General features: G+C 40.8%; 7 protein-coding genes across 12 annotated transcripts; 5 read left to right on the forward strand and 2 right to left on the reverse strand.

The window, feature by feature from the left end:
- The first annotated feature begins 3,435 nt into the window (after positions 1-3,435).
- nrd1a (nardilysin a (N-arginine dibasic convertase)) lies at positions 3,436-23,958 on the forward strand. 2 transcript variants are annotated; one of them, XM_041061171.1, is made up of 32 exons: positions 3,436-3,491; positions 4,123-4,354; positions 4,903-5,161; positions 5,679-5,760; positions 6,976-7,129; positions 7,438-7,511; positions 7,695-7,790; positions 7,988-8,110; positions 9,142-9,199; positions 9,909-9,982; positions 10,302-10,371; positions 10,647-10,724; positions 11,886-12,006; positions 13,934-13,992; positions 14,360-14,414; positions 14,512-14,616; positions 15,080-15,203; positions 15,541-15,627; positions 16,470-16,589; positions 16,709-16,760; positions 17,207-17,357; positions 17,786-17,913; positions 18,130-18,292; positions 18,473-18,504; positions 18,791-18,929; positions 19,069-19,116; positions 19,204-19,256; positions 19,771-19,854; positions 20,097-20,187; positions 20,429-20,545; positions 21,490-21,579; positions 21,689-23,958. In XM_041061171.1, the coding sequence occupies exons 2-32, from the start codon at positions 4,158-4,160 to the stop codon at positions 21,911-21,913; spliced, it is 3,309 nt and encodes a 1,102-aa protein (XP_040917105.1). In that variant the 5' UTR covers positions 3,436-3,491; positions 4,123-4,157; the 3' UTR covers positions 21,914-23,958. The 2 variants fall into 2 exon arrangements, with proteins under 2 accessions (XP_040917105.1, XP_040917104.1); XM_041061170.1 differs by having other exon boundaries at positions 19,069-19,256.
- Positions 23,959-36,693: 12,735 nt separating this feature from the next.
- LOC121197519 (protein FAM163A-like) lies at positions 36,694-37,583 on the forward strand. The gene is made up of 2 exons (XM_041061164.1): positions 36,694-36,786; positions 37,206-37,583. Exons 1-2 carry the CDS (start codon positions 36,694-36,696, stop codon positions 37,581-37,583), a joined length of 471 nt encoding a protein of 156 aa, XP_040917098.1.
- A 4,161-nt stretch (positions 37,584-41,744) lies between these two features.
- LOC121197310 (rab GTPase-activating protein 1-like) lies at positions 41,745-45,751 on the forward strand. Its single transcript, XM_041060872.1, has 8 exons — positions 41,745-42,266; positions 42,664-42,753; positions 42,953-43,063; positions 43,476-43,580; positions 43,693-43,776; positions 43,927-43,998; positions 44,244-44,504; positions 45,259-45,751. The coding sequence occupies exons 1-8, from the start codon at positions 42,156-42,158 to the stop codon at positions 45,457-45,459; spliced, it is 1,035 nt and encodes a 344-aa protein (XP_040916806.1). The 5' UTR covers positions 41,745-42,155; the 3' UTR covers positions 45,460-45,751.
- Positions 45,752-45,872: 121 nt separating this feature from the next.
- Positions 45,873-49,301, forward strand: ebi3 (Epstein-Barr virus induced 3). Its single transcript, XM_041061509.1, has 6 exons — positions 45,873-46,169; positions 46,599-46,713; positions 46,851-46,953; positions 47,580-47,697; positions 47,861-48,024; positions 48,595-49,301. Exons 1-6 carry the CDS (start codon positions 46,067-46,069, stop codon positions 48,748-48,750), a joined length of 759 nt encoding a protein of 252 aa, XP_040917443.1. The 5' UTR covers positions 45,873-46,066; the 3' UTR covers positions 48,751-49,301.
- On the reverse strand, positions 48,957-52,378 carry odf3l2a (outer dense fiber of sperm tails 3-like 2a). The gene is made up of 5 exons (XM_041061510.1): positions 52,279-52,378; positions 51,805-51,909; positions 51,525-51,647; positions 50,842-50,983; positions 48,957-49,393 (listed from the first exon to the last, which is right to left on the reverse strand). Exons 1-5 carry the CDS (start codon positions 52,325-52,327, stop codon positions 49,048-49,050), a joined length of 765 nt encoding a protein of 254 aa, XP_040917444.1. The 5' UTR covers positions 52,328-52,378; the 3' UTR covers positions 48,957-49,047.
- A 1,800-nt stretch (positions 52,379-54,178) lies between these two features.
- Positions 54,179-69,368, reverse strand: crlf1a (cytokine receptor-like factor 1a). Of its 2 annotated transcripts, none has more exons than XM_041061507.1 (9): positions 69,009-69,368; positions 65,225-65,503; positions 63,816-63,945; positions 62,311-62,480; positions 58,658-58,815; positions 57,398-57,472; positions 57,207-57,300; positions 55,213-55,397; positions 54,179-55,039 (listed from the first exon to the last, which is right to left on the reverse strand). In XM_041061507.1, the coding sequence occupies exons 1-9, from the start codon at positions 69,079-69,081 to the stop codon at positions 55,016-55,018; spliced, it is 1,188 nt and encodes a 395-aa protein (XP_040917441.1). In that variant the 5' UTR covers positions 69,082-69,368; the 3' UTR covers positions 54,179-55,015. The 2 variants fall into 2 exon arrangements, with proteins under 2 accessions (XP_040917441.1, XP_040917442.1); XM_041061508.1 differs by having other exon boundaries at positions 55,209-55,397.
- A 9,021-nt stretch (positions 69,369-78,389) lies between these two features.
- keap1a (kelch-like ECH-associated protein 1a) lies at positions 78,390-93,611 on the forward strand. Of its 4 annotated transcripts, none has more exons than XM_041060505.1 (14): positions 78,390-78,756; positions 82,660-82,696; positions 83,388-84,301; positions 85,054-85,253; positions 85,477-85,633; positions 86,907-86,999; positions 87,188-87,334; positions 87,824-87,930; positions 88,577-88,606; positions 88,698-88,827; positions 89,142-89,338; positions 91,056-91,261; positions 91,723-91,899; positions 92,774-93,611. In XM_041060505.1, the coding sequence occupies exons 3-14, from the start codon at positions 84,089-84,091 to the stop codon at positions 92,950-92,952; spliced, it is 1,836 nt and encodes a 611-aa protein (XP_040916439.1). In that variant the 5' UTR covers positions 78,390-78,756; positions 82,660-82,696; positions 83,388-84,088; the 3' UTR covers positions 92,953-93,611. The 4 variants fall into 4 exon arrangements, with proteins under 4 accessions (XP_040916439.1, XP_040916440.1, XP_040916438.1 ...); XM_041060506.1 differs by having other exon boundaries at positions 82,660-82,689; XM_041060504.1 differs by lacking the exon at positions 82,660-82,696.
- The last annotated feature ends 20,022 nt before the right edge of the window (positions 93,612-113,633 follow it).

Consider the following 113,633-nt stretch of genomic DNA (forward strand, 5'->3'; position numbering starts at 1 on the left):
TCTCTAGGGGCAGGAGCCGCTCTGAGCACATAAAGCACTTTTTTGGAGCATTGACGGGGCCTCTAAAGTAGGGGATCTATTTATACCGGCCTAGTGCTGTCTGTGGAGCTGTCCAGTGCTGAAATGGATGGGGATTCATGCTGTTTCATTTCAGCCACTTCTCCTTTCTTCCTCCTCCGCTTTCTCCTTCTCCAAAGTCTTTTCCTTTCTCCCATCTGAATTATTTCTGTCAGATCATACTTAGATTCCTTCTATTTCACTCCCTTTTCTTTCTTCCTTCCTTCCCTTCTCTTTCTCTCTTTCTTCTTTCTTTATTTTAGTACTTTGATTCTCTTGTGGGCTCTTGTCAATTCAGACTGGTTTACATGCCATTCTTTCTTTGATTTCTTCTCTTTTGTTTTCCACTCCCTGCTCACTCTTTCCTCTCCTCCATTGTAGACATATTGCAGGAAGTGGCCATCCCATTTTTGCAGCTCTCTCCAATTATGCTTTTGTTCACAAGATATCTACTGGGACTGGCTCGCATGCATGAATGAACACACACTCAAGACTCGAGGACAGGCAGACACACTGACAAGAGTAAGAACGTGGTTTATTCCTCTCCCCTGCCAGTCCACGGGTCAGAAAATCTCCTTAAAGCTACACGTTGTTCACATACTGTTGCGCTGTCCCTTAACACGTGTTTTGGTTTCCTTTAGGGGCCCACACTGCCCCCAGTCTCTAGTTACTCAGAGGGATGAGGCAATCAGAGAGGCTGGCAAGGGCACCCTGTTCACTGTGGGAAGGAGTAGAAAGAGAGCAGGGAAGAGAGGGAGGGAAGGAGCAAAAGGAAAAAAGAGGCCGATTGTGGGAGACAGAGAGAAAGGGAGACAATGAGCAGTGGGAATTTGGGGGTTTGTGAGGGCTGGTTGAGACGTATGGAGAAGGGAGAAGAGGGGTAGGAGAGGGAAGAGAAGCAAACAGATAGAAGAGATAGATATGGGGAAAAGGAGGGGACGGGGGAGGATGGCCAGGAGGGCAGGTGGCTCTGTCATTAGCTCCAGATTAAAGCAGAGGGCAACTCCAGAGGACTCACCTCTGATTCACACAGTAGTACTGCAGGCAAGGACAAGCATCCCGGGAGACATGAAGCACACACACACACACACACACACGTGAGCACATGTTGAAAACACAGCAGTGATTCACAGGATTACCCACAGGCTCATGAACACACACATAAACACACACATAAAGGCATATAACACCCCCCTTCTCATTCAGCATAACTACACACAAGATACACCGTGACTCACGAGAACATGACTCCCACACACATGCCACATACAGAGAGCCATGCAACACACATACACACATAAATACACATCGTTGAACTAATTAATCAAATCTCCTGTTTTAATTAGGATTCAGATCAGTTGCTATGGGAACCTTGCCCCCTTGGAATCTTAAGGTAAAGACTCTGGTTGCTGCTGCCGCCGCCGCCGCTGCTGCGGCTGCCTCCAATGACTCTACAGGAAGCTGACCGAGGGGGACAAATTCATAATACCTACAATGATTCAGCCGGCTGCATTCTACATTTCGTTTTCACACAGACACATTTTTCTGGGGAGGCCCGAGGTGCCCGATCTGAGCTTCAATTTGGGCTCAGTCATAGAGAGCGGCACAAAAGTGGAAAAAAATGGGGAATTATGATGGCACGCGCTGCAGCCACGCTAATACAATACACCTTACCATGAAAAGGCCATATGTGTTTGCATTAAAAGGGGAGCTTCATGGTTTGCCGAGGCCTATCCAATCCATCAGGAGCCTGCCATTTTTGCTCTGAGAGTATTCACGTGGTGAGTCACGTTAAAAACACTTTCACACAGTTCTAAAAGGCTGCTTATCCTCGCTATTACCATAGCCCAGCAATTTCAGCTGAGCAATGGCTCCGTGCTTGCTACAGTGTGCCTGGTGCCAGAACTTTTGCTCTGAAAACATCATTCATGGTGTTTTCACAGGGACTCCATTAGTGATCAATAGGAAGTGTTTGGGAGTACCAGCTCAGTGCTTTCACTTTCTGTCTGACTGCTTTAAAGCAAGTTAGAAGAATCAATATGCTAACATTTATGTTAATTTTAATCAGACTGAGGAAATGTTTATACAGTGACTAATATCTGAGCTCTATTTTAAGCATTGTGGAGGTTTCAGTGTTAATACAGTTTGATTTCACATGCTGATAGACATACTTATCTCAAAAGATGAGGATGGAAAGGCCCAAACCGTAGTAGAACCACGCCGCCTTCATCCGTCCTGAGTGTATTAATATCAGCTCAGGTGAAGGCTGGACCTGATGAATCAAAGGAGGAGAGGATGCCAAGTTAAGCCATTAGGATACAGGAACTCAGGCGTGTGTCTGGCTCGCCGGTTGTCATGGTTGCGGTGTTTATCACCTCTTTCTGCCGACAGAAGCCCAGGGGCAAATCAGATTGGCTTCAGACAGAGAGACGCAGAGAGGGAGAGAGGGAGAGTTAGTGAGTGAGGGGGAGGACATATTGGCACAGCAGAGGGGTGAAATGCCAACACGCTGCAGAGGGGAGGCTGAGGAAGGGCATTGGACAAATGTCAATGTGGCTTATTCATGATAAGATTTTTGTTTTTAACCATCTGACTGTGATTAGTGGTTTGAGTCAGTCTAATCCAGCACATCCTTATTTCAAATCTCTTTCATTAACTCACCTGAAGATTGTTTTGCTTTTTCTTTTGTAAATAAACCACTAAACTTTTAATCTTAGCCTGTGTTGACCACTTGCAGATTTGTTGAAGGCATTATTAATGAACTTACAAATTTTCGAAATGCCTTTAAATTTTATGGAAAAAAATACAGATTGGCAGCCCTTTAATATGAGTCTAGGCAAGCATCTAAATTGTGGACCATCCTCAAAAATCTGGTGTAAGATTTGCCCAACATCCCTTGTGGCCTATGTCTGCCACCTAGCGGCCCCTAAAGCAATCATCCCAGCTTGCGGCGGTATACAGGTGCATTAAAAGATGCAGGGGGTACAATTGTCATGCAGCACAGAGCCTGTCGTGTGGCTATAGCCGACAAGACAGTTTGCATCCGTTTCAACTCTGACCGGTCTGAGGACATTTTAAAAAAGAAAAGCCGAGCAATTACGAGATTTACCGGTTATGACAAGTGGTCGGTTGAACTCTCTGAAGCCAGCAGTCATAATCAAAAACAGATGGCGAACAGCTGCCGGTTACCTCCAGGTGGCTACTTGTCGCCTCCGCTGCTGTCCCATCCCCTGCAGCTTATTGCAATGTAACCGCTCCTGACTGCACTGAGCACACGTGTTAAGGCACAAGCCACGCCCCTTGGCCTATACAACCAATCAGAGGTCGTCACAAGTAAGGGTCGACTCTTCTGAGCGAATCACAGCGCTCGTTGTTGGAGGAGACGCTCGCTTTCACATATGCAGAGGCCCCTTGTGCTGTGAACAGGGAAGAAGGTATGGAAACATAGTTATCGCACCGGTTTCACGAACTATTCCTAAAAGTTGTTTTCGGTTTGGCTTTAGCCTTGAAACAGATTCCTACCTGAGCCACCTAAAGCGTCTTTTAAAGAACATTTGTAATATGTTCACATTAAAATCTACTTTTAGCCTGTAGCACCCATTTATGGACTTTTATAGTCATTTCTTCTTCGGTGTTTTTTATTTTTTATTTTTTTTAATTTAGTTTGTTTGGAGGTTCTTGGTGGTCTCAGTTACTGTGCCTGTGCAGATGAGAGGTTCAGGTTTTGGTTGGGGTGGTCTTGCTGGGTCGTATTTTAGCTGACATCCAGCTGAATAGGGCGAAACCACCAGACAGCCTGTGTGAATAGCTGTATTGTGGGCGCTGGCTGGTGTGTGTGACAGCTCAGGTTCAAACCTACAGGCCTCTGCCACAGACAGAGTCTTGGTTAATCTGTGCTGTGTCGGTCCCACTGGTTTCTGGGCTTTCATCTGCTCCTCACTCGTCTGTCAGACAGGGTCTTCATCATAGCTCTGTTCAGGCTGACACGGTGTGTTGCCGTGCTTAGGAGTAAATTGCCGGTGACAGCGAGCTGTCCTGTTGTTTATGATCGCGCCTTGCTGTCAGCCCGCAGTGCCAAAGTCTCATCATCTCTGCTGAGGATGCCGCAGACAAACAAGTCCAGAAACGCCCCGACGTCTGACTCTTCGGGCTCAGTCCAAGCAGGAGCCGCAGCAGAAGATCCGGAGCCGGTGTCCCGGGAGGTGAACCTAGCTGCGGGAGATGCAGGGGGAGGAGGAGAGGATAATGTCGGAGACAGCGAGATCACCAAATCCCCCAGTGACCCCAAACAGTACAGGTAAAGGACTCTTCCGCTGCACCATTTAAAAGAAATATATCCACACTAAAGCTTTCATATTAGATGCTGCCATTCTCCCGAGTATTTAAATTATTTACATACTTTAGTCCTGTTACATGATTTATCTCATCTATTTAGTTTATCCTCAGGCATTGTTATTAATATGATTTCATGTGCAATGATATACATCAGAGGATACTATTTTCTCTAGTTGTGAATGTGAAAGTGCTGAGGAAATGACCCAGATCCACTAACCCAGATCCGAAAATGATATCGAGCCTCTCTTCCAGCCGGATCAGTACAGTATTATTATAGTTTGATGGGACGATTTCATGCTGTAAGCCCACACCAGTGCCTCGGGCCTCTGTGGGGCATACACAGAAAACTTGCTGTGGAAAAAAAAGTGCAGGAGAGTCTCAGAGGGGTGCAAGATGCAGTCTGCAAAGAGACATTTGGTTTAACAGCCTGTTCAAAAATAAGAACAGAACTATGAAAGCTGTTTCCCAGAGCTCTCTGTGTTGTTTCACCTGTGACTTTACTTCCTTCAGGTACATTGTGTTGGAGAACGGGCTGCGAGCTCTGCTCATTTCAGACTACAGTGGTCCAGCATCCTCAGAAGACGAGGACACAGATGGAGAAGATGAAGGGGAAGAAGAAGAAGAAGAAGAGGAGGAGGAGGAGGGGGAGGAATCTGGAGATGAAACAGGGGATGAGTCTGGGGAAGACGACGACGACGAGAAGGGCAGTGATGACGATGAAGATGATGACATGGAGGGGAAGAAGAGGAAAGGAAATGCAGAGAAACAGGTGCCACTTGAAAGTTTTAATGTGCAAATATGCTCGACTTTACTACTTTTAGCTGATATTGTGAGAGGAGGAAGAAAAATCTGAAAACTATTTTAGTACTGTTTAATACACACAACTTTAAACACATCAATAGTAAGAATAAATAGTTTATTTATTACGGACTGACAGCCAAGGACTTGGTGCTTTAGTAACAATTTACGGCAGCAGGATTTTGTATGTGGGATTGTCTCAAAACAAACTAGAGTGCACATGTCCATTGTAATTAGGGAACATGTCACCCAGTACAACAGTGTGGCTCATTCATGTGTTTTTGGACAACAATGGATCTCTGTGGCACACTTCAATAAGCTAATCAGGCTTTGGCTATGAAGGCAAAACATGTAATTATAATCAGTTCATTTGTTGGTTTTGGTCTCTTTATGGGGTTTGTTGACAGAAAAAACATAAAATATCACCAGACTTATCCTTTAAGTGGATTGCCAGACTCAGAAATGACTTGATTTCTTGCATGTTTCAGTCTGCAGCTGCACTGTGTGTTGGCGTGGGCAGCTTCAGTGACCCCAGTGACCTCCCCGGCCTCGCCCACTTTCTGGAACACAGTAAGTAATTAACCCGAGAGATTCAGATCATCTCTGTGGAAAAGTATTTCTCATCCTTTGTTTGACTTAATTGTGTATTCAACTTATTCCCTATCACTAATCACAGTATCCAAAGCATGCCAGATGTGGTTTATTGTTTTAGTTATTTAATGTGCCCTCTCAGCCTGTTTTGTCTAGTTTTACTTCACTTAATAATATCTGACACTTCCCAGAATACCCTTCTCCTAGGGCCAGATTAACCCACCATGGAGCCGCAGGGCAAAAATGAGCTTGTGGGCTCCTTTTGACCCACTTTTCCTTCTGTTCTCTGTGTACTGTGTATCAAACCAATCACCTCCAATTACTTATTCAGTTTACACAGAAGACTACACAACCAGCAGTACCTGCAGATAATTTGGTATATATCAGTTTTGGTCATTTAAAAACTTTTTTTTTGAATGAATATGCACCTTATAAGCAAAATATTGCCTCAAATCACTAGATTTAGATTTAGACTCTGGTGTCCGTATAAGAGAGAGCATTAGTATGAGTCCTACTAATGCAGGACTCACCATAAGGCCCTCAACATTTCAGTCAATACTGGTCTTTAGTTGTGCATATTCCAAGATTTAGAGAATAAACACATATTTAATTTACTACCTACTACATTTTTAGGGCATTTCAGAGTTCCCACTTTGCCTGGTTGGTATTTCAGCCTTTCATCCCCTAACAAAGGAGAGGCAGGAACTTGCTGCATTCACTGTGTGCAAGATGGCAAGAGACTTTCATATGTCCCTCTAAATTCTGAATTGCATTCCACTCTATTGATGTTGCTGTCAGCAGAGAAATTGTTATATCTGTCTCCTTTACTGATGTGACTGTTGAACATTGTTCCTAAATGGTCATTCTGTAAGGAAGCCCTTGTTCATTCTTACAGACTGTCATCAAAACTGCCACCAAACGTTCGCAGCAATATTTAGAGCTAGGTGCGCAGCTATTTCTGGACAAAAAAAAAAGAAATCAAACTCTGTTGTGGCTCAGCTAGAAATATAACTCAACACTGTGTTTGGCCAGCTGTCCACATAAATAAGCAAGAAAACTGCAGACGCAAGGAACATCACCAAGTAACTGTGGAGGAGTTTTCTTTTTAAATTCCCTTTTTTTCTTTTCTTCTCTTCTCTTCTCTTCTCTTCTCTTCTCTTCCCTCACCTACTGTTTTTCCCTGCTGTGTCCCAGTGGTGTTCATGGGTAGTGAGAAGTACCCCTCAGAAAACGGCTTTGATGCGTTCCTCAAGAAGCACGGAGGGAGCGACAATGCTTCCACCGATTGCGAGAGGACCATCTTCCAGTTTGACGTCCAGAGGAAAAGCTTCAAAGAGGCTCTTGACAGGTGTGGAAGCATCAGAGGGTTTTAGTTTTTGGGGAAGTTGCTCTTAAGAAGTGGACTCCTAGAGAACCATCAGTTAACTTACAGATAAACCCAAAACAGGAACAAGAAAAGGAGAAATTAAACTTGGTAAAACACATAAGACATGTATGAAACTTATTCCATACCAACTACAAGATGATTGCACTTTGGGCACCCTGTGACACTTAAAGCTGCATCCTGGGATTGTTGTGCATACAAAGAAAACAAACACTGTCACACACTGGTACGTAGTCCCTTATGATGGCCTCTCTGTCCTATCACCCTCTTAGGTGGGCTCAGTTCTTCATCTGCCCCCTGATGATCCGAGATGCCATTGATAGAGAGGTGGAAGCCGTTGACAGTGGTGAGTCTCGGCACCTTTGAGCATTGTTTTTCTGTGCTCAGAGGTTAAATTTCAGCTTTTGTGCTTGGAGCTAAACTTCTCATCATCTGCGTTGCCACATTCTCTGCATGCAGCTCTTTCGCACACCATCGACTGCCGCCTTTCTCTGTCGTCTTGAGTTTTTCTGTCTCTCCTGTCTGTCAGAGTACCAGCTGGCTAAGCCGTCTGACTCCCACAGGAAGGAGATGCTGTTTGGCAGTCTGGCCAAACCTGGACACCCTATGGGCAAGTTCTGCTGGGGTAAGTTGGCAAACACAACCACTGGGACACATAATACACACGAGGGCCTCCTTGGGGTATGTTCAGCAATAACAAACAGGAGGAACCGAGACCAATGCCAAGTTTCCTTTCTTGCTGATATCCCTACATTTGTAAACCATTTTTCTACGGTGTTTTACAGTTCTGTTGAATTGATTGCTCACTTGTGACAACACTAGGGAATGCGCAGACACTGAAGCAGGAGCCAAAGAAGAAGAAGATCAATGTCTATAAGCGGCTGCGTGCCTTCTGGAAGAAACACTACTCTGCCCACTACATGACTCTGGCTGTGCAGTCAAAAGGTTTGGAAAATCTATCCCATTCATTACACATAAAGAACTAATCAAATAGTATACTGGTTGATGTGGGATTGATTTAATAAATTTTATACACCATATGAATTGATCAATTGAGCAACAATTTAAAAAAAAATCGTGTCACAACTCTAATAAGGATTCACTTCATCTATATTCAGCAAATTGCAGATAATCATTTCCAAATCAACTCAAATTGCTATATTTCTCCAAAGTCAGACACAAAATATCTTAACACGTTTTTTTTTTTTTCCGGGTTTCACAGAAAATATCACACAGCTAATTAACTACAGCAAACAAGTAAAATGATGACTAGTGTTGACATTTGTGCTGAGAAAAATCCTCCTCGTGAAACAGCTAAATTATTGGCCTTCTGTATAAGGCAGATTCATTTATGCTCCAACCTCTAGTTCTCGATAAAACTGTCTTCATCTAAAAAGATCGACCAGTGTAAAGTGATGCAAAGTTGTCACAGTGAAGACTAATTGCATTAAAACTACAAAAATTGTATATAGTCAGTGTTCAAGTGGAAAACTGATAATGCATTGAAATACTGATTGCTGATACTGTATGCTGACACTCCAGCCTCCGCTCCTGTATTAACTGACTTTTTTTTTTTTTAAATATATGTGCCGCGCTAACACATTACAAAAGCTACAATAATGAAATAGCGCTTTTTAGTACTGTTTTATGGTTTGTTTACATTTGTGATGTATAAAAATTCTAAAACATGGATATTTTCAACTATTATTTGGTTAGAAACACATAAATTATAATATTTCATCAATGTTTTATTAATAATAATATGTATGAATATACTTGTTGTCTATTGGGTGAAACAGTTTATGGATTGGGCCTTTTTTTTAGGGTCAAAGCTCATAGCCAACACTACAGTTGCCTTAAAACCCTCTGCCTCGCACTGAATTCTCCCCATAACCCAGAATTATGAGTTTTCAGCCAGAATTATTCAGACACACTTAAGCACTAATTTATCCTTCTTCACTCTGTCTGTCCTTTAGAGAAGCTGGACACTCTGGAGGAGTGGGTGAGAGAGATCTTCAGCAAGGTGCCTAACAAGTGAGTGTTGAAGAAGAGGCTCTCAGTCACTGTGATGAGGTGCTGGTGTGATATAGATTGAGTGTGAATATCATTTGAGACTTTGATACTTTCAAATGTAAATGTCAAGCCTTCTTTGGCTTCTTCTTGGCTTTTTTTCTTTTTAATTTCTCTTCGTTTCACATGTTGTTTTTCAGCGACGTACACCTGAAAGGGATAATTTCTGCTTAAAGTTGAGCTGAATTATTTTTTTTATTTTTTTCCTACGGATCTCCACTTCTCTTTGCTTTATGAGTGAATGCTGTGGGTTTTTTGTTTTTTTTTAAAAGAGAATCAACATGCATGTAGCATGTTATGTGAAAACCACATAACCTCCAGTTATTAAGGCTTTCACATCAGTTTAAAGATTACATGCTCCTGAATGAGCTGATTATTTTTTTTCTCATTTATGAGCTTATGAAGTCTTCTCAAGCAACTTTAGCTCTTTAAGATGAACTAAATTCATTTTCATTCAACTAGAAACATGAAAAGTTGACATTTTGAAATATCTGGTGCAATAACAGTAAGAGATATTTTCTCTGTTGTTTTCCTAAAAACATTAGAGATTACAAATTCATTATGGCGGGTTTAATACGTGTTAATGACTTGTGGTGACATAGTGACATTGTTTAATTAATAACAATGCATTCATCATTGTTGCTTCTCATAATTCTGTTTTTTATGTCTACAGTGGTCTGCCCAAGCCAGATTTCTCTGATATGCTGGATCCTTTTGAGACACCAGCCTTCAACAAGCTCTACAGAGGTATCTGTCTTACTTCCCACATTGTTTAAAACATAGTAAAGCAGAAAAAAAATCCTCAGCCTCACAAAATGAGGTTTATTTTTTCAGACTTTCTTCTAATCTTTGTTTTTCCTTATCCATTGCTGGATGACTTTACCTTTGGTTAAGCTGCTCACAACCTGTGAACATATGCAAACAGATAAGATTCTACAAGATCGGATAGCTTTGATTGAATGGATCATGAGCCTAAAAGGTTGTGGACCAGTGCAGCAATTGGTTATCTTTCCATCACAGTGTTTTGTTTGTTTTTTTTTTTTTTTTACTGTTTGTGTGTGTGCAGTCGTTCCTGTTCGGAAGGTTCATGCTTTGAATATCACCTGGGCTCTTCCTCCTCAGGAAAAACACTACAGGTGAGGAGATACATAGAGTATTGCAGGGTACATAAATGAACAATTAGACCTATAACCTACAACAGACCATTCTTTCCCCTGACCTGAGATAAACTGCATCAAATGTGTTTGTTTCTCTTTTTTCCATGTCCCTGTCTTCTTTCTGCAGAGTAGTGCCTCTTCATATAAACACAGAATTAGACCAGCCAAAAGATCCCATGCTTTGCCCCGATTGTAGAGAGATTGCATCAATGTTTTTTGTTTCTCCTTTTCATGTTCTTCCCTCCTCTTTTCAGAGTGAAGCCTCTCCACTACATCTCTTGGCTGATTGGCCATGAAGGCACAGGAAGCATCCTCTCAGTGCTCAGGAGGAAGTGAGTGTTATTGCCTCTGTCTGTTTGTTTTTCTGATTCGAGGGCACTCTAGAACCCAGTTAAAAGGTCTTCAATTTGCTGGGTATACATGAACTTTTTCATGCTCTGAGCGAGCACTGAGTGTTTGAGCCCGATCTTCAAACTACATGCTTTGCCAGCCCACTTCATGATGTGATTCATACATTCTCATCCCTGGATGTGGTTGTACAAGAGCATTTCAGCCTCTTGTTGCTAAGTGGCAAAGTGATTCGCCAAACTCTCTGTAGTCCCACAATACCACGAGCCCATCCAGCAGTCCCTTTGCCATCAGCACCTCTTGGAGCGTTCAATAGAATAGTCCTGTTTACAGTTTGTGCCGTTTTCAATTGTTTATGAATTTGAGTGTACTCAGTCTCAATTCCCGGTCGGAACAAAGTGCTGAGGCAGCAGAGTGGCTGTTTTTATTGAGTTCAGACAATCACAACGTCAAGGGCAGAGAGGCAGGTTTGAAATTGGGGAATGGTCTGTCTGTCTGTGTGTCCATCACGCACACTGTTTGGGATGCTGATTAGATGTGTTAACATTTAAAGGGCCATACTAATGTTTTTACAGGTTTTAGTGCATTTACTGTACAGCCAGATCAATGAAAATGTGTTCTCTATTTCACTGCCGGCCATTTTAAAAAGCACATCGCAGTTTTTTTTCATTTATTTTTCCCATCACTGGTTTCATTTCATTTCAGTGTGCAGTATAAAAAACCTTTGGAGATTTTAAAACTTTCTTGGTGTGATCCATCACAGTGATGGAGCATCACGGTCCTTTGTACTTGTACAGAGTTGGGGGAGAAAAAAAAAAAACCTAGCTTTTATATGTGCATCATCACACAACTAAAAGATGTATTTATACAGATAGAAGCAGACATGATGCTCACTTTGAAGGATTATAAAACCCAGGTAAGTTCTGTAAGCAGTTTTTCATGTTTAAATGAATAAAAAACTGCCAACAAATACAAAACCACTTAAATGTTTGTTAACTTCTCTGCAATCAAGAAACATGAAGTGACACTGTTTCCACTCCTTGTCCTTCATGTCCATTCTCTTTCCAGTTTACGGCAGTGAATGAATCCACACCAGCAGTCCTGCTTTAAAATCAGTGTTAAATAACTGGTGTTTGTGTCTGTAGGTGCTGGGCCCTGGCTTTGTTTGGAGGAAACAGTGAAACTGGCTTTGACCAAAACACCACCTACTCCATCTTCTCCATCTCCATCACCCTCACCGATGAAGGATTCCAAAACGTCTACCAGGTAAAAAAGACTCTTTTTTAATATTTGTCTGTATTTCTGTTTTTGTATTTTTTTTATTATTTATTATTATCCTGCATTCAGTGAAACACTGAGTGAGGCTCAGGAGAAATCAGGAAAAAACAGCGAGCAGTTTACACATTCATCTCCAGTCCGTAGTCTATCATCTAGATCATTTGTTGTCTGATCATACAGAATCAGTGATTTTCGTTTTTGTGTTTTCTTTGTGCACCCATCTGGCCTATTTGTCTTATTTTCATTAATGCAGCAGATCATTTCAAAGAAGCAACCTTTGTTTATCAGTTGCTATGACAACTCCTGTGTTAAACAGAGAGGCAATTATTCAGCACTGTTTTCTGATCTTAAGTACTTCATGGAAAAATGTTTGTCAAGAAACTTGCATTGTTGTATGAATTCTGCGGCAGCCTTGAGGATGTTTACTGTGAAGAGTGCAGGGCTTCATCCTTCACTCTTCCATTCAGAGAGGATTAACCTGACGTTCTTTGAATCATAGGGTGCTAGGGGTTTTTTTTGTTTGTTTTTTTTTAAATGGCAGTGCAAGGTGTTAATGCAGTCAAGCGTTGCTTGCAAGGTGTGCCAAATAAGTGTGGTACTTGTAGTGTTTTGTTAGTTGGAGGTGTGTGGCACACATGAATCTCAGCGTGATGACAGTAAGATGCATCAGTGCACTGTACCGGTGGCTGTGGCCAGTCACATTAGCTTCAGTTTAGTGTTTTCATGATTAACTGAGTCAGCATTTGTTGTTTTTAAAGTGAGTTTTTTTAGATAAACAGACTTGAGTAAATGGACTCGAAGGTGGAAAGTACTGGAGACAGCACTAAACTGTCAGTCTTGCCACCAGAATTGCAGTTTGCTGCTGGATTATCAGTGTCATGCAAGCAAAAAATAGACTGAGCTAAAAATAGTGCACCTCAGAAAAATGCTTCTTCACAGGTGCAAGGCTACAGTTATACAGTGAGTTCAGTTTACTTTGTTAGAAACTTGCCTTTGTGAGCTCATTGTGCAAAAAGGACAAAGCAACATTTAACAAATCCAACAAATAAATACATCATTTAAGTAAAACATATTTAAATACATAAAATACCATAAATATATAAGATGAGACCAGGAGAGAGAACTGGACTAGTTCTTGACTGGGCGCTGTTTGCATGGGGAGCAGACTTGGACATAAGACGGAGACCACTAACCTTTCTGGAATCTCCCATGGTTGCCTGGAAACTGGTCTTGCAGAAGAAAAAAGCGTAGTTGTCTAAAATGTCAAACTGTTCCTTTAAAGTGCTAAGGATTTGCAGCTCAAGAGTTGAATAACCTGAGCATATGAAAATACAGAAAATACTGCAAATAATTACAAAGAAAACCATGAGCTGAAAACAAAAGGTACCTCAAAGGGCCAAAGGTTTATTATTCAAGAGCTGAACAGCCTATACTCTGTTGCATGCACCCCTTGGATCCACAGAAATGATGAAAGTCATACTTCTCCTCCCGTATTCTCTTCTTACAAACAGATTCATCAGGACTGAGAATCCTTTTGTTCACAGTGGATAATTATTACTCTTAAGGCGGAGCTGACATTTTCATTTACACGTTTGAATCTCTAAAAGGGGGCGAATAAATACACACATTACTTTCTGTTCAGTATTTTTAAATGTAGTCACCTTTTCCAAATGATTGTCATAGCTTCTTCTAATGACTGTAATCATAGCCACTGTGATCGGCAGCCTCTTTCTTGCATCAGTGTAATTGTTATGCTTTATCAACATTAACTCTGCATTTCACTTAAGCCTTATCATTAATGGCAACAAAGAGGGATTTAACAGTAATTTTACCAGTAAATGAATGTGGTGATTTTAGTTTGTTAATGCTGAAACACTTCAAGCTGTGAGTAATTCTTGTGTGTGGTCTTTTTCAGGTGACTCACCTGGTGTTCCAGTACCTGAAGATGCTGCAGACACGTGGACCACAGCAAAGGCACTGCCTCTCTCTCTCTCACACACAAACACAAACACACACACACAGTCATACAAAACAACACAACAGTGATGTACAAAAAAAACTGCCTTAATATTTAAACACAGCTTATTTATTCTGTCTGCCTGGCATTTTTGGTACATTGTAGGATAGGATGTAGTAAATACTTCATTATACTGCATACTAACAAGTTGATGTATTTGGTTGGCTGTTTGTTCATTTATGTATTCATGCATTTTATTATTTTTGTTTTTGTTATGTTCCTCAATCTGCCTTAAAGAGTGTTGATGTCGTGACATTTGAGATTTAGTCTGGGATGAATAAGGATGATAATCCCTTCTCTCTATCCGTGTGTTCATGCATTCAGAATATACGAAGAGATTCAGAAGATTGAAGCGAATGAGTTTCACTATCAGGAGCAGGTAAGAACTCAAATATCCGTATGCTGCTGTGTTGGAGGCTTTTTGGACAAACAGCAAATTGTGTCATGACCACTGAGATTGATTTCCTCTTTTTCAGATTGACCCAATAGAATATGTTGAGGACATCTGTGAGAACATGCAGGTGTTCCCTAAAGAAGATTTCCTAACAGGAGATCAGCTGATGTTTGAGTTCAACCCAGAAGTAAGTAGTTCAGTAGTTCGGGGAGTGAACCATTTCAGTGTTTTTTTTTCTGAAATCCTATACTTCCTTTTTTTAGATACAAATGTTAATGAAACAGGTCAATCAAAAGTGGAAAAATCTAGACATTGTTCCTGTCTGATATGTTAATGGTTTTGTAGCTAACACCGTTATTTCCCCGAAATATATTTGCAGGAGTTCTTGGTGCTGCCTTTGATTGGTGGAGATTATTTAGTATCAGATGTTACAGTCAAATTGTGGCTTTGCATATTTTATGTGATGACTGTAACTTCCTGTCAGTGTTTCTGCTGCTTATTGTGATTGACAGCTGAAATAGTTCTCACATAAACAAGCAAAATTTAGAAGCAGTTGGAGTAAAGAAAAAAAAACAAAAACATTTTACTCTCCAGTCTTTGCTGAAAAGTTGACTTTTCGCCTGTGTGTCTGTGTGTGTGTCTCTGTGTAGGTGATCAATGCAGCTCTGTCCCTCCTCACCCCTGAGAAAGCCAACCTGATGCTGTTGTCACCAGAACATGAGGGCCAGTGTCCCCTCAGGGAGAAGTGGTTTGGCACACAATACAGCGTGGAGGGTGTGTTTTCGTGTTTCTGTATGTGTGTGCGCCTGTTTACTGACAGCGCAACAGCTCCTTCCCACAATGTAGGAATTCAGTGAATACATTGCCTTTTTTCCCCTTGTGTGGTGATATTCAGCCTGATATAGTGCAGAGAGCCAGCAGGAGAAATGCCAGCTCTTGTCTCTGTCTTTTAGATGGCGAACAACAGTGTTGGTACAGCATTTAAATAAGAAAATGTACAAAACCACTATTTGACTTTCGTTGCGTTAAAGTCCTAAGATGACTCAACTCAAATGCAAATCTAAAATGCAAATATGTCTTGTGTGCTAATAGATGTTCTCACTCCTCACAGACATCCAGCAGGAGTGGATGGAGCTCTGGACAGGACACCTGGAGCTGAACAATGACCTCCACCTTCCCGCTGAGAACAGGTTCATCGGTGGGTGAATAAGATTCTTCACGGGTAAAAATAGTGTGCTGCTTGAGCCAAAAATGCTTCAAGTGTCCAAGAAAGCAGTCATGAAGAGGATTTATTTCGGTAGAAGAGGTTGCGTGATTTCTGTGTTACCTGTCAGTGATTTGACAACATATGTTTTTCATCCCCCACCTCAGTAATAATTAAAGTCCCAATTACCTGCTGATTTTCAGCCAATTCACTGGTTATTCCATAATTCAAGTCCAGTCCAAAGAGGTACTTTGCATTTTAAAAAATGTACAGCGTTAATGAGTTTCATTAGCTCAGCTAAGAAGGAAGTAGAAAAGGATTTTGCTAAACTGAGAGATCACTTGCTATCATCAGTCAGCTCAGACAATGAAAGAAAAAGTAAAGATAAAACAACACTTCAGAGTAGCGGCTAAAGTAGCCTAAAGCCACTGTCCTCAAGCTGACATTCAGAGAGGGCTATAGAGTTCTGGTAAGCTTGCTTCTTTCTAACTCCACACACAGCATTGTTTGGCTTAATATTAATCTAAAGTTACAATTCTGGTCAAATTTTAAGGGCTGACACGTTTGGGCATTGTGTTCTGTTTCTATGTTTTGGAAGGCCACAGCACCACATGGCCAATTCGGACAAAATATGGAGAGACGATTCATCTTCACTTATCAGCCCAAGGGTTCCTGAATCATTTATTGGGGGGGGGGCAACATCTTTCGCTGTGTCAACGAGTTGCTGCATGTTTATCCCCAAACTGGACACACTGAATTGTTGAAACTCACACATTATTTATGAGATAGTACCAAGTGGAATAATGATGATTTGCTGTTTATGTGCATTTGCTCAGCCACTGACTTCACCCTGAAGCTGTCTGACTGCCCAGACACAGAATTCCCTGTCCGGATAGCCGACAGCGACAGGGGCTGCCTGTGGTACAAGAAGGACAACAAATTCAAAATCCCAAAAGGTGAAGTGTGTGTGAGTGAATGAGTGTGTGTGTGTGCTTGTACAGTGTTAATCATTTAACATGTAAATTAATATGATTAGAGAGGTGTTGACACCCGTTTGTCCTCTCTCCTGCTGCAGCCTACATCAGATTCCACTTAATCTCTCCTGTAATCCAGCAATCTGCTAAGAAGTAAGTTCAGGCTCAGATAAAACCTTGTGAAAATAGTATTTTTTTCTATTGCTGTAACACTTATTAACGTCTGCTATTGTTCTGTCACCCCTCACTCACTCTTTCTTTTTTGATTTTTATTTGTTCCCTCCCTCCCCTACCTTCAATTTCATCTCCTTGTCCTTTTCATCACTTAAATCTACTGCCCTTTTTTCTTTCCCTTTCTCTCCTCCATCCCTATGCTTAATTCTTGCTCTTATTTATGTTCCTCTCTCTGTTGCTGCTTTTTCTGCCTTGTTTCTTTTCCCTCTATCTCCCTCTTTCCCCTCCAACTCATCTTTCTCACCTTTCCTCTACCTCTGCCTCCTTCACTCCTGTTTCACTTTCCTCCTTTATTTTTTCCTTTTTACCTTCCTCCATCTTGTCCCTCTCTCCATCCTCACCTCTGTCCTCCCTTCCCCTTTCAGCATAGTCTTGTTTGACCTGCTGGTCAACATCCTGGGCCACAACCTGGCAGAGCCGGCCTATGAGGCTGAAGTGGCCCAGCTGGAGTATAAACTGGTGGCCGGTGAACACGGCCTGGTCATCAAGGTCAAAGGATTTAACCACAAACTGTCTGTGAGTGAATGTATCAGGAGAAACTGCACATACACAAACAGATATGGATACGATTTAATGCATTAAGGCACAGCTGAACAATAAAGTGCAACACTGTATGGATAACCTAATGTTAAATGCCCTGTAGGTTACTAATATTTACTTGCATATTTTTAATTAAACATTATAGATCATAACAATAGGCATCAACAATCAGAATTTGTCCTTGTGTAAAATGTACAGTATTCCTAATAAACCACTTTTAACCTGTTTAAAAGTGGTTTAAAAATTAAGTAGCAACAAAGTCACTGGAAAAAAAAAAAAAAAAAAAAAGCTCAGTGAGACATAATGCCATACGTGCATAGTCACATTTATTCTAAACACACGTGTGGTTGTATTGTTCACTCTCACGATAATGATGGTCTGTCTTTCTGTCTGTCTCTGTGCAGCTGCTGTTCCACCTGATCATTGACCACCTGGCTGATTTCTCTGCCTCCCCTGACGTCTTCAGCATGTTCTCAGAGCAGCTCAAAAAAACTTACTTCAACATCCTCATTAAACCTGAGAAACTCGGCAAGTGAGTTGTCTGTCTTCTCTCCTTTTTTTTTTCTTTTTTCTCTGTCTTTTCCACCTTACTTTCTGTCGCATCACCAAGTCTATGATGCCTTCTAGTGGTGAAATGTGTGACAGCCTTAAACAGAAGGGCCTTCTCCTCATGTCATCCTCTTTTTCCCTCACTCTCTCTCTCTCACACTCCTCCTCCGTGTCCCTGTCCTCCTGTCCTCTTTCTCAGGGACGTTCGTTTGTTGATCTTAGAGCATTCCCGCTGGTCCATGGTAGAGAAGTATCAGGCTCTGACGGCCGGTCTGACCAGCGATGAGCTGATGGAGTTCAGCCGGAGCTTCAAGGCCGAGCTATACGCGGAGGGACTGGTACAGGGCAACTTCAGCAGCACTGTAAGGCGACAGCAGTCAGAACACAGACAAGTGGATTGATTAACAATAAAACAGGCACTTGTATCATCAGATTCTGAGTGTCCCTGACATTGTTCTCTTGTTTTGCCGATTCCCTCTCCTCGCTCTCTTTCTCTCTTATCTCTACCTGTTCATTATCCTTTTATTGTATTTCCTCTGCAGGAGTCAGTGCAGTTCCTGCAGTATGTCACAGAGTAAGTCAGCTCTTACACTGAATGCACTCCCTAATGAGAACACTAATACTATACAATCAAATAGATTTGTTTGCAGCCATACACAGTAATTTGCATTAGCTTCAGTTGTTCAGTCCACAGTTCCCCTTTCACCGTCTTCACTAGTGTTTTTTTTCCTTTTTTTCCTCCTTTCAAACTTTCTTCATACTCTCTTTCTTCCTCTCCTCCTTACCTCTTTTGTTCTCTCTCCACTTTCCTTGATCCCTCCTTTCCTCCCCTTCTGTCCTCCGTTCTCCTGCTCTGGCAGCAAGTTGCAGTTCTCCAAGTTGCCAGCAGAGGTGCCGGTGATGTTCAGAGTGGTGGAGATTCCTCTGAAGCACCACATCTGCAAAGTCAAATCACTCAATAAGGGAGACGCCAACTCTGAGGTCACTGTTTACTACCAGGTATGCACACGGACACATCTGCAGCACGTCAAAGCTTAATTTTCAACATCATAACTTTAATACCTACCAATTATAGCATCTTTTGTTTTTATGCTCATTATTTACCTCCCATTTTACTTTCCTTCTACTGTTTATCTAGTCTGGCCCCAAGGCCTTAAGGGAGCACACACTGATGGAGCTATTAGTGGTGAGTACTGAAGTGTTTTATTTCCTTTCCAGTCCATCACATCATCCCTTCATCCTTTACTGCATTGTTGTTGCTGTCGTTTTTCAGATGCACATGGAGGAACCCTGCTTTGACTTCCTCAGGACCAAAGAGACTCTGGGGTGAGTTTATCTGATAATATTACCATTCAGATTTTGACCTTTATTTAAAACCATTTCGGATAACTAAAATGGGGCAACACTTTAATTTCCCCTATTTAGCATTTATTAGCATGATACAAACATTTAATAAATGGTTTATAACATACTATAATTCTGTTATACTTAGCTATAAGGATAGTTTTAAGAGTTTATAAATGCAGAGTTTCTGACAATTATAACCTCCTATGAAAATGTGTTTTTTATTATTACAACAGTGTTTTGCCACAATATAAAAAAAGGTTTTTTGTGCAGGTCTAAAATGTCAGACCAAATAACTGCACCAGTAACATGGAAACAGTAATTTTCACATTTATCCACACTTCACTCTGTCTCTGCTGTTAACTACTATATAATCAAATTCCACCCTTTTGCTTTTATTATAGAGTGCCAAGTTATTTTGATGTGTCTCGGTTTATCTTCTTCTCAAAATCTCTGATCCTAGCTGTCTTTGTTTTTTTCATATCTCCTGCTGCAGGTACCATGTCTACCCCACCTGCAGAAACACCTCAGGTGTGCTGGGTTTCTCTGTCACCGTGGAAACACAGGCCACCAAGTTCAAGTGAGTCTGCAACACAATTGTAACCTTTTATTCACCCAAAAGCAAGATACGATTTATCTCAGCCGCTTCCCCAAAAACCGAGGTATAATCTATCTTAGTGTTCAGCCAAAACCCAAGCTACAATTTATCTATGTGGCCCTGGAAAGAGAAGCCAGTGGAACTGATGAATGACTAAAGGAATCAAATACACCCTATGGCCTATAATATATCTCTTTCCCTTCATGAACTTTTTCCTCTCTCAGTACCGAGCTGGTGGAGTTAAAGATTGAAGAGTTCTTGGCTTCATTCGGGGAGAAGCTCAATGCTCTCACTGAGGAGGCCTTTAATACTCAGGTCTGTGTCTGTGTGTGTATTGTTTTGTGTGTTTTGTGAGCTTCCTGTGGTTATGGAAAAGTAAAAAAAAAAAAAAAAAAAGTTGCAGCAAATGATACATATCTAAAAAGTTTTAGACATCAAAGTTGTTTTCCAAGTTACTGTGGTGGATTAATAACAGTGAATTTCTAACCTGCTGTAGAAAATAGAAGAAGAAAAGTGTTTAGAAACCCTGTGTGCTGTTTGTGTGTGTTTTGTACAGGTGACTGCTTTAGTGAAGCTAAAGGAGTGTGAGGACACACACCTCGGGGAGGAGGTGGACAGGAACTGGGCCGAGGTGCTTACACAGCAGTATGTGTTCAACAGGCTCAACAGAGAGGTGAGGACACCATGCACATGCACGTGCACATGCACACACGCCAAATAAATGAATGGATCATGTATTGGCTATTGCTTTCATTCCCCTACTTCCAATTCTAACCTTAATTTTCACCACAGACCTTTACCTCATCAAAATGATTGTAAACTTTTACATGGCAGTAACTTATGCGAGGATATTGTTAGTATTAATTCGCCATATGTGCCCTGTCCTTTGCAGTTTGGCTGAGCCTTTATTTCTATTTATTCAACTTATTTGAAATATGAAACACACAAAAAAAACCTGAGCCCTAGTTCCAAGTGCTGCTCATTTCTGGATACCACCTTCCTGACAGCAGCTTGTGCTAAATCTCACACCTAATACTGCTGAATCACTGAACTATTTTAAAGCTGCATTAATTGGTTTATGACCTCTATGGACTAGAAGGACATGAAAACAAATGGACAGGCATGCAGCCCTGGCATATCACCTTTTTAAAGAGTGTATGGCTAAGGTGTTAGCAAACAATTGCCAACTTACAAATGGACCAGATGCATAGCAGATTTTTTTTTTTAATCTCACTGGAGTCATGCTTCTTACCACCTGTCAAATGTAAGTCCCATATTCACTCTCCTTTTAGCTTTGGCTTCATCTCCATCTACTCCTGAGGGAAATATCTGGCTTTTTAGCCTGCTGTGTGGTGCTGGGCAGGCTGCGTACAGTTAGTTAATGAACTGATTTAATGATGGTGGTGAGACTGAACCAAATACTAAATGAGCCTTAAAAACCCCCCCACAAAAGAGAAAAAAGAGACTGGGTGGATGATAATTCTGTGGTTTTGTCATTGATGTTACATGTGTTAATATGAAAATATTGATTAATAGAAGTTAAAATATCTATGGATGTCACGTGTCCTTCGGCCCCCATCAGTGTTCTCCTCACCATCAGTGTTTCTGTGTGTTCAGATCGAGGCTCTGAAGCAGATGACCAGGGCTGAGCTGGTCTCCTGGTTCCAAGAACACAGAGCACAGAACAGCCGCAAACTCAGCGTGCATGTAAGAAACACCTTTATGTGTGTTAGTGCATGTTTCACAGAGAAAACGAGGGGTATTTCGCATTTTCCTTTCCTTTTGTGCACACTAAATTTATCCCTGTCTCCTCAAGGTGGTGGGATTTGGTGCTGAAGAGAATGATGATGAGGGCGGTGGTAAAAAACATGAAGGAGAGGGCAGCAAAGAGGAGGATTTAAGTGGCTCTACGTACGGCGAGGTGTCTAAACTCACCTTCCTTCCTGCCTCACCCAAGTTGGCAGGTGCCATTGCCATCATGGATATTCCTGCCTTCACTGAAGGCCTGCCCCTCTTCCCCTACCACAAGATACTTGAATAAACTCGTACTCAGACTATGAGACGGGCCAGATGGCTGAGCTTTGCCTCTTACTGAGCCTCGTTTGGGGACACTGGCTCATTAGAGATGCAGGCACTTAATATGTGGAGGTGAAGGGAGGTTGAAACAGCTTCGGCTTCTCTCTGGACCTGGATTCTGTCTCTGGGGCCCAGCTGTAGATTTTACTTACACTGTGTGCATAAGCAAAAAGCCTGGAAGTGATGATAGAGTTTTCTTTTAGCTAAGTGATAATCTATTCTGTTTTCTCACACTCAATTATTTTCTATCCTCAGACAGTGGGAGTGTGGAAGCGCTCTCTTTCTTTCTCTATCCCACACTGACTGAAAATCTTTGAATCGGATTCTCATTTATTTGGTTCCCTGAGCTCTGCTGCTATTGCAACACTGAAATCCTGTCTTTTTACACTGTTTGTGCTGGGGCCCAGACTGAGTTTACTACCATTTTAAAATCAACTGTGAAAACTGTGGACTTGCCGAGTCCTTTGAACTCCAGATGTATGTGTTTGAGTGATAGTGTGCTGGATTTCAAGCTTTGCCGTGCGCTACTGTTATTAGCTGACCTGGATTGTGCCATAGTATAAAACTGCAAAGAAATAAATCAATGACTGATGAGTGAATGAATTAAGCCTACAGAAAACATACTTTTATCTATTAGATTGTCTTTATACTAGAAGTAGGATATAAATCTATTGAAATACGAGACTGAAATTCGATTTGTTTTGATTTTTTTTTGTGTGCATTTTCTCTAAAATTCAGTTTATTTTGATTTTTTTGGTGCTTTTTTCCCTGTCAGCTTGTACTAAAGCTGGAAGGAATTTAAATTTACACCATTGTGACATTTTGTTTATTTTTCTTTTCTGTAAATGTCAGCTTAACTGACACACCAATTTTCTTGACATACAAATTATGTTAAAAAACACTACTAGCAATATAGATGAATTTTGCTAGGATGCACTGTCTGACAAAGGCCGAGGTCTGTTTAAATTCAAAAGCACGCTGATGACTCAGTTTGCCATCGGCTGTTTAATTTAAGCCTCTTTTATGTATGTTAAAATTGTTACTCAGTCTCTCCACCTTTTCCCTGAAGAAAAGGTTGTTGCAGGCGATACTGTGTGGGCTTGTGGCTGGTGACACTCTGCACTATTGAATGTAATTAAAAACTAATCCAGAGCCCAGCACAGCAGAGCGTGTTAACAGACCTGACTAATATGCCCACAGGAAGGTCTCATAGTGTAGCACAGTCTTCGCCTGCAGTGTCCTCACATTCTGTATAATGATAAACGATGGATGGCGAACCAGCTTGTCCACATAAATAGTACAAGCTCTGTGTGCACTGCAGGTCTACTGTATGGGCTTGTTCAACATCTCATTCCAAACCCATGACAATTAATGTACTGTTGTAACCATCTCCACTCTTTTGGACCTGCAGGACAGTCAACTTCTTATTTTTTTCTTCAATTTTTTTCATCTTGTGCACAAAGGTAATTTTACTTAGTTAAATAAGTAAAGAAAGGGTTTTGTAACTGTTGGCGCAAAGCTGGACCCACTGTCCGAAATATCATCAAAAGCAGCTGCAAAACCTTAAACCTGCATTAACTATTTTTGGCCACTTGGGGGCAGTGGATTCAAGCTACAGGTTAAAGACAACTGACATTATCACCAATGGTGAACCTGTTAGCTAGATGGGTATTTACGCATCCATAATTTGGAGTGTGTTTCTGTTGACCTGGTGAGTGTAAATCCGATACTCACTCTTTTAGCTCTGTTTTGGTCCCCACCCGCCGACATTAGTCTGTTGGTTTTTAGAGCTTGAATATCAGTTTAATTTAATCTTTTGGATAATGCCACATTAAGCATTTAAAGTATTCACTTATACGAATAGATGTCAACTTTAACAAGAAACAGGAAGTTAAAAGTTCCCCAGGATTCAGTTAGTTACACTTTGGGCTACAACAACCTTTTTTTTTCTCCTGGATTTACAAAGAGCGTCTTTTTTCTACAATTTCCAAGCAGTATTGTAGACGTTTATTTGCCATCAGAGATAATGATATCCTTGTAGAGCATAAATCACTAAACAATCAAAATATATGTGTATTGTTTCTGTGAGCTGAGATTTGAATGGGTTGTTACTCATATTGCGGCAATCGGGCGCTGGGGGTTTCAAAGCACCGTCATTGCTTCCTTGAGCTGTACATCACCGCGACTGCTGCTCCTGTAACTGTTGATAAGCAGCCAAACTACAATAACTCACTTCCCATTGTTATGAGAACATCTGCATGCACTTGTCCCTTTCACATCACACAGTTTTCTCTCCCCCTGTGCCTCCCTTTGGTGAAAACCCCCAAAAAGACCCAAAAAGTAGCCAGAATTATCACAACCTGCAGAGCTGGGCCTAACTGGTTTGGTTTAGGGTAACCCATCTTCATGGTAACTTTAATAGACCTTGATCACTGCAGATGTTTTGACATGGTAAAGCTGGTAAAGCACAGGTTTAATTGATAAAATTAAGGCTGTATTCCAGTTAGTTAGCCAAGAGGACAAAAAGGAAGCCCTGTTAAAAAAAACAAGTAACTGTACCTGTGGGAAGGATTTTGTTGTTACACTCCTTTTAATGATCCTATGTGAAATTCACTTGACAGGTTCTGGGTAGCAACATGCAGTACTGTACAGTCCCACAGAGCATTCTTGGTGAAGACAGAAAATCTAATTAGCTTTTGTGATCTGAACTGTGCTCCCTGGTTGATCAGCTGCCTTAATGTCTTCTGTGGGAGTACAGGATATTAAACACAGGCCTCTTGTCCTATATAGCACCAAACCAAAAAGTACTGTAGCTTTGATGGACAAAATTGATTCTCTGAATATGAACTACTAGCAATGAATAAAGGCACTTTTTAGCTTCAGAAAAGCCCCGGCACTGCTTGTACTGCTACCATACAACTCCTGAACTGTGTGAACTGGGATCCATCCTTAAACACGAAAAAGCCTGCAGTTCTTTGAAGCCTGAGGAACTTGAAAATCTATTTTCACACTTTACACCCCAGGATCTCACATAAAGGTTTAGTAATGTCCCAATGTGGTGAGCTCATAGAGGCCATAGAAAGCACCTACTAAAGACTATTTGGCCTTAGGAAGATTGGAGGCTGTTAGAGCTCTTTTCAAGTTGGTTCAGTGCCACCAGGCATTCAGCCTCATATTTTCACTTTGTTACCTCAAAGTTTGAGCTTTGAGATTTCAAGTGATATTTTCATAAGTTTCCTTCTCCATCTGTAGAGGTAGGTGCTGCATATAAGAAAGGCTTTATTGAGTTTGTGTTTTTATCAGTGTAATAAGATTTATTGTAGCTATATACTCCTTGTCATCATGCCTCACTACAGGCCAGCAGACCATTTTTGCCTGTCACTGGCAATAAAAGATTTCATAATTCATGTTGAGGTTGCAGTGAGACATTTTGACTGTACCTTCTCTTTTCAGAATAGGTTCAATTTTAGATTTCTAATAAAGAGGTCTCCTTTAGAATAATCTGTTACTTACAGGTGACATTTTAATGACCACACTGCGTTTACAAAGACACATGTCCCGGAGGCTGTACTTTGTTGTGTTTTGAGCTAAAAGCTAATGCCAGCATGCTGACTTGCTCACACCGACAATGCTAAACATCAAGTTTAGCAGGTATGTGGTTTAACATGCTTATTATCTTAGATCAGGGGTCTTCAACGTTTTTCAGGCTAAGGACCCCGAAACTGATGGAGAGATGGAGCAGGGACCCCCTACCCCACTATATTTTATAAAATTGTGTTTTAAACTGAGCCTAGTGCCAAGTATAAACATACCTTGTTATTGTGCATAAGCTATTCAAAGAATACGCAGGTTCATATATTAATATTTTTATTTTAAACGTGCAAGGTACAGGGAGTAGGGTGGCTGTGTCACTGCCACTTATAAACATAGGTATCTCCTTTTCATGTGGGATCTTAGTTAGCTGCGGGACCGAATAGGCTCTAGGCCAATTGAATTGTGCCAAATGATTGGCACAGTAGCGAAAGGGGCGGGTCCTCCTCTTAGTGTGCAGGAGGCTTGGAGGGACAGGTCTAGTCTTTCACAGCAGTCTGTTATATATTTGCTAAGATGTTATTGTCTGGACCAAAGAGATGGACAGATTGACATTGCCACTCATAGAGCCACGCTGCTAGCATTGCTAAAATAAACTTACCATCCCTTTATCTCCAGAGTTTACATAAAAGGAAGATTAACTTTCCAGCAACTTGCTTTAAAAACATACCATGAAACTTGGGAAAACAATGTACTATTTTTAAAAAAGGACACATGAAACTTCTCATCCATACATCCTGTGCTGTTATCAGTGCTTTTGAGGAAAATGAAAATGTGCTTTCTCCTGTTGTCTGCTTGTGCAACAGAGAGCAGCAGTGTCTCAGCACTTCTTTGGATCAGGAAGTCATAATTCAGCCTTTGGGGTATGTAACTGTGTCACAAGTAGTATTGCCGGTAAATGAACTCAGCCTGCGCTGTCAACAGTAACTGGTGGTCCTGCTAAGAAAGGCTTTGTGACTTTGTCCCAGAGAGTTGTGCTCATGCTGTGTTCTACTGTCAGAAGCCATTCTGTCTCATTCGCTCTCGGTCTCCATCTCTTAGACTGAGTACATACGCAAAGAGGAAGCGAATCACAAATGCATGCAGACAGGCTTGCCCATGAATCAGAGAAGATTAGATTTGTTCAGCGCGCACACACACACATGCTCTCGACTTCACCCTTTGTAAACTTTCCACTGCTACACTCTGTGTCATTCCTGTTGTCATTCTAATTTCATCTGAGGGTGAGTGGTTGTGAGTCGTTGTGTGTGTGCGTGCCTGTTTGTGTGTGGCTGGGAGAAAATGAGAAGGAAGGTAAATGGAGGAAAAGATGGTGTTAAAGAGACGGGCAGGCCAGATTTACGCGTGTTGTTTGTGCGCTTTGTGTGTTTCTGTGAGCCGTGTATAACATTGTGCTGGTTTTAAATTAATCAGTGCAGTGGGGTGTATCATCTAAGCCGCTGTAATGTGTCGACTCCTTTATTCGATTTGAGCAGTAATCTTAGAACTCCCCACTGGCCTGCCTTCATCAGACCCCTACCACAAAGCTAGCTTAACTTAGCCACAGAGACACACAGAAGCAGACAAATGCTAAAGAGATGAGCCATTTTTCTGGATCAAAATTACGCTTAAACAGCTGTAGCCAGGCTAAATCTCCTCATTATATGGGTATTATGGTTAAGATGGACCCTGCTTGCTTGAAATGGTTTGCTTCAGCTGCATCAGGGAATTAGAAAGATGAAGATAATGTAGCAAAGATTTCCAAACAGTCCTTTAGTTACATGTATCTGAGGTAAACAGACGACCATCCTTGTTTTTTTTGCCCCTTTTGTCAAAGTGAACTTCAGCACCACGGACAGCATCTTACTGTCACCCAGTCTTTATTGCTTTGAGACTTTTCTTCGCTTTTCCTGTTTGACTGGAGGTTTCCACACCTCTGTGTGAGCTCAGTGACCCCTAATCTTATCTTAAAGAGACACAGACCTGCCTGTGGTCCAAGGTGCTCCTACCTGAGATTCCAGTTTCTCTTAGCAGCAGGAAAGGTGCTTGAAACATCTTCTCAGTTTTGTTATTCCACCTGTGTTAACGCTCTAATTTCTAGTGAAATAAATCTCTTTTCTTTAGAGTGCCAATTTCTCATAAGGCACCCTTAAAAATTTAATATAAAACTAATTGCTTTGAAAATGTGAAACCAACATCTTCTCTATTGTTAATGACTTCTAACTTCTGTATAAAGCCACAATAAATTACCTATCATTAATAAAGCCATTAGTTTCAGCTTATAAGTCATTTCTAAAGACTGTTCTACAGAACTTATTTATCAGTGGACACTCGTGCTGCCTTTAAAGTACATTTAGGACAAAATATTTCAATGCCTTTACCCAAGTATACACACACTTTTACACAATGCTACATGTAACTAAGCACATGCCTTTCTGATGCTGTTGTTGTTTTGTGTAGCCATTTTCCCAGATATTCTCCAAGCTCCGGTGTTGTGTAATGATGGTGTTGGGATTTGATCCAAAATCTAATACGCTGGCCCAAAATCTCCCTTTAGGTGTTAAGTTGGTTTGAGATCTGGTGACTGCAAAGCATATAGCATATGATTCGCATCATTTTCACACTCATCAAACCATTCAGTGACGCCTTGTGCCCTAGGCTTCTTGCCATCTGTGCCCCAACAATGACTCCTCTTTCAAAGTCACTTTTTCAGATTTTTTCCTCTTGCCATCTTGATTAAAAAAAAAAAAAAACTGCCATCAACTGGGCCTGCTTACCATTTTTATACATGCCACAGAGCATGATTGGATGTTAATTGCTTAACTGCACCATGCAGTGCACCTGTGTGGTTATGGTTCTTCACTCATTCATTCAGATTTTTCACTTTAATTTGTCGTTTGTCTGTAAATTACAGAGTACCAGCTGTGGAGGCTTGTCAGTAAACAATGAATCACACCATGAGGCCACAGGTGGTGGCCTAAAGGTTAGAGAGCAGGTTTGATCCGTGGACCAATCCAGGATAAATCTGTGGAAGTGTGTGTTCAAGGCATTTCTGGAAAAAAAGAGCGAAAGTTCACCAATTGAAAAAGAAATTCACTTGTACTTTTTTTGTCAAATATCAAAAAATGCGTGATAATTTACCCTCTCCCATCGTATCTCATTACTGTGCTTTACTCCACCAGTTTTACGCTTTCATCTCAACATGGTGACGACCCCAGCTGCCTACAACCACCACCACCACCACCCCATCATCCCGGCAAAGTGATATCACACGGTGTACAGCTGACACTGCCGCCCCCCCACCATCCCCCCCAACTCGCCACTCTTCCCACCCCGCCCACCGGGACCGGCGGCAGCGGGTGTCAAACCGCCCCTCGAGACCCGCGCTGAGGACGCAGCCATGCCGAGCGAAGACACTCAGCAGCCGGACTATCGCCTCGTCCCCAGCGCTTCACAGAGGAGGACGATGCCGTGAGATTTCCCACAGGCCCTCAACGGCACCTGGTTGTGAGTGAACCGTGGGTGGGTTTGGGGGGGAGAGGGGATAACCGACCGCGGATAATGACGTGATGGTTCCGGTTGTAGAGCGAGCAAAGGGGGGCTCCTGGCGTCTTTAATGACCGGTGCTGGAGAAGAAATCACCGGACTTTATTGTGTGTGGAGCCGCGTACGATGCTGGACCGACCGCAGTTATAAAAAGAAAAAAAGAAAAAGAAACAGGTTGATGAGATTTCCTTCAATCCGAAAGGTAAGACACCCTGGATTTACAACAATCCGCGCGCCAGTTAACGGCTCTGCGCATCAATTTATCCACTTAATTGACTAAAAATGAGGCCAATCAGTGATGTAACAGCTGGGAAATTGACCTCCAGACACCACTTCAGTTAAACATTGGCTATGTTTGTTTCAGGAAAGTATTCGTTTGCGTTTTTATCCTTCAGAGAGCTCGTTGTAGTTTGACATTCCTTGCAATAATGTGGATCCTGAGTTGATATTAATTCTAATATAATCACAAACTACTGAACAGTAAGGTGAGTGAAATCAATTTTAGTCTCCATCAAATTCCTCCCTATAATAATTGAATATACAGTAGGCTGTTTGCATTAGACTTAGAAATAATCCACTTCTACTTTGCATGATTATGACCACTTTAATAAAGATTTAATCTAACGTGATATACGGTTTGTTTGTTTTAGATTTCACACAGCATACAGAACTACAGTCTGCAAAACATTTCTTATGGGCCAGTATGAGCAGTGACAGAGTAAAATGCATGAGCGAAGGCGGTGGACACATGCAGGAGTGATGAATGATATGAGGGTGATGAATGAATGGATTTATGGTGTGAATGAAGACGGATCCATCTGACTGACTTTCTGCCTCCCTTGCAAACAAACAGGCTCATTTACTGTAAGCTGCAGTGCTGACCAAATCATTGCTGGGGCCCAAAGGCGTCTCCTGACATCGTGGTTATTACTGATGTCATGTCTTTTTCTGCTTTCCCAGGGGGCATTGCAGCACTGTCGAGGATGCTATCCCCCAGATGGTGACTTCTACAGGTAAGGTGTGTGTTTGAGCATGCTTATGAACAATATATCATCGACATACACACGCACACACACAGTTTTTCTACAGGTCAAAAGGGAGCCAGCTATAAACCTTTTGCTACAAGGGAGTTTAATGTGGTGTCTGTGATCTCTGCCCTGCACCTCGGGGAGCTTGCTTTGAGCAAACTGTGTTCACTTGTGTTTCAGCTCTAATATTTTGAGTATTTTTCTGCACAGAATTTAACCCCTGCTCAGGCCAGCAGTGCAGTTCTTGCGTATTGAACCATAAGTGATCCAAAATAAATAACACAGAGGTAATTATGACTCCTGTTAGCCGCTCCAAACACAGAAAGAGCCCAGAGCGAGTGTACGCGTTGTCAGTCATATGGAAAAAACGGATGACTGAATTCCGTTTAGACTATTTGAAAATGAAATCATCCACTTTTCCTCCCCCCCTTTCTTTTTCCCCACTCCTTTGCTGCCTTTGTTCCCTGCTGCTCTGGTGGTGGGTGTCTCTGTCCTAGATGTGGATGTGTTCCTCTCCTCACACGCTGAGATGAGTGCTTTCAGAGGCGGACGAGGCAGAGAAGTCCCGATTTTACTACCTGGCTAAATTGCCCTGTGATGGAAAAATATTGTTAAAGGAATGATACTTGAATAATTGAAGCCCCAGGGCTTTAAAATTGCAGGGACTCGCTGTGATTTCCAGCGCAAAGGTGGAGGCCACCTCAACGAAATATTCATATCATTATTTAAGAGTGGATATATCAAAGAGCCACTCAGGTACTGCCACCATCTCCCTCCCTCACTCTCTGTGTAAGGTCTCTGTTTCCTTTCTATCGCCCATTGTAAAATCATCTCTCAGCTTCTCTATTTCCTGCTTTGAGAGGAATTAAAACTCAACACATAATGGATTTATTCTATCAATGTGATTCAAAATGATTATTTCAGTACAAATAACATACTACGTCTGTCTCATGGGGTTTCTTGGCTGGGGGCAGTATCTCCACCGATCGCTGCTTTTGACTAAGAAATAGTCACATAATCCCTGTGAAACCAGAACTGGACATTTTTAAATTTGTAATTTTTGTTTCAGATAAAAGAAGCAAGATGTACTGTGTTTACTAGTGAGCTTTAGAGGTGCAAGAGGAAAGACTTTGTTTCAGAAGAAGCTGTTTCATCCTGTTTATCAGTCTTTGTGCTAAGCTAAGCTAATTGGCTGCTAACTCCAGTTTCACATTGAACAGACGGAAATGAGAGTGGTGTCGATTTTCTTATTTAGTTATCAGGACAAAAGCAAATAAGCGTGTTTCCCAAAATGTCGGATCACTCTTTTAACTTGTAGATAATTGGGTTTTCTAATTAAATTTTCCTTTGAAAGCTTTTCTCATTTTTGTGGTTCAGTCAAGCATCACATGGGAGAGAACGCTCCTAATTTCAAAAACACATAAATCATCAACACATCATCCCACCTGAAACTTGTGAGGGAAGCAGAGACTTTTTCTTTTTTTTTTAAACCTCTCCAGGTTTTGATCAGTGTTATGGGATGGGATGATTGGTGGTGGATCTGTGTGTGTGTGTGTGTGTGAAGTGGTTGTTCACGCCTGTGTGTTTCTGTGTGTTCGCATTTAGCTGACTGCTAGGATTGTTTCATTTCCCACAGAGAAAACAAATTAAAATATGACACCTCTCTCAGCTGCCTCTCTCCTGCTTTTCACTGTGTCAAGAGACGACAGAACTGCTAAATATAGTTCTGCAAGTGGAGTGTGAAACCTCTCCACCTCTCTCAACATTTCTAACAGTATGAAGGTCATAACTCAGTGATGCTGTGGTAGATTGAACAAAGGTTTAATCATCTCACTAGCTGTGTTTGTAAGTACGTTTTGTGTGTTATAGAAAGAGACAGGAGAGAGCAAGAACAAGAAATATTGATTTGTGTATTGTAGCATGGGGATATGTTCATACCTAACTGATATTAGTAATATATTCTGATAGCAACAAATGCAACATGCAAAATCACATAAAACGGCCAAACTAATGTTCAGTGCAATTAACTGTTTTCCACTGTTATGCATTACACTCTTATATCAGACAAAACCTTTTTGCCTCTTCTCATTTCAAAGTTTTTTAACACTGTCCTCAACATAGAAACACTGGAGTCTTCTGGATAAATGCCACGACACCCATGAGTTTCAGCTTCCAGAAGAATAATCTGAACAGCTTCAACAAGGTGTACTTTTTAGCTTTAGCTTGCTGTTACTGGCAAACAGAACAGATTTTCAAGCTCTGTGATTGGATATTTCCTAAAGACATCCTGCTTGGAAGTTAAAGTTGACATGCTCATGTTTTTTAAGTGCACTATTAACTTTTTAATCAAACCACCAGATATTTCTTAATTAAAGTGGCCATCTTTTGTACTAATAATTGAAACGGGGCCTTTTTCATTTCCATCCAAACCTTGGAAATGTTCCAAACTGCAAGTCACCTAACATCATCTGTGCAGAAAATGAATGAAGTGACATCCCCAACAGGAGTCAAACTGGGGACACTGCAGTGAGATGGTATGAACCGTCAACCGCTTGCCACACAGCTCAGTTACATTTTGTGTTAAATCAGTATTTAAGACAACACATTTTTCTAACATAATAATACGCTATAATCATACCATCATTGTGCAGTTGATTTGAAGTCAATAAACAACCATGTTGAATTATCACTCTGCTGTACATTCAGTGTTGTGAGTTGAGTGACAGTGTTGCTGACTCTCTCTCTCTCACACACACAGCCATACACAAACACAAACAAAGCACTTCACATTGCCTTTTGGCTAGCTTCCAAATCCCTGCATATCTCAGGGATTCACATTTTCTTCAGCCCTTGTCTTGTACAGCGAGGACGTGAAGCCCTTACTTACTGACAGAAGGCTTTTCGACAGATAGACACAGTATAACTGAAGTCTGCTGATCACCTGGGACTCGTACACTTAATGACTTTAAAGAGGTTTTTGTGTAGTGGAAATCAGATGCCTGTTGGCCCCTCTGAGTTTTTCACATCCCCCTTCATCCCTGTCACTTCTCCAAGTCAGCAACTGACAGGATTTCTGGCAGATCCTCTAACTCCTTTCAGGCCACGGTTAAATCTAAGGGTGGTTATGTGTGTGCGCTTGCTCAGATCCGTGTTTGCGTGTGTTTCCCAGTTGAATCAGACAGCTCTGAACCCACTGAGAGTCATACATAAACCGCATTGGTTAAGATACTGTGACAGCGTTAGAGTTGAGTCTCCCAACCTCTGTCACTTGGCATCTTTGTCTCTCCAGTCTGTTGGAAACTCTCTAATCTGAGGCTTTACCTCAACACTCCCTTTCTAGCATAATTTGGTTGCATGTTAGTCAAAATCACTTATTTTTGGGTCTAGAAAGATTCCATTGCTTTGTCTGTGTTGATATACATCAGAGAAGGCCATGATTTTTGCATAAATGTGCTACAGTAGCTCCAGCAGTCTAACGCAGGTCCTGAATAGAATCGATACTGTAGACCAGGAAGAGGATGATGTATAGTGTGGTGAACGGGGAGGATGGGCCTTAAGAGCGAATGGGAGACAAAAGAGTGTAAAGAAGAGACAGGAAACATAAAGGGGACTGAGGAGACAGAGATAGTGAGCTAGGGAGGGAAGAGATGGAGAAATGGGGAGCAAGAGAGACTTCACATCGCTTTTAACGACATTATCGTGGCCCATGGTGTATATAATTTAGTACGGTGACGCAATGGAAGATACTGCACCGAGCGAGCTGTCTGGGAGGGAGGCTCACATGCTCATTTCAACACACGCACGCACACCTCTCTCTGTGATTGCGTTCAATTTGTGAGATATTTATTTGCGTTCATTGTTAACTGATAAGATTCATGGTCCTAACCCTATTTTATTATGTTTTTTAAGGGGTCCACCCCAGTTACCTTACATTTTTTTTGCTTCCATTCCGACAGGTCGAGCTCGGAAACGTGGCTGCACAGGCAAGCAGCAGACCAAACCACCCAACCCTAAACTAACATTTGTTTTAATCTTCTGGCTGGGCTTTACCAGTTATGACAACACAACAAGTGCCAGAACATTTAATCCATTTCATTAGGCTACAAGACTAAAATTCACTGCAAATTACAGCCTTAGGGGGCTCGTAGATTTCAGAAAATTACATTAATACACCAGTAATGAGAAAGAAACTGGAGTTTTTCTATCAATTTAATTGAGATAATTAAATGTTGTTCTTCCTCTGAGAAATATCTGGGTATTTTAGTTAATCAGCTTGAACAGCAGATAAACAAAGTCGTCTGGCGTTGTAATTACTTTAAATGGCACTGCTTAAAATGAATAATTCTGCCTGAACTCAACCATATAAATTAGTCTAAATTAATGTCAAAATCATGAATTTTACATACTGATATAAAAGGTCATTCTCTTTGAGTGCATTGCTGTTTGGATCGTGAGTTTATTTGGTGACAGGAAAATAAAGCAAAGCATCTGCACACATACTCTATATCTATTCCACACGACTAATTTATTGCTTTCTGTCAGATTCCCCATATTTATAAGAAGCTCTGCTTGAGCCTAGACAGTACATTTACCGTGTGCAGTGGAGATAATTACAGTATGTGTGCAGACATCTTGATTTCTTTTCAGTTACATTTTCTCTCCCATGTGAATCAGAGCTGTTTGTTAAAGATTATTTACCTGCAGTGCAGAGCAAACTCTGTAGGAATTTAGAAATCCCAATGCTTGTCTATAATTTGACAGCGAGTGTTTGTGTATGATTCTGTATACTTTCTTGACTAAACCATGTCTGTCAGATATCTCATGAGTCTTCCACCTTCTCAGCAGGACTTTCAATTGCATGTGTTTTTTTTTTAACTGTGCAGTAAATGAATCTGTTCTCCTGTGGTTTAATGACTGAATCAGTATGCAGCAAACACCATCCGCATCATGACAATTATCCATGCAACTTCAAGAGGTGCTTTTGAATCACTCGCAGAAAACAAAAATTACAGGAGATGCACGTACGCATCAGATTTAGTATTCTGAAACTACACTGCATATATGCATATAACACACTTGCCATATGGCTAGTGAGCATGGTAGGTGCTGCTGCATTCAGCATGCTAATTCACCTACATCCTAAGTGTAACATTCACTAGTCAGCATTTTCAACATTTTGTAGGCTAAATGATTATTTGACTAATCAAAAGAGCAGATTAATTGCCAATGAAAATAACCATTAGCTGCAGCGGTATATCGTTCTCCAGCTAATCATTTCCTCCTTCTCTTCCTGCAGGAGTTTCACTGAGAGGAGGTTTTGAGAGTGATACTCCACAGGCCTGTCATGGTTTCCTGCCTTCTCACACTCCTCCATCTCTGCATCTCCCGCTGTCTTCTAATGTACGTGTCCATCTCCTCTATTAGACCTCAGACCTTACAGTGCTTATTGGGCTCATTCCTTGTGTTTCCGGGAGTTTGACGAGAAGATTGATACCATTCTCATGTTACATATGGAGCTCGAGTGGGAGGCGATTAGCTTTGCTTAGCACAAAGACTGGAAGCAAAGGAAAACCCCCAGCCTGGCTCTGTCCTACGTTCAAAAAATACGCCTACTAGCATCTTTAATAAACACAATGCATCTCATTTGTTTATTATGTAAACAAACAGGAATGTAAAATAACCACAATGTGTGTTTTCAGGAGGCGTGATATGCTGCAACTGTATCCCTGAACAATACTTTTGCTGAATTAAATACAGTATTTTAAGTACAGTACACAGATAAAAGAGTGGTATCAGTCATCTCATCTCTTTCTGAGAAAGACAGTGAGCATGTGGACAAACACAAACATAAGTGCACAGGACATGATGGCTCAGTGGTTAGATAACAATGAAAAGAATGTGAATCCAGTACCTTTGGAAGAAGACATCATTTCTTATTTAATTTGTGGTCATGTAATTTTGGATTTTGGTTTTTACTGATTCATTTCATCTTGTATGTCTTGTGTTTTGTCTTTTAACATCTAAGAAACATGGTGGAAGTAAATGGGTTTTTTTTTTGAATGTCTGTAATCTATAAATAAATCATATTGTCAAAACACCATCAAAATTAGGGATGAGTGGTGTTCATCCCTCCTGAGTCTCAGAGACGTGTAGAATTTGTGCCAAGGACCCCTGAAGCTGTTGTGCAGGTTTGTGTGGGCCCATCATCTCACTAACACACTTAATGTTGGTTTTTCCTTTCATTTATCACCCATCTGTATCTGTGAGGCCTGAAACAACCCCAGCTGTCTGATAACAGCTGCCTGATATCCAGCCAGTTTCAACATGTTTCATCACTCAGTTACATCATGATGGTACATGAATATACCGATTTAGCCTACATCGGTTAACATTGCCGAAATTATAGAAACCTTTGTTTGGACGTAAGTATGCAGAATATTCCTGCAGCAAAATTTCATCCAGATGTCTAATAGGCTCATTCAGTGTCTCTATTTTCTTCCTCCTCTTCCGTGTCTTCAAATTCTGTCTCTATCTGTCCTTCTCTCTTGTGCTTTCATGTCTCTGTGTCTCACCCTAAAGGGTTTGATGGAGAGCTGGTCGAATGTCAGCGGGAACTATCGTTATAACCGGAGGAATTCTCGCCGGAGTGATACTGCTGTGCATTGTAGCAGTGCTCTGTTACTGTAGACTCCAGGTATCACTGTGTCACTGTGTGTTGCATGAATGTGAAATTTGAAAGGAATTTTTTTTTTTCATTTCAAAACTTTTACACTATGAAGCTTTGATAGATGACTGAACACAGAGATCTGTGAATGTTGTAAGTTTGAAATGAGTGACTGATGAGAGATTTAAAAAATGAACTGATCCTAATCCTGTTATATTTGCACAGTTTTATTTTATCTTTCCTTTTTTTGTAAGTTATCAATGTTTTCAGTCTAGATTTAGTTTTGTTTATTCAAATGTTTTAACTTTTAAATACATTCTGTGCACAAGATACACAGTCAGAGGCCGCTTTATTAGTTCACCTGTAAAATCTAATGTACATACTCTACTGTGTAATGTTCTTGCTCAAACTCTCTCTCCTTCTGTCTCTTCCTTGTCCACACTCTCCAGTATTACTGCTGTAAGAAGAATGATTCTGAGGTGGACATGGGCTCCGTGGTGGGAGCGGACCCTCTCTCTCACTTTCCCTGCGACGCCTGCAACGCTCTCGCCATGGATGGTGCGGCTATCACCCCCGTCTCTCTGGATCAGCTGGACACGGGCTCTCACCACAACCACTGCCCCACCTGTTCGCCGTACCCCCTCCGTACTGGACTCACAGACGACATGCGCAACGGAGGGGAGCGGCTGGGCTTCCATACCTACTACGAGAACCCGTCCGTCTCTCTTCCCCTGTCTGCCAACCCACAGGGCTCCTCCCCTATGAGCTACTACAGTCCCACGGACATGTTTCCTCCCCCGCCGCGCCCCTACAGCACCCAGGTCTGAAGGCACACACAAACATATAGAAGACTGTATTGACACACACACACACACACACACACCTGACATTTACACGTCTAGCACATGCTCTTTTGTTTGGGACTAAATTCAGGTGATGAATTACAAAACAGCACAATTACACTCACATACCCACAATACTGCACATGCTCACAATACCGCCACAGGTTTATATAGACTCATTCATCCAAGTGAGTGACCCATAAACTGACCAGAGCCTCTGTGTGGGCGACAAATCTGTGGACCAGCTCTTGTGGAGCTGCAGACGGCAGCGTAAAGCGGCGTTAGATCAGCAGGGATGTGGTACACAGGGCCACACAGGGCCAAATCACACGCGGTACTAAAATGTGTCTTTGGTAAGTGGATCGTAGGTGTGATCCAATCGAAATTCAGGTGTGAACATACCTGCACTGGTGCAGTCACTCAAGCCACATTTAAAGGAGGTCAGAGACACATGTGACCATGCGTGTACTGTATGTTGTGAACACAAAAGGGCCCCCACGCACACTGAAAGGCAGCCAAGTCCTTTTTTCTTGTTTAGGTGCTAGGGCTGCAGATTTTAAGCAATTCCCATAAACCATGTTAACGATCAATTACAGATTAATTCCAAAACACACACACGGCATATTTTTTCCCATGAATGCTCATTTGAAACAATTGATGTGCACTGTTTTTGCACTCAACCCAAAGGAATTAGGTACTTGAGTTAGTTACAGAAAACTGTTTGAGTCGTGTATTAAATAACACAAAATAACTTAAATTCCACTTTCATGTTTGGTCACGCTTTCTGTGATAGGTTCATATTTACTAATTTTCTAATAGTTTCCGAGGATGTTTTCTGGATGTAACTATGTATTTTAGTACTAATTATAGGCAATGTAGGAATTTCCTTGAAAGAGGAAAAAATATTCCTCTAAGATACAAAAAATATTCAATTTATCATTTGTAACTTTATTCTCTATATAGAGTTAATTGAATTGTATGCTTGCTTGTTCACATTTTCGGCTGATCTGCTAGCACTGACTAAATAACTGTTAGGTTACGCTAACAATTAATTAGGAGTTTACTTGAACACAGTCTCTCTTTGCCTTATAATTAGCACCAAATTGCATAGATCTTTTTGGAAACTCAGTAGGAAAGTATTAGAAAATTATTTGGAAATTACGCAGCCATTAAATAAAGCTAATTTTGTGCCTTTGCTCCACTTTCTGTCATCTACAAATGTCACTAACAAAATTTAGTAAAAAGTAAAAAAAAAAAGTAAGACACAATAATTCTACACAGCTTACAGGACCTCAGTTAGATTGGAGTGGACTCTGCAGGGCACTTAAAAACAAAGGTTGGCACATTCTTTGTCAAAAGACTAAAACCTGCAAATGCCCATATCGTGAAAAAATACAAAAGGCTACCTGACAACAGACTAATGTCTCGATCACTGGCTAATCAGTAGTTGTTTTAGTAATGACAAACGTAAAGTCCGTACGCCCGAAGGCAGGATCTGAATAGCCACGGAAAACTCCTTTCTCTACTGTACAGACATATCTGTATTTTTTTCTGTTAAGCACCAATTGTAATTTTCTACGCATCAACTCAAATTTTAGTTACATGACCCAATATGACAAATCACAAATTTGTCCCAAGGGACAATGTGAGGTGAAATCTGATCACAGTGGAGATGCAGCTGAAACACATTGTGATGGCAGGTGTTAACCGCAGTCAGTCGCAGCTTGGGCTTCACTCTGTGAATATATCTGGTTACAGAATACAGAGTCTAAAACCTGGACCACCACCACCACTTCTTTAGTTTCTGTTACTCCCTCCTGTATTGCCCCCCCCAGCCCCACCCTCCTCTGCCTGCTGGTGTTAACTGAAAGGCTCATAAGCTAACCTGAGAAACCCTCCCTCCCCCCACCCACTCCAGCTTACTGTACATGAGGGCTAACAGTTTTTCTATGACGTGTCCTTGTTTGACAACTATAGAAACTACTAATGGAGCTTGATTGTTTTTGTCCAGAGGAAAAACATGATGAGCCAAGGAGAAATTTTCCAGTTTTTAAGCATTTTTGTGCATCTTGCAGTTATTTGAAGGAGTCTAGTTTCATTATGCTTGCAAAAAAAAAAAAGTCCACGAGAAAAGTGCAAATTTTGTTTGCTTCTGTTTTCACTTCTGATTACTTGCAGTGGAGCTAGACTGCTGAAAAGGGTTGGTTCTGCAGTGTCTTCCATATAAGTCGGTGTATTTAACTTTGCCATGTTTACAGACTGAGATGGATGAAAAGAAAGAAAGCGTCCTCGGATTATAGGGACGTTTTAGGCAGTAGCAAGATTTGAAGATCATGTACCATATTTTGTTGATCCTCAAGCTTAGGTTTTTTGTATCTATAAGCCATTATATCTGCTATACAGTACAGTAACAAGATGCAGTGTTATTCCACAGTATAAGCCTGAATCTATATATTTTTAAGGATTGTTGTAGTTTTTGTGGAGGATGTCAGGGTTTAGGTGTGTTTCAGTGACTTTGTGCCAAATGTGACTTATTCCATGCTCTTCAATTATTACTCCATCTTGATTTTAATTTGTGCTCCTGTGTGTTTCTGCCAGTTTTAACATAACAGGGGAACACAATGAGAAGAGAATGGAAATTTACATTTGGAACTGGAAATTTACTTTATCCAATTATCCAGCATTGTTCTTAAGCTGAGCTAAATATATGAAAAATTATTTAAAAAATACAACGGTATTTAGAATAACAGATTAAAGATTATGAGTTAAAAGACATATTAAAGATATTTATTCAGTATATTGTCACATCACAATGTTTCCACCGAGCTGTGCGCTTCATTATCACTTTCCTCTCCTCACATCCCATTGCTGTTTGTAAGTATGTGCTAAATGATATATGTAAAATGGCTTTTAGTTAATTTAGATGTCCACTCAGCATTGGTGTTCACCGCCACTTAACCGATACACTCACTCAGCTCATATGGTTCCCGTAGTTTGGTGAAAGAGGTTTAGTTTTAGTGCCCACTGGTTCTGTGTTTGTTGCACCACAAAGAGCACCATAGCTGTATCAGAACTGACCTGTGAGCCTTTTATTTTTAGGTTCCCTTTTTATGTTTTGTTTTGATTGTTTAAAATGGTATTTTTCAGATTTTTCTGTTTGAAATTAGAAAAGGTTTTGGTATACCCTGATAGAGTATGAAAAATCCACCATGTTTCACAAAATGTTCCTTTTTTTGAGGAGGAATAAATGTTTATACATCTGCCTGGACTTTTTTAATGTGTCCTCACTTACGATGACAGTTAGCTGAACACGGTGTTGAAATCACAGTTTCTGGTTAAAAAAAAAAAGGAAAAGCACCGATACACAGGGGAAAGGGCTGAGAAACTACAGAATGACACAGTGGAGGAAATCCAAAAGACAGAAGTGACAAATAGCTATAGCTACAGGCTTAAAGAAAGAGAAGTGAAACTTGGGAAAGAAATGAAACTGATTTGTCATCTTTCATGACAAGGAAGACAAGAAATTAAATGAGAGATTTCAGTAAAAAGGGAGAAATTAGGAGAAACTGCGTCATGACGTGGAGCTGAAAATGAGAATATTGGGGGGGAAACTGGGCGGAGGTGCTGAATCCTCTTTGTTATTCTGCCTTCATGCTTTGGTATTCTATCGCTTTACCTGCTGGACCCGTTTGTTCTCCTGCCAGACTGCTCAGCCCGTGACAATAATAGAGTGACGGGCCTGTGTCGCACCAACACCCCAGGGTGAAATATCACAAATACCACATCATTTACTCCCTCCTACATTCATCAGCAGTGTTTAGTTTGAAGTCTGACAGGTTCACACAACATTTTTGCCAGCTTGGGTAAGAGTATGAGCAAAAATAATAAAGATAGATTCAAATTAAACTGTATGACAAATATGGCAGCTCATTATCAGCAAATAAGTCAGAATCAAGGACTCGACTTGATTTATTTTAGAGGTAGTGGATCATAAACAGGTGTTTTCTGAGTGTGTGAGAGAGAGAGAGAGAGGGAGAGAGAGAGGGAGGGAGGGAGGGAGACAGGTGATGTGATAAGAAAGGTGAGCACTGTCGTGGGTGTGTCTAAGGCTGTCGTTATTTCACACACACTCTCTCAGGTCTCATATAAACCTTGTTGAACCTGTTACTGTCCTTACGCCTGTGACACACACTGCTTCAGCAGACACTGTGCATAAGTGGCTCTGACTACTGCTTAGTAGGTGACAGCGTGTGTAAGTGTAGCTACACTTTACCTGTTGGAGTATCTCTTTCTGTTCTTCACCTTTGGACCATAAGCTGAGCTTCCTTGTGTCAGGACGACTTGGACTTTATCCTGATTATACTCCTTTGTTCCTGTTTACACTCTCATGTGGCATTGACCACCTGGCTGCATCACTGCAAGTAAAAACAAGACAACTTCATCTTTCCGAACTAACTTCACCTCTACCAAGGCTCGTGGTGGGTTTTCCTGCAAGGACTGTGGTTGTTTGTGTCTGTATGAGTGGTGGCAGCTCCTGGGGCTTCACATTTGGACAAGATGATGGAGGAGGTGTCCATGATGATGGCGTACGATGCCCACGTTATGGAACAGATGAGCGAGGACGAGATCCTGGCCTGTTTGGTGGCTGAAACCGGACCTAAATTCACAGTAAGACTCACTGTTGCATGGATTAAATCAGCTATATGATATTCCAGATTGAATGATCCAAAAAACAATTAAAATGAAACTTAGTGCCCTTTGTTTATACTTCCCATACTGACTGGCAGCTACAAGCAGGAGCAGACTGCTCCCTGCAACATAAAACACATTCCTGTTTGACAGATTTGACAGTGATTCGAGACAAAAGGAAATTAATTCTGATTGTTCATTTTAGATATTTGAGATATGGAAATTGTCATTTCTTTATAAAAGCCTGAAATCTTATCTTATCTCGGTCTTATCCTTATCTGGATCTGTTTGGAGGAGATAGCTTTCTTCAGTTCAGTCAAATATGACAGTTTTTCCATATTATTGTATTTAATTAGACTTGACTCTTTACCCTCAGGTTCCAACAAAGAAAGCCAAACTGAGGGAAAGCCGGCTTCAAATAATGGATGATGAAGAAGAAGAAGAAGACCCTTTGGACAAATACCTGGTCAGAAATCTTTGACTTTTTCCAGGAATAAATGCATTTGAGTCATTTCACAGATAAAAACACAGTCTTTAAAACTCAGCCTCAACACACAACAGTCTCCCATATCAGCAGAAATTAAAGCCACATTTTGCGTTTTGCCTTTTGAGTTTGTATTCCGCTGTGAGCTATAGACCCTGATAGGGTTCTCTGTGTTTTTCAGAAGGAAAACCGTCGGCTTCAGCAGGCCAGCCTCCGTCTGGAGCAGGAAAATGACAGCCTGGCCCACAGACTGATCACCAGCAAGGTCGCCCTGAGGAACGCTCTGGACAAGGTACGATAAGCTACAGCCCTTCAAAAGAGTTTAATTTAAAAATGCAAAATCACCTGCTGAAGGTTATTATTGAGAAACCTCTTTAACATTTCAACACTGGAACTCAAAATGTCCACGAATCTTTGCTTGAATTTTTTTTTTAAAAACAATAAAATAAATAGGCCAGCAATGTTCAGCATACTGCCATTTTATCTGAAGAAACATGCCCTGAAACATTGTCCTGAAGCCCTGAAATATTCTGATGTAGAGATTTTGTAAAGAATATAAATGGTTGTTTAATTTTTGTGCGTGCAAGTTTTCTAACTTTATCGCAAAAACCTGGAAAAAAAAGCCAAGGTAGGCAATTTAATTAGGTTTTATTTTCCGTGATTTATGAATTTTGTTGCACACATCAATGTCCTCTGTTTGACAGGCGGAGGACAGAGTGGATGAACTCACCAAAGACCTTCTGCAGACCAGACGTCGACTGCAGGCCACAGAGGAGGAGAAGAGAGGGAAAGAGGAGGAAGCTGCAATGGTAAGAACAAAGATTTTCATGTATCTGGTGATTTTATAGCATCTCAGAGTCATTATAATGTCAGATGGTGTAATTGTAGGCATGAAGGAGTAAAGGATTTCTTCTCTTACAGCTTAAAGAAGTGTTTCGAAGAGAGCTGGAGAAAGCAGAGCAGGAGGTCAAAAGGTCGTCAGGCATCATCGCAGACTACAAACAGGTACAGAGAATCGGTGACACTTATTGGAATCTGAAAAATGAAAAGTAGACTGCAAGGAATATAGGAAGTAAACTTTATAAAAGATATATTAATAAAGAATTCAGTCGTGTTTTGCTTAATGATGTTAATATCAGACACTGCTTCTCTCAGATCTGCTCTCAGCTGACAAACCGCCTGGAGAGGCAGCAGGCCGCCCACAGAGAAGAGTTAGATTCACTCAAGGTGAGAATATATACTTTCATCTCTCCTTTTATCTCTTCCAAGCCTCATCGTGAACACCATGTTGTAGGAGCTAATTTTCAACCCTTTGGAAAGTTGTTAACGCCTGAGCAGCTTAACTTTCTCGTTAAAGATTGTTTATTACAAATGGTGTCAGTGGTGTTCAGTTTCTGGATGTCATATGCTGAGTTTAAAAGTCTTCGTTCTGTCTGATGTATCTGCTATATCCTCATTCTCCGTGTTGGCAGAGTGCAGTGAAGGCTTGCTCTCGCTGTCAGCGCGTTGTAGAAACAGATGAACCGTCGGCTGCAGGTCAGACCTCTCCAACAGCAGCTCTGACGGAAGGCCACGCAACGACCAGACCAGGCCAGGATGATGAGGGTCCTAAAGAGGCAGAGCAGAGGAGGGAGGACCAGGAGAAGGAGTCCCTCAAGGCTCAGATAAGGGAGCTGGAACAGGAATTGGCCCAGACAAAACTCCAGATGGTGGAGGCTAAGTGCAAAATCCAGGTAAATGTTGGGTTATAACAGTTCGCTCACACATCTTAGTACATTCAGGATTCAGGTCAAAACACAGCAGCTAATTGTGGTTTGCTACTTTAACAACACAGAATGTATATGAAACTGGACTTGTACTTGCCGGTACTTTCCAGGGAAGATATTTGTTGCCTGACCTCAAACTCAAGAATCTAACTGACTCAACTACCTACCCAACTTTAATTTAGAACACAGCAATTTGGGACATATAACAGTATTCATTAAGGTCAGCAACCTTAATGAATACTGTGAGAGAGAGTACAACTATTAGACCCCACTGATGTGAGGCATTTTCATTAAGCACAAACCCTTGAAAGCAGAAGACAGGACAGGATCCCCCAGAGTCTAGATTCTGGTAGTAGATCAAAGTACATTTGACAGCGCTGGAAAGCAGAAGTGACACAAAAGATTAGAGTGGGGGGAAAAAAAGTCAGATGTTCATTCATAAGGAAACACGAGCAAAATTATTTTTGTAATCCTTTGCCTCTACGAGAATACGGTAACAGTGTACTATAAAATACTTCAAGTAAACTTCAAGTAAATATCAGTATGTACATTTCAAGTATGTTATTTCTCTGCTACAATATGTTACTACAATATTACAAGGTTTTTCCAGTGAAATACAATAACATAAACAATACTGTTGTACAAATACGAATTTAAAATAAACTTGTTATAGAGTAAAATTCACATTTTTCTGCTACATTTCTCACATATCCTCTTACAGGAGCTGGAGCACCAGAAGGGACTCCTGGCCAACGATCTACATGAAGCAAAAAACAACTGGATCAGCAAGGCCTTCACGTCCCTGCGGACATCCAGCGGGGGGCCCTCATCGCTGGGCTGGAATCTCCACAGTGGCTCCCTGTCTGAATGGAGTGGCAAGAGGCTGTCGTGGTCTCACAGAGACAATCGAGAAAATGTGTGATGGCCTGGACTGTGGATGCAGATCCCCTAAGACAGGACATTATAGACTGATCAAGCCCCTTAAAGTGGCAGCTGTAGTAATACACACTGGTATGTTCACTATGTATTTAATACTACAGCTGCTATTTTTCATTTTGTGCTCTAGGGGGCAGAGTACTGCCATGTCTCTTCCAAGAACTGCATTTACTGATGTTCTTTCTTTTAATGTAAAATTAATCCATGTGCCATGTGAGCTTTTTTTTTTTGTATAATTTTTTAATGAATACAAAAAAAACCATACAATATTAAAGAACATATGCCTCTAACTTTTTGTTTATGACGTAAGGAAACTCACACACTCGTTGTTCCTCTTTCATTTTGACAACCATTTAAAGCACCGATCAGCTGCTGCTCAAACACACAGAGGAGTGTCAGCAGCCGGCTGTTTGTTATCTCTGAACTTTGGCACGTTGAATGGAGTAGATCGGAGCAGAAAAGGACAGAGCTAAGAACAAAGGAACTATAGGATAGAATTGTTTTTAATTTGCTCAAGTGAGGGTTGATCACAGTGTTTTTTGGGCTATTTAGACCAACTACATTCAGGGAATAATTATTATTTTCAAAGACTGATGGCTGCGATGTTTGGCAGCGTGTGTGTCTCTGTGACCCTCCTCATGTGTGCTCTTGGAAGCCAAGCACTGGATCTACTGAGAGCAACTGCAACATCAGGGAGTGAGTACTGATCTGAAAATACACTTGTGGTTTCTAGCTTGTGTTGTGGGGGTTATGCGTGTTTGCTTTCAATATGCATGAGTATTAATCATGAGTCTAAAAGCAGAGGACATAATTATTACTTTGCAATACTTATACAGTAGCATTTTGCCACTGTTTTATTTTTTATTAAAAAAATACTCAAATAATTTTATTTATTATTTCACTAATTTAATCTTATGTGAGAAGCAAACAAGAGAAAATAATTAAACAAATAAAAGCAATAAATAAAAATCAGTAAAAACAAATTAGCCAGGAAATAATATTTAAAAGAATCTTTTCATAGAAGCAAACATGTAAAAAAAAAAAAAAAAAAAAAAAAGAATATTTTCTGTTTTATGTTCTGCTCATGTAGCACATTGTTTGACTAAATGTGATTTCTTCCACCAGATCCTCTGTCCACTCCTTCAGTGCACTGCAGATGTACAAGCTATCCAAACGTGACCCTTTGCTCCTGGCCTGAACCTTCCCACTCCCCACCGACACACTACATTGCCACCTACAGGTAAGAAAACAACGCTCCACCACCTCCTCCTGTGTCCTGACCCAAAACACTGACCCCTTTTAGTGAAACAGTCTCCAGTGGTCGAGTGTCATTAAGAGTCATTTGTATGTTTGTAAATGTGTTTGTGTGTTTGTCAGTGAGAGACTCGGTCAGCCAGTGACCAAGCACTGCCATCTCATCCCACCCAGCTCTTCATCCTCTGCTCTAAACTCAACATCATCATCCCCCAAATCTGAACAGGTACCAGTTTTGTTTTCGTTTTTTTTTTTCTTTGCAGCAGTGGTCTCCAGATAGACCATCTACTGAAAAGGGGTTTTACTGTTGCTTTTCTTTTTATTATTACTCATTTACAGTGAATGTTATGATGAAAATAACAGAATTTCTGAGGGTTTTATTTAGTCTCTGAACACCATTTCCAAAGTTGTCACAGTAGACTGAGTGAGTTCTGGAAAACCCCTTTTCACATTTCTTGTTATAGCTGTAACAGACCACAAACAAGTTTCAAATCTGACAAACAAGTATGCCAGAAATATAAGACAATTAAGCAGCACTGTGCTTAGTTTCTAGCAGTTATGCATTCATTATAGAGCAAGTTACCCTGATACTGCCTATAACCTCCCACAGCATCCATCCTCTCCTGTATATACCTATATTTTATTTTATTATGTTTTTAGTTTTATGTTTTAATTGGTCAAATAAATTAAAAATATGTGCTGTCTGTGCAGAATTGAGCAAGTTACTTTCATTTACTGAATATTTTTTAAATGAAATATATTGTAAAGATGTATGAGATACAGTATATACTGTATAAAAAAACAAATAATGTGTTCTACCTGGCATCACATGTTGTCTGTTATCTGTTTTAGCTCTGGCACTGCCAACTGCCCAACCTGAAGCTTCTTACCGACTACATCGTCAATGTCACAGCAGTTTATTCTGGTGGAACCAGCTCCCATCTATCAAGTTTTATGTTGGAGGATATTGGTGAGAATTGTGTGTGTGTGTGTGTGTGTGTGTGTGTGTGTGTGTGTGTGTGTGTGTGTGTGTGTGTGTGTGTGTGTGTGTGTGTGTGTGTGTGTGTGTGTGCATACAGTATAAGTATAAGGAGAAGAAATATACATATCTCCATCTCTCTTTTGTTGTGCAGTGAAACCAGATCCTCCTGTAAACGTACGGGTTTCCCCTCATAACATCAGAAACTGGATGGTGGAATGGTCTCCTCCCGACACCTGGACCAACCTGGAAATCTTCCCCCTAAAATACCAGATCATGTACCAGTGGGAAATTAGGGGCACAACAAAATCTGTTCGTGTAAGAATCACAACCTACAGGGTGAAAGTGCAGTGACAACAGCAGCTGATGACGTGATTTAAAAACTCTGCGTCTGACACATACTCTGTTACCACATCTAGGCTCAAAACTACCTAGACTTTAAATGCAAATTCAAAAATATTTCCAAGTTTGAAGGTTCAGAAAGTCCCATCGTCTTTATATTTCTATTCTATGTCTCCTTTTAATTATTTTATTGAAGCAATCTAATATTTTAATTTAAAGTATTGGAGTGTTGCAATGACATGATAACTGTCATTTATAGCTGCATTATTACCAAATAAAAAAAAGATAAACATTAACCAAAAGGATTTTTCACAACCTGTCAACCCTAGAAGTTCCTCTCAGTAATGGCTTATATTTGATGTATAAAACTTATAAATCCTTAATCAACTGTATTTCTAGCTGATAAATATTATTTATAAAGCAGTTTGTCCTCATAGAGCTGATTTGTGTTAAATCAACATATACAAAGCTCAGACACTGTTTATTTTTAAACTCAAGATCTTAAATTCATTTTGTAAAAATGATATCCCACATTTTCTCCTCCAGCTGGGTCCGTTTGAGAACACCAAGGCTGAACTGAAGGGGCTGACCCCTGGGAGGGTATACCTGTTCCAGGTCTGTGCCGAGGAGCTGCTGGGTCTGGGCAAGTGCAGCCACTGGAGCTCGCCTGTGAATATCACCATACCAAGGACAAAGCCGTAGACACTTGCTCCCACGTCCTATTTTATTTACCTCTCTCCTTTTAAGCTACCAGCAATGTCAAACTAAAGAACTGCAGACAGGCTGCATTGTTATTATTTCAACTGCACATACATTGCAAACAAGACTTGCTGATATTTTGTTTTATTTATAAGGAAATGCACTTTCAGTGAAAACTGAATAGTCTTAGTGTTTGTTGTAATACTGTTGGTACGTTGTCTTTGAGGAAAGTGATATTTAATTAACATGGTGTGAAAAACTGAATAAAAATAAGGCATTTGAAATAAATCCACGGAGTGGTCAGTCAACAACATCCACCACAAGTGGGGTGACGAACTCAGAGTGTCTGACACCCAGAGTGAAGGACGGGGGTCTGGGAAGATGAACATGAAATTTCTCTGGGCTGTATGTGCCCGGGCCAGGAATAGCAGAAGAATAATTGGGCCTCTTAGTCCGGCTCTGAATGGAGAAGGAGGGCTGGCGCTGGCGGTAAATGTCTGGGTTGGTACTGTTGTATTTTCCCGGTCCTGGGCTCATGGACAGGTCTTCAGAGGGAGCGCCGACCTTCCTCCGGCCTGAGAAGCTGTAGCTGGCAGTGGAGGGTTTGTTGGGAACCTGGCAGCCCAGCAGATTGGGGAGGTTGTAGCTGGTGGAGTAAAGAAAGCAATACTTAGGTTTGGCTTCAGTAAGTTTTAATTGCTGATTTTGAAACTCCTGAAACACTGTCTCAGATTTAGGGGATAAGGCTGGTGATAGTCTGTGCCTCAGCTGGTAACTCAGTACTAAATCACACACAGTGGGGTCCAAAAGACCACTAGTCAAGATACCTCATTTATTTACATTTGTTTTGATTGTAATACCAACTTTTTTCAATACAAATGACTTGTTTTCCTGACATGATTTGATAATTTATCAGAGAGCTTCTTGTGTCACAGAATGCGTGGCTTTCTCAGGCTTCAAGTGTTCAGTGGACTTGGGGTCAGGTGACTGTGGAGGAAAGTTCATGACTCTCGGGACTCCTTGGTCTTCTTTGGTAGTTCTTGCAAAGCTTTGAGATGTATTTGGGCTCCTTATCTTGCTGCAGTATGAATCCTTCTCTACAAAAGTGACAGCCTTCTTTTGACAGTACTTTTGCTGATTGTAGTCTTGTGTTCTTTATTTAGTAAATTCTGTATCTGTGATAAAGTTGCTTTGGATACAACTGATCCAGTTTCATGCACTGTCTCCTTCCTCAGAAACCATTAGTGTAGCAATGATTTGACAAATCAGAAATCCCCTCTTTGTTTAGAATAACAATTTGTCTTCTGACTCTTTCACTTAGTTCTGAGTCTGTTTTCCCGCTATCAACATGCTGCTTAGTGAGCAATGATCTGCTTGAAACTTGAGGCACAGCCTTATTTAGTGAACTCTGGCTGCAAGTTGATTTACTTGAACGAGCCTTTGATGAGCAGATCAGATCCACCTGTGAGTGTCGTCTGAACACACGCTTCAATGGAAGGAAATCTGACCTTTTGTGCAAAGGACCTAAATTGGTCAGTGCCCAAAACTTGGTTAAATTTAATTACTGAGCTAGAAACAGCACAGAATCTTAAATATTTTTCCTTCAGTTTATATGATATAACTTTTTGTGTTTCTGAATCGTAAAACTTTATGATTATTTCCAGATTTACAGTGTGGTCTCACACTTTTGCATCACACTATGTGTGTGTATTTATTTTATTTTATTCTTTCTAATTGAATTTAAAAAGGTAAGTGATATCCTAAAACAGCTGGACCCTGTGTTTGTGTATTACTCAGATGGTAGTGGGTAGTGCAATTGTCAGGGATCATTTTCAGCTGCAGATGAATGTACATGTCTGCTAGTATTTGTGGCAGCAGGATGTGAATGGGATCCATTAAAATTAACATGTCATCTCATTTATGTACTTTTAATAGTTTTTGAACAGTGGAGCTCTATGGCACAGAGGTATAAGCTGTATCAGGCTCTGGCAACAAAGACAGTACTTGTTAGCTGGAAGACTTAATTGTTAGTTTTGGTTTGTCTCATGGAAGCTGTTCAAAAATAAGAAAAACAATCTGTCTGTCTGCCATCACCTGTTTGGTGCTGGTACAGCATCCACAGAGCGGTATCTGGTGCGGCTGCCGATGGTGTAGGATGGAGGTCTGCAGTGAGAGTTGACAGGTGGAGCTTTTTCTGGGCTGTAGGCCCCTGGTCCAGGAGTGTGGAACAGCTCACCTATGAATTTACACGCAGACACTGGTTTTGGACGTCTTCTTTTCTTTTCTTTATCACCTCTATTAATCTGAAAAAATATGCTGTCTTGCTCACTGCAGGTGTTTTTTTTTTATTTTTTTTATTTACAGCACTTTTGTCAGCTCGACCTTCATCATGTAGGCAGCCATTGCAAAAGCTTCATTTATACAGATCCTGAGTAAATCAACACAATGAGGGCAAAAATGTTGGTTTGCCCCAGCTTTATTTTGTCGTTTTGTTGTTGTTCTATATTTTATGTAGGATGGTTCAGAGCTATATGGGTGTTGTTGCAAATGTTCTACTTCTAATAAGTGATAGTATAGTGTGATTTATGATGCATAGTGGCACTTTTGTCCTTAGTGACTTTTCAAATCCTTTTCTTATCTTTGGTAGTGTGATGTTTTTAGGAAAAATGGCTGTTTTTACCTTATTGCTCAGATGGCGCTGTGCGTGTTTTCTCAGTCAGGTCAGATTTATATATTTATATAAATAAATATACCAGCAATGAGTGAGTTTTTATCACCTTTACTCCCTGTGCGCCTTCCTCTGCCCAAAATAGAGTAGGATGGCGTCTCCATCCGGCCAAACCGGGTTACCTTGGCATCTATGTGATACCTTGGTCCTGGGCTTGAGTCCACAGAGCCCACTGCAGAGAACACAATATACAAACGATGATCCAAAGACGTCCTTTGACCTTATAAAGACGTGTAAAACAATTCCAGACAGGCATTTAGCATAAAAAAGGGGTAATATGAGTCATTAGGGATCCCTAATTCAGACCAGTATAATGAATGAAAGCTCACTGCTCATGCGGCTGTGGAAGGAGTACGCAGGACTGCTGGGTTTGGTGAAGTCATGGTTGATGTATCCAACTGTAGGGGGCAGAGCGTAGCGTCCAGGTCCTGGGCCTGACAATGAGAGAAAGGAGGAGGAAGAGGAGGAAGACAGTGATGAAAATGATGCAACACATTCAGCTCGGAGCGGCAGTATAGCACACCCACTACTCTTTGGCTCAGGCTGTGTTGTTGCTGATGATTTCCATATGGAGCTCTTTGACTTATTTTCTATGGTTATGCATTTTAACGTCCTTCCTCCGCTTGTTTGGGAATAGATTCTAAACAAAGCAGAAATCTCAAACAAGTATGGAGCTGTGACTCTATAATGCTGTGAGAGATTTTATACAAAAAAACGGTTTTGCTATAATACAATCCATATGGATGTGTACCCCCCCCCCCCCCCCACACACACACACAGGCATACAGATTTCTTACACTGACCTCTTTCTCTAGCAGAGATTATCGGCCTTTTCTTCACCACCTCCTCCATACTCTGCCAGCGTCTCTTTCTTCTTTTTTGTCCTCTTCTCTTCCTCTTTGGGTCCTCTGTCACTTCAGACACGTCCTTTCCTTGTGTGGCTCTCTCCAGGTGATCAGCAGCCTCTCGAGTTGAATTATACATGACCACGAGGTGAAGAAACCCTATATTGGCCGAGGCCCTGGGTACGCCCCAGCACTGCTCTCCACCTCCTGTTCCCCAAGGTCCCCTCGGGACAAAAAGGTTTCACAACTGTGGCCAAAAAGTCAACTCTGTCAAGACTGAAAAGAGGAGAAAAGCTGATTGTTTGAAACTGGAGACATCTTCTGTACAGCTCGTTGTTCACTGAACATGCAGATTCACAGGGAAAGTGCTCTGCTGAAGTAAAGTCATAAAGCATTGACACACTAATCATGTCGGTCAGATGTAATGTGGTTCATTTGTCATCCTATTCCAAGGTATTAGGTTGCTAAAGTACAACTGATTAGCAGTATGTGTGGTGAACCTCTCAACGTCACTATGTATACTGTAACTAAAAGCATCTCAGCATACATGCTATTAAAAATGAAAGGACTTACACTGATCTTCTGTTGCAGGTGGATATTTGACAAGCTGGACATCACTGTAATGAAAACCATGGACCGGTGAGTGTTAAAATTCAACCAGCTTTTTTCTTAAAATATATTTTAGTTCAAAATAAGATCTTTAAATGATTTGGTAACTGCCACAGTAGCTGGTACATTTAGTAAGATTATTATTTTTTTCTTTTAATACTTCAAGTACATTTTCTGGAAAATACTTCTGTACTTTCCCCCATGTAGAGTGTTTGTGTGTTTGTTTGTTTCCAGTGTTGTGTTGGTACATTACTTGAGAAGGACACACAAGACTTTCACCCCATCCCAATTTCAGAACTAAATTTCTGTAATTGTGAGGACTTTGGGACCTAAAAATGGGTGACCTAAAAAATTTACTGTCAAAACTCAGGCATGCTCCATAGTAGGCCACTTTGTCTGCAAGGTTAGCCCCAAGACATCTGAAAAGTGTCAACTGTGGCAGAAAAGCCCTGAAGAGGATTAACTTTTGGCAAAGTCAACATTGCTTACTTTCTGGTGCAAGAAACTCAGGTAGAAATTCACCCTCTTGCTCTTTGATTCTCCTAATTAAATCCCTGAGCACAGAGGTAACTAAAGCCTTTAGTGCAGAGCCATGACCAAGAAACAAACCCCCACTGTGGTTAAATATTAAGCACCAGTAACTCAGAGTGGTAACAGGCTAAGTAACAAGACTCTGTAGTGTCACCAGCAGGGAGGTGAAGTCGCTGCATGGCTGGGCAAGAAACACAACCACTGTCTTAAGTTTCCCTGAAAAACTGCGAGACAATGCCGCAAACAGTGTTAATGAGTAAAACGATGTAAGTCGTTGATGAGGGACTGGGATGAGATGTATCCTGGATTCATTAGTATTTGTTTTTTTTATTCCCCTCTCCATGGTTACATTTTCATTCCTGGTTGTTTTTCAGTTTTTCATCAGGAGTTCTTTTGCAGATGTAAAAGTTATTTGGTGGACAGTCAGGCCATGGGATTTATGGCGCCACCAAATGGCCAGCATGTGGTATTTTATGCACACAAACCGTTACCTACTATTCCCAGAATTTAGACCTGACTAGACCTCCTATCTCTCTCCTCTTTGAGGATCAACTAATCAGTCTACACATCATATCATGCATTCTGCTTTTTGGGGGGAATGAAATAAAGAGAAAATGCTATTTTGCATCCATATGATCACATTTGGTCTTTTTAGCCCCACAAGTCGCTGTTTGGTCTGCATACGAGTAATTTCCAAACTCTCTTTTTTTTCTGACAACATTTTTATAGAGCAACATTAGAGATTGATAACAACTTCAGTCACTGATATTTCTTTACTAACTAAACATAACTTAACATAAACATAAACTTTATACAGTTTTAAATATGCTGGTACAATTCAGTACAAAAATAAAGGCAGTGAAATGTTTCCATACACAAACACCATCATGTCATCAGTCACATACTGTCACTCAGGAACAGAGGAACCCTGGGTGAACCAGTTTGGCACATTATCTACTTATATAACAAAGCATGAATTAAAAATACTGAATGATAATTTGTTACTTTTCTCTTTTTACATCAGGACCACAGTGAAAGCTTTGATTGGAGAATCCATGGATGCCGAACAGCCACTAGATGGTGCTTTGAATCCACAGGACAAACCCGAAGAAGGTCACAGAATACTTTAAGATGCTTTGGCAGCACTTCTGTTTTGTTTGAATCTGTTTTGACCACCTCTGTGCACATTTAGCACAGGTGCATGTTAAAACACCTTTACCAATGTCCAAGTTATTCATGCTACAATGTCCTTTGTGAAAGCGGAGTAGTCCACATGATACCAGGGATGATGGGTCCACCTTCTCAGTCCTTCCAAGCTGCAACTTTTCAGGCAAAAACAGTGCTAAAAGATGCATAGAGGAAGAAAATCCCATCGCTTCTCTGTGGATGTCCTCTCACGTCCATTGCTGGTCTCCACACAAAACGTCCAGAACAAATTCCCATATACGAATACAATCTCTTTCTCATTTTTCAAACACACATACAGACAAAAACACAAATCGCACTCACTCAGTTCTTTTCTTGACTTGTTTTCTGCTTGTAAAGGCAGCATGTGCTAGGATTTATCCCCTTGGAGAACCTACATTAAAAGACAAAATCTGTTACAAATCAGCTTTTACAAAACAAGACTGTTTTTAGTTTGTGTGAGCATCGGTGTGTGCAGCACATGTCTGCATGCGTGTCTGTGATGACATCTGAATATGTGTGCGTGTCTGCGTGTGCTTCATCCCTGCATTAGTGATGCTTACCTACCTGGTTGCGAGCTTTGTGGGATTTCTGCATCAGCACTCTCCACTGGTCGTACAGCTTCATGGACATGCTGCTGCAGCCGTAGGCATGTTTCCGCACCCAGCCGAAGAACTGCTTCAGCTCCCTGCGCAGGGTGGAGTTGGAGTCCGCGCTGGACTTGGAGTCACAGGAGCCCGACATCAACCGCTCTGCAGGAAGAGAAGAGAGGGAGGAAGGGAGGGAGAGGAGGAGAGAGGAAGACTGAGTAAGAAAATACTTTCCAAAATATTATGAGCAAACTGTTATAAATCGTTATAAAAGTATAAAAGGGAATTAAAAATACTTGTATCCGAAAAATGTCCCCATCACTAATATTATATGTGACATTATACAATTCTAAATACTTATGCACTTATGCATCACTGTCTAAGTAGAACCTTAATGGAGCTGGTTGAGGGGGAGCTGGTTTTACTTCTTTATATAGAGCAAGTGTAGATGAATTCAGGCCCCCACAAAGGGTCACAAGATAAATTTGAGGGGATGAGATGATTAATGGGGTAAGGAAGAAGACAAAATATGTGCTCATTTTCTGGACTTTTTGTGAAATATCTGATAACTTCATCCCTTTGAATCACAAACATGATTTTAAAAGAAACCATATGAGAAGTTTAAAGCTTAAATGTCTTTTTGGTGGAAGTGTTGACAATTCATAGAAATCTGAGATGTGACAAGCAGTCGCAAAAAGACATTGCTTTTTTTTTTGTACAGAGAAACAAACCAGAACAGTTGGGAACCACTGGTTACCTCTGCCAAGGAGATTGTGCTTTCACTCATGTCTGTTTGTTTGTTGGTTTGTTTGTTTATTTGTCAGCAGGATTACGCAGAAAGTACTGAACTGATTTGCACCAAACTTGGTGGAGGGATGGGGTATGAGTCAGAGAAGCGACCATTAGATTTTGGGGCAGATCTGGATCATTTAATAAGAATTTCAGTTTTTCTTTTCTCTGTAGTCTGTTGTTCGACACTGGCTTTGGCAGAGGTCTGTACTCTCTGAGTTCTCTTCTAGTTTAACCATGTTTACCATGCAGTGCATTTCATAAGCTTACCACACGTGTTTTACCTAAAATCAAACTTAACAGTTGCTGGCAACGATACCTGTTGGATAAATGTAAACAGCATTTCCCTCTTGTATGTACTTAATGTACTTAAGTACAGTGTTTAGTTACATTCCACCAGAGTTAGAGGAGAGAAAGCAACCAAGAAGAAGCTGCTCAAGATGTGTAGCGTCCTGTATGTGTTTGCCAGTGTTAGATTCAATATTAATGGAAACATGGAGCCATGGAAAAGTTCATGCCCTGAATGATACAAACCCTGATAAGCCTGGTACTTCAGCCAAAATTCTTGGCTTTCATGGAAAGATGTGGGAAACCCTTAAAGGAAAATTTCATGTTTTTTCAAAACTATGTTTTCATAGTTGTGGACATAATCCCTATCAGTTATGATAACATTTACTCAAGTCCACTGCTAAGGTCTGGGGAGGCAATAACCGCTGGCAGCCACAGCTTTAAAACATCCAGTACGGCAAACAGCACCAGTGGTCAGACAACTAACATCATTTCTTTGTGAAGCCTTTTGTAGTACAACCTAGTGCAACTAGAACATTACATAATCAATGTCTGGTTTGACTTTGAAATGACTGGTTTGACAGTAATTTGATTTGTTTTAACAATAATTTTTGATTTGATTTAATTTAACTGGTGCATCTGCTGCAAATAAAACTGCCAATACTAAAAAAAACGGACTTCAAGGCTGAACAAGAAGGATAAAATAGCACCATCTTCTTCTTCTGTGAGGTGGCCAGTGTCCAGCAGTGGGAGAGAACTGCGGGATATGTGGTGCACCATGATACGAAACAAATTTTAGTGACAGAAACTGACTCTTAAAATGGACCAAAATGCTCTCGAAAACTGAGATGAGGTTCATACGTGCACTGTGTGTGTGTATGAGTGTGTTCTCACCACTGTGGGGTGTGGATGCAGCAGTGGGATGGCTCCACTCGCTCCAGATACCGGCTTTGCGAGACCCATAGATGCCCACAGGGTTACAGCGGACCTGGAGAAAATAAAACACTTTAAACTCTGAAACACAGGCCAACTCTGAAGAGCATTTCCATTGGACACGCGTATCTACATACATGACTTCACCATACCTGTACAAAATACACAGTTCCAGGTCTCAGTCCAGCCAATCTACAAGAAGTCTGGTTCCCAACATCATCCATCACCTACATGAAAAAAAAAAAAAACAACCCAAGAAAAAAACAAGAGACACAAACACAGAAGAGTTGAGCACTGGAGGTCTGACCGCAGTATTAAATACCAATGGGCATAAACTAAAACAAAGGGCACAATCAAGATGTACCAAACACAACCACAAACCATGTGCAGACCTAAACATGCATGCACACCACATTGTTTGGTGTTTCTTGATCAGCATGATTATGAAAATATTTTAATGTGATTGTACACGCTGGGTAAAAGCTGCTCTCTATTACTTATTACAGAGCTGGATATGCTGGGACACATTCACGCAGGAGCGTGCATAGGTACTCATACAAACATACAGACAGCAAAAATAAAGACCTGCACATAGATACAGAGAAAGAAACATGCATACACACTGCAGTTAATAATCCTGTCTAATAGGCCCCACTTTCTCTCTGGCATTCAGTCTGTAAACACTTGTTAAGAGTGACTCAAACAGAAAACAGAAAATGGAAATTACAGGCATCAGAGGGCTAATGATGTGACGTGGGGAAGCCAAATCCGCAGAAGTCACCACTGAGCATTTTTACAGCCATATTGAAGACATTAACAGCTGAGATGTATCCCTCCATTCCTCAGCATGACCTCATGATTAGGCCCGATTCTGAGGGAGACTGCGTTTTGTTTTCACCACCAAACCCTTGAAGCCACTTGGATGTTAGGCTCCTCTCTCCTCCTTCGAAACGGTCTCATCCCTCTGCCGCCTCTCCACTCCCCTTCTTTTCTTTTCCCACTTTGCGAGCAAAGACTTGCTTACATTACATCTGTGTAATTCCCCCTTAATTACTGGAGAATCTTCACTCTTACCCAGAGGACTCAAGTGAATTCTGGAAAGCACCATCTGCAAGGCTGAAGGTTTCACACTGTATTTTTCATTCATTAAAAGCTTAAATAGAGGTATACACAGTGGCTCTGGTCTGTGTTTTTCTCCAGATCAGAACTTGAGTCCTAGATTTATGACTTATGAAAGTTTTTAACTGGCCCAACTTTTAACTCATCTGGCAGAGGAGGCTTCAATCAGACTAGATTAGAGGTGATTACAGCACGAGGATGAGAAACAGCTGGGACAGTGCTGCAGTGATATGCAGAGAGAACAGATTTATCCTTGTAATTTGTCCTTATCACTGTGTGTCCTTGTCCTTTACCTTCCAGTCTTGGCTGTCCTCCAGCCTGTAGCGGATCTGGTATTTGGCTTGAAACAGGAAGTCTTTGAGAGCGGGCGGCGCCTCCCAGCGAACACTCAGCTGGTCTTCCAACTGCCCGACACGGCTCACGGTCACACCTGACGGAGGGTCCGTGGTCACTGGAGGAAGAGGAGATGGAGGGGGTTATAAGGTAAGAGGATCTCAGCAAGAGCTGAAACTGTAGGAAAAAAAAAATGAAATCAGCTACTTCAAATGCGAAAACTTGAGTATGAGAGTAAACAAAGTGTTAATCACATAAAACAAGCAATTCAAAGACGTCACCTTCGTCTCTGGAAAAATGCAGTGGCCATCTTTCACTATTTTCAGACACGTTACAAACCAGACAAACAATTATGATAAAATTAATCAGTAGATTAATAGAAAATGAAAATAATAATCAGCTACACTGTAATTCCACACATAACCTGGCTGTGTTCAGCTCCCAGTTAGTGCCTCTAATTTGTCACTAGTACATTGATGTTTACATTTTATACACAGCTACAAATTAGTGCGTGTTGGAGTTGTGTTTCTGTCCAATATTTACTCTCCCTCTGGCCTCGTTTTAGTCTCCACTAACTCCTGAAGGAAACTGCTTCCTCTTTACCTAAGTGTTCCACTGTGTTCACAAGCTAGCCGCCAACTCCGTCTGTCTGCTGTTTGATGCTCGGCAGAGTAGCGTATAATCGCTTCATCAGAGCTTTCTTGTTGAAAACAGCCGCCTTTTTTCGGTTGGGAACAAGGACGATGACAGTGGTGAGAGTGAACCAAAACAGCAAAGTTGTAAAATCAAAAATTTGAAGCAATGAGCAGAAAGATCCTCAAAAGCTCCCAGAGCTGAGTGGAACTGTAAAAATGTCCAATATACAGTGATTTTGCGATAAATTTCATCCATTTACAAGTTTTTATTCTAAGAACATAATGATAAACTTCAGGTGGACAGATGGGACCAGACTGTCATTTTTAGCCATGGCTGCTACATCCTAAGGTTATGTTTTGCAGGATCAAGAAATCATTCAGTTCAGATTCTAAGTGGTAGGAGTGATGTCTTCATGTGTTCGAGCACATTGAAGGATTGTTCAGCGTTGGTGGAGGTTTGTGGTTTCTGAGTGCCTTCTAGTTTCTGAAGACTTGACTTGTGTAAGCCGGAGGAGGCTTTTTCATCTGACAACGATTATCTTTTCGACAAACAAACATGTGGTGACAGACCATTATTTTAACTTTCCTCACGTTTTCTTTTGGGCTTTTGAGATCATTTCAATATCAACTTCAGTTCCTTTTCATAATGCCATCCCTTACCAGTAAACAAGATGACCCTGGGGAAAGAATAAGCTGGGAAAGGTTCAGTGGAGGGAAAAAGTGGAAGTTGACACGAGAGTTTCAGAGCATTTGTTTCTGGTTGTAAGGGGTCGGAGACTTTTTCTAAAATAAAGTGTTAGTTCAGACAGTACTAGTGGGTGATTTCAAAAGTGTAAACCAAATGGTGGCAGTCTTCCCTCCTAGAAAAATATTGATTTTTAACACAAAAATGGAAAGTATCATCATCTAAATCTAAATTTAGCATTAAAGATGCTAAAACTGAACATTATTCAAAGACAGGGCACTAAAGGACAGTAGAAAAGTTGTATATACATGATTTAACATTAAGTATGAGGTCTCACAGCATTTCTAATTTTGACTACCATTAATTTGGAAAGCCAGACCATGGGTTTTTTGAGATGATAAGATATTTCATCATGTCATTCATCATGTCATTTTTTAAATTATAATTATCCTGTTCATAAGAAAACCAAATATATCCTAAAATAACAAGATAATTAATTTAAACTTAGGATTACTGCAGCCATGGCAGCTCTTGGCTTCTGTAGAATAGTTAGTGAGTGAGTAAGTGACATTTTTTAAAATGGTATTTGTAATAAAGAGTGTGATGAGAGAATGATGATGTCTTTAGCAATAAACGTCAATGTGACATGACAAATTAACGATGAATCATTGTTAACATCTGCCATCATTCCTCAACACATCCTCATCTCCAGAGCGAGACACCAATACAAGTTGCCTCTAGTCTCTCGGTTCAGAGGGTTCCCCTCTGAGGAATGCAGAGAAAACTGTAGGTGTTTCAGCCTCGCCTTCAAAACTGATTGGACATGACTATAGACATGAGTGACTCACAGACACTCGAGGTGTGGTTGCTGTGTTTTATGACATGCTGCTGTTGTGGAAACGACTTGACTGAAAAGAACGGCGAGGGCAACCTGAGCGAAACAAACGCACACTCAAGTCCAGAAACCGCCTACACTCTGGCTGCCTCTCTGCCTCTATACTGTTACCAGGCCCTGCCCTGCCCTCAGGGTGTGTATTCAGGTGTGTGTGTGTGTGTGTGTGTGTGTGTGTGTGTGTGTGTGTGTGTGTGTGTGTGTGTGTGTGTGTGTGTGTGTGTGTGTGTGTGTGTGTGTGTGCGCGTGCATATATTAGGGAACGGAAAGGGATTACAGTTTGATGGACACTTGTTTCCTTGCCAGTGATGTGTTCCCCTCTGAAACTCTACATGGTGTTCTCTCAGCACATTTCCCCGACACAGCTAGGAGCATGTACACAGTGAACCAGGTGAAGAGTTCCAAGCTAATCAGGTTGTATTATGTCCAAGTCTTAAAACCTCAAAGCCCGAACTCCTCGGGCCCCAGGGGTCTGCAGTCAGCTCGGAGACGGGATTAGGTTCGGGGATCAGTCTGGTACATTCCAACACTACATAAAAGGAGGTTAGCGAGTGTTTTCTGTGTGTGCGCGTTTCTGTGTGTGTGTGTCCAGTGAGCATGAGTAAAGAGAAAATGAGCTCATCAAAATGGAGGGTGTTTCCATTCGTCACACACCTACGCCTGTCCAGGTGTGGGCATGCATGTGTGTATGAGCGTGTGTGTTTTTTCGGGGATAATGAGAGAAGAATTTGGTCTTGTTGCATGCTCCGTTTGCTTAAGCCACACTAAGCTAAGCTAAGATACAGGCCACATAACAAGGCTTTAAAAGGGAACACTGCTCAGTTCCTATCAGTGCGAAGCTGGATGAGAACTTGCAAACAACTTTCTCCAAAAGCCAGAAGCCACAGAACTCAAGCCAATGTCCTGTCTGTAGGAATAAAAGAGATGAAGTAGTAAAGCGAAGTGACACTCTTCTTCTTCAACATTTTAAAGATGCCCATTGGAGGTTAAGGCTGAAGTCATTCATGTTTCTCAACCTGTGGGTCACAAGATAAATCTGATGGATCATGAGTTGATAAATAGGGGTAGGAATGAACCACTTAACATACAGTTTTCCCTCGTTTCCCCTTTGAGTAGCTTGATGGTTATTAAAACTTCTTGTTCCTCACACACACACACATATCTATATATCTATATCTATATCTATCTATCTATCTATTAACTGCTCAAAAGCTGTAAACGTGTAATCTGTGATGTGACGTTGCAGGGAGATAGTGCTTCATTTTTATGGCTCACAAGCCTAAAGGGCTGGTATCCACTGTCCTAAATTACAGCCTGCGGGCTCATTGACACTGGGATCTAAGCTCTAGAAACCAGCAGTTAAAAGAAAGGAGGTCAAGGTTCGCTTCTTCTCACACTCACCCACGTCTAGAATGTCAAGGGTGATGACATCAGAGGTGGCCCGGCCCAGCTGGTTGGAGGCCTCCACCCAGATCTCATAGGGCGTGAAGAGGTGCAGGTCCCGGGTGATGCTGCAGGAGTAAGGCTGCGTATGAGTGTAATCCTCACACTCCTTCTCCTTACCATACCACCTGGGAGGAAACCAGAAAATACTGAAACAACTCTGGACAGCATCCAGTGTCCTTGAATAATGCATGTGGCATAGAATTTTTGCAATGATGTGTTACTAGTTAAAAGCTTTTCTGGCATTAGTGGTTTTATTAGGTCCTTATTTAAAGTAATCTGACTCCAATAAGAGATTTCCATATAGCTGGCACGCCTATGGGCACCGCATGTCAAGTCATTTCCCTGTTGGAGTTTTAAATTGCTGATTTGAATAGTAATGCAATATCACATAATGTGAAGAGACCCCTTACTTCCCATCTGAAACTCATTTTCGAAAATATATCGTTCCCAGATGAAAACCCGTTTTCCTAATTCTCATGAAATTTGACTTTTTTACTGTTTCGCCCTCTGGCTACCACTGATGTTATTTTTTTTTTTTTTTTAAACAAAGTCTGCCAAGAAGATAAGGTATTTTGTCTTGATTCCAGCTTCACTTAAGCTTGTTTCTGAGACTTTTTTTGAGGAATGTCAGTATCACAAAAAATCTCTTGATATATCAAACATAGTGATTTTGAATGGAAACATTTACAGTGGACTCACAAAGGTGGATGTTTCACCCATTCAGCTACTTGGATGTTTTTCTTGGTTTTTACTCCCTTCACGTACGGGCCTATGGCATAGTCACTGCATGTCTCTACAAGTTGTAATTTTCAGAATAAGTTAGGCTACTCAGAAATGCTATCAATGGACTGTTCACTAAATCCTTTTTCTCCAATTGTTCAATCATAGGATAGAAACCCTAACTAGGCATGGCAGGCTTGTCAGCCTGTGGATTTCTCCACACGTTGTGGAGTAGTGTTCATGGGGCTGTAATAAGAACTATACACTGTTCACAAAGAGTTTGGCGCATGGTGTCTTTTTTAAGCCTATCCAAAACCAAAACCAAAAGTGTCATGCTGGACAAAGTGTTTTCAGCCAACTCACAAAACTAACTTTAGCTTAATTAAACTAAATCCAGCTGCTAAATTTTGCGAGCAATAGACATCAACAAAGTTGTTGGTTACTTGCTAGCTTGCTTTTTGTATTCAATGTATTTACATTCTGTAATTATTTCTCAATATATTAGTTTTCATTGTAAATGGTGGAGTCCACAGTTACAGAAAAAAAATTCAGGCCTCCACCTCCACATGCACCACTGGTAATGAAAAATATTTTTACAAAGCAGCTCAAGGAATCTTAAGCATTAAAACTTTAAAACTTTAAAATTAAAAAAAAAAACAAAGCTGATTTTGAAACTACACTGTGGATAAAATGACTTGCAAAGTTTTTTTTCTTTGTGTAGCTGTAGTGTGTGTATATACCTTAGTTTGTACTTGAGCGTGTACTGGGTGCTAATGTTGGTCTCTCCTTTTCCTCCTGGAGCCCAGCTGCAAGTCAGGTCTTTGGTGTTCCTGGACCAGCAGGTCAGATTGACCGGCTTCTCTGGAGGCACTGGGGAAGAAAGAGGGAGAGATGGCAAGAGAAGGGTAGGGAGGGGGAAGAAGAGAGAGGGGGAAGAAATGGGTGAGGAGGGAAGAGAGGAGGCCAAAGGGAAAGAGAAATGAGAGAATGCCAGGAGGAAGAGAAAGGAAGTAGGGAGAGAGACAAGGTGGAGGAGAGACAAAAAGTCAGTGAGGGTACAAAGTTACTTCCAGCCATTACTTCACCCCCCTGTAATTCACCCACTAGTGGTGTTCCTCAGAAATTGGTGTGTTTTTTTCTTAATTGGTCTGTGTCTATGTGTGTGTGTGTGTGTGTGTGTGAGTGTGTGAGTGTGTGTGTGTGAGTGTGTGTGCCGTCTGATTTGGTCAGACTCGGGATCCCTGCCAACATTCCTCCTCTCTCAGAACACGGTGCTCAACACCAGTGTCGCACAGGGATTAAGATCCCGACTGCAGCTCCGTGTGTGTGTGTTGTCTGTGCACTCATGTATTTCTATCTTTTTTGAAGACCGTTTTTAATTTTAGATTTTGGAAAAACATGATGACATTTTGGGTGGTTCTCATTTCTCCAAAGGGCTGTTTGAAGGTTAAAGGATAATTCCAGTTTATTATTATTAACTTGGGGCTTATTTGGGTAGTAGAGTTTTCCTGTGCAATGAGAGATTGTTAGCAAGATATTCAGTGTACTCACTTTGGGTTTCACTTCCAAATAAGGTGTTTGAGATAATATGGCTTGTTTACTACCTGTCTGATCATCAGATTACTTGTTTTTACTGTTGGACTTTGGTGTAGTAAATTTGTTGTGTTTCCAGACTTTAAGAATGACTTTGGTACACAATGCTTTATGTAAATGCTGGCCCTCATAAGTATGGAAGTACAAATGTGTGTGTCTACGTAAAATGTCAGACCCATGTGCTATGAGTGATAGTGCGAGTAATGGACCACACAGGTGGTCAAAGCATCGCACAGTGACACACTCTCATGGAGGCCTCTCGCTGGGCCTGAGGGCAGGAATACTAAAGATAAAATACAGCCACAACTGTGCAGTGACACTTAAAAATCTGCCCACTACTTCCTTATTTCCCTTTATTACCATTTCCTTTTCACTCCTCTCACCTCTTTGGTGTGTCACTTCTCTCCTGCGCTTTGTTTTTATTCTTAACAAGCTACTTTATTCCCCTCCCCCACCAATAAATACAGTTAAAAGATATCTTGGACACCTACATGAGATACTTAGGAAAGGAAAAAGTTATGTACAGCACTGCACCTAATGACAAACTTCAACTTACTCCCAACGTAGAGGCAGGAGCCCGCCAAGATGTGTCCCTTGTGGTTGTGGCAAACCAGGTTGTCTCCGGACGTTTGCCTGGAGGCGTTGAGTCCGGACAGCGTCACGCTGAGGTTGGTTGGGCTCAGCACTCTGTAGAGGGAGCTGGGCAGCTGTTGACCATTCAGTGTCCAGAACAGAGAGCTGGCGTGGACGCCGAGGTCGGGGTGGACCCAGCAGCTGGCAGTAAGGTTGGACCCCATGTGAAGGACAGGGTCCTGAGGGTAGATGATTGCTACATCTGGGGGAGGGCAAGAGGAGGCAGATAATAGAGGACGACACTTGATTACATAAGAATATCTTCACATGCTGATTGGTGCAGAAAAGATGATGTCTGCTGAAGATGTCATAGTGATGTTAAGTTAGTTTTCAGACTTCAGACTTCTGAGTTTTACCCATACCAGGAAATAAAAGTGAGGCTATCTCAAAATATGCTGCTTCAGTTTTGACAATTAGTTTTCTAATCGATCTTTTGCAATCCCCCCACTTCATGACACACTGCAGTAAATTGTAAATCTTTTTTTCTTTTCGCGATTTCATTTAGTTTTTTTTTTATCAAATCTTGTCTATATTTGTGTCTCTCACTTATCTTAGTGTAATTCTCTTCAGCTGTTTGCTTATATTTCTGTGGTTTTCAGTTTTTCAATCCTCTAAAACATTTGGTAAACACCAATTTAAAGTGTCTAAATCAATTCTATATATATATATATTTTTTTTAAAGTTGAATATTAAACGACAACCACAGAAATGGCAAACAACAAAACATGTTGTTAGAGATGTTCATTTTTTCTGAGGGGCTTCTATTTTTAATGAGATTTGTGAATGTTTTGTTAGTATGTCTGTGTGCGATGGCTGCTTTGTGTGACTGTCTGTGTTGTGACATTGTATATGCAATTCATGCTCAGGTCTCTCCTTGAAAAACACATCTGGATCACAATCTTCTTGAATAAATAGAGATTAACAGAGCTGACAAGCGAACAGTGGAGAAGCTTTAGCTCTCACTGCAGGTGAACAAAGCACCAGGAGGACACAAAAGTAGGATAGGAATGAATAAAGCAGCACAGAAGAGAAGAGAAGAGAAGAGAAGAGAAGAAAAGAGAAGAGAAGAGAAGAGAAGAATTTATTTTCTTAAGATTGCAGGATCTTTAAAAGATGCCGCCCACCTAAGTAGACAGCATGACGAAAAACATGCTTGCAAGATGATTTCTGCGAAGAAATGACAGAGCAATGAGTGAGAACGTCAACACTTTGTCAGGCCACGACAAATCTGCGCCCGGGGCCACATCTATTCAGCTGCCAGCCACCTTACGCTAACAGACATTATGTGGTCCTTTATGGAGGAGCCGCCTTTGAAGAAGTTAATTCGACTGTAACTCCAAACCAATATTAATATCATAACCCCATCGCAAGCTTTGACACAACACTTATACACATTTATGCACACACACGTCCACAAACAAACAAATGCGCGGAGGCTGGTTGTTCTTGTCACTGGATACGGTGGACTGAAGGGGGACCGTGATTAGCCAATAATACGCTGATCCAGTTGAATAACAATCAGTGTTTATGTATTCCAGGTGCTGAGGATGGGACATTGCCCTGGAGCGGGGTGTGAAGCCCTCCAACACCCCTTCCTTCACAGTTCAAACACTACAGAGATAGACACAATTACTGCTGTTTATTGTCTCTGCTCGACACGCTCACTGGAGGAAATGGCTTGTAAAATCTTATTTGTTTGGAGAGGCTGAGGCTGCTTGAAGCACAGCTCTGATGAGGGCAAGGAACAAGTTTAACCCTGCGATCGGGGAAGATGGAGTTATGGGGCAAGTTCAACTGAGAGCAAGGAAAAGGTTCCATTTTTGTTTCAGCAAGAATGGGAGGTCTCCAATGATTGTCTGTGATGGGCTGAAAAACACCCTCTTATTAAAGCTGTCAGTCTTCAAAGGTACATGACATCCCCTGTTTCTAAAGAACTATTTATTCTCCACTCATCCATGCAACAGTTCAAAGAAAGCCTATACTTTCTTCTGTCTGCTGCAGTACAATAGACGTACATGTGGAACGTTTTGAGGGGCCAGCGCGGAGCAGCCAAGTGGAAGAAGTCACGCAACATTTAGTGACAATGAGCCATGCAATGCCATCTGAATAGAGATGGAGGAGACAACGGAGGATGTTTTTTGTTTTTTTCATATATTTACGTTTTAGGTATTTAACTGATGATCTTATCTGGAGAGAGGAGAGATTATCTTGTCCAATGTCAAGTCAAATTAGGGCAAGCACAGGCAGGAGAAACGGGAAAAGTGGACATGAGAAGTTAGTTTCAGGTTAAAAGGCTGGAGTTTGGGGGAGTTTATGTATTCTGGAGTCAAATATTTGTTATTAAATGATCATATCCCACATAATTACCTCTTTATATGCTAACAGGACATATAAACTTAAACTTTATGGGATCATGAGCTGCACTAAAAACTAATTATATGTTAGTAAGAAAGTTCCACATTTAAGCTGTTTCATTTCAGTGGCATCTGAAAGAAACCACAGCACACTGAGTGAATGATGAAGCCCCATCCATTATTGCAGTGAATAAAAAAGTAATGACCAATTAAGCTCTATAATAAACAACAGGGCAGCTTATGACCAAAGCCCATTGTCTCCTTTAAGCCCATACAACTACACTTTCTTTTATTAGCGCCTTTCAAACAGGATGAATAGCAGGAGATCCTCTGTGAGGAGCTGTTCTATGCCAGTGAGCTCACCATAAAAACTAATCCAGCCACTTAACGGGGGAAGCGGACATAACTTTGATTTATTTATGTTACTGTGCATTAAGCTGCCGGTTAACATTCTCCAAAACCCGAGCAAATGATGTCACTGTTTTGTTGCGGTTCGTAAAGCCCCCATGCTCTCCATGTGTTAAACGAATTATGGCCTGACTTGTTGAAATTCAGCCTCCTGGGAGATGAGTTCTCTCTGCGGGGATACAACCGATGTACCTCAGCAGGAGCACATCAATAACAGGAGCTGTCAAGTGGACAAAGTGGCATTTGTCCTTTCTAATGTGTCCAGAAATCAACCTGAGTGGATCCAGTGTGTCCTGAGCAAGTGCTCTCTTATTATGTAAACCAGCTTAGGAAAGAATCTGTGGAGTTAGTTTGCATTGGAAACACATTGTAAATACAGTTTGACCCAATGAAAGATCTCTGCGATTCCTATATGTTCCTGTATAGGATTATCTTATGTCAGTTTTATCCTTGTATGGAAACCCTATACCATTTTAACTTCACTGCAGTTAAAATGACCTTATAGTGTTTTTATCCCCTTTTATATCACTAAAATTTTCATTTAATGTTCAATTTCAGAGGCTTGCAGTTTTCATGTAATGTTTGAATAATGAATAATTTGTTTTGTTCCATATGATATCACAGATTAATCATATCACTTCCTCATCAAGGTTTGTAGTTTGTCTGAAATGTTTGCATTGACTAAAAAGCTAGTAAAATGTGTAACTATAGTCGAGATCCATTTTTGCACCAGTTCATCTGTGAAAGCATGCATACCCGAGCAGGACAGTGTCACACAGAGTTGTTTACACTAAGATCTTTGGGTGACACATGAATTAGGCTGATCACAGTGGGCCAAAAAAAAAAAAAAAAAAAAAAAGAAAGAAAAGAAGCGTACCCAAACCAAAACCCTTCCCCACCAAGACCATGGCTTTGCGCATCGATGGACATCTGTGTGCAACTTACGTGTGGACAAGGACAGCACGCCGGGAGTGTGCAGCATGAGGAAAATCAAGCCGAAATCCAAGACGGCTTTCATTTTCCCCCAGTTCGTTTTATTTCTGCCTTGATTCCTCGTCCTCGTGTTGTTGTGATGTCGCCTTTTTGTCGATCCTGGATAGAAATTACGCACAGAAAAACAGCACGGGCTTAAAGCTGAATGCTCCGGATTTTATTAACAAGACAAGTTGTGAGGAGTTAAGGAGCGCACGAGAAAAAGTGTGACCCAGTGGAAAAAGTCACTCTCTGAGAAGCCATAAGGCGACTCGTCCTCAGTAAAGCCCAAAAGACTGCGTATACCACGTCCTGTTTGCAATCCCTTCTTAATGCTTCCTGCAGCTAAATCATACACAAGTTCATACTTTTTAAGCCCCTCCTCTCTCTCTCTCTTCCCACACAGTCGCCAGTCATTTCCCCCTCTTTCCGTCCTTTCCCCTGCTCTTTTTTTTTTCTCCAACCTCTCCCCCCTTCAGTGATGGGTAGGAGAGTCAGAGCCATTCACTTTCACTGAATCACTCTGTCTCTGTTACTTTCCATGCCTCAGGTCTCAGCTTTACAATTTTTCACCATAGGAGGCTGTTGAGTCACAGTGTTACAGGAAAGGCTGCCAAATCCTGAAGTGTCTTTTCCTTTTTCTCTCTGTTATCTCTTTGTTAGTGAGGAGTGTGAGACAGACCTTTTTTCCACATGAAGAAAACCTCTTTGTACCCACTTGAATTGTGATGATTTCTCAGTTTTGACCTCTTACCTAAGTTATCGTGTGTTTAATAACTGTCCTATTATTTTTAAAGCTTTTCCAAAGATGTTTAATAAACGTATGCTGACATTTAAAGAATCTGGTGGCCCACTATTGACAGTTTTCTCCTCAGATACCATAGGATGATTTTAAAATGTTAAACTGAGAATTAAACTATTAAAAGATTTTTAAAAATCACATTCATTCTCTTACAAATGGAAGGTGAATCCATAAGTAGTAAAACACACTTTTGCTCAGTTCAGTATACTCTGGTGATTTTGCTGCTATGGCCTGGTCTGACCTTTAGTTTATGGTGGCTAACGTTAGCTCATGTCAGCTAACTTTAGATGGGTACTGCTGTGTGACTGATATTAGTGAGTCGCTTTGCTGATTTCATGACACTTGTCTCCTTGTGCTACTGTATTACTCTACTTTTTAGCATTTAGGTTGGTTTCACAAAGAAGCAGCAGTTATTTTCCAGCTGTGAAAAGGGCTTACTGGAGGATGAAACATGTTGAGCAAAGTCCCAAATAGCTGTCAAGGTCATTTGTGTCGAAAGGTGCATTTTCTTTAAAAATTCAGAAAACACCACTTTATCAAATATTTGGAAGACATAAAAGATAAATGAGATCAAAATGCCAATATTCATCATAAATAGGAGTCTTCTTTCATCATAAAGTGCTGTTCTAGTTAACAACAAAACACTGCCCAAAAGTCAAAGAACAGAATCAGACAATTTAAGGCAAATAAAAACAGAAATACCAGTATTTATCATTAAATTGATGCATGTATATTTATCATCCATGGGATCAGCTATGCACCTTTTATTTTACAAGATTCAAAATGCAAGAATACAACCATAGAAATGTCAAAAACTAATAGCAGACATACAACAGTCAGTGTCCCCAGGTAAGATTTGTTTTTTCCCTAAGCAGCAATAAAAATGTAAGTGCTCAGACTTTTATTATGGGTGAAACCTTCAATGTTTTAAACCAAGGTTTTTCAACAGAAACCAGTAAATAAGTCCTTTATGCTTTTAGTTTAATGACTGACTGATCAAAAAGAAAATAGGTTTTCTTAACTGAGGAATGATATGGATACCTGTAAAACGACCACCTTTTTCTCAGATATAACACAGATCAGATAATGTGACAGCCACTCGACAAGAAACATTCAAAAAAGCTTGAGATAAAATTCTTCAGAGGAACAAGGCAAGAAGAGCAACTTTATTTTCCACAGAAGCAATTCTATATCCACAGAGGAAGAGCTGCCCTCTAGCACAGTTTTGGTGTCAGCTGAGTGGATTAGCCAGTCGTGATCTCAGCAGGAGCCTTCTGAGGCAGGAATCCACCAGGTCTGCCATCTAAGAGACACTAGAGATAAGCAGGGAGCAGGGAGGCACAGCAGGGGGAGGAAATGCAATCACGTCAAGTCACACTGGGATTGAGAAATCCACATTTGGGCCCGAAAGCGTGTGTGGAGAACATAAACTCTCCTCATGTTCATCACCTCAATGGGCACTGTGATTAATGTTTGACTAATGGTGGCCCAAGACATGCACAAGTTAGTCCATGGTTGGACCAGCAGTGAGTCAGCGGGAGTCCAGGCAGAGCGTGAGCCTAACAGCCATGATGACCTTTGGGTCCTGGCCTACAATGTTCCCCTTTCTCCTCACTCAGAGGAGACTCTTGTTCCAGGAGCAGTTCCCGCTTGTGCCCTGTGGTTACTGTCCAGGAAATGTGAAAAGAATTTCATGACACTGTTGTGGCTGTTGTGTCACTTTCCGGTCACTGTGCTCTGATGCCTATTCACACTGTCGTAGTTAGAATTGTTGATTTATGACGGCCAGTCGTCACCGTCTTCCTCTGTCAGTGAAAATGTTGTGTCATTCTCTCTGCTTGTGTGTTTTGTGCTGCTATTGTCTTTCATTCTAGTGCCCCCACGCACAGACAGCAAAACTCACATTTACATATTTGTCCAAAAGTCCTCTTTCACACTTGCTTGTTGGGTGATTGATAAATTTGTGGATGAGGTAGGAAGAGATGACTTATACAGCTCTATGTGCAGTATAACTCTTTTTGTGATTATGCAGAAAGTTTAAAGTTGCTGCAGCATACACTACAGCATATATAGTGTGAAGATCTGAGACACCAGTTATAAAACATATGGCAAAGTCCCCAGAAGATTAAATACCCAAATAACTATTAAGAAGTTATTGTCAAAGGTTATACTCCTGTCGCATGTCAAAATTCATGCACAGACAACAAATACACATAGAGTATTTTTTTTAAGGATTTGATTGAAGGATTTGTTGAATCTGAGAAGTTCTGCTATCAAAGTGGATAAGCAGCTCATCATCAAGAGACAGGAAAACTCTGAATAGCAAACCAGGGAATAATCAAAAGGATGGGTGCAGACGAGACGAGAAAGAAAACAGTGACTAGACAGAGAGAGAGAGAGGGACAGGAAAGAAAAGTTCGAGACTGGGTTAGAGACAACCGGAGAGCCAGCAGCCACTGAGACAGAGATATTTGGAGAAAGAGAGCGGGGGCAGAAAGAGGGAGAATAAAGAGAGAGAGAGAGAGGGACAGACACAGAAGGAGAGAGAGAGAGAGAGAGAGAGAGAGAGAGAGAGAGAGAGAGAGAGAGAGAGAGAGAGAGGGAGTAATCAAGGAGAATCAGGACGTTTCCTCTGTAATACCCACAGGCCCCGGCTGAGCCCCAGCTCCACAATCCTCGCTGATTGGAGGAAAGGGTTTGTTTGAAGAGGAGGTCAAGACCATCAGTACCTTGTTAAGGAAAAGTTGTGTCCAGAGGAATGAAGAAGGCTGACTCCTTCCTGAGGAATTCATAGGGGGATAATGCGTGGTGTGTCAGTGCATGTGTGTGTGTTTGGAGAAGGCAGAAAGAAGGTACTGATGTCGAAGAAAGAGACAGTGTTTGTGTGTGTGTGTGTGTGTCTGTGTGAAGGAGGGACAGTGTGTTTGCCTGTGTGTGTTTGTGTGTTAATAAAGACACTAAAAAAAGGAGCAGCAGAGAGGAAGAGGAATCCGATTGTGATTTAAAGAGGACCCATCAACCCCCTCCTCACATAGTTTCTAAAGCCAGGATAACAGCACTGGCATTCGCCGCAATAATGCATGACAGATGTACATCAACCGTGCTCTCTCTCTCTCTCTCTCTCTCTCTCCCTCTCTCTCTCTCTCTTTCTCTCTCAGTTTCTCCCTCTCTCTCCTTCTTTCTTTGCCTCCTCCCATCTGGACCCAATGTGTTGCTGGTGATGGGCATCACACATCGAGACGCTATAAAATTGAGAAGATTACGATCTTGTCTGAGGAGTCCTACAGCTTTAGTGGTTGAATACTGACTCTAAGGGCAGTGAGTGTTTATTAGGGCTGGCATGGTGCTTATGTCGGCTCCAACACAGCTTTCAACTTCTTTTTAACCCGTCCTGGATTTTCAGAGGCAAAATAAGTTTATAATAAGTTTTATAATACTTTTAATACTTTTAATACTTAATACTGAAACTTAATGGACTTAATTATATACTTTCTTATTATGTGCATTTTCAAATTAGGTTATGAATGTTTAATGAACTCAAACTCAGTTGAAATTACTGCATATATTGCAGTATGATTTTGTTGAAATATTTAAATTAGATTTATTCTTCTTCTGTTCCTTAAATGCATAGGTGGATTTTAAATGTCCCTGTAGTTGGTTTTTTTTCAATAACTTTGTGACGCAAAAATATTTTGATGTTAAATTTTATGTAATTCTCAAATATTTAAACACCCTAATGTTTATTTGCCTTGTTTTTGTATCATTACCCCAACTGCCCATATCAGGTTCAAAAAGTTATGGATTTGTCTGCTGAATTTAGACCATGTTGAATATTTATGAAATTTAACTTCTTTGTTCGCAGAAGAACAGTTTCTGTTGAAAATATGTTTATATTCCTTGAGGTACAGCATCTAGAACATCAGATCTGTACCAAAACCCAGGCATCGTAGCTGCATTAGTACTGAAAAATTTTAAAAGATCCTCAGTGAAATATTTGGCATCTGTAAACCTCTGGATCTCAGCGAGAATTTGAAATCTATTTCTTCAGGTGTGATTAGTTATATCTTAACTTTTACTCCCTACTGCGGGTCAAGCTCCCAAGACGCTCGATCCTATATTTCCCATATTGCAGCTAAATAGCAGCTTCATTAGATCCTCCTTGCCTCCTGAATGAGCACTAGCACAGCAAAAGCCTTCTGTTAAAAACAATAAGTCTCCGGTCCAAGCTTATATAACCCTGATGATCAAGTTTATTTTTTAAAACTTTGGAAAGTTCCCTACAAAACCACAGGAGACATAATGAAACAGTTTCCGCAGGCTGTCTTGTACTCCTCATGGAGTACATGTAAGTGTGCCTATCACTGCAGAATGACCTGTGCACTGTACCCTACCGTGTTTTCACATTTGCTTGTGTTTCTGTGTTCAAACAGCAGAGGGCAACATGTTCACAGTGCATGATGTTGAGTTTCCTCCCCTCTCATTACCACTCTAATACAAAGGTCAATAAAATCCTGCGGTTCTTCCAACAAACACAACCGGCCTTGATAGGAACCCACCAGCATTTTCACATTACCTCTTAATTCAAAAAGTGTGTTCACAAACAAACAAGGCCTTTTTGTTGGAGTTAGACATGCATGGCCTGTTTTATTTGGAGAAGTAAAATCTGATGCCAAGAATAATCTAAGATATGGTTCTCTCTCATTACTGCTTCTGAGAGGGGAGGAGGGGAGAGGAGAGGAGAGAAGAGGAAGATAAAATCAGCAGAGATGATGAAATGTTTGAAGAGCAATGAACACATACAGAAAAGGAGGAGAGGTTAGATGAAGTAGAGGATGGAGCCGAGAGGAGACACAGAGGTTTATAAAGTGGAGGAAAGAAGAGACGTAGTCACTCACTGAACAGAAATGTGGCTGGAGTTGTGCTGTGTCATCATGCTGTTGTATTTTGTTTTATTACTTCCTTGTAGCAGTATATGGGCACAATGCCTGGGCAACAGATGCTGCATTAACATAGGAGGAAATATGCAAAAAATAAACCCAAAAACCAAAACAAAACAAGGAATATCTAAATATTTTAAAAGAAGTCTGAAATTTCAAAAGTAAAACTTGTCTCTGTCAGTCCAAGCATTACTCCTATTAAAAACATAGCTACTCTTTTCTTGATGGTTGAGGCTTTTTGTCACAAAAACATGTTTTGTTGAGTGATCAATGTTGTAACCAGGCACATTTACTCAGGTGCTGTACTTTCCTTCAGTGTTTCCATAATGTTATCAAATATCGTACCTTTTCACAGTCTATTACAGTTCAAAGGGAGCTGTTGCATTGTTTAGTCCACTGAATTTATTTAACATCTAGAGTTTCCAGGTGTCTTATATAATAAGATTTTGGATACAAAACAAATGGTCAGCTTATAAAATATGATTGTACCTGTTAACAGGTCCCCACTCTGTTAAAAATGTGAAATGCTACAGTACACGTGTTTGGTTGCCATGGTGGTATGTGCAGATATTTCACTGCTTTTATTGTCTTCAACTGTAAAAATACGTAAATAAAAACAGGGAGCATCTTTTGTGCAGCAAAACCCTTGGTAGAGCAGGGATGATGGGCTATCAAGCATGAACTGCTGCACGTTTGTTTTCACTGAAGCATGGCTGCTTACACCCAAGTTGTTGCTGCTATGGTAAGGGTGCTCACTCACTTTTACTCTTAAGCATATGTGTGGAAATGACATTATACTTGAACCTGAACTCGAACATTAAAGCCCCTGAAAACTCGGCATTAAAGCCAAAGTATCTCTCTTGAACATTAAGAGTTAATGTGGGCCCCCATTATTCTTAGTAAAAAAGCTGATTGAGAAAATGTGTTTTCAGGGCCTTTAATGCATCTGCAATACATAAAGCAATCATGGCTTTATTGTCTCTGTATGCTGATATGAGAGGATTTGTAAGACTACACTTCTATATTCTGTTTATTTACCATTCAAGTTCAGGAAGCCTAGAAAAATACGTAACATATATAAATCATCCAAAGAGTTTATGCAAATACAGACAATCCTGCACATGTACTTACCACACCTTTAATTGCTGAGTCTGTGCCACAGAATGAATCATCAGATGTGAATCATTCCTCATAATGTGTTTATAGGCAACAAAAGTGTCTTACAGTAATTGAGAACTGTGTCCATCACTTGAGATAAGGTTAGAGATTTATACCTTTATTGCACCAGGAAATGGTTCAGATTTAGCTTTGTTAAGAGCATTTGCAGAACAATTAACCAAGACAAGGAAACAAATCTGAAACAAATTCCATTTATTCTACGTAGAAAACCCAGTGTCCAAAAACTGTAAAGATGAAAAAGTCAAAATAGGAGATAAATATACATTAAAAGAATCCTATGCTCAGCAAGTACCCAGTAAAACATCAGCTTAATTCATTCATCCATCCTCTCCAGCATGATTACCAAAATCTCTCACATCATTGTGGATTTGTTGTTGTGTGCGTAATGAGAAACAGAAACAGACTGCAGATAATTCTGGCACAGAAACTGGCTGGCTGTCATGATATAATGCAACCTGTCCTGCATCTTTTTTGCAAGTCATTTTTGTTTTTTTGCTCTTGATGTTGGTGGGTGTGGTGTGAGAGCCATGCATAATACTGACCGTGTAGACTTCCGGACACCTTAGTTGAAAATATGTTGAGTTACAAAAGCACACCCATTTATAACTTTCTGAAGCTTGAGGCGAATGTAATAAATAAAAGTTCACTATAAATGACAGTAAGATATTCACCTATGTGATCGGGATTCGCTGCCCAAACAAAATAAACGTTTAGTGAAGGATGAACTGAAGGGTTTGTGTCAGGTGGAAAACCTGACCCAAACTGTAATCTCAATTTCTATCAGTTTCGTTTGCTAAAAGGGCTTTAAGATCTCTGTGGGAATGAAAAGAACGTAGTCTGAATATAATAAAAACATTTCATCCTTTATCACAGACAATCAAGAGAATGAGGCTGTTAAACGAGTCTACACCAACTGAGAAAAGTATGTGATTGTGTTTTGTGAAATATCCTGGTGGAGGGGAGCTCATTAGTTGCAAGTCACCATTTCTCAGTATGTTCGGAGCAAGTGCTGTGTTCGCTTTCTCAGAAATGAGTCGAGCACGTTCACTGAAGCCATCTGCTGAGGGTGTGGCTTGTCACCTCTCCTGTTGTTTGAGATATCCATGAACAGGAAATGAAGGTACATCTGAAGTCTAGGTGCTTTTGATGTGGTCAGGATGAGCACAAACATGTCTAAGATCATGATTCTCTCCTGGAAAAAGGTACCAGGTGAAGAAGAAGATGACAGCCAGTCCGAGCAAAGGGGTATCTTAGGAACAAAAGGATCGTACAAGGGGGCACAATGGAAATAAGCCCTTAAGCTTGTTTTTTTTTTCTGAATAACCTTATTAAATTTAATATTTACCTCAAGCCCCATAAAGGAACACATAAAGTCCAAAATCAAATCAAAAATCCCCTTATTAGCCCTTTCTGGAGCTTTCACTTACATTTTATGATCTTCATCGACTGATGGAGTTTTATTTTTCATTTTATTGAATTCTATGTAGTTTTTAGATCAACACAAACATTATGCTGTGAAACTGCTCAGGTAAGTGTCCAACTCCATAACAAATGGGCAAGAGGGTTGGAGGAGAACCCGGAGAGACTTGGTGGAAGGATTATATCTCTCAGCTGGCTTTGTAACGCCTGGAGATCCTCCTTGCAGGAGAAAAATGAAGCCAGTACTTTCCTTCACTCAATATATTGTTCTATTGTTTCTCCAAAGAATTATCACAAGAATTGGAGAGTGGTTGCATAAGCCAACTTCCAAGGAAACATGTCTCTCTCCCAAAGGTACTGTATATCCAAACTGTGCATTTGTAGTTGCAAACTTTGTTAGCACTTCGACTGTTCTCTACCATTGGAAGAGTCAGACAAAGCCTAATTTTGCTGAATAGTTAAATCTCTGATCACAAGGACTAATTTCTATGAAGCTTGGTCTCACTATTTTGGGAGATTTGTTTATTTACCTTACCTTTCAAACTTTAACTTTATCTGACAAACTATGTCAAACTCAGTTGTGTTGCTGTAACTTCGCTCTATAAATCCAATCTCATAGCTTTCACATACTGTTAGCAGCTGATTTAGCGTCTTTCACATATTATAATCCTCTACATGATGTGTGTTATTATAGGATTTATTTGTTGAAAGACGCCATCGTCCAAGATGATTCATCAGGGCAGAATACGGAAACGAAACAGGCAGATCCAGAGCTTGTTTTATTTTAACCCCCCCACAAATCTTGAATTTGACTTCGGTGGGTTTGCAGGGACACCTTCTCTCCCGAGCGTGGAAGGGCGCCTGCTTGACATCCTGCTGCAGCTTATTTCAGCTTTGTAATTATTATATAATTCCTGGAACTGCCCTGTCCCTGACCGAGGTTCAGTTTCAGTTTGAGGAATGCTGCTCCCGACTTGCTGCCATGCAGGTCTCTGTTGTTCACCCGCACAGTGTTTGCAGTGTAGTCGAGAGTTGCAGAGTCATGTTGGTGCAGAAGTCCCTCCCCTCCACCACCAACACCACCACCACCATCGCCGCCAGCACCGCCGCGGCCTTTGGATGTCTGCCGGCGGCGACGCGCAGAGACAGCGACGACGCTCGCAGCTTCGCGCATTTCTTCTTTTAACGTGGAGGACGACACATCTGCTGCTTTCCCGACAGGACAGAAGGCTTCAGCCAGCGACCGGGGCGGAGGGTGGGGGGGAATACCTCCTGCGGTTGTGGCAACTCGTTTAAACTCCCTCAAGTGATTTGTGTGATGTAGTGAGCCGTGTGGTCTCGTGTGTTACGGAGTTTAACAGCTGGCGTTGAGAAGCCGCTTCAGGTGAGTGAATCTGCAGCTTTTTAACACGCAGGAAGAGTTTAACGCGCTGACCGGACGCGCCCTTATGCAAAAAAAATCACTATATCACTCAAACACGGCACTCGGGTGTATGTAATCTTACGGCAGCACTCGTGACACTTCTTGTTACAACACGGCTACACTAACAATATCCGTGGACATTAGTTTATAATTTAGTTTCCGACCATTCAGTTTATTTCCTCAGTGGTGCGTAGACTCGCAATAGGGAATTGAAACTTTTGCAGTGTCAAACTGAGCTGCTGTGTGCTGGTTTGGCACTTGGAGGCTGTTTTCATGAAGCAACATGGTCATGAGGAAATAATTATGGACAGGTTGAAGAGTTAAAACAGTCGATTAATCAGTTAAGCAGTCACAGAAAGTTGATCTGCAACTATTTGAATGTTTAATCGTTAAAATAATATTTTCAAACTTCTCCAATGTGTGAGTATTTGCTGCTTTTCCTTTCTATCAATATAAATGAGATTTATATTGCCGGGCAACAAAACAAGCAATTTAAAGAGCATTAACGATTAATCAGTTGATTGTTTTCTTGATTAATCAATTAGTGTTTGGTCTGTAAATTGCCAGGAAACAGTGAAAAAGGCCCATGATAATTTCCCAGAGCCAAAGTGGCATCTGTAAATTAATTATTTGTTCAACAAACCCACAGATATTTAGAGAAGTAACAGAGAAAATGAGCAAATTCACACATTTAGAAGCTGGAACCAAGAAAAAAAAAAGTTATTTTCACTATTTATTTATATTCAGATTATTTTCTTGATCTGTCAGACCAATGACATACTTAAATGATTAATTGAACAAAATGAGTTTCAGATTAATCATGAAATAATAATAATAATGAAAATAATCGCTCAGCGCTCAGGGTGGAGTTTCCAGCCATCAAACACCTTCAAAGGAGACTTTTAATTTGCCAGATAACATTTAATGTTTCTAAAGTATGAGGATCCTCCTGTTTGGCTCTTGATTCTTAAATGATGCAGCATTTTTATGATGCTCTGTTCCTCTTCTGTCAGAGTTATTTCAGGGCAAAAGAAAAAGCTCTTTTGTCATCAGCAACCTTTGACCCCCAGTCAGCTGTTAGAGCAGCTGAAAGATGACATGGCAGAAGAGCTTGTGTCACTACATTACTGGTCATTACAGCTCAGCAGTTTTGGACAACATATTTTCAAAGGCTAAGTGACAGTGTCTTCATTCTGTATCAGAAGATCTTTAATATGTTATATCTGCATGTCAAAGCTGATTATACAGGCCAGAGCCAGTAGACTGCTGTGCTACTCTGTCTGCCATCTGCTAACACAGTCTGGAAATAGTTAACTCTCTCTCTCTCTCTCTCTGCCTCTCTTGGTTCTTCTTATAATTTCCGCACTAAGCTCGGTCTGATATTTATGAAAAACAGTGTCCTGATGCCAAATTCAGTGACTTACAGTGATTCATTCCTCATCTTTAAAAGCACAGATTTCCTCTGATAAATACCACAGGTCTCCTGTTTGAAATCATTCAACAGGTGAATCAGAGACAGTCAAAGCATTTTTTTTCTGCGAACCCCCAGTAGTTTGCAATCTCCTCTTCTCATTTGCAAACAGCCATCTGAGAAATAAATTTGACAAAACCAAACAATACCACCACCTGCAGTGTTACTGGTCAAGACCTTGGTCAAACAGGGATTACGAAACCTTACTGAAATCAGTAAACTGGAACTGGTGTCACAGTGTTCCTGCAGGTTTGGGAAATGTTATATATAGTCGCCAAGCTCCGCACACTGTGTTCACACAGTAATTAACTGTTAACCTCCTTAAAGCCTGATCAGGAGAGTAGGACAGGCTGATATATCCAAACACAATAGCACTTTATGGACAACTGAGTTGCTCACAGTGTTAATGTCCTTCACTTCCCTTCTTTTATCCCCTCCTTGAATTGATTTCTCCTTCTTGCATCTACCCTCAGCTAAATCTAGTGTCCTTCTACTCCTGCCATCTCTCTCCTCTCCCACTTTGTTATTCTCTCTCTCTTGCTACACTGTGTATTGCCCTCAAAATCTCTCACTCTTTCTCTGGATTGCTTTCTTCCCTTTCCGTCTCACATTTTTTGTCATATGACCAGCAAATAGGCGGACAGACCGTAGGGTGAGAAGTGAGGCAGCTCAAGGCTGAACAGATTTGATTGTGCAACAGTGCAAAACTGCACTCCTGCAGACCAAACCAGCAATAACCCGTTTTTTTTTTTTTTTTTCTTTTTGTGCTTCGCTGAGTAAAACTGACAGAAACTTGGATGAAATCAGTTACTGCTCAGATGTCAAATGGCAGTTATAAAAAGAACATCAAACTGCAGGTGCTGTAAGGATTTGTGTGGTTGTCAGAGGGTCACTGTGGTTTTGTCTCTTGCAGGATCGGTGTTTCCCCTTTTATTGCAAAAAAAAAAAAGATCTCTTGCTATTGATTCAACGGGTCTCTACACAGATGAATGCTCTGTAGCTAGTGGGCTAACGGGCCACATAGCCGCAGTCTTCTCTTGCTCTCCAGCTCAAGAGCTGATTTGTTCTGCTTCAAGCTGCGGCAGCAAGTGACACTCTGTGGAATGCGGAGATTTCATGTTTGCTGGATATGTAGTTGCTCTGGGTTTTCTTCACTGTGTAGTATTGCAAATGTAAGTCCTTTACAGACACAATAATCTTAAGTAAGTCGAGTAATGTAAATAATTAGATACAGAGGCTTATACGTGAATTGAGGAATGTTTGTAATGTTTTACTGGGAACGGTCGCTAACTTTTGATCGCTCTAATCAGGAATCTGTAACAGAAATGTGATGTATTTTTCACATGAATTCATGTTTTTGCTGCTTCTGACTTTATTAAGTGTTATTGGCCATGACATGACCGATCCACATTAAACACAATTCCTGTGTGAATGTCATCATAGAAGTCCACTAACTGTTAAATTCAGTCAGTCACAGTGAGCTGCCTACTCAGTGTTTTGGACCACAGCTACCCACACATGTCTGCATGACTTGTTAAGATCTGGGAGGTGTCGGGCATCAGCTCCTCTGTGACCTACAGTTACCTGTAACTCTGCGTTTATGAGTATTTATGGAGAAGCATAATTCCAGCTGTTGTTGTTTCCCCCTGCTTTCAGTCTTCAGGCTAAGCTAACTCATGTCAATCTTCTCATTTAACAATTCACATGAAAACAAGGATATTTCCCAAATGAACTGTTCCTTTAAAAAGCAAAATGTTAACTGATATTATCCAGTGTTTTTTGTTTGTTTTTAACTGTCAAATGTATTGTACCAGCCTCCGAAATCCTGAAGCACTCAGACTCTAGTCATTAGCTGACGTTTGCCTCCATGCTAACTGCCGAGAGTGTTACACTAACTGAGCGGCTTATTAATTGGCAAGAATCTAATTAAACTCTTAATTAGTGCTTTATTAGAGACAGGTGCACCAGTTACACCCATATAATTATGTTACTCTGATATGCAGTGCAAACATCATGTCTCCTACTGGTACCTGACTTAAATGATAAAGATCTTTCAGTGAAACTGTCAAAACCCCCTTTTTGCTTACAGTTTCTAATTTTAGGGTTGTCAGCAACTACTATAGAAATACAATCCTTTAGATTTAGTAAGACATGCCAAGATCTTGCAGTGTCAAATTCAATGCTCTTATTATGTCAGAAACAGATGCGTGTTATTGGTGCATTCTTTTCTTGACATTTAAGACTGACAGTCAAACAGGTTCCAGTCAGTACAGAGATGAGTTGGAGGATGACACCAGCCTGCTCTGACAGTTGAGACTGATTTTTACGACACACCCAGTGAATAAGAAGGAGCATAGAAGTGAATATGATTTTTTTTTTTTTTTTTTTTTTAGGGAAAACAGGTTGGTCAGCGACAGCTTCTGGTGTCTGGTAGGCATTTATTCATACATTCTGTTCCTTTAAATAGTGTGAATGTGACTGTTAAGGAAAAGGAGAAAGGAAAAATGTCACATTCTTTTGTTCCGGCTTCTCAAGAAGTAGTAGTAGTTGTAAAAAAAAAAAAGAAAAAAGTAATTGTTAGTTCCAGTTTCTGGTATATCAGGACAAAAAATACCATAATTTCACGGCGTGTCTAAATGAGTGTTAAATAGGAATGTCACACTACATTTTGAGGTTTAAAAGTTACTTTAAGAGGTTATCATTTTGTCATAATTCAGCCTATAGGGTCTTTATGTTGTTTCTACACTAAGGCCCCAGACAAAAATGAAGTCCATTAAGCAGTTCATTAGAAATGGAACATAGCACTGACAGAGTCTTCATGAAATGAGAATGTTTTCTTGTAAAAGTTTTTTAAGAAAATCCTTCCCCTGAGGTAACCAAATTAAAAATACAGACACTATTTCCTTAGCCGAAAGCTGTGGCATAAAACAGTTAAACACAATACATCTTTACTGTCTCAGTTGCAAGGAAGTGAAACTGAGTGTGTGTGACTCACACTCCCACACATACTCAAGGGAAAAACGACATATTCACATGAGCTTTTGATTCCATTTGCTTCTTTTTAAGCCACTAAAAGTCTCTCATCTTTCTTAACTTACTCTGTTACTCTTCCTTTTTGCAGGATAAGCATCACAACAGACCCGAGTCCCTGTCAGGATACATCTGATGTAATCTGTGCAGTTAAACGTATTTGCCAACCACGTCTCCTTCTCCTGTGGAACCGAACTGCAGAGGACTCTCTGGAATGTCAGAATGGATTACTTTCAAAACCCCGAAACCTGTAAAATCTGGGCCAGCAGCAATTTAATTATCATGGTTTGACTCGTGCTTTGGGAACTGTCTGATCCTGACACAAATGCTGTCAGTCATGTTGGAACCAGGATCTGTGGATGAGGGAGTATTATGTGGTTCACCATTAGCCTACCAGTCTGTTTACCCATCGTGTTTGTGCAGAGAAACATATGACCTCAACTCATTTTATGCAGCAACTTGCTTTTCCTGTGGACTGTTTGCTCTGCCTGCTGGCTGTTGCTGGAACCACCAATGGATAGTGCCGTTGCACTGTCCACATCCCTAATTTCCTGGGAAATGTCTTCTTGCTGAAAAGGTTTTTGTGTGAAATTTGCAGAAAAATGGAGAAACTAAAGACATCTGCTCACTGGGGACTTTACATTGATGAATTAAAGACCAGAAGAATTTCCTCTGTTGAAAGTTTGACCCCAATGGGATAAGAACTCAAAGTTCTAAACTGTAGAAGACTTTGAGACTGAAAAGGTAATAACGGAAATAATATCTGAAGTGCTCCTCTTCCTCTCTCCCATAATGCATTGTCCAATGAGGAAGAAACGTCCCACACGTGATTCAGATTTCTCAGCTATCATAGTTCCCTCGATGCACGGGTCTGGGTATCTTGACTACACGGTTGAGACCCACGCTTCCAGATCCATGAAGGTCATGGACGAGTTCAGACGGCAGGAGATGTTGTGTGACCTCGTGTTACATGTCACGTACAAGGAAAAAACGGTGGACTTCAAGGTAAGGCACCCTCTAGATTAAACAATCAGAAAGCAGTTTGTGACATTTTGGGGCAAGTTTGCTTCACACGTTCAAAGTACTAGCACAGTATGGAGGCCTGAAACTGACCATATACAGTAAAAGGTCAGTATAAATTATAAAGCTCCCAGACTGTAACCCCCTTATTCCCTAAATTTAGGAATTTGTGAAATTTTTCGGGTTTCATTTATTATTTACATTCATTTATAATGGAAAACAGTTAACATTTGCAGCCCTAGTTATATAGCATGCTACATCAGTGTACAGTCCAGTATACGTATAAATTTACGTGAACTGGCTCATGTTGCTTTATGATGAAAGTTAGCTTCAGCCAAGTAGCTGACACTGAAAAAAGCTGGTCCTCAATGTGTTAAGCTACAGGTGTTTTCAGTTAAGATAGCTAGACACAAACTCCAGATGTTACACACACATGCACACAAAAACACAAACCCTGGACCAATCACTGCTCTGAACATACAAGGACACGCCCATCTCATTATCATAAAAGCATCAGAAAAATGGGAAATGTGTTGGAGAAGTCAGCCAAAAGCCATTAAATTTAAATTTAAAAAAAAAAACTTATAACAATTGCAATTAATATAAATGTGTTTATGCTTGATTTAAGTTCAGACATTTTGTCAGCTCTGGGCCTCCATAAAGAGAGGTGTTTGTAATTCATTCATTGACTCAAATATAATGAATGCAGTGTTTCTTTATCATCCTTTTTTTTTCAGGTGCACCGGGTGGTACTGGCCTCCTGTAGCCCTTACTTCAGGGCCATGTTCACCAGCAACTTCAAAGAGTGCCATGCCTCAGAGATCACCTTGCGCGATGTTTGCCCCCAGGTGGTGGGAAGGCTCATTGACTTTGCCTACACCTCCCACATCACAGTGGGAGAGAAATGTGTGCTGCATGTTCTTTTGGCTGCTATGAGGTAAACATACATAAACAGTAGCTCATTGAGTTGAAAAGATAATCCTGAGTTCCTAAAAACAGCTGCAACTTGAAAACAGTTATTTCCATGTTCTGTCACTCTATTAATCTTTCAGGATTCACCAGTTAAACGCATATAAAAAAAAAGACATTATACTTTCAGGTGAAGCATATGTAGGCAGGAATGATTTTTCCCCCCCTCCTTTTCTATTGTTTTCTACCAGGTATCAGATGGACGACGTGGCTAAGGCATGCTGCGACTTCCTTACTAAGCATCTGGATCCAACAAATGTCATCGGCATTGCCCGCTTTGCTGAGGAGATAGGCTGCACAGAGCTGCACCAGAAAAGCAGAGAGTATATCAATACACACTTCAATGAGGTGAGATGCAAATATAGTAAGCACAAGTGTCCATTTTCCTTTTAAAATGTCAAGTCATGACAATATGACTGAAAATGCTGAAGTGATATTCAGCAAAATGAGTGAATCTCCGTCACTCAGGAAGACACTTACACTACATCGCCCGGAAAGAGCTCCAGCTTTACTGCAATGGAAACATTGTCATGGTTGTCACAGTGATTCCAGGAATTATTTAGAGGAACTTGTTGGTTGTGGTTGTACAATGCTGCAACCATGTGGTGGCCTTTTCTGGTCATCCATGGTGTTAAACTTAAAGAAGTAGACACCTCTGACAGGGGGCTAGTTTCAATATAGGATAGTTTCAACAATGAAGGGCCCTACTGCTCCAGTCAAAGCCATGGAGAAGGCCACTTTAGGTCCATCTCTGAGAAATCACGTGGCAAAACCTCTGCAGCACAAAGTTCTCTATCATCCCCTTCAGGTTGGCTCACACTAGGTGATAGCTGTGCCCTCAATCAACTGCAACTTTATGACCCCTTAAGGAGAAAATGTTTGTTTATTGGAGAGTACATTTACCACAGGCCATTTGCTAGTGACCCATCCTTTCCTCCACCAGATCATTAATGTTTTTGTTAGTGTGTAATTTCATATTATTTCCCATTGTTATCTGCCAGGTTTTTTTCCAGCTCCTCTTCCTTCTCTTTGTACTGAAGCAGCTTGGTTATATCCAGCTCTGCTTTTAGATCCTTAACAGAGTTCTCCTAAGCTTGTGCTTTACATTTGTTTTCTGCCAGTCTGCTCTCCGTCGACCTCAGCTCCTGCACCATGGCTCTCAGTGCTCTCAACTCAGCGCTGAGGTCAGACTGTGAGGCCGTCTCTGCCTGAACCAAAGCCCCTGACAGGCACAGGGTCAGCAGCAAAGCTGTACTGCTTTGTTTTTAGAACTGTGGAACAGTGCAGCTGCAGTGTTCAATGGTTACCAAAAACCAAAAGATCACTGATCTGTGTCAAGGGCACTTGGCACTTTGATTTCATCGCAGTCCCAGTACTTTATACTAACTTGCTGATAGATTGCACATGTTCTCTCTGTCCCTGTCACTTTCATTGAAGTGGTGGAAACTATCTCTGTAAGTGAATGACTGCCCTGTCCATCACTCACGTTAATCACTGTATTATACTTAAACTTGAAAAGGTGTCCACACAAGAAAATTAAATCTGAGAAAGGATTCGCATGTGTGCAATCAGTAGTCCATATTCCTTCACCTGACTATGCTCTTGTATCCCTCTGCCCCAGGTGACTAAAGAAGACGAGTTCTTCAGCCTCTCTCACTGCCAGCTGCTGGAGCTCATCAGTCAGGACAGTCTCAAGGTGCTCTGTGAGTCTGAGGTGTGTGGCAGGTGGATACATTTTACAACAATCGCAGAAAAACACAACAAGTCACAGAAGTGTACACTTAAAGTAACTGATGCTCAAGTTTCTCAACAGCACAACAGATATTTGTCCACATTCTGACTAGAGTGTATCTAGATGGAGATAACAAATCATATTAAAATGCCTGAATACGTCCATGTCAGGTGTATAAGGCCTGCACAGACTGGGTCGGCTGGGATATGGAGGGCAGAGCCCAGTATCTCCATGCCCTCCTGAATGCAGTTCACATCTACGCTCTGCCTCCTAAGTTCCTGAAGAACCAGCTTCTGTCCTGCCCCATCCTCAGTAAGGTAAACTACAATCTTCCATCATGTTTTATTGTTGTGGAAATGCAAGGTGAGTTTTGTATCTGGCCCGCCCCACATGGGATTAGAAGACACCACTCCTTTTAAAAAACATGCATCTATCACTTATACATAAACAGGGTAAAAAAATTACAGCGTAAGTACTTCTGTATTCTTTAAAATAACATGTTTATTAGGAAAATTTTTTTTTTCCAAATGAACCACATCCTAATAAAAGCACCCCCTCCCCTTTCTCAAGCTCTCTCCAGGTAACTGGTTAATTTAAATGTACGCAGCCAAATCATTCTTTGTCGATCAACCATATTTACAAAATCGATGTCTGTTTTTATCTTACTAAATAAAGTATCGCGCACACAGAACACAAAATGGAAATCATTTTCTATATGATTAAGACAGCACACCAAACAAATCAGCTTTTCTTTTTCCAGACTTCTTTACAGGTTTTTATTTTCTGTCCTTTATTTTTAACTCCAGGCCAATTCCTGTAAGGACTTCCTTTCTAAAATCTTCCAGGATATGACTTTGAGGAAGCTGCCTCCCGCACCTAACCGTGGAACTCAGCTCATCTATGTGGCTGGCGGGTAGTTAACTCATATTGTTTCCACAACAATATGCTTTGTTCTTCAGTGCACTGAAGTTGTAAACCTACCGTAAGACACTCTGTAGGCTATAACACTTTCAGACCTATTTCTGATATTGATAAGCAGAAATCGATCATGAGACAACACACTCTGATGTCCACTTACATTACACAACTTTTGTGTGCTTGTTTTTCTGAAAGTCACCTGACAAATTGGCAGTAGCAGTTGGCCTTGTGTTTTGTTTTTATCATGTTAGATGCAAAACACCCCATCGATCTGTCACCCCATGATTGTCTCAGTCTGCCACCCAGTGGCTGTTAGCTGTTATCCACGGTGTCTTCCTTGCAGAGGAGCTGTGCTTTCTACACTTTTTACAGTTTTTTTTACAGTCATCACTTGGTTACATAACACTTGGACTGTGTCTCTTGAGCTGATGTGAGCTATTTGTTTCGCTAGTATTTGCTATTATTTTGTCAGTTTTTGTACATGTACACACACACACACACACATATATATAAAGCATTAATAACTTAATAGTTTAGAATAATTTTGGTACAGGAGCACAGATAAAACAATGATGTGCAGTGAGTGACACTGGGGAAATTATTTATTGGCCCTATGATTAAAGTATATATACTTCTTACAGAAGGCATCTCAAAGCAAGATGTTGTCTTATGTAAGTCATATGGCACATACCCAGTAAAAACTCAACTTTTACACTGGACATTCATCTGATTAACCACTGACTCTTTATTTCCTTTTCTCAGATATCGGCAGCATTCACTGGCCTCCATGGAGGCTTATGATCCCAGGAGGAATGTTTGGCTCAAACTGGCTGACATGGGCACTCCATGTAGTGGTCTGGGAGCCTGCGCGCTCTTTGGACTGCTCTACACTGTAGGTTGTAGCAGTTATGTTGTACTAAAAATGAAATGTCACTGCAGATGTTTTCATCTCTGAATAACACTCTGGGAGAGATGCAATACAATAAACCGCTACACAGATATCTGTAATATTTCAAATTCAAACAATGATTTAATTTTGCACCACTGTACGGGCTTATTCCTGTGTACATTTGATATTTAATGCTCTAAAAGTCTTTGTTTTTCTTACGTTTCTGCTTCCTCAGTCCTAAAGGGACTAATGCATGTTTTGAGAAGTTTGAGAGATCAACATAATCTCTGTTCTAATCCCTCTTTTCATGAATCCAGGTTGGAGGCAGGAACTTGTCCCTTCAAAACAACACAGAGTCCAGCGCCCTCTGCTGCTATAACCCGATGACCAACCAGTGGAGTCAGCGAGCCTCCCTCAACATCCCCAGGAACAGGGTTGGGGTGGGCGTGGTGGACGGCTGCATCTACGCTGTTGGAGGTTCCCAGGGCTCGACACATCACAACACAGTGGAGAGGTTAGACGTCACTGAGGTGTTCACTGTGTGTGTGTGTGTGTGTGGATTTATTTATTTAACAAGGCGCTCAAGGAGTAATTTGATTTTAATGACATCTTATTTAACGGGATGAATGTAATGAGTACGGATTTCCTTCCCAACACACACACCTTCTCAGATTAAGTGCAGTTACCTCAGTGTAAGTATGGATAATGGCATGAGAGAGATCAAATGAATAGCAGCCATTCAACCTAAGGAGCAGTCAAGAAGTTCTCAGGTGTCCCTCTTAGCTTAATTAGACAACAACACAGGCTCTTTCAAAACATGTTGAGACACATTTCTCAGGAATGTCAGTCTGGTCGGGAATGCTTTGCATCTTGTTGCTTCCACTGCTAAACGGGGAGGAGTTCTAATGCTGTTATAAATCAGTTTCAATCAATTACTCACAAAAAACTGTCAAGGCTGGAATGACAGTTTCTTTTGATACTATTAGCTTTCTTTTCCACATCTGAAAAACTGTACTTCAAATGTAACCTTAATACCTTTATATATTGAAGGGTATAGGTATCTAAAAGATGCTAGTCACAGGAGAATTATTAGAACTCATCAGACGCCACTTGGAAGGCTCCTCATGAGAAGCTGCTAAATATAATGAAAGCTGATAAAACTATTGAAATGAAAATTCAATGTGAAACACATCAAAGGAGATTAGAGCGTTTATAGTAACAGTAGTTGGCAGTAACAGAAAGGCTCTGCTTTTGAGGATGCTTTCCGAACGAAGCCACGCAAAATGCAAGAGATTCAGCAGGGAGTAAAACGTCCCTGCTAATGTGAGTGAAGTGCCTTGTTTCAGATGCATATGCAATAACTTCAGGGTTCAGAGCACAGAGTCATTGTCAACACATTGACCCAAGAAATGACTTGCATTTAGTGCCTTTCTCAAGTGTTTGAGGGCAGGTGATCAGCCTCTGCTATCTGCAGTTTACAGCTGGAATATACCCAATGGCAATAACTTTTTAATCATTAACCCTCCAGAGAACATGCAGTCCAGCCTGCCTTATCATGACTGAGTCTTTAATTATTGTTGTTATAACTTGCTTTGTTTGCCTTTAAATAGATTCCAGTATTAAAGGAATAGTAAGACATTTTGGAAAATATGGTTAGTTGCTTTCAGTTAGCTGAGAAGATCAAGCCAACTTTCACATATGCTCTTTAAATAAGATGTTGGAGCCAGGAGGTGGCTAACTTTGCTTAGCATAAACACTGGAAACAAGGCCAAACAGCTAGCCTAGCTCTGTCTAAAAATCAGCACCTTTAAAACTCGTGAATTAGATATTACATTTACGCTTATTTGGAAAAAATGACAAGCGGTTCCTTTAAAACAAGACCATGAGCACAGCCCGAAAACCTGAAGTCTGCTGCCCTACAGAGTCCTGTAGACTTTCTTGTTTCTGTCTGCTCATGGTGTTACAACCTCTTTGGCTTCAAATAAAGCTTGTCAATAGTTGCCAAACACGGCTGCCATCTTAGCCTAATCCACTTAAAGTTGACTGGCTCATGTAGATTGAGAAGGTTGCTGCTCACAGCTGCTCCCCTCTGAATCATGCAAAGTTTTGCAGCACCAACACTTGTTTTAATTAATTATTTTGATTGGCTAATATGTAACGGCATCAGGACTTGTCAACATATTAATGCAACGGTGACTACAAGCTCTGTACAACTGCTGTTTGATTTGCAGGTGGGATCCAGAGTCTAACCGCTGGTCCTTTGTTTGCCCGATGTCAGTGGCTCGTCTGGGGGCCGGTGTGGCGGCGTGTGGGGGGGTTCTGTATGTGGTGGGGGGATATGATGGACAGAACCGCTGGAACACTGCAGAAAAATACCAGCCTGACACTAACACCTGGCACCAGCTGGCTCCCATGAGCACTGTACGCAGTGGGCTGGGTGAGTGTGTGTATTTCTGTCTTCTGTCTGACGACCAATTTTAGATTTACATAAACAGAATGAGGACTTTATAGCTTACTCACTTTCTTGCAGAGAGTTAGATGAGAAGATCGTTAGCACTGTCATAACTGTACATTCAATATAAGGCCATTTCCAGCAGCTAGTTAGCTTAGGTTAGCCACATTTTCTTGGGGTCTCCACTGCACCCAGTCAAGAAATAGTGCCCCTGCAAAACTGCATGATGATGATGTTAACTTCAAACATAGCGAAGCAAACTGTCTCTCCATTTTCAGATTTTATGCTAAGCTATGCTACTTGTCTCCTGGTTACAGCTACATATATACTGTTCAAATATAAATGTGATATCAGTCTTCCCATCTAACACAGCAAGAAAGCAAATAACCCTAAATCCAAAAATGCCAGACTATACCTTTATATTCCTCCTCTGTCTGTTTTTGCAGGGTTGGTGTGTGTGAACTCTTACCTGTATGCTATAGGAGGGTATGATGGGAGAAGCCAGCTGTCCTCTGTGGAGCGTTACAATATAGCCAGGAATGTTTGGGAGCCCAGGGCCTCCATGCAGTACTGTCGCAGTGCACACGGAGTGACGGTCCACCAGAGACGTATCTTTGCCATCGGTCCGTCACAGAAATCGAATATTCAAACATGAGTTAAATGCAAAAAATAAAAAATAAAAATCAAGGATCTTTTCTTAGCATTGATAAGAAACATTTTTTACTACTTAATGTTACTGTAACATAATAATTATTAACTGTTTTATCTCTTTCCCCTGAGTTTTGTCTTGTGTATGTGTCTTGGATGATGCTTGTATAGGCCCTTGTATTGATTGCTATTGATGGTCTAAGGTCAAGTATGTTATATGTGCCGTCTCTAATTAGCACATGAACGCTTTCATTGTACCTATTCATGAGCCTGATGAAGCACTGACTGAAATATGCTGCTGTCATAATGTAGCGTTAGTGTTTATAGTATTAATAAAATTTCCACAATAATTTATTTTATATATTTTTGTGGGCTGAGTGTGCAGTCAGCACCAGAACCAGGCCCAGAAAATACTTAAATATTACTAGTTTATGTTAAGTGTTGCGCTTTTGTAGCTTGTGAGCCCAAGGAAAAAAAGCAAACTTATTAAGAAACTGAATAATTTGGATTCATTTGTAGACTGTGAGGTCAGGAGGTGGCCGGTGAAATCCTCTGTTACTACAGAGTGGGCTGCACTGTTTTATTTCTAATACGCTTCGAAGATTCAGTGTTGTATGGTTCAGCTGTTTAGTGTAAACAGACATAAAGCACTGTATCACTAAATTAAATCAGTGGGTAATCAAAAGGTAAAATTTGCCTTTAAAAAAAAAGACAATTTTAATAATCCATCTTTGAAAAATAAATTGCAGAGTAATTGATTTTAATTATTCATTGACACAACTGTTGAACAGTTCCCTAATTGTTTTATTAACAACTTCATTAAACATGAATGTGTGTGTTTCCATTCAGGAGGTTTTAACCAGCACGGCTTCCTGTCCAGCATCGAGTGTTACTGTCCAGAAAGAAATGAATGGACGTGCGTCACCGAGATGCCCGTTGGACGCAGCGGCATGGGCGTCGCTGTTACCATGGAGCCCTGTCCTGGAAGCCTGCCAGAACAAGAGGAAGACGAGGACGGAGCCACATAGGATGAGGATGAAATCTATTGAAGTCTGAAGTGCTGAATCCGCTTCCAAGTGGTGCTGCTTTTCAAGAGAGGGTGAAGTGCATTAAATAAAAACATTCCAATATGAAAACTCCTTGTGTATCCCCGCCCTCATGGATCTCACTTGTATTGCACTGTGGGGTACTGCTGTTATAGTCTGAATGGAAATGAGGAGGAGGAACTATATGTCTGCATCTGCTGGGGAACAAATGGCAAATGAGAAAAACAGGTAGCATGACAGTGACCCCGCAATAATAAGGTGCTACAGTTGTGATCTCAAATAATGGAACTATTTAATTGAATATTGTTATTCTTTCACTATTTTTAGTGTTCGAGTTCATTTGTAAATTTGCGAAGTGAATTTTCAGTTGCCCTGAGTGTCCAAATTTCTAATTTCTCTTCTCTGTTTTACATCTCTACCTCCATCTGCGTCCCTGTCCAAACAAATGACCACTTCTCTTATGTTTTCCTCATTTTGTGCCAAAAACTGCCATTTTAAAACACTTGATTGATTTTTATTGGTTCTGTTTTGTTTCTGAAAATGAAGTTAATCAAATTTGTGAATGATAAATATCTTGTTATTCTCATTTTCTCATAAGCACTGATGTTAATATGTTAGTAAAGTCAAGAGTGTTTTACTGACCTCTTGTGATTTCAGTTATGAGGATGCATCCGCAAAGTGTGTAGTTCCTGTATGTAACAGCACGTGCACTGCCACTAGATGGTGGAATAAGTCCAAGAACAGCTGCACACTGCAACAAAAATATTTTGTCTGTTTTCTGGTTTGCCATGTCAAAGAACTCCCATGTCAGTGATAGCTTAAAAATAACAAAGTAAAGGAATAAGGCCTCTACATCTGTTTACATCTTGACAAACCATGACACATTCCCCAAATAATCTAAATATGGATTGTGCACACTATGAGCAGTGATATCCTGTTTGGATAAAGAATATTTGTCCGTGTTTTATGGCTCAGAGAGAATGATTACAGCTAACCAGCATAGCTCTCACAGCAACCTTTATTTTAGCAGTCCCGAAGAAAGACAGAGGGTACTGGAGTCACTACAGCGTTAGTCATCAACCACAGACGTCACCTGTGTGTTTACTTATCTCTCTCTCTGCACTGCTGTTCTCTTATCTCCTCCATGGCTCACCTGCAATTATCCCAGCATGCCTCCAAAGAAGACAGTTCTGGGCAGCGCTATTATTCAAATATGGCCTTAGTTGTCTCATCATGTTGAGATTTCTGACAGAGAAGAGACGAAGGAGAAGAAAAATGTTCGTGTTTGTTTTATTGCTCTTCTGGCATAATAGAGAAGCAGGTGATTGCGGCCGCATGTTTGTCTCCCTTTGAATCTATCTCAGATTTCAAGCTCGTGGACATACAGTGCATTGTGAGCGTTCATTATTGACAGGGCAACCTGTTGGGCGATGAGCAGAGATGGAGGAAAGGCAGAGGAGGAAGCTCTGGTTGTGTGTTCAGGCCCCAGAGAGTGAGAGCGGAGACAGACGAGGGAGTAGAGGGCTCTTACTCACTACTTAAAGCCCTACACAAGAGCAAGTGACTCACATGGCGAACGCATGACGCAGGCATCTCACTCACATTTGCACATGGATACACAAATACGTGTGTGTCCATACACAAACAAATTTGTTCTTTATCTGTCACACACAAACATGCATATGTGTGTGTGTGCACACTCGTGCAAAACAAAGCTGGCTGTCTCTTATTCACAGGCTGTGGAAACAGATTTGCCTCAATGTGTTCATTGTCTCATGAGAGGAGAGGAATACAGAAAGAGATGTAGCACTGTACAACAGGGAGATCCGCCTTCCATGGAGAATCAGTGGGAGAAAATTAGTACACATACAGATGCAGATATTGTACCAGTCCGTCTTTTGCATACTTGCTGCACTAATGCTAAATAGTCGCTCAACCCAGAGAGGAACAGTTGGAGCAGACGATCTTCCCCTGACAGAGCAGAAAAGGTGCAGGATATGAGAACAACTGTTGTCACTTTAAGAGCTGTAATAACATTTCATAATTCTTGGCTGATCTACAAACTAAAAATAATGATTGATAAATAGTGACTTCATGATTACTTTAGTGCAAAGTGTTGTACAGTGACAAAAACTGCCTGTGACCTGAGAGTGCTGTAGAAGCTCAGCATGTGTTCTTCTTGCTTGCTTACTTTATTTCTTCAAGTTTTGCACACAGTTTATATCCAGCTGGTCATATTCAAATGTGTGAACATGGGGAAGTGACAGAATCTAAGATGATCTGATCATGAACCATTGCATAACAGCGCGTGCAGCTATGTTGAAATGTGTGTGTGTGAGTATTAAAAAGTCTGTAGGAGCTTCGAAATACTGTAAGTTAACATACAGTATTGTAACAGGGAACTACCTGGTCTTTTTAAAGTCTGTTCACAGGTTGAAGGAAGCCTGAAGGGGCCGAAGTAGCCTGTACAGTCACTGCGTATTACAATAAGGCTTATCCTGTTGGATATGGCTTATTCGGCCTTATTTAGATCTGCACGCAGGCAGGAGGTAGAATTGAGCCTTCATAGTATCTGAAGAGGTGGGGGGCTTTAATGCTAGTGGGCCTACAGCTAGATGTGTGTAGGTGTGACCTTGGGAAGTGATGACCTCATCAACATCCCTGCCTGCAAAGCTAATCTGTTACATTCTGAAGGATGCTCCTACGATGGAGCCACCCATGAAGGTGACATTGGTGAGTGGGCTGGTGGCGTGGAAACACACCCCTCAGCGAGGCACGCGCAAACACATTCAAATGAGGATTACACGCACGCAAAGGCATGTGAGTACTGTACATGCATGCAAATACCGGGCCCATATTAATCATTTGGCATAGACACAAAGAAGCATGTGCACTGTCATGATGAAGCCACTGTCACCCAGATGCCTGCAGCAGGTGTTGCAGCGTGATGGTGGTTAAAAGGTCAGTTTTCTCTAATCTGACCCCAAATATTGCAGATTTTCTGCTCTGTGACCAACACATAAAACCCTGCACGTTTATTTATTTATTTATTTTTACCTTTATTTTTTCCAGGAAATGTTGGACTCAATATCTTTCTCACTCATTCACAGCAGTTTTACTCACTTTTACTGGGAACTACCAGGCTGCACAGGACTTTGGTTGAGAACAGCTCAGTTGAAGCAGTTGTGGGTTAAACGCCTTACTCAGTGGTTTCTTTTCGACCTCAGAGCTGCTGTAACTAATGATACCAATATGAATGACAGTGTCAGCCAATAGCTACAATGCGTCCATGCCTAACCGAGCTTTCTCTGTCAACAGATACCCTTGAGCAAGGCACGTCCAGCTGATGCAGTGGAGCTGCTCAGTGAACAGCAACAGAGGACAGACTGGTGAAGCTGTTATAAATGCTGGTGAGCAAAATGAGTGGGAAGCTGAGCATATGTGCATATGTACTGAGCCAATATATCTCTGCATAAGTTTTATAAGCAGTTGTACACACAGTTTGAAGCCACAGGACAAATAGTTCTGTGACTGTCATTGGCTGTGCTGCCTTAGATCCTTGCCTATTTATTTATTTATTTATTTATTTATTTATTTATCTATCCGTTTTGTTATATATGATTACATAATGAACTAAAGAAAATAGACGTTTTCTTAAAATGTGAGACCTTTAAGGCCCTCGCGGACGCAAATCCACGCACGCAGGCATACGCGCACGCGCTCCTATGCACCCACACGCGCGCGGAACTACTGTAGCTCACTGCCCTGATCCTGAGCATCGCGTAAGAGTTGCTCCGCTCGGTGAAGGTTGAAGTGACATGTGCATTCATTACATCTGCAAGAGGTGAAATAGTATAATAGCATAAAATTGTATAACTCCTCCCAAAACCTGGTATAATTCATATATTATATATAATTTAGAATTTCACATTAATGTTCGTGGACAAAGCAAACGCGTTAACTGATTTTAAAATTAGATTTTTAACAGGAATAATATTCCTTGAGGGGTTTACATTGAGCATGTGCCACTCTGTAATGAGTTCATGCAGTGACCTTATACTTTTAAAGATTATCTACTATCTCTGAAATTTCTCTACCATTCCCACGGTGACATATAGCTTTTCTGAGATCTTTGCATAGTGTTTAGTAGTGTATTATTGTAATTATATGTAGAGAGACTGCTGTTGTTTTTCGTTAGTGATGGGAGCCTGCCTGTTGTGAGCATGTAGTGCGGCCGACTGGTCTGTGTGTTCACTTCAACTGTGTTTCTCTCAGACTCGGAGGAAAGCATGAGTGGACGGTTTCAAGCTCCCCTCTCGCTGAATTGATTCTACTATGGGTCCTCTAGAAACACGGCGCTGAAACACAGGGGAGGAGAACTTTAAACTGTTCCTTATTTTTACCTTTTCGGACCCTTTCAACAAGCCGCATTTTAGGAATTCGTGTTTATAATGTTGTCGCGCAATTTGTGATACCAGTAAATGTACACACTTGCCAGTGACACCCGCTTTCCTTAAAATGCACGTTTCCAGCTCCCCCCTGTACCCAAAGATGGTATATTCCACAATTTATTCCAGGGAAAGACTGACAGTTTTTTGGGTCATGAAGCAGCTGTTCAAGTCAGTGGTTCACCCTCCCTCCGCAAGAATAAGGAATTAGTACATTTCAAATTAGATAACGACAAACGTTGGTGCAAGAAGAGAAAAAGTATGACAATGTGTCCGCTGCACAAAATAAACCATTTAAACATGAGCAAAAATATTTTTTAAATGCTAAACAAAAACATTTTTGTTTATCACAGCTGATTTTCAGCACATTAATATGAATAATGTTTGTGTGTTGTTTATATTTTGCAGTTGTATTAGTGCAGCGCAGTGAATATGTAGACCAAATTCCTTTTAAAATTCTTGTGATATTAAAGGTTGAGAACTTAGATATCTCTCACACAAAGACACACACACACACACACACACACACACACACACACACTTGTACTTCTATCTTTGTGAGGATGCAAATCCCCTTACCCTAATCTTAACCAACTAGCCCCAACCCTTACCCTAACTCTAACCTAAACCCAATTCTAACCTGAACCCTAAAACCAAGTTTTGACCCTCAAATAACCATTTGAAGGTGTGTCAGAAAGTGAGGACCAGCCAAAATGTCCTCACTTTCTCCAAATGTCCTCCCTTCGTAAGGTCTGCAGCTCAAACTGGTCCGCACAGGGATGCATGTACTGTAACAGACGCACAGCAGAAAGTGGATTTGAACAATAGTGGAGTGACTGTTGACCCCTCTTCAATAAATCCAGTCAACGTTAGGTTGTGCCTTGGCAGTCCATCAGCCTTCTATAGAGGTTTAAATTAGAGATTTCATTCTGGCCCTGTTATAGAGCGAACCTACTGGCCTTGGCTACTCAACATAGTTATTATAAATTTCATGATCAATACACCTCAGACTGCCAGAATGCCTTTTAAATTTGTGCATACCTTAATGTGTGGAATGCATGCATCCATTTGTGTGTCCTTCTTAATACTGTATGCGTGAATAAAAAAAAACTGTGTGTTTAAGAGGAGTGACTGAATTTGTGCATCGTGCTGCTTACGTGTACTGCTGATTGTTTTTGAGCGTGTGTGTGTGTGTGTGTGTGTGTGTGTGTGTGTGCACATGCAACATGGGTCAAGCCCCTTGGAAACAGCAGCAGAGGTCCTCTGCTTTTAAGTGGATTAAAACTCCAGCACAATCCCCAGGGCCAGCAAGCATTAGACAGACTGGGTGTAGTTTAGATGAGGACTTAAGACTGATTATCTCTCATGCTGCCTTTGTTTTTGCTGCTACTGTTGCGTATATGGGTAACAGTGTACAGTATATGGAAATATGTGTGCTGTACATATTAGTAGTGAGGCAGGTATCGGCTATTCAGACTTCAAATCAGTGTGGCTGTAGTTATTTTCCATCTGTGTTGAATCTTCTGCTGAGTATCAGCCCAGCTTGACTTTGAACATCAGCTGTTACCAACTTTGCCGTGCTGCCGCAGTGGAAAGATTCCTCAGCCCTGAATGTATACCTGCACAGTGTTTATGTTTAGTCTGCCGTCATGCAGCCTGTCTTATCTACGCTATAATATGTGAGCTCCTGTTATGGTTTCCCCGGGACCCAGTGTGACACTCCCATACTTCTTGCAATGTGTCAGCACCAATTAACCAGGTCAATATTTCTGTGCTCCAGTTGTTGCTGCTCTGATTCTGATCCTTTGCAGTTCAGATTCTGACGTCTCACACTGCAAAAATCTTTTGTTACCAAACGTTATATTCACTACTGTCATTCATGTCTTGCATAAATATGTTTTACTAATTATTTTTTATCATTCTCTTGCCAAAAGATGCATACATGGAGTTCATTACTTAATATCTCAAATATATGTTATAAAAAAACTAATTTATTATCATTTTGAGGTTTAAGTGTCACTTTTCTTAATATGATATATCACATTATGAGACATATTTTCTTTAATGTTTGTGTTAAGCAATATATTGTTGTGAATTTGGTGGTTGTTTTCCTTTTTTTATGACCCCACATGATCTTCATAACCTCTATAATCTTCTTAGGATTTATGAGGCTTGGAACCAATGAAACAAATTAAATGATCCAGCTTTTTTTCACTTCCACACATGTCAGGACAGAGGAATAGCTATTGTTTTATTAAGTGAGCATCACTGGGCTTTCAAAATTAATGGCAGTAACAACGTATAAATGAAGCTGTAGTGCTTTGGGTGTGGATCTGGATTCTGAAATCATATTATCTGCTCTGTTTCTGTCCCTCCCTCCATCCCTCCCTGTTACTGTCCACTGTATACAACCCAATGATGCAGAGATGCTATAAAATTAATGTTTAAGGAAGTAATGACAGTCAAACAGCAGTGCTCCCAGCCTTGAAGATAACAATGTCTTTGGCATACAGTGAGCGATATGCTCTACTTACCTGCCAAGACAGTGCACTTTATTTTACTGCTGAATTTGTCTGCTGAATTTATTTTGTTAGTATGTTTCTTTGTAGCTTAAAAAGAGCCTAAAGCTGCTCTCTATACCTCCATGGTGAATTCATTTGACATTGTAACTTGTAGGATGAGATTTCAACCCTGTAGATCCAACAGTATGTTCTGTTAAATTGTTGTTGAGCTTATTTTCTAGTGAGCTGGTTGAGTTATATCTTTGCTTGTCTGCGATTTTCATGGAACCAAAACAAAACAGTATATTCTATATAGTATACAGAATAAAAATATGACTTTCTAACCAAGTCAGCCATCAGGTTGGGTGGGGTGACACTGGTCCAGCACCAGTGTCACCCCACCCAACCCCAAAAGTGGAACCTTTATACAAACTGGCACATAGTGCCTCTGGTTTCACAAAATACGGGACAGGATGTTTTAGGTATAACAGCAGCTCACAGTAAATCACCACTGTCATGTGCAATTAGTTACTCAGGACTCATTATTAATTAATTACTAATTATTCATTATTCTCCTGAAAGTCAAAATCCTTACGAATTCAGTCCTGGTTGATTTGATGATACCTATACTGGTGACAACAGCAAGTTTGGTTTTATACTACACCAAACACTCTTTAAACTGCTGCTTTGTCAGAAATACAACAGAAGAGCAACTGGTGTAATGTTTACAGTCAGTGTAAACCTCAGTGACAAATATGTAGTGTCTCCTGTTATTGTTTCACAAGGCAAGCTCTCCATGTTTCACCAATCAAATGCTTTTATTGTGAAACAGCAGCTTTTATTGTGAAGAGGCAGCACTCAGTAATGTTGGCGGCATTGTAGGAACTTATTAGAGCTCTTATACAGTGTTAGGAGACATGGCAGTAAAGACTGAGGCTGACATCAAATAAAGTTGTGAGTTCTGTGCATGTTAAAATAATTTGAGTTCTGCGTGGGAATTGTGGAATGGTAAAAAACCAGTAGATAGAGAGAAATTACAGAATGTAACCACTGAATGGCTGAGAAATGCTTGCCATAAATGTGGTTTCATTTCATGTAAATCTTGAGCATTTAAATCGTAATGAGATGATTTTACTCAATAAGGAAATCACTAAGGAAGAGCTATCTTGTAGCAGAAGTTACTGTTCCGTTATTATGAAAACGGTCAGAATGTCAGAAGAGAAAATTACTTGGACAGTGATTCTACAACATAGGCAGCATCTCTCTATTATGCAGCTTGCCACAAGTCTCCTAATATCCACCTGTGCAATTCAATGTACATGTGATCAGAAATTGATATTATCTTATAGCAGGCGTTGAGGTGTTGTTGTTGCCAGTTAGTCGTTAGCTGCAGCCGATTGTACAGAAAGAAAGCACCGTCAGTAACAACAAGTAAAATACTTAACAAGTTAAGTTGGGTCTGTTTCCTCTTCAGACTGGAATAAGAAGTTATGTGGTGGACTCTGGTTGTTGCTGATGGACTGAGAAAGCTAAATCTCTCCGGAGCAAGTATAGAATTACAATAATTGCAGAGTGTTGCCCATGTTCAGAACAATTGCAGCAATCATTAAAGCCATTTCCCCCCACTTACAGTCTGATAAGGCATCATTTTTTCCCCCTGCATAGTTGTCACATCACTACACCCCAAAAAATCCTGATTGGACAGACCCTAAACCTGACCCTCACCTCAACCCTCACCCCAACCATGACCATTCATTACTCTTTCAGTTACTGTCACACGTCAACCATTCACGTGCAACCAAGGGCAAGATTTGCTAGACCCATATGATTTCTCTGGATGGAAGATTGAGCCCACATTACACAGTCATTATATGATAACGTAAAGAACATGTTCCAGTAATCATTGCCTCAGATGTTGCAGTCACTACATTCAGTCCCTCAGTCACTTCATCAGATGTGGGACCACAGAACTGAGCAAATAAAAGTCACTCCACTGTTATTTTTGAGGCTGCTTGTTGACTTTTTCATGGTCTCCTGTGAATGATTTATTCCATTATTCAAGAGAACCTGGATTTGTCCCTCTCTTGTCCACATTGTGGCTTTGCACTCTCAGCTTGTCTTTGTAAACTTTGTGATTTCTTATGAATTATGTTGCCAGTAAAGCACTGGCCTCTTCAGCTGACTGATGGACGGCGCTTTAACTCGTAATTCTGTCATCTTCACCAAACGGAGCCTCGCCTCCTTGCTCACAACGCATCTGGTTTCTTAGGACACTTGTGGTTGCTTTGGAATGATGTTAGGTTTTACATGGTGATGACATCACCCCACCCCTGATCCTCAGGGTTGCCGTGGCTTTCAAAAAGTAGGTTTAAGTGGCTGGAACGTGGTCAGTGTTAATGTCTGAGAACCTTTTTTTTTTTTTTTTTTTTGGCAAAGAAAACGCTCAAAATTTAGTTAAGAAACTGGTTCTAACATTGGCCCCTTGTCGGTGGAAAAGCCTCAGGGGTGAGCTGGGATCAGGCCCCACAGAACCCCACTGTGCATGTGTGTGCAGTGGAAACATGTATACCTGCATGTACATGTGCATGAGTGTGTTTGTGTATGTATATGTGTGTGGGTGTGGATGAAAGTGCATGTGCAGTGTGCATGAATGTGTGTGTGTGTGTGTGTGTCTACTCCCGCCAGCCTCTAATGGGGATCATGTGTGGAGTCAGCAGCGCAGACACACAAAAACATGCTAACCCCCACCCCCCATGCACGGTCCGCATTAACACGCATGTGCACGCACACACATGCACACACACGCATACACATACAGAGCGTGCCTCAGTCAGCGAGTTAAGAACAACTCCTAGGGGAGGTAAAGCACCAGTTTGTGTGTGTGTGTGTGCATGTGCGTGGCAAACCACACACTCTGTTTCAGAAGGATTGGGGGTTGGTGGGGGGGGTAGCGGGTGGAAGGCGAAGGGGGAGGGGAGGGAACGAGAGGAAGGGGGGGTTAAGAGAGAGAAAGGAGAAAGATACGGGCAGTGAGCACAGGCAAAAGGATAGAATGTGTGTGTGTGTGTGTGTGTGTGTGTGTGTGTGTGTGTGTGTGTGTGTGTGTGAGAACAGGGAAAGAGAAGGAAAGCGAGGAGAGAGGGAGAGAAAGCAGAGGATCGACAGGGAGGATAGAGTGAATGGCTGAGAATAAGAGAAAGAGAGAAAGAGAGAAAGAGAGGTTGAGGGGCCCTGTGCAGGGGGGAGAGGAGGCCCTCTAGTTTTGGCCGAGGGGCGAGACAGTCAACAACACATGTATCCAAACCTTCAGACAAAACTCTTCATCCAGGACAATAGCAGAGAGCCAGAGCAGTGCAGCTCATAAACCTGCTCTGCACACAGCTTCATCCTTTGACATTTCTGTCCATTTCTAAAGTTGTGAATGTCGCCTGTTGACCCCCAGAAGAATCAGTGTTGCTTTTGTGTTAACTGATGGAGAACTGAATACACTGTGAATGATCGTGCACCCTTTCTGGAGCGAGAACACAATTGTGGTCCAAATAAAATCAATGTTCAAAATGGTGCAAATAGAGAGAAGAATGATTTCTAAGTAATGATCGAGCAGGTCTGTCTGAACTGCGGGCACAGCTTTGGGCAATCAAAAAGTCTCTCATGCTTTACTTTTCCTTGGTTGGCTTTACATTTTCTATTATATATGTATATGTGTATGTGTGTGTGTTTTTCATATATATTTATATATATATTTATATATTTATATATATAATCTAGTCATTTTACTAATCAGTTGATATATGTTTTTCTTGCCACTGGCTAATGTGAGTAAAGTATTCCCTCTCCTTATAACTCTGTTTTGGTCCTCACCAACTGAGAAATAGAACTGGCGTAAAGAAGACCAGTTGCTAACTTTGTCTGTCTAGCTTGCTGCAGCTGGTTAACTGGAGATGATAGCAGTGAGACTGGACCAAAACAGTAAAGCTGCGACCCGCGAAACCAAAACAACAGGCTAAAAGACACTACAGTGTTGCTGAGGGAACTGCAGACTTAGATAATAATTTGCTGTGGGTTTTTCACAACAAGCTACTCATTTTACAACACAGTCATTTGTGGCACCAGTTCTATCAAAATTTCGATTAGTGCAGCTTTAAGTTTAGAGACTTGCAAAGTTCAATTTCTACATTACACTGTCTATGTTGGAGCATTTCATGATTTGGATGGGCATGAAACTCTCCAGGGTGAATCATCAGTACAGTAGATGAGTAGCTGCCTTAAAAAATATCTAGTTTGCTGATGAAATGTTCAAGCCTGTGTAAATCAAAATAAAAATAGAGATATCAACTGACCTGAGAATTTGGTCGTGTGCACCTCCAACAGTGAGCAGAAACAAAAGATTACACTTTGTAGAAAGCTAATTAAACATTTAGCACTTTAAATTGGTTCAGTTTCAGATTCTGGGTCAATTTAGAACAAATATGGCAACTAGATGTGCTGTTTGGTCTCATTTCCCCGTGATGAAGCATTTTTATTTCGCAACAGCTCTGATCCATGCCTTTGACTGGCTTCTCCATGGCAACAGCAGCTGAGGCTCATGGGTATCGTAGTAATTAGGACTATCCACCATACCAAACTGGTGGAATAAACATGATTTCTAAGAGACAAAGCTGAGCTCTTTAGAGCTGATGGTCATAACATAAACATATTGTAGGAGTAGGAGTCCTGTGTTTCAGACATTGAAGATATTACAAAAGAAAACTTTTAATTAGGAAATTACAGAGGGAAAAATACTTCCACAACCGGCAGCTCTACCGAATTCAGGACTTTATTTGTTTTTGTTTATAAGGTGAATACATACATACATATACATATACATATACATATATATATATATATATATATATATATATATATATATATATATATATATATATATATATATATATATATATATATATATATATATATATATATGGGGCTATGAATGGAAAAGTTGTCATGGTCACTTGAGAAAGGAGTGCAGACCATGGTGTTCTAAATCTCAGAAGGTGACAGAAAAACAGCATCTGAAATCACTCTGCTAGTTGAAAGAAAATAACATCTGTAGACTGTCTTTGCAGCCAATTATACCACCGCACACTCATGTTTATGTCTCTGATAAAAAAAAAAAAAATTTTTAAAAAAAGGTCTTGTAACTGTTCAAACGTTTTTGAGAGGACACGCAATCTGGATCCAATTTGACATCCAAGTCAACATATGTTTCTGTCGCGAGCTTTCAGGTCAAATGTAAATAAAAGACTGTGAGCACTTTATGTTATGAATTCTTGACACAAAAGCAAAAGAAAAAAAGAAAATTGCCACATTGCTGAATCCATACCAAATGTATGACTTATGCTTTTGTGGTGTAATGAATGAATGAATGAAGTGTTAGTCCCATGTTAAGGTGAAAAACCTATTTTTCTATGATATGTTTCATACTCCAACTTTATTGGTTGACAGATTCAAGGGTTTGGTCCTAAATTCAAGTAGCAGCTATGTTTTTTCTTGACACAGATACCTGAGAAATTCCAGTCATTTGTTGGCTTATAGCAGCTAAATATTATCTGTAAAAATCACCACATTATCTGATTACGGAAAATGCTTTATTTTGGCATGGAAACATTCCAGTCCTTTCATTTTTGTTTTTTGCTCTTGCATCAGTTGGACACTGAAATGAAGCTGACAGCACAGTAAGGAGCAGTTTTCAAATTTTGACAGCAACAAGATGATTTGAGCAGAGGTTGGGGCAAAACCATGAACAGGGGAGAACCCACAGGAAATAACAGAGGCAGGGAAAAGAAAAGGCATAAATAAAACCAAACATGTGAAAAGCAATCTTTCTCTTTCAACTTTCACTAAGCTTTATAGCTTAGGGTATGTAACATGTTTGTTAGCAACTTAACTCCACTTTTATGAGGTATAGGCATATGATCAAGCTTACATTTTTGTTGGTGATGTCTCAGCACACGGTCAGTATGGTGATATGAGGAAATGATTCTGTGCTTCGCAAGGGGTCCGTCCATCACTTTTGGTTGAACATGAAAAAAGTGTCCAGCCTTTCCAAGATTTTTTTGGTTTGTTTTTTTTTTATTTATCATGATTTCATTTTGTTTTCAGGTTGTCAGCTGATTGTCTATATGTCAGTGTGTGCAATCGGAATCCTGACATAATACTCCACATTGAAAGAGCAAGGCCAAAGAATGTGTGGCTCTCAACATTAGCACATGATATGGAAACATATGAACATGTGATTCTGTCCCATTTAGCATATTGGAGATGGAAATTAGTCCTAAAATTGAAATAGTCTTTTTTTCTTTTCTGTTTGTGAACAAATAAAAGAAAGGTAAAAGGTATGTGTTTAATTGGTGAACTTTAGAGGTGCTGGTAGGTGTAATTTTCAACTTTGGACAGACTAACTGCTTCCCTTCATTTCTAATCTTCATGCTAAGCTAAGCAAATTGCCTCCTTGTTCCAGCTCCATATGTTATCCACAAATGAGTGATCACAATATTCTCATCTAACTCTAAGTAAGAATGTGAGTGCCGGCATTTTCCAATTCCTATTCCTTTCAACAAACAAAATCGTATATGTACTGAAAGTGTTTTTGATATGTGGCATGCAGCGCTCAACTTTAGAGAAAATAAACTTTGTTCATTTTTGGAGCTTCTCCTTAGTTTTCCAAGTTCAGAGGAGATTTCATATTAGAAAAGGCCTCTACAGCTGACCAAAGAGTAAGGCTGCAAACTTACATGTTACTACAGTATCCCAGATGCTTACAGTACTGTGTGTATGTGTGTGAATCTTCTCCTGTGCGCTTATATGTGTCAGTCCCTAAAGGCATGTCGCCATCAACCCTGGGAACTTGTGTGTTTGACTGTAAGTCCGCAGTCCTGCCCTGTCAGAAATAGGCCGGGTTAGGTTAGAAACTGTTTCATAAGCTTGGACTGACCTCTTTCCTTTCTGTTTCTCCCTCTCTGCCACCCCCCAACCCCAGCCTTCCCCCTCTCTCTCTCTTTCTCCTGGTGTCGCTGTCTCCCTCTCACCCAAACATTAAAATAAATACACAAATAGTATCACATACTTTCATGACAACACGCATACTGACACCTGAAAAGTCTACTTTTCATATTGTTTTTGCTTCACTGCACCATATTCCAACTTCTTCCACAACTCCCTCTTTCTTCATTTTTAATCTCTCAGAAAAGTCTCCGCTCTCATTAATATTTCCTGCATTCTGTTTTCTGATAGCTTTGTGCTCCAAGAGTAATATCCTCCTGACTAAACTGACTGAGGGAGGTGACTGAAATACTTGAACGTATATGACGGTAGAGTGTGTATTTGTATAAGTAAATGTATATGACTGTGTGTGTGCCTTTGCACAAATATGTGTGTGTGTTAGTCTATCAGTGCATGCAATTGCCGGTCTGCATGTGTGTGTGTGTGTGTGTGAGCATGTAATTGCATGCATGTGTCTCCGTGTTTGTCTCCGTCTACCATTTGACTGCCATCTGAATCTGTGGCACGTACAGCAGAGCTACGAAACAGCAGATAGACAGACAGGAGGAAGAAAAAAGGAAAAGTGTATGTGTGTGGTGGTGGTGGTGGGTGGAAGGTGGGGGTGGGGGTGGTGGTGAGGGGGTTGCAGGAGGGGAGAGAAGGAGTGAAGAAGTAGAGAAGAGAACAAGTGAGGAGGAGGAGGAGGGGGGAGAGATGAGGACAGAGAGCAGGGGAAGAGAGACATGCAGAGAGACAGGGAGCATGAGAGAGTTAGACAAATAGAGATACAGAATGAGAGAGAGACAGGCTCAGAGAAGGAGGGGGTGGGGGGTGAGGGGGGGCATCAGCATACAGAGGCAGTCTGTGGTCTTCCAAGCAGCAGCAGCAGCAGCAGTAAAAATAGGGGAGAGGAAAAACAACGATGGCTTGAAAGATTAAATTCCTGTTGGAATAGGAAGTGCAGAGAGAGGGAAGGGCAGAGACTGAGGGAGGCGATGGGAGTACTGGGTGCTACCTCGGTAATGGTGCTGGTTTTGGGTTTTAGTGCATGTTGTTTAAAGGAAGAATCCACACTAAAATTCTTAAACACCATCAAAAAGAACAACTGGTGATGAAGCTACTATGACAGAAAGATATGTAAAGGGTCAGAACACCCAGCATTAGACACACACATACACACTAACCCATGTTTCTTCACTTGCAGCTTGTGGTATTTAGCCATGCTGGTAGATATGAGTCAGAGTTTTGAGATATGTGCATCTAAATGTTGTACCACCATCAAGCTGAATGGAATTTCAATTCTATTGTGTTGGAGTTGCTGGTCAAAGCACAAAAACATTTTAAAACCAGCTTCTCTGGATCATCTACAGACCTCAGTGTTAAACATTTTTCACAGGGACTATTTCTTTGTTAGCATGTAGCTCCAATTAACTGCTAACAGTGAGGTTTGACATTGATTTCGCTGTTAATTTTACTACGACATTGGCACTACAAATGGATGGGCAGTTGTTGCACTAGGGTGGTGGCAGATGTTCTGAGTTGTGTTCAGGCTGAATGTGTGGTGAATATTTGCATTGCTATATTCACACGGTTTTGACCACTTTTGTTTCTCAAGTCCACGTTTATTGTCCACAAACAGCCAGTGTGCCAGCTGTAGGAAGTCAGGAAGTCCTGCGCTTTCTATTATTTTATTCCAATCTCTTTCCTTTTTCTTCTCTTCTTTGTCTTTGTCTATGTCTTTTTATTGCCAGAGTCTCAACCCACCTACAGAGATGGATATCTCACAACCTCAGAAAATAAAATCCAAACTGTCTGCATGGCTAGATAGCACAAGAGGAAAGTGAAAACAGTATGTTTTTTTTTTCGTTAATGAGGTGAACCAACTCTTTATCGACCTAAATTATTAATGGTAAACATCAGGTTTTGCCATTAATATTTCATCATCAATATGTCATTTGATCAATGTTTTGCACCAATATTCAACATTCACACCGGAACCCCCTTATTCTGTTACTGTTGTTTTCTTCATATGCACAGAATTTGGCACATGAACGCACATTAATATAAATCTTAGAGATCTGAAAGGGCAACATTTATCCAGTAATTTGCAAGAAAGAAAACACAAGAGCATAAAGTCAGAAAAAATAGGCACGAACTAGATTTATCTTGTGACCTGTTTGTGGGGTCCTAACCTCCAGGCTGGGACCCACTGAAATGCCCACTCTTGTCCAAAAGTAACACACTGATAACAGAAATTTGTCAGAGGTTTGTGGTTTAATTTTTGTGTTAACTATCTGATTGAACATGCCTCATTACATGGGGAATTTGAGTTTTCATTTACTTTCAGCTGGTTTGATGGATGATGATTCCTCCGAATGTCAGCATTGTTCTTACTTCTTCTCATTTTCTGTAACAATGATTTGGAATTTTGATTCTAATTGATACGACACAAAGCACATCTTTTCTTGCTGTATTAAGAGCAACTCACAAAGGGAAAGCCTGTTTTTACAAAGGAATACTTAGGGCGAGAAGGAAGGAAGTGATTGCTAAGTGCTGGAACGGGTCCCACATCTCTCTTAGAAGCCAATGAGCTCTGATACAGAAATTCCAACAAACCGACTGATTGGCAGTGCAAAGGATGCCATTCAATTAGAAATGAACATGTGAATGGAATGCTTCTGAGAAGGATCTGGAGTGATGAAAAATACAGGTTTGGCATGATTGAGCTCAAACCTGTTTGGGGATTGCACATGTGTGTCTGTGTGTATACTTTTGTGTGTGTTTGTGTGTGTGTGTGTGTGTGTGTGTGTGTGTGTGTGTGTGTGTGTGTGTGTGTGTGTGTGTGTGTGTGTGTGTGCACTCGCACTGATAGGATAGGGGCTTCGTTAGGGTAATTACAGCTTTGCTATGTAAATAAGCCTGTCATAGAGGAGAGAGACACACCCACCTCTTTTTCAGACCCAATTAACCTAACTCCCCTGAAATTTACATACCTAACAATCTCCAGTGCACACACTCACATATATACACACACACACACAAAATCCATTCCAGCACTATTGCCTGCACACATTTATACACTTTATTAAAGTGCAAATATACTTATCAATAAATTCCTGTGTACACCAAACTTTTTCTTTCCACACAGTGCCAGTCTGAGACATCAGGGCAGCTCTGTGCGCTGCATGTGTGTGCAAACTAGAGAGCATTTGTGTGTATTCGAGCCTGGTTGAGGCGGTAGACTACAGCTAGCCAGGTGATATCTGTATGCATAAGGCATCACCCCAGGCTAACTGGCTGCTGGAGCTGTGGTGAGCAGCATCTATCATCTCAGGCCGCTGATGAATGTCTGTCCTGAGTGGCTCCGTGGCTTAGTGAGGGGAGCACAGAGAGCACAAAATGACTCATGGTGGAAGGAGAAAGGAGGAGAAGGGAGGAGGAGGGGGGGGGTTAGAGGGGGAGGGAGAGAGAAGGGGGAAAGACAAGGGAGAAGGACGCAAGGGAGAAGGATGCAAGGGAGAAGGAAAAGGAAGAAGGTGGAGGATGAGAGACAAGAGGAAAGAGTAAAGTTGATGGGGAAGGAGAGTGGAAGATGGAGAGAAAGGCTGGGAGAAGAAGTGAGTGAGAATATTCAGCGAGGCTGTGAGGGATGGAGATGCACTGGGGAGAAAAGTAGAGGAAGAGTGAAGGTACTGAAGGAGGTAGAAAGAAAGGAACAAATGGATGAGAGAGGCGCAGAGTCAGAAGAAGAAGAAGAAGGAACACAAGGAGGAGAGTCAGGGTGGAGAAGCATGAACATAAGCAGGAGACAAGAAGAGGAAAGACTGAAATGAAGGAAAAGGGAGAAGGGGGAGGAGAAAGAGAGAGAGATAGACATGAAGGATGTGGGTACATGAACAAGAACAGAGGGAGATAGTGGCAAGAAGGCAGGAAAGTGGGTCAGAGGAGAGGACGACGATGTGGAAGAGAAGGAAGAAGAGAGTTATGAGGCAAGATGGAGCGAAAGATACCAGTGGGAGAAGCAAGAGAGAGGGATGGAGATAGGATGGGATGGAGAGAGGGATGATAATGGAAGTTTGGAGGGGAGCATTTCCAGGTGCCAAAACCAAATAATGAACCAACTAAGACACCAGATTTGGTGTATTTCAGGGCAATCTAACTATACACTTGGTTACAAGTATAGTTAAAAAAAAAAAAAAAAAGCCACACAAAAGAAAACCTGAAGATGGCTGCACAAAATGAAACTATTTGCTACTTACATCAAACCAAACAAAAGTTGTGAAATACAGTTTGGGGTTAGAGAGGTTTGTGAGAGGCCACAGCTGCTGCCTCTATCGTGGCAGATCCTGGGGCAGTTTTCTGTAAAATATTTCTGACATAGTTAACAGAAGATGTATAATCAGGCTTTTTCCAAATCAGTCAATTAACTAATATGGAATATGAAATTACAACATGTCAAAATGATTCTATTATTGTATGTTTAGAACTTTTAGAATAATCGTCCATGGTACATAGTGCTAAATTATAATTCAAAGAGTTACAGTTACATACATCTACGAAAAGCACTGTTGGAGGGCGCTGCGGTCAAATGGATGGACAAGAATGAAGAATGTGGACCAAACACTAACAACCTCATCTGCTCTTCTGCATTTGATTAAAATAGAGGAAACACAGTGAGAAAGTACACAATGACACGGCTTGTGTTTATTCTGTGCAAAGGAGGAAGAGCCAGTGTTCCCGGGGATCATTGGGTTCTTGGATCAATACTGGTGCTATGATGAGACAGTGATAGAGTTTGTGGTCCAGAGCTTAAAAGATACCTACACCATCACTTTCTCTCTCTCTCATTCTCTCTCACACTAGAGCAGCTAAATGTAAAAATGCATCTTGTTCTCACTGTTTCAGTCCTCTGTTCACACGATGCTGGTGTTTTTTTTTTTTTTTTGAAAGTGGTAGAGTAGATACACCTGGAAATGCCAGCCCCACATTTTAGTGTGGATAGGAGGAAACACAGGGCTGTTCTAACCTTCTCTGTAATCACTCACTGAAATGTTCCTACTTTGTCAGATGACTTTGTGATCATAAAATAAAAAGAACAACTAAATTGTGAGTATAGCTGTATTGAAACACAGTATACGTGATGGTGGAACACAGGAGGAGAAAGCAGAGGTTTAAGTATGGAATAAGACGAGGAAATTCATCCACTGGTATTTCAGTGTGGATGGAGCGCATTAGTAGAACAACCTGAACGTGCTGGTATGGACGCATGTCGTTTTCACACGTAAACACTGTTTCCAAATTTAGCCAGTTTAGTGTGGATGTAGTCTGAATTACATGGAAATAATAAGAGATTAAGTAAAAGAAAAAAAAAGACAATACACAACCAGACTAATTACTGGAAATTATTTTCTCTCTGTCTGTAATTCTACAAATAATCCCACTAAACTGTAACCAAAAAAATTACAGAAAGAAAAGGAAAATCTAAGGCGTTTTTCTCATTCTGCATTTTTGTGTGTTTAAATACAATGCAATTTGTGCATGCTGTAAAGGCATGGTTATAGTTTACAGTATGTCACTTGCAAAATCACGTTACTCTGTGTCTGTTGCATCTTTCAGTACATGTGAGTTGCTTTATGTAACATACACTAGTTCAACAGGGAAAATTCTTGCCGTCTCTAAAGAAAATGCTGCTCACTCCTGTTCTTTCTCTCTTTTCTTGGTCTATTATTCCTCTCCTCTTTCATACTATGTCTGCTCATCACGAGGTGTTTGTGTTCTCATGTAAAAAAAAAAAAAAAAAAAAAAAGCCTCACCATATACACACAGAAATGTATTTTCTCTATCTTCCCTTCTCTTTCTCTGTCTCACATACACACAAATACATGCGCTTGTCTCCACACATACATACACCGGTGTGTGCACAAACACACACGCACACAGACAGTCAGCTGTGCCCTTCCCACAGCAAGTAGCACGAAAAGAGAACACACTGCCTGTCCCTGCCTTACACACATACACGGGCACATATGCACACACAAACTCTGCAACTGCCCTCTACACACTCTTAAAGGGACATGACACAGACTTATACATCGCTATTTAAAGAGTAAACCAGATACTGTACAGAGAATTATACCAGTGAGGTAACTGACATAACGAAACATGAACCTACAGTGTGCTCGTGTGATCCGTAGATTTTATTACAAGAGTCAAGTGAAGTCAGTTTTATTTATATAGCGCCAAATCATCACGGAAGTTATCTGAGGGCACTTTTCATGTAGAGCAGGTCTAGACTCAAGACTGAAAACAAATGGCGACTGTTTGTGCATGATGTTCCCCTGCCCTCATTATTTTGTACATCATTTGTGGTCAGTTTGGATGAAATGAGTATGGGTCTAGTAAATTTTGAAAGTGGTGTACAAGTCATGAAAATGCTGAAATGTAATTGACCAGCAACTGTGCTGTAGTGTAAAATACACCTTGAAAACATTTTTTTGCTTTTACTGCTTCTCTGTAAAAAGGAAACAAAGGAAACGGTAAAAAAAATAAAAATAAAAAATGGATGTGGCACCCTTAACAAGCGCTGTGAATGATTACAAGTCAATCAGGACGAAAAAAATTCACAAAATGGACAAACAAAGTAAACTTTTTGTTCATATTGTTCTAGGAGTCTGCTATGAAAACAAGT

Source organism: Toxotes jaculatrix, chromosome 17 (genome assembly GCF_017976425.1).
Source record: "Toxotes jaculatrix isolate fToxJac2 chromosome 17, fToxJac2.pri, whole genome shotgun sequence".
Classification (NCBI taxonomy): Eukaryota; Metazoa; Chordata; class Actinopteri; family Toxotidae; genus Toxotes; species Toxotes jaculatrix.

Coding starts and splice junctions, on each gene's coding strand:
- nrd1a (XM_041061170.1), top strand. CDS start 4,158: ATGCCGCAGACAAACAAGTCCAGAAACGCCCCGACGTCTGACTCTTCG. Junction 7,512..7,694: donor GGTGGAAGCCGTTGACAGTG/GTGAGTCTCGGC, acceptor CCTGTCTGTCAG/AGTACCAGCTGGCTAAGCCG. Junction 18,505..18,790: donor TTCCTGCAGTATGTCACAGA/GTAAGTCAGCTC, acceptor CTGCTCTGGCAG/CAAGTTGCAGTTCTCCAAGT.
- LOC121197519 (XM_041061164.1), top strand. CDS start 36,694: ATGTCAGCGGGAACTATCGTTATAACCGGAGGAATTCTCGCCGGAGTG. Junction 36,787..37,205: donor TCTGTTACTGTAGACTCCAG/GTATCACTGTGT, acceptor CACACTCTCCAG/TATTACTGCTGTAAGAAGAA.
- LOC121197310 (XM_041060872.1), top strand. CDS start 42,156: ATGATGGAGGAGGTGTCCATGATGATGGCGTACGATGCCCACGTTATG. Junction 43,777..43,926: donor TCATCGCAGACTACAAACAG/GTACAGAGAATC, acceptor TGCTTCTCTCAG/ATCTGCTCTCAGCTGACAAA. Junction 44,505..45,258: donor AGGCTAAGTGCAAAATCCAG/GTAAATGTTGGG, acceptor ATCCTCTTACAG/GAGCTGGAGCACCAGAAGGG.
- ebi3 (XM_041061509.1), top strand. CDS start 46,067: ATGGCTGCGATGTTTGGCAGCGTGTGTGTCTCTGTGACCCTCCTCATG. Junction 46,170..46,598: donor AGCAACTGCAACATCAGGGA/GTGAGTACTGAT, acceptor TTCTTCCACCAG/ATCCTCTGTCCACTCCTTCA. Junction 46,954..47,579: donor CATCCCCCAAATCTGAACAG/GTACCAGTTTTG, acceptor TATCTGTTTTAG/CTCTGGCACTGCCAACTGCC.
- odf3l2a (XM_041061510.1), bottom strand. CDS start 52,327: ATGGAGGAGGTGGTGAAGAAAAGGCCGATAATCTCTGCTAGAGAAAGA. Junction 51,910..52,278: donor AATCTCTGCTAGAGAAAGAG/GTCAGTGTAAGA, acceptor TCTCATTGTCAG/GCCCAGGACCTGGACGCTAC. Junction 51,648..51,804: donor CTTCCACAGCCGCATGAGCA/GTGAGCTTTCAT, acceptor TGTTCTCTGCAG/TGGGCTCTGTGGACTCAAGC.
- crlf1a (XM_041061507.1), bottom strand. CDS start 69,081: ATGAAAGCCGTCTTGGATTTCGGCTTGATTTTCCTCATGCTGCACACT. Junction 63,946..65,224: donor CTCCTGCCTCTACGTTGGGA/GTAAGTTGAAGT, acceptor TTTCTTCCCCAG/TGCCTCCAGAGAAGCCGGTC. Junction 62,481..63,815: donor ACGCTCAAGTACAAACTAAG/GTATATACACAC, acceptor GTTTCCTCCCAG/GTGGTATGGTAAGGAGAAGG.
- keap1a (XM_041060505.1), top strand. CDS start 84,089: ATGCATTGTCCAATGAGGAAGAAACGTCCCACACGTGATTCAGATTTC. Junction 84,302..85,053: donor AAAAAACGGTGGACTTCAAG/GTAAGGCACCCT, acceptor TTTTTTTTTCAG/GTGCACCGGGTGGTACTGGC. Junction 91,900..92,773: donor GAGACGTATCTTTGCCATCG/GTCCGTCACAGA, acceptor GTTTCCATTCAG/GAGGTTTTAACCAGCACGGC.